Source organism: Bos grunniens, chromosome 5, assembly GCF_055505025.1.
Source record: "Bos grunniens cultivar Pamir isolate PY7600 chromosome 5, Bosgru_T2T1.0, whole genome shotgun sequence".
In the NCBI taxonomy this organism is placed as follows: Eukaryota; Metazoa; Chordata; class Mammalia; order Artiodactyla; family Bovidae; genus Bos; species Bos grunniens.
The window spans coordinates 102,303,197-102,446,653 of record NC_141169.1 but is presented as its reverse complement, the minus strand read 5'-3'; the positions used below and the strand labels follow the sequence as shown (position 1 = coordinate 102,446,653).

The 143,457-nt window shown below is 41.9% G+C and overlaps 5 protein-coding genes, 2 long non-coding RNA genes and 2 pseudogenes across 15 annotated transcripts in view; 2 read left to right on the top strand and 7 right to left on the bottom strand.

Moving 5' to 3' along the window:
- NANOG (Nanog homeobox) overlaps positions 1-867 on the bottom strand; it is a 6,249-nt gene extending 5,382 nt beyond the window's left edge. Inside the window, exon 1 of the mRNA XM_086402076.1 lies at positions 1-867. This exon is cut by the window's left edge and continues 480 nt beyond it. The gene's annotated coding sequence lies outside the window, so the exon portion shown is untranslated.
- An 18,240-nt stretch (positions 868-19,107) lies between these two features.
- Positions 19,108-24,197, bottom strand: NANOGNB (NANOG neighbor homeobox). 2 transcript variants are annotated; one of them, XM_086404253.1, is made up of 6 exons: positions 24,004-24,197; positions 23,083-23,214; positions 22,019-22,069; positions 20,262-20,554; positions 20,073-20,148; positions 19,108-19,642 (listed from the first exon to the last, which is right to left on the bottom strand). In XM_086404253.1, the coding sequence occupies exons 1-6, from the start codon at positions 24,026-24,028 to the stop codon at positions 19,632-19,634; spliced, it is 588 nt and encodes a 195-aa protein (XP_086260379.1). In that variant the 5' UTR covers positions 24,029-24,197; the 3' UTR covers positions 19,108-19,631. The 2 variants fall into 2 exon arrangements, with proteins under 2 accessions (XP_086260379.1, XP_086260380.1); XM_086404254.1 differs by lacking the exon at positions 22,019-22,069.
- A 6,093-nt stretch (positions 24,198-30,290) lies between these two features.
- Positions 30,291-37,245, bottom strand: LOC147372797 (negative elongation factor C/D pseudogene; annotated as a pseudogene). 2 transcript variants are annotated; one of them, XR_015164308.1, is made up of 3 exons: positions 37,040-37,245; positions 33,383-33,468; positions 30,291-32,359 (listed from the first exon to the last, which is right to left on the bottom strand). The product of XR_015164308.1 is annotated as a negative elongation factor C/D pseudogene, transcript variant X1 (transcript). The 2 variants fall into 2 exon arrangements; XR_015164309.1 differs by lacking the exon at positions 33,383-33,468.
- A 34,226-nt stretch (positions 37,246-71,471) lies between these two features.
- On the bottom strand, positions 71,472-79,093 carry DPPA3 (developmental pluripotency associated 3). 4 transcript variants are annotated; one of them, XM_086404251.1, is made up of 5 exons: positions 78,910-79,093; positions 78,040-78,157; positions 74,018-74,250; positions 73,603-73,644; positions 71,472-72,066 (listed from the first exon to the last, which is right to left on the bottom strand). In XM_086404251.1, exons 2-5 carry the CDS (start codon positions 78,119-78,121, stop codon positions 71,932-71,934), a joined length of 492 nt encoding a protein of 163 aa, XP_086260377.1. In that variant the 5' UTR covers positions 78,122-78,157; positions 78,910-79,093; the 3' UTR covers positions 71,472-71,931. The 4 variants fall into 4 exon arrangements, with proteins under 4 accessions (XP_086260377.1, XP_086260376.1, XP_086260378.1 ...); XM_086404250.1 differs by having other exon boundaries at positions 78,040-78,227; positions 78,910-79,092; XM_086404252.1 differs by lacking the exon at positions 78,910-79,093 and having other exon boundaries at positions 74,105-74,250; positions 78,040-78,585.
- A 27,739-nt stretch (positions 79,094-106,832) lies between these two features.
- LOC147372795 (large ribosomal subunit protein uL15 pseudogene) lies at positions 106,833-107,368 on the bottom strand (annotated as a pseudogene).
- A 2,944-nt stretch (positions 107,369-110,312) lies between these two features.
- GDF3 (growth differentiation factor 3) lies at positions 110,313-117,369 on the top strand. Of its 2 annotated transcripts, none has more exons than XM_086404246.1 (2): positions 110,313-111,039; positions 116,464-117,369. In XM_086404246.1, the coding sequence occupies exons 1-2, from the start codon at positions 110,772-110,774 to the stop codon at positions 117,288-117,290; spliced, it is 1,095 nt and encodes a 364-aa protein (XP_086260372.1). In that variant the 5' UTR covers positions 110,313-110,771; the 3' UTR covers positions 117,291-117,369. The 2 variants fall into 2 exon arrangements, with proteins under 2 accessions (XP_086260372.1, XP_086260373.1); XM_086404247.1 differs by lacking the exon at positions 110,313-111,039 and adding an exon at positions 111,146-111,401.
- On the bottom strand, positions 111,014-112,053 carry LOC147372794 (uncharacterized). Its single transcript, XR_015164915.1, has 2 exons — positions 111,886-112,053; positions 111,014-111,072 (listed from the first exon to the last, which is right to left on the bottom strand). It is a non-coding gene; the product is annotated as an uncharacterized LOC147372794 (long non-coding RNA).
- Positions 113,665-129,482, bottom strand: LOC147372792 (uncharacterized). 2 transcript variants are annotated; one of them, XR_015164913.1, is made up of 4 exons: positions 129,333-129,482; positions 129,112-129,142; positions 124,527-124,693; positions 113,665-113,989 (listed from the first exon to the last, which is right to left on the bottom strand). It is a non-coding gene; the product is annotated as an uncharacterized LOC147372792 (long non-coding RNA). The 2 variants fall into 2 exon arrangements; XR_015164914.1 differs by lacking the exon at positions 113,665-113,989 and adding an exon at positions 123,502-123,858.
- Positions 129,483-136,236: 6,754 nt separating this feature from the next.
- Positions 136,237-142,094, top strand: APOBEC1 (apolipoprotein B mRNA editing enzyme catalytic subunit 1). The gene is made up of 5 exons (XM_086404245.1): positions 136,237-136,364; positions 137,916-137,943; positions 139,711-140,108; positions 140,862-140,980; positions 141,626-142,094. The coding sequence occupies exons 1-5, from the start codon at positions 136,349-136,351 to the stop codon at positions 141,773-141,775; spliced, it is 711 nt and encodes a 236-aa protein (XP_086260371.1). The 5' UTR covers positions 136,237-136,348; the 3' UTR covers positions 141,776-142,094.
- The last annotated feature ends 1,363 nt before the right edge of the window (positions 142,095-143,457 follow it).

The window sequence follows — 143,457 nt, the reverse complement described above, 5'->3', positions numbered from 1 at the left end:
TAACCCAGACCCGGTGGGGAACTGGGGAACTAGGACCTCGGAAACGGGAAACACAATGAACCCGGCAATGAGATACTCCTAGCTTCACCTTCTTTCCACCTTTTAAAAGTCAAAGATGCATCTCCTGTGGCCACCTATGGTGATTGAAACTCTCACTGGGACAATTAATTCCCTTGACTTGAGCCCCCCTTAGGGTCTCGAAATCAGGCTAGTTTATGGCAAAAACTGCAACTAACTCCATTTTCCTCTTTGGTTCACTCTAAGGTCACAGTAAAACACATATGGAATGTTAAGGCATCAGCTGATGTTAAAAAATTGTACTTGTTTTCAACCCCCACCTAACTTCCGTCTTGGTTTTTGGCTTTCAGAAAAACCACCAAGTCTTTTCAGCAGGCAAAAGCCAGAGGAAAGGACCTGCAGACCTAGGATCCTGGGAGCCTGGTTCGTCATCATACATAAACCATTACTGTGGAGGTTTTTAAAACCACATAAACACATAAGTGCTTGGCTTAGCCACTTTACTAAGTCTCAGTTTCCTCATCTACAAATAAGGGCAAAAGTACCTTATCTGTACCTTCTCTGTGTTATTGTAAGAAACAAGGAAAGTAAAATGCTCATAACATTTGACATGTTTGTGATCTATACCCATGGCTGTTAATAGAAATTCTTTCAGGACCCTATGCCTATGACCTCTAAGTCTGACAATACTTGATGAGATTTTTGTTCTAATCCAGTGAACATGAAATCTAACATTGTATGATAGAATGAAAGCACCACTTTCTTTACCTGGTACATTACTAGATATAAAATAATAAAATTTATTGACCTGTGAAAAGAAAAGTGAAAGTGTTCCTCGCTCAGTCCTGTCCCACTCTGTGCGACCCCAGGAACTGTAGCCTGTCAGGCTCCTCTGTCCATGGGATTTCCCAGGCAAGAATACTGGAGTGGATCGCCATTCCCTTCTCCAGGGGATCTTTCCAACCCAGGTATGGAACCTGGGTCTCCTGTGTCTCCTGCATTGGAAACAAGAAGAAAAAGAACATTCTCTAGGCAATTGATATTCTTGGAATAGACTTGCCAGAGCAAATGTGATAGATTTATTTGAGAACCAACATTTGCCCTCCTGACTATTTCTCCTTCCTAAGCAGTCATCTTTATCTTGCCTTTTTTTACTTCTTCTGGCTCTTTCTTTGAATAGCTTTTCGTTCTCCAGCATGGAAATCCTGTCTGGTCCTTAAACCCCACACCATCCTCTTTCTTCTTCTTCTTTTGGTTTATTTCCCAAAGGAACAGTTTTTAGAGTTGAATTCCGCACTAACATATTTATGGACAAAAGATAAACATCTGCACCTTCAATTTTCCTCCACATTCCCAAATTCAACATTCAAGAATCTTAAGATTTCTTCGTTTCCCATCTCCCAATTCTAAAAGTAAACCCTTGGCAAATTCCAATTATATGTTTTTCTAAAATACAATTCTTGACGGATCCTCCCATCCACTTTGCCCTCAGGTCTCCACCTGGCTTAGCTCCCACGCCAGCTGAGTTTGACTCACAATACAAAGATGCTGACTTGCAAGAGTAGGATCATTGCCGGGTCCAAACAAGGGATGAAATTCTGTGTGATATTTGTCTTCTTGGACCACCATTCTGGAGGGGAAAAGAGTCTAGAAGAGAGTCCTCAAGGAGTGGGTGGGTGGAATACATTGTGTTTCAGGTATAGAGCCTCTGTCTCATTAGAAATAGAAGATGATTCCTTAAAAAAAAAAAAGGAATGTCAGGGACTTCCCCAGCAGTCTAGTGTTTAAGACTGTGTGCTTCCACTGCAGGGGGCATGGGTTCCATCCCCGGTCAGGGAAAAGAGATCCCAAATGCCCAGCAGCATGGCCAAAGCGGGGAGGGGGAGAATGTGAGGTGATGGATGTTAACCAAACTTATTGTGGTGATCATTTTGCAACACATCAGTCAGTCAGTTCAGTCACTCAGTCGTGTCCGACTCTGTGCAACCCCATGAGCTGCAGCACGCCAGGCCTCCCTGTCCAGCACCAACTCCCAGAGCCCACTCAAACTCATGTGCATTGAGTCAGTGATGTATTTGCAACACATATGTATATCAAATTATTACATTGTACACCTTGAACTAATACGATATTGTATTAATATATCAATTACATTTCAACAAAAAGGGGAAAATAAGTTTAAATGGGGGGAAAACTAGACTCCCAGGCTCTCATTTAGGACTGTTTGGTAGTTGGGGGCAGTCAAGGCCACCAGGTACGTTGGTTTGCCTGCAGCTCTCTAAACTGCTGGTACGGGAAGTTTTGTTCTTTGCTGGTGGGGGTCTTTGCATGAAAGCCTGAGATGAATTCACCCCATCCCCCTACCTGTGTCCCATTGTGTCTAAAGGAAGAGCCTCCGGAGAGAAAGACCAAAGGGCAGGGGGCTGGTAGCTGGAAGGTAGGCTTACTACATTCCTTGACCTGGAAAGCAATTTGAATGAGGCTGAGAATGCCTTGGAAGCTGTCAGAGACCATGGGTTTGCTGGGGTGGGCTGTGTGGGTGGAGGAGGGGTATGTGATAATGTGCTGGAGTCCAGAGCCCCAAATGCAAAAATGAGTCAGTGAAATCATGATTTTAAATTTGATGAAAAATAAATAAATAAATTTGATGGTTCTAAGAGCAACATCTGGGAAAGAGAAGGAAAAAAAAAGCTAAATACTAAAAAGGAAAACTATTTTACGGCTGTGATTTATTCCTTATTTATAGACAAGAAGTGCACTTTGTGGGACTTCCCTGATGGTCCAGTGGCTAAGACTTCACACTCTGAATGCAGGAGGTCTGAGTTCGATCAGAGAGCTAATACCAAATGCTGCAAATTAAGACCTGGCACAGCCCATAAAATAAATCTTTAAAAAAAGAAAGAATGAATGAAATGTACTTTGGGCTACACAGTCTTTTAGGAGAGCTGGCCCTGTTAACTTTTCATTGGGTTTTGTTGATTTGTCAAGGATAAGGGAATGGCAACCCACTCCGATATTCTTGCCTGGGAAATCCCATGAACAGAGGAGCCTGGTGGGCTACTGTCCATGGGGTCGCAAAAGAGTCGAATACGACTGAGTGACTAAAGCTAACAGTCATCACAGTATTTTTTTTTTTTAATATATTTGTTTTAGTTATTTGGCTGTGTCGGGTTTTAGTTGCGGCATGTGGGATCTAGTTCCCTGACCAGAGATTGAACTCCCAGCCCCCTGCACTGGGAGTGTGGAGTCTTAGCCACTGGATCACCAAGGAAGTTCCATCACAAGTGTTAATACAAACTTTACCTCCCCTCAAATCTCAGGCATGGCATATACAGCAAATGTGGAATTATTAAATGTGCTGTTGATTTATTAGTCGTGGAACTATTGACTTTATTACTGATATATCATTGCTTTTAGGCTTCACCCCTTTGTCTACTTGAGTTTGCTTGAGTATGCCCAAACTGGTAGGCATTCACTTATTATTATTTTTTTAATTCTCATGTAAGTTTTTGCTACTATTTCTTTCCTCTTCACATTGTTTCACTCTGCCTAATAAACCCATTCCATTAGTAACAGTTTCTTGTCAGTGTACATACCTCTGTGTATACATTTAGTGATTTAACAGTTGATTGGCCAGGAAATATTTATTTGTTGCTGTTTCAGCTCATAGTAAAAGAGATACCTACCATGAGCCTGAGAGGAAACGAATAAGTAAATATCATCTCTACTTTTAAGGAGCTAACAATTTCATAAAGTAGATTAAATGTATGATAAATATTGAAAACAAACCAACCAAACAGCACCAGGATGTATACAAGAGATACTGGGGGTGAGTAAACAAGGAAGGTAGAGTCGAGGAAGGGAGTCAGAGAAGACTTCTTGGAGGAGACTTAAGAACTCAACTTCTTGAGTTGAGGTGGGAAAATGTTGAGAGATTAAGGAAGGGAATTCCAGGAAATAAACAACTTGGGCAAGGCATTAGGGAAAATGATGGATTCCAGTACAGTCACTTAACATGGCTCAGAGGCAGGGTGCAGTGGAAGGGGTTGTGAGAGAAAATGACTGGAACTCATCTATAGTGAGCTCTATTTTTTTGTCCTCTGAGGCATTTTATTTGCACACATATGTATTGTTGTTGTTCAGTCACTAAGTTGTGTCTAACTCTTTGTGACCCCATGGACTGCAGCACACCAGGCCTCCCTGTCCCTCACCATCTCCTGGAGTTTGCCCAAGTTCATGTCCATTGAATCAGTGATGCTATCCAACTATCTCATCCTCCGCCACCCTCCGCCACCCTCTTCTCCTTTTGCCTTCCATCTTTCTCAGCATCAGGGTCTTTTCCAATGAGTCAGCTGTATTGTATTAAATGTGTATTATATCCCTGGACAAAGAGTCCAAGAATTTTCCCTCCTATGTGTTTTCATCTTATTTCTTTATGGTCCATGATGCCTGCTGAGGTTGTCAGTACAATGAAACCAAACCAACAGGACAAGAGCAGTTTATTCTGCTGTTTTTCCAGATCTTTCACATCCAATCGGGCTGATCACGCCACACTTATTTAGCCTGCCTGTGAGGTTCACAACAGTTTTCCCAGCCTTGTGGTCATCAATGATTTCAAATTCTCCAGTGTAAGCATGCTTCACCATCACAGTTAGAAACATGACAAAGACTTTGGAGCACAGCCTGGTGTTTGCCTCTCTTTTAAGCATTGTTGATACTCTTGAGAGCATCAGCCAGGACATGTGTGGCCATGGTTAAGGCGACATGGGAAGATGGCAGAAAGAGTAAAAGTGAGCTCTTGCTATGTATAAAGCACTCTTGTGTCTGTCTTGGGGGCACCTTAATTAGCATCTAGCTCAGCATCTGATGTGCAGTATATGCTTGAGCTTTGTGCTTTTAATAAATAAATACAGATGGGGATGTTTAATAGGTCTTTGGAAATTAGAGTTGAAAAACCAAGAGGTAAAAAGTGATCACAGGAATAGTAAAAAAAAAAAACAAAAAAAAACTGAGTTTTGAATTAAATCCCCTCCTCTTACTAGTTTGCACTTTCCTGGTGTTCCTCTTACTAACCTGGTGATTCTGTCTCCTTTCTGGTTCTTCCTCACTCCTATATCTAAAAATTAGAGTGTACCCAAGTTTAGTTCTCTGGCTTCCCTGGTGGCTCAGACAGTAAAGAAACCTCCTGCAATGTCGGAGACTGGGTTCGATCCTTGGGTTGGGAAGATCCCCTGGAGGAGGGCATGGCAACTCACTCCAGTTATTCTTGCCTGCAGAATCCGCATAGACAGAGGAACTTGGTGGGCTACAGTCCATGGGGTTGCAAAGAGTTGGACACAACTGAAAGACTAAGCAAAGCACATAGCAAGTTTAGTTCTCAAACCTCTACCTATAGTCACTGCCTTAGTTATCTCAGCCTATCTTATAACTTTATTTTTTTTTGGTCACATGGCTTGTGGGATCTTAGTTCACTCAGTAGGGACTGAACACTCACCCTCGGCAGTGAAAGTGTGCAGTCTTAACCACTGGACTGCCAGATAATTCTATCTTATGACTTCAAATACCATCTATATGCTTTTGTTTTTCACATGTATGTCTTTATCCCAGATCTGTTTCTGAGACTTAAGTCTCTTATCTATCCAATTCCCTACTTAACCTCTCCACTTGAATTTCTAGTAGGCATCACAATATTAATATTTCCCAAACCGACCTCTCAATGTTCTTTCCTACACAGGCTCCTCCTACAGTCTTCTCCATCTTGGTATATGAGAATTCCATCCTTCTGGTTGCTCAGGGAAAAATTCTAAAGCCATCTTTGTTGATGAATGCCATCAAAATTTAGCAGAATCCAATTTGTTGTTGTTTAGTCATTAAGTCATGTCTGACCCTTTGGACTGTAGCCTGCCAGCTCGTCTGTCTGTGGGATTTCTCAGGCAAAAATACTGCCGTGGGTAGCCATTTCCTTCTCCAGAGATCTTTGTGAACCAGCCCAGAATCCAATTTTTTTTTTTTTTAATTTTTTTTCTCTCCATGTTTCCTTTTTCCACTGTTTTTGATCATCATATAGACTAGGGCATAGAAAATCAATGGATAGCAAGAAATGGTTATTTTTTAAAATAAAGAACATGTATTTATTTTGTTACTGTTCATGTCACAAGAGAGCTGGGGGCTTGAAATTACCTGTGTCCTGTGTCCTCTGGGAAAAGAGAAAGCTCAGGGTTTCCTTTGGTGGCTCAGTGGTAAAGAATCTGCCTGCCAATGCAGGAGACATAGGTTTGTTCCCTGATCCAGGAAGATCCAAGTGCCAAGGAGCAACTAATCCGGTGCACCACAACTGCTGAGCCTGTGCTCTAGAGCCCCGGGAACCACATCTATGGAAGCCCATGCACACTAGAGCCTGTGCTCCACAGCAAGAGAAGCCACCACAAGGAGAAGCTTGAGCACCACAGCTAGAGGGTAGCCCCCCTTGCCACAATTAGAGAAAGCCTGTACAGCTACCGAGACCCAGCACAGACAGAAATAAATCCTTTTTTTAAAAAAAAAAGAGAGACAGGGGGCTGCACTTAACCCTTTCTAAGTATCTCCAAGGCTACGGCCCTCACCAAACCACCATCTAGATTGCTTGGATTATTCCAGTAGCCTCTCAACTTTGAAAAAAAAATTTTAAAGACATATCACGTGAAGCTATTCCTTTGCTCACAGCCCTCCTTTAGTTTTCGCACATTCAGAGTAACAAGTCAGTACACTGAATTACAGAAGCCCTCTTCTGGCCGTGTACTTGACTTCTGTCTTGGGTCCTTGTGTTTTCTCCATGAAGCTGGCCTCCCTGCTGATCCTGGAATGAGCTAGGAAAGCTCTAGATCAGGGCTTTTGTGTCCTTACTTTTCTCTCTGATCAGTTCCCTGCCCTTCCCTGCCCCCACAGAATTACAACCAACTTGATCTCTCCCTTCCTTTAAATCTTTAATTTTCCTTTTCAGTAATGCCTCCTCTTCCCAGTCCTTCTCTACTTTTCTTCTTAGCACTTATCATCATGTTGCATAATATATATTTTTTCTATCTATTCTATCCATCTATCACTGTCTTCTGTTCCCCACTACCACTAAAAGATAAATTCTGTTAAGGCATTATTTTAATTTTTGTCTGTTTCATTTAGTGTAGTATTTCCAGCCCTAGAAGAGTGTGGTCCATAAGCCAGCATCATCAGTATTTCTTGGGAGTTGTTAGGGACATAAGTGGATGGGCTTTACCACAGAATTGCTGAATAGGAGTCTCTGGTGGTGGTGACTGGAATCTGTAAATCTATGTTTAAAAGTTCTTCAGGTGAATCTTTGACAAGTGATTGTTTGAGAATTTCTGTTATAGAACAGTCATGGGCAATAGGAAGGATGCTCTCAATCATTGTTGATGAAGGAATGGGTTTCAAAAGATCTAGAACTTTGTAAGTAAATAGAAGGTAGAAGCCATTTCCTACATTTAAATATTAAATTGCACTTCAATGTGAAATACAAAATAGTGCTTAAAAAACAACAACAACAATGCTCTTGGCCTCAGGTTCCCTAAAATGAATTCAGTGAGCCTGGGACTCTTCGGAAAGAGCTGACTTTAATTTGCAACAAATTAGCTCTTTCTAGGTCCTCTGCTGCTGCTGCTAAGATGCTTCAGTCGAGTCTGACTCTGTGCGACCCCATAGATGGCACCGCCGTCCCTGGAATTCTCCAGGCAAGAGTACTGGAGTGGGTTGCCATTGTCTTCTCTGCTAGGTCCTCTGAGAGATAGTTAACTCTTAAATTGCTTGTGTTGTAAGAAAATGAACCACACAACCACCCAAACTGCCATTTCAGAGGCTACTAATGGAATTTCACAGTACGTTCTCCACTGACTTTTGCCTGTTATAACTATAAGAGCATTAACACACTTTTATCCACCTGCAAAGAAGCTTCTTACTTACTTAATACAATATGATAAGCCCTCAAAATGTACCTGGCATCCAACTTTAGTAAGTTACTCATGGCCAATTTTGTTTCATCAGTGACCTTACCGTGAGTACGAGCTTGGACATCCAATAAAAGATTCACGTAACAGGAAAATAGGTGACACGTCACTGACACCTTTTTCCAACATCTGAACCTTAATATAATTAATACTAACTCTTGTGATCATTTTATCTCCTGATACTTCACCAGTCTGTCCCTTGGATGTTCAGTGTTCTTGTTGTTTGGTGGCTAGGTCTTGTCCGACCCTTTGGGATCCCATGGACTGTAGCCCACCAGGGTCCCGTCCATGGGATTTTCCAGGCAAGAATTCTGGACTGGGTTGCTGTTTCCTTCTGGAGGGGATCTTCCTGACCCAGGGATAGAAGCCCCATCTTCTGCTTGACAGGTGGATTCTTTATCACTGAGCCACCTGGGAAGCCTATATGTTCATACCACCCCCTTTACCCTCATTCAGCATCATCTCTTGCCCAGACCTCCACAGACTTCCACTTAACCTTACATAGGCGGAACCCACTGTGTGCCAGAGTGATTGACCTTCAAATCAACCATATTATCCTTTGGCTGAAGTCTTCTCTAAAGAAAACCACAGCCTGCTCTCTGCCTGCCTCTTCAGCTTTGGCAGGTTGCTTTACCCAACTGTCCCTTCGGTCCTGATGCTTTTCTCCTCTCTCTTTGCTTGGGTGCATTTTTAGGTTTTCAAGATGCAAATCAGATGTCCTTTCTCTCAGTGACTTAGGTGTCCCTCTTCTGTACCTAACTCCTCCTATGGCAGTTGTCACTTTGCATTTATTTTTTAATTTAAAAACATTTTGGTGGTGTTGGGGGAGGTAGTCTGTGTTGCAAGGCATGTGGGGGTCTTAGTTCCCTGATCAAGGATTGAACCTGCAATCCCTGCATTGGAGGCTTGGAGTCTTAACCACTGGACCACTAGGGGAGTCCCAACATTTTGCATTTTAATTATAGCTTTGTTTTTTGTATTTGGATTCTGTCTGGAATAATAACTCATTGAGAGTCTGGTTTGTTACTATAGCCTAGTGCAATGCTAGTCAAAGAATGGTCCTGCTTTCAGATCACATCAGCATTACCTGGGAGCTTGTAAGAAAAGCAAATTCTTGGACTGGGTGTTACCCCAGATTTACTGGATCAGAATCTGGGAGTGGAGCCCAGGAATCTGTCTTTTCAGAATCTCTGATTTTTGTGTGCTCTAAAGTTTGAGGAGCATGATTTAGAACACAGTGCTTGGCAGTAGGGGAAAATCTCAATTAATATTTAAAGAATCTGTCTGTGATGCGGGAGACCTGGGTTTGATCCCTGGGTTGGGAAGATCCCCAGGAGGAGGGCATGGCAACCCACTCCAGTATTCTTGCCTGGAGAATCCCGCGGCCAGAGTCCATGGGGTCACAGAGTCGGGTCGGACACAACTGAGCAGCTAACACATATTCATTAAGTTAATAAATCAGTTCCAGTGGCTATAACACTGATATTCAGAAAGTTGGAGAATTAAGAGAACTCTTAAAAAACAAAGCAAAACAAATCAAATTTCTTCCTTGGGGTTCTGATTTGGATTTGTCCAATCTTGCTCTCTCCAATTACTCTGTCTCCCAAATTGTAAAGTTTCCTAGTGTCAAGTTCTAAAGGTCAAACCATCAAGTTGAATTGTGAGAATCCTGACCCTATGCATCACTATTGACAGCCTGACTCCCTTTCCGCCCTACCCTCAGGGGATCCTTCACCTACAGTAGAAAAGGATTTTTTTCTTATTTTCCATCTAGGTTAGGTCTAGCCCCCAGGGAAAGGAGGAACCTACAGGAATGTCTACCAAAGTTTAGCAAATGTATACAGTTGCTCTGGAACTCGGCCCAGATTTATTGGCCCAGAAGAGAGTAAGCTTCCCAGTTTCTCTGTAGGTTTGAGAGAAAGAGGAAGAAGTTAGAAAAGCAGGTCTTTGTGGAAGGAGTAAGGTGATGGTGATGATAGTGGTGGTGGTGATGGTGATGGTGGAGGGGGTGTGGAATAAAAGAGACAACCACCTTAGTTGTTGCTCTAGTTGACTGGTATTGGGATGAAAGAAAGCTGTTAACCCTAATAACACTGCACCTAAATATTGTACTTAGAATATTTCAGGACACCAGGGTATTCCAATATTATATAGAGATGAGAGGAAGAGGGAACAAGAGATTCCTGCCTCCCAGGAGTAAATAAATTCAATACCAGAAAGAGAGAAGTCAATGCTAAGGCAAACAGCAGGATGTGGAGAAAGAATTCAAATTTAACAAAACTGTTTTTTTTTAGTGATGTATAGTTAATTTATAACGTGTTAGTTTCAGGTGTACAGCAAGGTGATTCAGATTTACATATACATCTGTCCTTTTTCACATTGTTTTCTATTATGAATTTTTATAAGATATTGAATATAGCTCCTTGTGGTATACAGTAGGTCCTTGTTGTTTATCTATTTTATATATAGTAGGATTCCCTGGTAGCTCAACTGATAAAGAATCTGCCTGCAATACAGGAGACCCCAGTTCGATTCCTGGGTCGGGAAGATCCACTGGAGAAGGGATAGGCTACCCACACCAGTATTCTTGGGCTTCCCTGGTGACTCAGTTGGTAGAGAATCTGCCTGCAATGTGGGAGGCCTGGGTTTGATCCCTGGGTTGGGAGGATCTCCTGGAGGAGGGCATGGCAACCCATTCCAGTATTCTTGCCTGGAGAATCCCATGGACAGAGGAGCCTGGTGGGCTACAGTCCCTGGGGTCGCAAAGACATGACTGAGCGACTAAACACAGAACAACACAGTGTGTATAGATTAATCCCAAACACTATCCCTGTTTAGTAACCATGTTTGCTTTTTATGTCTGTGAGTCTATTACATAACCAGTAGTTTCACATTTCTATGCCTCAATTTCATGAGTGTACATGAAAAAAAAGACATAATATATAGTAACCGATCAGAAAGGTATGCTGGGTCCCAGAGTGGGCTGCACTTAACTGTGCCTCAATGGCATATTGGTTATTTTGAATTAAAGTTGCTTAAGACAGGATCTTTGTATTGCACTCAATATGCCAGCAAACTTGGAAAACTCAGCAGTGGCCACAGGACTGGAAAGGTCAGTTTTTATTCCAATCCTAAAGAAAGGCAATGCCAAAGAATGTTCAAACTACTGCACAATTGCACTTATCTCACACGCTTGCAAAGTAATACTCAAAATTCTCCAATCCAGGTTTCAACAGTAGGTGAATTGAGAACTTCCAGATGTTCAAGCTGGATTTAGAAAAGGCAGAGGAACCAGAGATCAAATTGCCAACATCCTCTGGATCATAGAAAAAGCAAGAGAATTCCAGAAAAACATCTTCTTCTGCTTCATTGACTATGCTAAAGCCTTTGACGGTGTGGATCACAACACACTGTAGAAAATTCTTTGCGCGTGCTGTGGTTCACGGGGTTGCAAAGAGTCAGACATGACTGAGTGACTGAACTGAACTGAACTTACCTGCCTCCTGAGAAATTTGTGTGTAGGTCAAGAAGCAACAGTTAGAACTGGACATGGATCAATGGACTGGTTCCAAATTGGGAAAGGAGTACATCAAGGCTGTATATTGTCACCTTGCTTATTTAACTTATATTCAGAGTATATCATGTGAAATGCCAGATTGAATGAAGCACAAGCTGGAATCAAGACTGCCAGGAGAAATATCAATAACCTCATATATGCAGATGATACCACCCTTGTGGCAGAAAGCAAAGAGGAACTACAGAGCCTCTTGATGAAAGTGAAAGAGGAGAGTGAAAAAGCTGTCTTAAAACTCAACATTCAAAAAACAAAGATCATGGTATCTGGTCCCATCACTTCATGGCAAATAGATGGGGAAACAATGGCAACAGTGACAGACTTTATTTTCTTGGGCTCCAAAATCACTGCAGATAGCCGGCAAAGGTCCACCTAGTCAAAGCTATGGTTATTCCAGTAGTCATGTATGTATATGAAAGTTGCACTATAAAGAAAGCTGAGAGGCAGAGAACTGTGGTATTGGAGAAGACTCTTGAGGGTCCCTTGGACTGCAAGGAGATCCAACCAGTCCATCCTAAAGGAGACCTCAATATTCATTGGAAGGACTGATGCTGAAGCTGATACTCTAATACTTTGGCCACCTGATGTGAAGAACTGATTCATTGAAAAAGACCCTGGTGCTGGGAAAGATTGAAGCCAGGAGGAGAAGGGAACGACAGAGGATGAAATGGTTGGATAGCATCATCCACTCGAGGGACATGAGTTTGAGCAAGCTCTGGGAGTTGGTGATAGACATCTAATGTGCTGCAGTTCATGGGGTCGCAAAGAGTCCACACAACTAAGCAACTGAACTGAAGACAGAATCAATGCAAGAGGGGTACTCTGACTCTCCTCGCTTGTCTCCCTGAAAGCAGGAAATAGATCTCTTCTGTGAAACATGGACTCCCCCGTGTGGAGGGAGAAGTCCACCCTTATCCCCAGTGATAGAATTTTGGCCAAGAAGTCTGTGTAAGCAAAACTTGTTACTTATTTAATCTATTACTCTAGGCTCTAACTCCGTTTAGATTTTTCACTAATTGAGCTCTGAAGTCTGAGTTTCTTGGTCCTGTCAATTCTTTGCAAATCTATTGTTTCTTGGTTTAAAAGTATAAACGCTGCTTGCTTTGACCACCTCTTGGGTCTATTTCTATGAGATGGTCACTATTAGAATTTTTTTTTCTTTTTTTTAAAGGAAAAGCATTATTAGTTCAGACACAAGAACTCAAGAGCATGAGAGGGGGAAAGTCCTTTCCCCCACCTCCACAGGTATATCTTGTAAGTGCTCAGTCAGTGTTAGCTATTATTATTTTCTCTCTGTATGCTTTATTTTGGGGCTTCCCTACTGGCTCAGTGATAAAGAATCCGCCTGCCTTGCCAGGAGATACAGGAGATGTGGGTCCAATCCCTGGGTCAGAAAGAGCCCCTGGAGAAAAGCATGGTTACTCATTCCGAGGTTCTCACCTGGAGAATCCCATGGTCTGAGGAGCCTGGTGGGCTGCAGTCCATGGGGTCACAAAGAGTCAAATATGACTGAAGCAACTGAGCACAGCCTAGCACATGCTCTGTTTTGGAAAGGCCATGACTTCATTCACTAAGCGAATACTATGAAGCATCTCTGAAGTGTCAGGTGCTGGAATAAAGAAGTGGGTTGTGCATGCTTCCCAGTGGGCTTTCCAGGTGGCGCAGTGGTAAAGAACCCACCTGCCAATGCAGGAGTCTGGAGTTTGATCCCTGGATCAGGAAGATCCCCTGGAGAAAGGGAATGGCCACCTATTCCAGTACTCTTGCCTGGAGAATTCCATGGACAGAGGAGCCTGGTGGGCTATAGTCCATGGGGTCGCAAATAGTCAGACACAACTGAGCAACTAACACTTTCACTTTCAATATCAATGAACCATTCTGTGAACAAAAATAACTATTAATTCTTTCAGTGTTCTAACTAGATTACATGTACTCTAGCATCCACAGATTTTTATCTTGTATAGCACATTTGGAATTGTTATTTCCATCTTTAAGAGACATGTCAAGAATGGAGGTAGTTGAATTTGAGGAGAACATAATTCATTCCATAAGAGTTATGTGTGTGTGTGTGTAGCAAATCCTTTTGTTTGCATCGTTCTCTGATCCCTGTATCAGCTTACATAAGATGTATAGATAATAATTAACTTACATCAGTGTATTTAAGATACAGTGTATCAAGGAGATCTCTGATAGCTCAGTTGGTAAAGAATCTGCCTGCAATGCAGGAGACCCTGGTTTGATTCCTGGGTTGGGAAGATCCCCTGGAGAAGGGATAGGCTACCCACTTCAATATTCTTGGGTTTCCCTGGTGGCTCAGCTGATAAAGAATCCACCTGCAATGCGGGAGAACTGGGTTTGATCTCTGGGTTGGGGAGATCCCCTGGAGAAGGGAAAGGCTACCCACTCCAGTATTCTGATCTAGAGAATTCCGTGGACTATACAGTCCATGGCCTCACAAAGAGTCAGACATGACTGAGTGACTTTCATACCAAGAAGAGTGAATATCACCCAGATTTTGTATTATCTTGCTGGGAAAGCACATTTCTGGTTGTACACACGATAGTTTTATTATGTTAGGTAGAAATATGACTTTGCTATTTTCTTTATTTGTAGGTTAAATATGGTTTAAGGAGATGTATATGGGTGCCATGTTCACAAGGGATGAGCTATGATGCTTAATTTTATGTGTCAACCTGGCTAGTCAGCAGTACCCAGGTATTCAATTATAAACATTAGTCTGAGTGTTTTTGTGAAAGTATTTTTGTAGATGTAGTTAACATCTACCATCAGCTGACTTTAAGTAAAAGAACATTATTCTTACTAATCTACGTGGGCCTCATCTAATCAGTTGAAAGTCCTTGAACAAGACAGAGGTTTCCCCAAAGAAGAAATTTCACTTCTGGACTGCAGCTTTAGCTCCTGTCTGAGAATTTCTAGCCAGCTGGCCTGCCCTCTGGATTTTGGGTTTACTAGATCCTCAGAGCCACATAGGCGATTCCTTGAAATAAATATTTATATAGAGGTGTATAACCTACTGGTTCTGTTTCTATGTTAGAATCCTGGTTGATTTAGCTGTTTTGTATATTACCTATGAATAAAGTCAAAGTTAATACCTAGGTGTTGAAAGTGGCAGTTGACATATTTGGTTTGTTGAATTTGGTATTCATTATTACAAAGTTCTTTTCATCTGGCCTATATGGGCTTCCCTTGTGGCTCAGTTGGTAAATAATGCACCTGCAATTCGGGAGACCTGGGTTTGATCCCTGGGTTGGGAAGATCCCCTTGAGAAGGGAAAGGCTACCCACTCCAGGATTCTGCCCTGGAGAATTCCATGGACTGTATAGACCATGGGGTTGCAAAGAGTCAGACACCACTGAGCAACTTTCATTTTCAAGGTAGGTGCCCATCCAGGCGTCCTCAGGAGCTAACGTCATCTAGGCGAAGACGCAGCCTTCATACCGGGGCCGGCAGCTCGGGACGGGCTCTGAATTGTAGGCTCCCCTGGCCCGGCAGAGCCGTGCGCCGCTGGTACCTCACCAGCAAGCGTCGGCAGGAAGCAGGGCCTCCAGCGTCTAGGGTCCGACTTCCTGTTGTCCGATCTCAGGGTGAGGAGGGCTCACTTCTGTTTTCTTTTTTCGTCCAGAATACTTCCCAGTATACCACGTTACATTTAGTCATAATGCCCAAGGCTGCTCTTGACTGTCACAGTTGGTCTATTTAATTGTAAGGATGCCCATTTCACCCATGTCCTCATCTGTTCTAGATTGCTTTCCTTTTTCCTACCCCTTTTGCCCACTTGTTTTTTTTTTTCTCTACTTGTATTTTATGCCTACTCCCTGAACACGTAATTTGTTTCATACCCCCCTGCTTTTAAAGGCATTATCTTCCTTTAAGATTTTTAAAAATCTTAAGAATGGCAGGGTGTTCTCCAAAACGTCAAAGGTTATGCCTAAAAAAGATGACGATTCTGTGGTCACAGTAGATAGCTAGCATTTTTAGGATTTTGCTAAATTCAGATTCATTTCATTCTTTCATCCTCACTTCTGCGAATTATAGACAGTGTGGTATGGTTTGGGGGAACTTAGACAGGCAAGTTTTAGCTTTGAGGTTAACCAGACCAGGGTTTGAATTCCAGAGCTATTTGGATCGTGGCCAAGTTCATTTAACCTGATTTTCTAGTTCTTTTATCTGTAAAGCAGCTGTAGGGAATGCAGAACTTCACCTCTACTCTTATGTGGTCCCTGACTGGGCTCAAGAATTAAGTTGACACAAAACAGATTAAAAAGAGAACAGTATTTCACTTCACTTGATGATTTTACATATGGGATTCTTCACAGGAAAATGAAGACTCGAAAAGCAGTATATAATTTTTTATGGCTTAATTTTCTGTGCTGACCACTTATCTTCTAACATAGGTTGCTAATATGACACCTGATTATGACCAAAATATAGGGATAAATGATCATTGCCCATGATAACTTGAAAATTAAGAAACTGGACAAATGATTTACATATTCCCCATAGACACCTCAATCATGAAAATGCCATGATAGCAAGATTTTTGTCCACTTCGCTCATCTGGCACCTAGTATCGTGTCAATTATATAGAAAGAGTTTCCGTAAATATTGATGCTTTTGAACTGTGGTGTTGGAGAAGACTCTTGAGAGTCCCTTGGACTGCAAGGAGATCCAACCAGTCCATTCTGAAGGAGATCAGCCCTGGGATTTCTTTGGAAGGAATGATGCTAAAGCTGAAACTTTACTTTGGCCACCTCATACGAAGAGTTGACTCATTGGAAAACACTCTGATGATGGGAGGGATTGAGGGCAAGAGGAGAAGGGGACGACAGAGGATAAGATGGCTGGATGGTATCACTGACTCGATGGTCGTGAGTCTGAGTGAACTCCAGGAGTTGGTGATGGACAGGGAGGCCTGGCATGCTGCGATTCATGGGGTCGCAAAGAGTCAGATACGACTGAGCGACTGATCTGATCTGATCTGATCTGAAGTGAATGTATATAAGTGTACGTGTGTGTGTGTGGGGGGTGGGGGGGTGGGGGTCAGATAATGGAGAATTAAAGATCAGAGGGGGAAGTAATGAGTTATTTAATAAATGCTGCTAGAAAAGATTGATAAAATTTATATAAAAGTCGAGAATGGCTATTCAAAGATTTCCTGAAGTAGAGAGAAAAGCCATAAATCTACAGAAAATGCATGTAACAGAAAATGACAAATTTTTGGTATCTATAACACAGAATTTCCAGAAATCATAATCGATAAAGCTCTGTCCACCTTGAAAGGCTTTCTTCTTAGGGCTCCCGGGACCCAATCCTTTTCTGAGATTCCTTCTGTGTCGATGATGCACATTCCACTTTTCTTTGATTTTACTACTCTTTTCTCCCTCTCCCTGACTGAGGACCTACTGTGTATCTCAAAGCTACAACTTCTAGTCTAAATTCAATCTGTCAGAAAATCTGCTTTCCTTTCGTCAAAATATACCCCCAAATCTTCAACTTCTGACCACCATCACCTCTAAATTAGAAACATTTCCTGGTGTCTGGTTCTCATCTTCCCATCCCATGGACTATTTCCAACCGATCAGAGTAGTTCTTTTAAAATGTAAATTACACAATATCATGCCATGACTGAAACCTTGACAGTGGCTTTCAATATCTTACAGAGGAAAAGCCAGAGATTTTGCAAACTTCTAAAGGATTTGGCCCCTTGCTCCATTTCTTATGTCTTAACACTTCCCCTCTCATTTACCTCCATCCCTTCTGCTTGGCTTGCTTTTCAGTAAATGAACCTAGCATGGTTGCAATTTCAGCCTTTGCACTTGCTGTTTGCTGTGCCTAGAAATTTATATGTCCGTATAAAAGCAAGAGTCTTTTTTCTTTTTTTTTCCTTCTTTTTCTTTTTAAAATTTGATCATGCCCCATGGCTTGCAGGATCTCAGTTCCCTGATGGGGGATTGAACACGGGCCCGGCAGTGCAAGTGCTGAGTTCTAACTCCTAGACTGCCAGGGAATTCCCAAGACTTATTTTCCAAAAGTATTTTTTAAATTGAAATATAGCTGATTTACATTGTTGTGTTTCTGTTGTACAGCAAGTTCAGTTCAGTCACTCAGTCGTGTCCGATTCTTTGCAACCCCATGAACCGCCACATGCCAGGCCTTCCTGTCCATCACCAACTCCTGGAGTCCACCTAAACCCATGTCCATTGAGTCGGTGATGCCATCAAACCATCTCATCCTCTGTCGTCCCCTTCTCCTCCTGCCCTCAATCTTTCCCAGCATCAGGGTCTTTTCAAATGAGTCAGCTCTTCGCATCAGGTGGCCAAAGTACTGGAGTTTCAGCTTCAACATCAGTCCTACCAATGAACACTCAGGACTGATCTCCTTTAAGATGGACTGGTTGGATATCCTTGCAGTCCAAGGGACTCTCAAGAGTCTTCTCCAACACCACAGTTCAAAAGCATTAACTCTTTGGCACTCAGCTTTCTTTATAGTCCAACTCTCACATCCATACATGACCACTGGAAAAACCATAGCCTTGACTAGATGGACCTTTGTTGGCAAAGTAATGTCTTTGCTTTTTAACATGCTGTCTAGGTTGGTCATAACTTTCCTTCCAAGGAGTAAGCGTCTTTTAATTTCATGGCTGCAGTCACCATCTGCAGTGATTTTGGAGCCCCCCAAAATAAAGTCTGACACTGTTTCCACTGTTTCCCCATCTATTTGCCATGAAGTGATGGGACCGGATGCCATGATCTTAGTTTTCTGAGTGTTGAGCCTCAAGCCAACTTTTTCACTCTCCTCTTTCATCAAGAGGCTCTTTAGTTCTTCTTCACTTTCTGCCATAAGGGTGGTGTCATCTGCATATCTGAGGTTATTGATATTTCTCCTGGCAATCTTGATTCCAGCTTGTGCTTCCTCCAGCCCAGCAGCAAAGTGATTCAGTTATACATATGTGTATGTATATATATGTATAGCTGAATCATATAGCTATATAGCTGAATATGTTTATATATATATATATATATACTTTTTCATACTCTTTTCTACTATGGTTTATTATAGGTGACTGAATATAGCCTATAATACTGAATATAATATAGTTCCCTGTGCTATACAGTAGGACCTTCTCATTTATTCATTTCATTTCTAGTAGTTTGCATCTGCTAATTCCAAGCTCCTTTTATCCCTCTCCCACCCTCTTTACCATTTGGTAACTATAAGTTTGTTTTCTATCAGATAATTTTTCTCACCTTCCTCCAGTTTTTCTCTAAATATATTTGTTGACAAAGCAGTGTCCAGAAGTTAGATTTAAATCTGTACCTGAGAAAACTATTAGAATTTGTGATTTAGAGCTTGAGGGTTAATGGAAGGTTCTGGGAAATTTTGTTCGAACTTGTGATCAAGTAAAATTTAAAACACAGAGCAAAAAAAAAAAAAACACCACAGAGCATTTCTACCAGAAAGATGAAATTACAAATTCAGGCTTAGACATTTAGGAACTGGTACTTGTTGATGAAATCACATTTTTTAATTTTTAATTCAAAAGTTTAATTGTTTTCGATTGGACTGGGTCTTCAGTGCTGCCGGCAGGCTTTCCCTGGGTTTGGAGAGCAGGGCTGCTCTCTAGTTGTGCCTGGGCTTCTTATCGCAGTGGCTTCTCTTGTTGCAGGGCACAGCTCCAGGCCCACAGACTTCCGTGGTGGCAGCACGCATGCTCAGTGGTTGTGGTGTACTGGCTCTAAGATGGGCAGACTTTAGTCCTTGTGGTGCCTGGGCTCAGTTGTTGTGGTGTACTGGCTCTAAGGTGGGCAGGCTTCAGTCCTTGTGGTGCCCGGGCTCAGTAGTTGCAACTGTCAGGCTCTAGAGCCCTGGCTCAGTAGTTGTGGCTCACCAGCTTAGTTGCTCCTTGGCATGTGGAATCCTCCCAGACCAGCGATGGACCCCTTTCCCCTGCATTGAGCAGGTGGGTTCTTATCCACTGCACCATCAAGAAAGTCCTCACATTCTTTCCTAACAATTCAATTTCCTCATTTTGGGTCTAGAATGACAATCAATGAGGTAATATTAAAGATTTATACATAAATATCCATAAATAATATATACAACTTCCATAAACAACCAGTGCCATTAAAAGTGTTGATGTTGTTTTTATCTTTATCTTCCTTCCCATCATATGAGCTTTTTCCAAACAACAGAGAGGAAAGACAAGCACCAAATATATTTAACATCTAAGAAACAAAGAAAAGACAAAATTATTTAGTCAATAAAAATCTAATGGCTGCCATTCTGTGTCTGGTAATATGATTATATGATAAATGGTGGTATGACCACAGGTGTATTTATGTCTGTTGAGGGGACTGAAAAATAGGACAGAAAGTTGATGGGATATTCAACTGTGGGAACACAATGTGTCTCCAGAGGTCAATGTATTTTTTCCATTTTATGTTCTACATGTCAAACATCCTTACCTCTTCTGTTTTTATATGCTCTCCAGTATATTTCTTTTTTGTATATCTTCCTCTTTTTACAAAACCATCGGTTTATCTGCAAAAAAAAAAAAAGTTGAGAGGTGATTCATCGAGAAATAAGGATAATGGTTTATATGGGTAAGAGTTGTACACCAGGGACTTTGTCAGTAAACAAACATGTGGTCATACCTGAGTCGCTGTCATGCTAAATTCAAGTGCAAGTGATGAAATATCCTGAAATGTGGGATTTTTTTTAAATTTAAACATTGCCCAGAGAGTGTCCATGAGGGGTCTGCTGACAAATTTTTTCTTCTGGTATCGTTTCTTATTTTTCTTTTCTTTCTCGTCCTCCTCCTTTTCCAAGTTCTCTTCTATGACTTCTTCCTTTTCTCCTCCTCCTCTCTTTCTCTTCTTTGTCTTCCTTTCAACTTCAAGATGATTTTGATCACAGGGCATCACTGGTTGTTTCTGTGCACCAGAATCTGTGGAATAAAATCAAGTTGCAGCTAAACTGAACATTCAGATCATGGTATCCTTCAGTGTGAGAATATATTTGATTTTAATAACATAGCAGTGTCAGACATTGTTGGGAAGCAGAGGAAAGGAAAAGTCAAATTGTCTAAACCAGTGAAGATTTTCATGAAAAGAATGGTCTGAAAAAATTTTTCTTTTGAACGTTAAGTAGTGATAAATAAATACTTCCTAAGGAAAGGCTATTTATTGAAGTTGAAACATCTGTGTGTGATATTAAGTACTCAAAAATAAGTGAACTTGAAATGAAATTAGCTATGATTGACCTTCCTTAAAGGACTATGCATGCTAAATCACTTCAATCGTGTCTGACTCTTTTCAATCCTATGGACCATAGATCCCCAGGCTCCTCTATCCATAGGATTCTCCAGGCAAGAACACTGGGATAAAAAAAGGAAAAAAAAAAAAAGAATACTGGAGTGGGTTGCCATGCTCTTCAGGGGATCTTTCTGACGCAGGGATCAAACCTGCCTCTTTTAGTTCTCCTGCATCAGCAGGCAGGTTAAGGACTATACAGGCTTTCTATTTCTATTTCAGCAAATTTTGCTAATTTTTAGAAATTTGTCCTTATATTTCACTTTTCCCAGGATCCTCCTGGCATATGTTCATGTCCTGGCATAATTACTAATATCACCACTTTTACCTTAAAGTACTCTGGCTTAAAGTATATATTATGTGATCCCATCACTTACACTATTTAAGAAACCAAATCAGTAATTTAAAAGTAACCAAGACACATCAGAAGAGTTTAATTAGGAACATAATGAATAGCGATAGTTACTGAAACAGAAAAGAATGATTGTACAAATGGACAAGTTCACCACTGAAAAGGAAAGGGGGGCTAAAGTTAGACCCTAGTAGATAATCAAAAATTGATATATGATAATGGAGAATTTCTGATCAGTGGGGGGAAGTAATGAGCTATTTAATCAGTGCTGCTAGATAAAACTGATCAAATTTATATAAAAATTGACAACTGCTATTCACCAAAGATTTCATGAATAAAGTGGAGAGAAAAGCCATAAATTGGCAGAAAATATATGTAACAGAAAACTGACAAATTTTTGGTATCTAGAGCAAAGAGCTTCCATAAATCTATAAGGAAAAAAAATCCAAGAGAGAAAACAAAAGCTGTGTGTGTGTGAGGGCTGGGAGTCAGAAGTAGATCTGAATGGCTAATATTTTGAAAAGAATAATCAAGATGAAGATAAGAATGAGCTGCCTTTTTATAGTTACTTGATAGACAGAAATGAAGAAATCAAATAATACCAAATATGAGACAGCTGTAGGTTGACAAGAACTTGCAGGTATTTTTGTTAGAAGTGTGAGTTGATTGAATTCCTTTGGAAAACAATTTTGCACTGTCTTGTAAAATTATAGATTCTCTTATCCTTGATATAACCCTAGAGACTTACTTGCATATGTTGAAGAGGAGACACAAATAAAAATCTGGTACCGTTCATGATCTGAAACATCAGAAGGGGAAATAATTCAATGTCTATTGTCAGAATGACAGTATTTTGGCCACCTGATGGGAAGAGCTGACTCATTGCAAAAGACCCTGATGCTGGGAAAGATTGAGGGCAGGAGAGGATAAGATGGTTGGGTGGCATCACCAACTTGATGGACATGAGTTTGAGCAAACTCTGAGAGATAGTGAAGGGCAGGGAAGCCTGGTGTGTTGCATTCCATGGGGGTCTCAAAGAGTCAGACACAACTTAATAACTGAACAGCATTATCAGAATGAAGTTAATGATTAAAGCTAATTTGAGAATTTGGTGAACTTTAGAATTATAATTCTGAGTAAAAAGAACAAGTCTCATATCCTCCAATTAAAAATAAACCAAAAAAGAACAATTCTCCAAAGTAAATAGTATTCAAAAACCAAATAATATTATTGAAGGGTACATACGTATGTGATAAAAAATATAAAACTAAGCAAATGATAAAAGAGTTTCAGAAGATGGGTGGAAGAACACAGTAGGATAGAAGAGGCTTACAGAAAAGCTGATGAAATGCATTAATAATATACCTAGATCAGTAATGTTTTATGACATCTGTAATATATGTTGTACTTAGGACTGTCCAGTTATTCTGTGACCTAGATGTATCCATGTGGCCTGAAAATTAAGAGTCCATTAGGAATGAGCTTCTGTGATTTGGTTATTGGTGCCACAACAATTAGACTTCCCTGGTGACACAGTGGTAAAAACCCTGTCTGCCAATGCAGAAGACATAAAGAGACTCCGGTTCAATCCCTGGGTCAGGAAGATCCCCTAGAGGAGGAAATGGCAACCCACTTCAGTATTCTTACCTGGACAATCTCATGGACAAAGGAACGTGGTGGGCTGCAGTCCATGGGGTCAGACGTGACTGAAGCGATTTAGCACGTAGGCACGCCACAACAACTAAGAATGGAGTGAAAGATAAGAGGCAGTGCGTTTGCTTATTATTTGATTTCCATTGAATTCATACTTACTCCAGCTTTCTGATTTTGTGAAGTTGTCACCCATTTTCAGCCGTTGTTGACATAGGTCCGTGATTGTCTTCCTTTGGGTCTTCTGTACTAGATGTTGTCCTTGACTTTCAGAAATCAAATACTCAGATTGACCTAAGAAAAATCCAGAGAAAGAGTTTGTTATAGAAACACATTCAAAAGCTCTTATGGGGGCTTCCCTGGTGGCTCAGTTGTAAAGAATCTGCCTGCCAGTGCAGGGGACATAGGTTCAATCCCTGATCCAGGAAGATCCCACAGGCCTTGGAGCAACAAAGCCCATGTGCCACAACTATTGAGCCTCTGCTCTAGAGCCCAGGAGCTGCAGCTACTGAGCCCACGTGCCACAACTAATGAAGCCCATGTGTCCTAGAGCCTGTGCTCCGAAGCAAGAAAAGTCACCACAGTGAGAACCCACTTGCTGCAATGAAGTGTAGCCCCTGCTTGCCACTACAGAAAAAGCCAGCACAGCAACCAAGACCCAGCACAGCCAAAAATAAATAAAAATATTATTATTTTTTAAAAGCTCTTATGGGACTTCCCTGATGGTCCAGTGGTTAAGAATCTGCCTGCCAATGGAAGGGGCATGGGTTTGATTCCTGCTCTGAGAAGATTACATACGCTGTTGGGGCAACTAAGCCCAGGCACATTAACTACTGTACCCGTGCCCTAGAGCCCCAAAATCTCTATTGCAACTGTGTGTTTATTTTCTTGTACAAGAAAACTGCTTTTAAAGAGTCCTATTTGTGTTTGCATGTCGGTGATATATTTCCTGCTCATTGTCTCTTCAATTGACTCCAGTCAGTCTTTTACATCCAACTCCAAAGACATCTCTCTTGTTGAAGTCACCAATCAATGATCTTAGCATTGCAAAAATCCAGTGATCGATTCCCAGCCCTCTCTTACTTGGAGTATTTGGAGCTCTGTCCATCTTGAAAGGCTTTTCTCTGAGGGCTCTCAGGACCGAATCCTCTCCAGAGATTCTGTTTATGTCAGTGATGCTCAAGTTTCTTTACTTCTTCCTTTTTCTCTCCTTGTCTTCCAGACTGTGGACCTACTGCAACTCTCAAGTCTATGTCTCTAGAGCTCTGAGTTCCTATATATACTGTCCAAGCACGGAAATCTAATCATAATGACATCGTTACCACCCAGACGGTGATTAGGTTAGAATTTGAATCTCCAGGCTTGTATATCCAAAGTTCCAGCTCTGTATCTCTGCTTGGATGTCTCAGTACTCATAAGTCAAACTTAAAACTCCCAACCTCAACCTCGAAGTCCCGAATTGACCCCTAACCGTCTCTCAGGCCTCCCTGTTTAAGTGAAGGCAGTTCCATTGATCCAGTTGATTGAGCCAAGAAACTCAGCTTCTACAATTGCTGTCTTTTCTCTTGGGCCAAAATCAATCTTAAAAAAAAAAAAAAAAAATTTTTGGCTTGGTCCCTTGCTAGGTTTCTGACTTCTGTTAACCCTTTCTTGTATTTCCCTGGTGGCCTAGTGGTTAAGAATCTGCCTGCTAATGAAGACATGGGTTCACTCCCTGGTCCAGAGGATTTCTCTTGCCTTGGGGGAACTGCCCCCTGTGTGCCACAATTACTGAAACTCAAGTGTTCTAGAGCCTGGCCTCCACAAGAGAAGACCTTGCAATGAAAAACCCACTCATTGCAACTGGAGAGTAGCCCCTGATCAACAAAACTAGAGAAAGCTAGCGTGCAAGAAAGAAAGAACTGCAAGTTCTTGGGAAAAAAAAAAAAAAAAAACTCACTTTGCTCCATCCCTCAGATTGCCCTGCTTTTCAGTTAACAAGCCGGTGTGGGGCCCAACTGAAGCCTCTGCACTTGCTGTTCACTCTGCCTACAAAGTTTTATCTCCAGAGAAATGCAAGACTTGTTCTCTTACTCTCTTCTGATTTCTTTTCAAGTACTTTTATTGACAAGGCAGTGCCCAGAAATGATACCGTAGTAGGCAGTGCATGGAGATGACAGTTAAGGATTTGGGATTAGAATATGAGGGTTAATAGACTCTTTCAGGAAGTTTGAACTTGGGCTGTGATCAAGAAAAATTTAGAGAACTGATGAGAACTCTTCAAAGCTGAAGACCAGCCAGGAACCTGAAGATGTTCCAATTCAGGCTAAGGATTTTGGGAAAAGAAAGAAAGTGAAAGCGGCGTGTGACTCTTTGTGACTCCATGGACTATACAGTCCATGGAATTCTCCTGGCCAAAACACTGGAGTGGGTAGCCTTTCCCTTCTCCAGGGGATCTTCCCAATGCATGGATCGAACTCAGGTCTCCTGAAATTGCAGGCAGATTCTTTACCAGCTGAACCATAAGGGAAGCCCGAGAATACTGGAGTGGATAGCCTATCCCTTCTCCAGGGGATCTTCCTGATCCTGGAATCCAATCGGGGTCTCCTGCATTGCAGGCAGATTCTTTACCAACCGAGCTAAATATTTAAGGCTATTGGGCATCCCTGATGGTTTGTAAATGATGAGGTAATCTGTGGTGAAGATGGATTGGATGAAGCAGATTAAGGAACCAATAATTTGCTTGTTGCAGAGGTTACAGAGATGACAGTGCCTAGAACTAAGGTAGCTGTCTTTCCTGTCTTGGATATCAGTGGACCACAAGGATGAGCCCCAGTGGTAAAGTGGATTAAGTGTATAAACAACAACAAAAAACCCGTAAAAAAATGCATTTCCATCAGGCATACGAAACATATTCAATTTAATCAAGATGCAGAGAAACAAAACCTTAAATAAGGAGATATACATATATAAAAACATTTCTATTATGATACAATATTTACAAAAATTTATAATCCATAAGTATGTCTACAAACAGACCCAAATGTATAATCTAAGCTTAATGTATGATAATGGAGAATTACAGACCAGTGTGGCAAGTAATGAGTTACATAATAAATGCTGCTGGAAAAGATTCATCAATTTTATATAAAAATTGAAAACTGGTATTCATCAAGGATCCCAGGAATGAAGTGGAAAGAAAAGTCATGAATTTGCAGAAAATATATTGACAAATTTGTAGGATCTGAAACAAGATTCCCAGAAACCAATAAGGAAAACAATTCTTATTAAGAGATGTGTAAAAGATGTGTATGTGAGGCCAAGGAGTCAGAAGAATACCTGAATGGCTAATATTTTGAAAAGTATCCCAACCTTAGTAAAAATCAAGATGAAGACAAGAATGAGCTGCCATGTTATACCCACTTGAAGAAGTCAAACAGCGCTGCACGTTAGAGAGCTGTAGGTTGACAAGAACTCTCGTGTGTTTTTGGTGGGAGTGTAAATTGATTCAACTTGTTTGGCAAACAATTTTTTTTTTTTAAATAATTGTCTCCTGTGCTTCACATTAATTAAAGGAGAGAGTTATTTTTCTTAAAAAAATTTTTTTTTTTTACTTGGTTGTAGCAGGCCTTTGGGCTTCCCAGGTGGCACTAGTGGTAAAGACTCCCCTCTCCACCCCCTGAACAATGCAGGAGATGTAGGAGACACAGGTTCGACCCCTGGGTTGGGAAGATCCCCTGGAGGAGGAAACGGCCATCCACTCCAATCTTCTTGCCTGCAGAATCCCATGGGCAGATAAGCCTGGCTGGCTACAGTCCATAAGGTTACACAGAGTTGGACATGACTGAAGTGACTTAGCACCCACGCATGCAGTGGGTCTTTAGTTGTGGCCTGGGTGATCTGGTTCCCTGACCAGGGATCAAACCCAGGCCCCCTGCACTAGGAGTGCAGGTATTAATTATTGGGCCATCAGGAAAATCCTTTGTCAAACAAGTTTTCACTGTCTTGTAAACTTATGCACTCTCTTATCCTTCATATATACATGGAGACCTTCTTCCATATGTGTATCAGGAGACGTGAGGAAGAATGTGGTAGCATTCATGGTCTGAAACATCAGAAGGGGAAATAATATAGTCAGAAGGAAGCGAATGAATTAAAGTTAATTTGGGTCCTTGGTTGCGGCTTCCCTAGTAGCTCAGCTGGTAAAGCTGAGCTGCAGTGCAGGAGATCCCAGTTCAATCCCTGGATCAGGAAGATCCCCTGGAGAAGGGAACAGCTACCCACTCCAGTATTCTTGCCTGGAGAAGCCCCATGGACAGAGGAGCCTGGCATGGGGTCACAAAGAGTTGGATATGACTGAGTAACTCTCACTTTCAAGTACTCGGTTGATTTTAGAAGCATCATTTTGGGTAAAAAGAGCAAGTCTCGAAATACATAATCTTCAAAAATCAAATAATATTATTGAAGGGTGCATAAATATGTGATTTAAAAAGCTATAAAACTGAGGGAAGGATAAAAGAAATTCAGGAAGATGGTTGGAAAAACAGACTAAGATAAAGGAGACATACAGATGAGCTGATGAAATGTGTAGCTAACAGTATGTGTTGGTAATGTTATACGACTTCTGTTTTAGACTCACCTCTTTTTTTTTTTTTTTACTGACGTGTAATTCTCTATAAGCTGCACATTTTTTGTGGGCTCCAGAGCACAGGCTCGGTAGTTGTAGTACACGGGCTTAGTGGCTCCGCAGCATGTGGTATCCTCCTGGGAATCAAACATGTTCCCTGCATTGGCAGATTCTTATCCTTATTCACTGTGCCACCGGGGAAGTCCCCCCATTTTACTTTGATTGGATTTAATATATTCATAAAAATTACTTGAAAACACAAATCTTTTGAGATGGCATGTTTTTAAAATTGTGTGCTAAGTCGCTGCAGTAGTGTCTGACTCTTTGTGACCCCATGGACGGTAGCTTACCAGGCTCCTCTGTCCATGGGACTCTCCAGGCAAGAATACTGGAATGGGTTGTCATGCCTTCCTCCAGGGGATCTTCCTGACCCAGGGATAGAACCCACATCTCTTATGTCTCCTGCATTACCACTAGTGCCATCTTAAGTAATTTATTTTCCTGTCTGCACCAAGTGACTTGCCGAATCTTAGTTCTCTGACCAGAGATTGGACCTGAGGACTTGCCAGTAAGAGAAGGGAGTCCTAACCACTGGATTCCCAAGGAATTCCTGAGGCCACACCTCTTATACCTTGTTTGTGAGAGTCCAAACTACTTATAGGTGTAGAAACACATTCAAATTATCTTATAAGTAAATGATTGAATTTTCCATTTCCTAGAATGTCTTTAAGTTGAAAAAAAAGACATTAAAGTTATTGAATTTGTAACTTGAACTTCGTTGTTCTGATTTTGAATCGCATCATGAATCGCAGCACGCCAGGCCTCCCTGTCCATCACCAACTCCCGGAGTTCACCCAGACTCACGTCCATCAAGTCAGTGATGCCATCCAGCCATCTCATCCTCTGTCGTCCCCTTCTCCTCCTGCCCCCAATCCCTCCCAGCATCAGTCTTTTTCAATGAGTCAACTCTTCGCATGAGTTGGCCAAAGTACTGGAGTTTCAGCTTTAGCATCATTCCTTCCAAAGAACACCCAGGGCTGATCTCCTTCAGAATGGACTGGTTGGGTCTCCTTGCAGTCCAAGGGACTCTCAAGAGTGTTCTCCAACACCACAGCTCAAAAGCATCAATTCTTTGGCACTCAGCCTTCTTCACAGTCCAACTCTCACATCCATACGTGACCACAGGAAAAACCATAGCCTTGACTAGACGAACCTTTGTTGGCAAAGTAATGTCTCTGCTTTTGAATATGCTATCTAGGTTGGTCATAACTTTCCTTCCAAGGAGTAAGCGTCTTTTAATTTCATGGCTGCAGTCACTATCTGTAGTGATTTTGGAGCCCAGAAAAATAAAGTCTGACACTGTTTCCACTGTTTCCCCATCTATTTCCCATGAAGTGATGGGACCAGATGCCATGATCTTCGTTTTCTGAATGTTGAGCTTTAAGCCAACTTGTTCACTCTCCACTTTCACTTTCATCAAGAGGCTTTTTAGTTGCTCTTCACTTTCTGCCATAAGGGTGGTGTCATCTGCATATCTGAGGTTATTGATATTTCTCCTGGCAATCTTGATTCCAGCTTGTGTTCCTTCCAGTCCAGCATTTCTCATGATGTACTCTGCATGTAAGTTAAATAAACAGGTTGACAATATACAGCCTTGACGAACTCCTTTTCCTCTTTGGAACCAGTCTGTTGTTCCATGTCCAGTTCTAACTGTTGCTTCCTGACCTGCATACAAATTTCTCAAGAGGCAGATCAGGTTGTCTGGTATTCCCATCTCTTTCAGAATTTTCCACAGTTTGTGATCCACATAGTCAAAGGCTTTGGCATAGTCAAGAAAGCAGAAATAGATGCTTTTCTGGAACTCTCTTGCTTTTTCCATGATCCAGCGGATGTTCGCAATTTGATCTCTGGTTGCTCTGCCTTTTCCAGCTTGAACATCAGGAAGTTCACGGTTCACATATTGCTGAAGCCTGGCTTGGAGAATTTTGAGCATTACTTTACTAGTGTGTGAGATGAGTGTAATTGTGCGGTAGTTTGAGCATTCTTTGGCATTGCCTTTCTTTGGGATTGGAATGAAAACTGACCTTTTCCAGTCCTGTGGCCACTGCTGAGTTTTCCAAATTTGCTGGCATATTGAGGGCAGCACTTTCACAGCATCATCTTTCAGGATTTGGAATAGCTCAACTGGAATTCCATCACCTCCACTAGCTTTGTTCGTAGTGATGCTTTCTAAGGCCCACTTGACTTCACATTAAGAATAAATTAAGTATTACTTATGATATACATGTTGCCAAGTAATAATGCTTATGACAAAAATCAACAGGTAAAGAATGTAAAGTACAAAGAATTTGTATCACTAAAATTTCGATGATCACTATCCCAGCACAGGACTGGTCAAAATGACTCTAATTTCCATGTATTCGAAAGCATTGTTTTCCCACATTATCTTTCCAGTTATCAAATAGAGTCATATAATTGTCTTCTGATAATTCACAATAGAGATGGTAAATGCTTCCTTGAAAATCTTTGTTTACCTGCCCGGAGACTTGAGTGTTTGGGTGCATTTGTGGGTTCAATGACACATGCTCAGTTTTACATGTAGAGCTTCTGATGCTGGTGGTGGACTTACATTTAATCCTTCCTCTTGAATCTGGGGTGACAGTATTTCTTGAAAACTTGGAAAGTTGTTTGACTTTTTATTTGTTATTTATTTTTTGGACCCAAGTGCTTTATTTACACAGCAGAAAGCCAACACCAGAATGTACACTTTTCAACTGTAGAAAGACTTTTATTTGTTCTTGGAAAATTAAAGCAATTACAATAATATGAAGTCAACAATCAGGTCTTGTGAAAAAAGCTAAGTTAACTTTGTTAAGATTGCTAACATTTCTTTTCTTTTTTTTTTTTTTTACAGAAATTCTCCACCTCCTCCCATCAGAACCCATTTCCAAGGTGTTGACTGGGGGTCTCTTCACCAGTAGCTTCTGCAAAAGGATTCTCCACAGTAGGTCTGCTGGAATGTTCTGCTGTGGGTTTGGTGTTGCTCTGACTCAGTCCAGCAGCATGAAGTTAGACTGGCAGTGAGCTATGAACTCTGTCACAGGGTCATGTTCACCCGCCCTTTTCAGGGTGCTGGCAATGCTGTCGTTTTCCAGGATGGGCAGGAAAAGCCGCACAAAGTCAGAGGTGTAGGGAGGGATGATCATATCCAGCACCTCGGACACAAAGTAGCGGATGAGAGACAGGTCGGTGTCCAGCTTCTCCAGACACCTGCGGATGTAGGCGACCACAGGGAGCACATGGCCGCAACTCAGCAGGTGCACCATCCTGTTCAGGAGGATCTTCTTCACCTTAAGCTGCTTCATGGCATCTAGCTCGGGGTATTCAGTCTCCAAGAGCTTGATCAGTAGCTGCAAGACATGGGGGTGCAGGAGGGGATGGTAGGTGCTGACCTCGTCTAGCAGGGCCAGGGGCACTGGAGTGGGGTGGGTGTGCTGCTCGAAGAACTTGGGCTTTGACACGGTCCCGTCCACCCACGTCAGCACACCCACTGCCACCACTGGAAATCTGATGCACCTATAGAGGGTGCCCAGCTCGGCCAGGAGCTCGCTTGCCCCTGTGTTCTCAGCACAGCACAAATTGTGAACAGTTTCAATAGCCTTCGCTGTTGCCTTCAGCTCATCTTGATTGATGCTCAGGCGTTTGTTCTTCTTCCAGATCTCCACCACGCTGGCCGCGTAGGCTAAGAGATGGATATACTTGTGCTTGTGGTCTGGGTTGATCCTGGCCCCAGGTTTAAAGAGCGATTGCATGAACAGGTCCAGGAAGGCTGGCACCCGGATGAGCTCGACAGGAGGCGGGTCCCTGCTGGTAACAAACAGGTTGTAGAGGACGGTGATGTCGGCTGGATTCAGGGCCTGCTTGGACAGCATGGCCCCCAGGGCCTGGCACAGCCGGGGGTAGGAGGCAGCTCTGCCCAGGGCAAGCGGGATGCGACTGGCATCGTGGCCACTCTCCTGGGCGAAGCGCTGGACCTCCTGTGCGACCCTGCGCACTGCCCCGCCCCGCTGGCCTTCCTGGGCCAGCACGGCCATCAGGACCTGAGCCAGCAGGTATGTATGCTCGCCGTGGCACACCATCTTAGCAAACTGAGGCAGGTTTTCTGCAAGGTTGGCTTCTCCTCCATCCAAAATGGTAGCTAGAGAGCTCCCGAGAACTCTAGAGAACACTTCCAGCTGCTGGCAGGCTGCCACCACGCCAGTGATCTCGCCTTGGTATCCTGCATCGGAAATGAGCTTGACCGTGAATTTCAGCATCAGACAGTCTGGGTGCGCTTCCATCAGCTGGTAAACAAGATCCCTCCAGGTGGGATGTGCAATCATTTGTTCCAGCCAGGCGGGGGTTGCCCTTTCGTTTGTAAAGATAGAATCTGCTTTGCGGGGGTCGAAGTGTTGCATCACTAAGTTCTTCAAGTGGTTTTCCACTGTTTCCTGAATCTGCACTGGTTCCACCCCAGTCTGAATGAGCCACTGGGCCAGCAGGTTGATGGTCTGGGCCACAGCTGTGTAGTTGTCTGATAAGAGGCGGATCACCTCCTCTGGAGACCCTCCTGCCTGGAAATATCTCATCAAAGTGTTGAAGACAGAGGGCTCCATGATATAATCTGGGGTAGAAAATTTCTGCAGGCATTCTTGCTGGACCTGGGCATCTTCTTCTCCCAGCACACCATCTTCTGGCTGCTCGTCACCCCACTCGGCAGGTCTCCCGAAGTCATCCTGGTCCATGTCCATGGTGGCGCCAGGCATGGCCCCCACTGGACTCTTCCGAAGCTGCCTGTTTAGGAAGGGATAACAGGATTATGGTCACCTCTCTCTTCTTTTCAAGGCTGTGGTATGTAAAACTGATGTTTCTTTTTCAAAAATATGTATTAGTTTTATTTATTTGGCTGTACCAGGTCTTAGCTGGGGCATGCAGGACCTAGTTCCCTCACCAGGTAATGAACCCTGGCCCCCTGAGTTAGGAGCACAGAGTCTTAGCCACTGGACCATCACGGAGTTACCAAATGGATGTTTCTTGATAGGAATATGAATTTACTGATTAGATCATAGGAGGGCAAGTTTCTTCTGTCTACTCTTGGAATTGCAGTCTGATGTTCCAGAGGTCATTTCATTGGCCAGTTGAGATGCTTCTCTATAATGATCACGTGTTAAATTTATACTCCGATAAAATTACTATTTTCAAAAATTTGTAAAAATTTTACTTTTTCCAGACCACTAATATATTCTCTCAAAGATTAATCATCTGTGTCTTTTAGCTCTGACACTCTAGAGACCCAAATCAGTAATCCTTAATCAACTTTTGAGTCAAAACTAGTTACTATGCTCAAATAGTTCTTATTTTTTATACTATTGCTATGCCTTTTCTTTTAATGAAACTTCCATTTAATTTGGACTTTTAAAATCAATTTTATTATTTTTGTTTTCTTCATATCACATATTTATTCACTTCACTATAATTTGAGCACTTTTCTGTGTACCAGGCAATTGTCTGTATGTACAGTGTTTGTGTGTAAGTTTGCATAAGGTTTTAAGTGGAAAAGTAACAGAAGATGGTTTTCTTTGAAAGAGATTATGCCTGTCAAGGGAGAATGGCTAGACGGGAGCCACCGTGGACAAGGGGGCACTAGGTGGACAGGTGTTAGGCTGGTAGTGGATGTGGGCTTTAGGGAGTGGGAAGTGAGGCGGAACAGAGGACTGAGTGAGTGTTTCATTCACTTTCTTCAACAGATTTTCAAAGATGGAGGTTTAAATGAGGGGAGACAGAAGAAAACCAAAACTAAAAGGCTTGGTAACTTACAGGGATATGGCCTTTGGGGAACAGGGGGACCACAGAGAGCACACAAGCTCCTCAGTCACGGGTTGATCCACAGTCTATCCCAGTTCCTGAAAAATAAGAAAAAGAGCAGTTCAAACTCACACTGCTGGTAAGATTTGTGGTTAGAATCCACATCCAGCTCTGCCAAACTAAAAACCCTCATTATTATACTGTGGAATAAAATGTGGCAGTGAAAAAAAAACCCTGAAACTCCAGTAATTTGGCCACCTAATGCGAAGAGTTGACTCATTGGAAAAGACCCTAATGCTGGGAAGGATTGGGGGCAGGAGGAGAAGGGGACGACAGAGGATGAGAGGGCTGGATGGCATCACCAACTCAGTGGACATGGGTTTGGGTAGACTCCGGGAGTTGGTGATGGACAGGGAGGCCTGGCGTGCTGCAGTTCATGGAGTCACAAAGCGTTGGACATGACTGAGTGACTGAACTAAACTGAACTGAAAAGAAATATGTGTGAAGTAGGACAATACACACAAACATGAAATGACATCCCAGCTATATTTGAGATAAATCAGATTAACACAGTAGAATAAGTTTCTTAAATTGAAAAACAAATCTGATGAATATTCACATAATCAGAGGGCTTCCCTGGGAAATTCTACTAACATTCAAATAACAGTTAAACCTTTCACAAACTCTCCCCAAGTACAGAAGAGCAAGAAAGACTTCCAGCTCACTCTAAGAGGCCAGTATTCATTACCCTGTGTTATCATTCAGGGTCCTATTAGAGAAACCAAACCCGTAGGAGATGTGTATTAAGAGATTTCTCACAAGGAATTGGCTTACATGACTGAGGGAACTGTCTAGGCAAGGCTGAGATCCTTGGGGCAGCCGTCAGAAAAGGCAGACTGGCATTCTTTGGTATCAAGGATGCTGCTCTCCCCAGACAGAATGTGTTCTCTTTAGGGAAACCTCAACTCGACTCTTAAAGCCTTCATTAATTAGATCAGGCTAATATGCCAAAGCCTTTGACTGTGTGGATCACAATAAACTGTGGAAAATTCTGAAAGAGATGGAATACCAGACCACCTGACCTGCCTCTTGAGAAATCTGTATGCAGGTCAGGAAGCAACAGTTGGAACTGGACATGGAACAACAGACTGGTTCCAAAGAGGAAAAGGAGTTCATCAAGGCTGTATATTATCACCCTGCTTGTTTAACTTATATGCAGAGTACATCATGAGAAACACTGGACTAGAAGAAACACAAGCTGGAATCAAGATTGCTGGGAGAAATATCAATAACCTCAGATATGCAGATGACACCACCCTTATGGCAGAAAGTGAAGAGGAACTCAAAAGCCTCTTGATGAAAGTGAAAGTGGAGAGTGAACAAGTTGGCTTAAAGCTCAACATTCAGAAAACAAAGATCATGGCATCTGGTCCCATCACTTCATGGGAAATAGATGGGGAAACAGTGGAAACAGTGTCAGACTTTATTTTTCTGGGCTCCAAAATCACTACAGATGGTGACTGCAGCCATGAAATTAAAAGACGCTTACTCCTTGGAAGGAAAGTTATGACCAACCTAGATAGCATATTCAAAAGCAGAGACATTACTTTGCCAACAAAGGTTTGTCTAGTCAAGGCTATGGTTTTTCCAGTGGTCATGTATGGACGTGAGAGTTGGACTGTGAAGAAGGCTGAGCACTGAAGAATTGATGCTTTTGAACTGTGGTGTTGGAGAAGACTCTTGAGAGTCCCTTGGACTGCAAGGAGATCCATCCAGTCCATTCTGAAGGAGATCAGCCCCGGGTGTTCTTTGGAGGGAATGATGCTGAAGCTGAAACTTCAATACTTTGGCTACCTCATGCGAAGAGTTGACTCATTGGAAAAGACTCTGATGCTGGGAGGGATTGGGGGCAGGAGGAAAAGGGGACGACAGAGGATGAGATGGCTGGATGGCATCACTGACTCGATGGACGTGAGTCTGAGTGAACTCCGGGAGTTGGTGATGGACAGGGAGGCCTGGCGTGCTGCGATTCATGGGGTCATGAAGAGTCGGACACGACTGAGCGACTGAACTGAACTGAACAGAATTGGTTTCTCTAGAATCATCTTGCTTCTTTAAAGTCAATTGATACGGATTTTAATTACATCAAAAAATACCTATAGCCTCCAAGATTCCATAAAACCACACCTTGATGCCTGAGCCACACAGAGGAATCCCAAGAAAGTTACTGACTAATATCCTTTGTGAATAAATCTTCAACAAAATCTCCACAATATGAATCAGGCAAGGTAAGGATTATACACCATGACTCAGCAGAATTTATATCAGAATTGTGAGGTTGATTAGATTTATGAAAAACAATCAATGTAATGTGTCAATAGAATAAGGGACAAAAACCATATCATCATCTCAACAGAGGCTGAAAAAACTGTTTCTAAAAGTTAAACATAGAGTTGCCATATGAGGAGTCGTGTCCGACTCTTGTGACCCCATGGACTAAAGCCCACCAGTCTCCTCTGTCCATGAATTTCTCCAGGCAAAAGTACTGCCATTTCCTTCTCCAGGAGATCTTCCCAACCCAGGGATTTAACCCCAGTCTCCTATATTGCAGGCAGATTCTTTACCAACTGAGCCACCTGAGAAGCCCTATGGCTCAGCCAGTCCTTTCAGATAGCATATGCAAGAGAAATGACAACCCAGCTCCACACAAAATACTTTTCAGATGAGCATAGCAATGTTACTCATAATGGCCACAAGGTAGAAACACCCAAATGTCTGTCAACTGATGAATGGATGAACAAAGCATGGTACACAGTGGAATATTATCTAGTCATGAAGAGGAATAAAACACTAATTCATGTTCAGCATGGATGAATCTTGAAAAGTTGCAAAGTGAAAGAATCCAGGTACAAGAGGTCATATACTATATAATTCCACTAAATGAAACAGTCAGTACAGGCAAATTTGTAGAGATAGAAAATCAATTAGAGGTTGTCAGGAAATAGTGTGGGGCAGGATGGAAAGTGTTTGCTAATAGACTTCTTTTAGAGTGGTGAAAATGCTCTGGAATTAGTGGGGTGCCTGTACAACATTGTGAATTTGCTAAACTACTGAATTTTATACTTTAAAAGAGTGAGTTCTATGGTTTGGACATTGTGTCCAGTTTTTTAAAGTGCTCACACAGTCCAGGAGTATAGACCAGACTTCAACTAAATTGCTTAGGCATGTGAAACAATTATTTACATTTAAATAAGCTAACAATTATATTTTAAAAATTGCAACTTCAAATTTGTAGGATTCAAATAATTAGTTATAGCTGTCATTTAATGTAACTAATATGATTGGTTATATTAGTCTCCTCTGTCATTTCCATCCACCATATAGACAAACTAATTATTACCAGGTTTGGGAGGAAAAAACAAAACTCTGTTGAAATCACAAGGCTCTTTTGCTATCACCCCATTTTTAACATTTCTTTTACAGGAAAACTCTTCTAAAAAGTTCTTTGTCTTTGCTGTGTGGTGATCTTTTTTTCCTGCACATTCTCTCTTTAATTTACTCCAATCAAGCCTCACCTCCAACCTACCTAGACACCCAACCTGTGAAAGTCACAAATCCATGATCTTAACATTGCAAAAATCTAATGATCAATTCCTAGTCCTCTCTTACTTGGAATATCCGGAGCTCTGTCCACCTTGAAAGGCTTTCTTCTCAGGGCTCCCAGGACCCAGTCCTCTCTTGAGATTCCTTCTTTGTCAGTGGCAGCTCCTTCCAAGTGTTCTTGGCTTCTTCTCCTTCTCTCTTCCTCTCTCTGACTGTGAACCTACTGCGTCTTGCAAGGTGACATCTCCAGAGCTCTGCAATCCTATATATACTTTCCAGGCATGAAAATCTAATCATAGTGATTTTTTTACCACCCACACAGTGATTAGATCTGGATTTGAATCTTCAGTCTTGTATATCCAAAGTCCCAGCTCAGTATCCCTGCTTGAGTGTCTCATAGGTCATAAGTCAAACTTAAAACTCTCCACCTCAATCCTGACGTCCAGCCCTGACCCCTCTCAGGCCTCACGGCTTAAGTAAAGCTGATTCCATTAGTCCAGTTGATTGAGTCAAGAGCCTTAGTATCTCTGACTCCTCTCCTTTCTCTTGGTCCAAGCTCAACTTGTGAGAAGAAAATCTAACTTGGCCCCTTGCTGTTTCTGACTTCTATTAACACTTTCCTTCCTGCATATGACTCAACAATCCTGCTCCTAAGTATATATCTGAATAAAAACATAATTCGAAAGGATATGTGCTCCTGCATGATCATTGCTGCACTATTCACAATAACCAGGACATGGAAGCAACCTATTCATAAATGTCCATTGACAGAGGAATGAATAAAGAAGATGTAGGTCATATATATGATGGAATATTACTCAGCCATAAAAACGAACAAAACAATGCCATTTGCAATGATATGGATGGACCTAGAAATTGTCATGAGTGAAGTAGGTCAGACAGAGAAAGACAAATATATGATATTGCTAATATATGAAATCTAAAAAAAACGTGCAGATGAACCTATTTACAAAACAGAAATTGAGTCACAGACGTAGAAAAGAAATTTATGGTTACCAAAGGTGGGGGGAGGGATAAATTAGGAGATTGGGTGTGATATATATACACTAATATATACAAAATAGGTAACTAATAAGAACCTGATGTATAGCACAGGGACTTCTATTCAATACTCTGTAATGATTTATATGGAAATGGAATCTAAAGAGGAGTGGGTATATTTATAACTGTCTCACTTTGGTGGATAGCAGAAATTAACACAACATTCTAAATCAGCTATACTCCAATAAAAAATTTAAAAAAAAAACAAAACCCAAAACCACTTTCCTTCACTCACTCTGCTCCATCCTCTCTGGATGCTTTGTGGTTCATCTAACAAGCCAGGCACAGTCCCAGTTTAGGCCTTCGCACGTGCTGTGTGCTCTGCCTAGAAAGTTATTTCTCCAGATTAAAAGCAAGACTTGTTCTCTCATCTTCTTCTGGCTTCTTTTCAAGTACTTTTAGTCACAAGGCATGTGACCAGAAATGAGACTGGAGTCAGTGGTTGGAGAAGACGATCAGGGGTTTGGATTAGAGTGTGAGGGTTAATGGAATCTCCCAGGTTTGTCTTAAAAAAAGCAAATGTTTGTTTGCCTGTGTCAGATCTTAGTTGCAGCACACAGGATTCTTGCTGTGTTGTGAAGAATATTTCGTTGCAGCACCTGGACTCTCTAGTTGTGTGTGGGCTTCTATAGTGTCAGAGTGTGGGCTCCCTGTAGTAGACACAGGCTTACTTGCCCTGAGGTATGTGGGATCTTCCCGAACCCGTGTCTCCTGCATTGGTAGGCAGATTCCCAACCACTGGAATTATTTCACACAATGCTTTATTTTCTACCCTCACATATCTGTAAACTGCCATTGAGAAGACTTCCTGGTCTCTCACTGTTAAATAATTTATCCATTCAAAATTATTTATGGAGCAAAAAAGAATATTTTCCTCTTACTAAATATTTTTCAAAGTATTGGGCTCCCCTGGTGGCTCAGACGGTAAAGAATCTGCCTGCAGTGCAGGAGACGTGGGTTCAATCCCTGGGTCAGGAAGATCCCCTGGAAAAGGGAACAGCAACCCACTCCAGTATTCTTGCCTGAAAATCCCATGGACAGAGGAGCCTGGCAGGCTACAGTCCATGGGGTCACATAGAGTTGGATAAGTTTTAGTGATTATATAATAACCTATTCTGTGGTCAAGGAAAACAACAGAATGGAAAAGACTAGAGATCTCTTCAAGAAAATTAGAGATACCAAGGGAACATTTAATGCAAAGATGGGCTCAATAAAGAACAGAAATGGTAGGGACCTAACAGAAGCAGAAGATATTCAGAAGAGATGGCAAGAATACACAGAAGAACTGTACAAAAAAGATCTTCATGATCCAGATAATCATGATGGTGTGATCACTCACCTAGAGCCAGACATCCTGGAATGAGAAGTCAAGTGGGCCTTAGGAAGCATCACTACAAACAAAGCTAGTGGAGGTGATAGAATTCCATTTGAGCTATTTCAAATCCTGAAAGATGATGCTGTGAAAGTGCTGCCCTCAATATGCCAGCAAATTTGGAAAACTCAGCAGTGGCCACAGGACTGGAAAAGGTCAGTTTTCATTCCAATCCCAAAGAAAGGCAATGCCAAAGAATGCTCAAACTACCGCACAATTGCACTCATCTCACATGCTAGTAAACTAATGCTCAAAATTCTCCAAGCCAGGCTTCAGCAATATGTGAACCATGAACTTCCTGATGTTCAAGCTGGTTTTAGAAAAGGCAGAGGAACCAGAGATCAAATTGCCAACATCCACTGGATCATCGAAAAAGCAAGAGAGTTCCAGAAAAACATCTATTTTTGCTTTATTGACTATGCCAAAGCCTTTGACTGTGTGGATCACAATAAACTGTGGAAAATTCTGAAAGAGTTGGGAATACCAGACCACCTGATCTGCCTCTTGATAAACCTATATGCAGGTCAGGAAGCAACAGTTAGAACTGGACATGGAACAACAGACTGGTTCCAAATAGGAAAAGGAGTTTGTCAAGGTTGTATATTGTCACCCGGCTTATTTAACGTATATGCAGAGTACATCATGAGAAATGCTGGGCTGGAAGAAGCAGAAGCTGGAATCAAGATTGCCAGGAGAAATACCAATAACCTCAGATATGCAGATGACACCACCCTTATGGCAGAAAGTGAAGAGGAACTAAAAAGCCTCTTGATGAAAGAGGAGAGTGAACAAGTTGGCTTAAAGCTCAACATTCAGAAAACTAAGATCATGGCATCCGGTCCCATCACTTCATGGGAAATAGATGGGGAAACAGTGGAAACAGTGTCAGACTTTATTTTTGAAGGCTCCAAAATCACTGCAGATGGTGATTGCAGTCATGAAATTAAAAGACACTTACTCCTTGGAAGGAAAGTTATGACCAACCTAGATAGCATATTCAAAAGCAGAGACATTACTTTGCCAACAGAGGTCCGTCTAGTCAAGGCTATGGTTTTTCCTGTGGTCATGTATGGATGTGAGAGTAGGACTGTGAAGAAAGCTGAATGCTGAAGAATTGATGCTTTTGAACTGTGGTGTTGGAGAAGACTCTTGAGAGTCCCTTGGACTGCAAGGAGATCCAACCAGTCCATTCTGAAGGAGATCAGCCCTGGGATTTCTTTGGAAGGAATGATGCTAAAGCTGAAACTCCAGTACTTTGGCCACCTCATGCGAAGAGTTGACTCATTGGAAAAGACTCTGATACTGGGAAAGATTGAAGGGAGGAGGAGAAGGGGATGACAGAGGATGAGATAGTTGGATGGCATCACTGACTTGATGGACATGAGTTTGAGCAAGCTCTGGGAGTTGGTGATGGACAGAGAAGCCCGGCGTGCTGCAGTCCATGGGGTCTTCAAAGAGTTAGACATGACTGAGTGACTGAACTGAACTGAACATGCTTCAAGAAGGTGGCATTCACTGGCTTATGCTCAGGATGAGAACTTTTTTTTGGCCATGTTTCTGTCGTCCAGTGTCCCATTCCTGGCAGTTTCAATAGTATGAGTTATGGTGAATGGTTGTGCAAGCAGTGAGAATCCTGCAGTTCATTTATAGGAAAGCCTTAACCAGTCCTGGCAGGTTAGAAGTGAGGACACAGTTCTGTGGTGCTGGGTAGGAAGGAGGACTTGTGCTGTAAGAGTAGGTTAAAAGCCACGCGTGAGAGCTTGACAGTGTGGGATGATGTTATCCCTGGTTAGTTGTACTGTGAGCGAGTGCTTAGTCACTCAGTCATATCAGACTCTTGCAGACCCATAGATTGTAGCCTGCCAGGCTCCTCTGTCCATGGGATTTCTCAGGCAAGAATACTGGCGTGGGTTGCCATTTCCTCCTCCAGGGGATCTTCCCCACCCAGGGATCAAACCCCGAGTGCCTGGCATCTCCTGTGTTAGCAGGCAGCTCCTTTACAACTAGCGCCCCCAGCACTCGTACTGTAATTTGATGAAAGTCATTGGGCAGGAGCAAGCAATTTCATGGGTCTATCACTTTTTAATCTTAATCTAGGTTTCATATTGGTTGTGGCTCTCAAAATGATTAGTGCCAACAGTTAAGGCTTAGGGTCCTAGTGACCTGTGTTTATTAGAGATTTTAGCTCTTTTGCTCTTTGATGTCCCTTTGTTCTTCTTGAATATGTCAGTACATTAAGTATAAAAATGATACTGTGGGACTTCCCTGGTGGTCCATTTGTTAAGACTCCGTGCTCCCACTGCAAACGGCACAGGTTTGATCCCTGATTGGGGAAGTAAGTTCCCACATGTTTCGAGGTGTTCCCAAAAATTAATAAATATGATAGTGCAAAAATTATTGTACACTAAAACTTACAGAGTTGTGTTACTCTGAGCTATTTTCTTCTGCCTCTGACTGTTTCTGGTATGAAAACAGACGGCCTCCAGTGAGAAATTATTAAGCTATTTCTTTTTAACTATAACTAAACCATATGCAAAAATAGACTTTTATATATCCATGAAAGAAATACTTATTTACAAGATGATATGAATGGATCCACATGAATTTTTTAATTGTATGAAATTCATTGAAAAGTGAGAAAGGACCTACAGGGTTGGCCTCACTGTCTTCACTAGCTACCAGATTTTCTACATGGTGACTTTAAGAAATAAGGCATCCTAATTTGCATAAAATTTGGGACAAGCTTGATTGATCAACCCTCCTTTACTCATATAAGCAGACATGTATAAAATGGGGGAGTGATAATCTGAGACCCCATCAAATAATACTCTATTCATGCAAATGTTGTCATTGCACAAGTCAATTTGGGTTTTTGTTGTTGTTGTTGTTCTTAGTTCAAGTTTGACTTAATACATTTTCTACATCCCAAGGAAAGATATTGGGGAATATGTGGGAGGGGCAGAGTTTAGCCCTGTCGCTGTGGGGCTGCTCTGCTGGCCTGCCCACTCCCTCTCGCATGGAAAGTGATAGTGTTAGTCTCAGTCCTGTCTGACTCTTTGCGACCCCGTGGACTGTAGACCAATTTCATGGACTTTGAATACCAGACTTCTCTGTCCATGGAATTTTCCAGGCAAAAATATTGGAGTGTGTTGCCTTTCCCTTGCTCTAGGGGATCTTTCCGGACCCAGGGATAAAACCTGGGCCTCCCGCATTGCAGGCAAATTCTTTACCATCTGAGCCACCAGGGAAGCACATCCCTCTTCCATGCTAGGGCTCAACTCTAATGTCCTGCTTCATCCCTGCAGTGGTCTTTTCTCAGATGTGACTGTTTCTGAGCTGTGCACCACCAGGACAAGAACACCCCCATCTGTCTGAGCTTGTGTGCCTGACTGTCAGCGCCCAGGCTGGGCTGATCTTGTCACCTGCCTCTCACTGTGACCAAGCACCAGACACTTAGTTGATTTTGACAGTATTTTTCCCCATTTGATTAACACTCTCCTTTATCTTTTACTAAAAAGAGAGACTTAAATTGAACAAAGTAGGGAAAACCACTAGACCATTCAGGTATGACCTAAATCAAATCCCTTATGATTATACAGTGGAAGTGAGAAATAGATTTAAGGGACTAGATCTGATAGAGTGCCTGATGAACTATGGACTGAAGTTCGTGACATTGTACAGGAGACAGGGATCAAGACCATCCCCGGGGAAAAGAAATGCAAAAAAGTAAAATGGCTGTCTGGGGAGGCCTTACAAATAGCTGTGAAAAGAAGAGGAGTGAAAAGCAAAGGAGAAAAGGAAAGATATAAGCATCTGAATGTAGAGTTCCAAAGAATAGCAAGAAGAGATAAGAAAGCCTTCCTCAGTGATCAATGCAAAGAAATAGAGGAAAACAACAGAATGGGAAAGACTAAGGGATCTCTTCAAGAAAATTAGAGATACCAAGGGAATATTTCATGCAAAGATGAGCTCAATAAAGGACAGAAATGGTATAGACCTAAAAGAAGCAGAAGATATTAAGAAGAGGTGGCAAGAATACACAGAAGAACTGTACAAAAAAGATCTTCATGACCCAGATAATCACGATGGTGTGATCACTCACCTAGAGCCGGACATCCTGGAATGAGAAGTCAAGTGGGGCTTAGAAAGCATCACTACGAACAAAGCTAGTGGAGGTGATGGAATTCCAGTGGAGCTATTCCAAATCCTGAAAGATGATGCTGTAAAAGTGCTGCACTCAATGTGCCAGCAAATTTGGAAAACTCAGCAGTGGCCACAGGACTGGAAAAGGTCAGTTTTCATTCCAGTCCCAAAGAAAGGCAATGCCAAAGAATGCTCAAACTACCCCACAATTGCACTCATCTCACACGATGGCATCCCACTCCAGTACTCTTGCCTGGAAAATCCCATGGGCGGAGGAGCCTGGCAGGCTGCAGTCCATGGGGTTGCTAAGAGTCGAACAAGACTGAGCAACTTCACTTTCATGCATTGGAGAAGGAAATGGCAACCCACTCCACTGATCTTGCCTGGAGAATCCCAAGGACGGGGGAGCCTGGTGGGCTGCCGTCTATGGGGTTGCACAGAGATGGACATGACTGAAGTGACTTAGCAGTAGCAACAGCAGCACACGCTCGTGATGCTCAAAATCCTCCAAGCCAGGCTTCAGGAATATGTGAACTGTGAAATTCTAGTTGTTCAAGCTGGTTTTAGAAAAGGCAGAGGAACCAGAGACCAAACTGCCAACATCCGCTGGATCATGGGAAAAGCAAGAGAGTTCCAGAAAAACATCTATTTCTGCTTTCTTGACTATGCCAAAGCCATTGACTGTGTGGATCACAATAAACTGTGGAAAATTCTGAAAGAGATGGGAATACCAGACCACCTGACCTGCCTCTTGAGAAATTTGTATGCAGGTCAGGAAGCAACAGTTAGAACTGGACATGGAACAACAGACTGGTTCCAAATAGGAAAAGGAGTACGTCAAGGCTATATATTGTCACCCTGCTTATTTAACTTCTATGCAGAGTACATCATGAGAAATGCTGGGCTGGAAGAAGCAGAAGCTGGAATCAAGATTGCCAGGAGAAATATCAATAACCTCAGATATGCAGATGACACCACCCTTATGGCAGAAAGTGAAGAGGAACTAAAAACCTCCTGATAAAGGTGAAAGAGGAGAGTGAAAAAATTGGTTTAAAACTCAACATTCATAAAACGAAGATCATGGCATTTGGTCCCATCACTTCATGGGAAATAGATGGGGAAACAGTGGAAACAGTGTCAGACTTTATTTTTGGGGGCTCCAAAATCACTGCAGATGGTGACTGCAGCCATGAAATTAAAAGACGCTGACTCCTTGGAAGGAAAGTTATGACCAACCTAGATAGCGTATTGCAAAGCAGAGACATTACTTTGCCAACAAAGCTCCGTCTAGTCAAGGCTATCGGAGAAGGCAATGGCACCCCACTCCAGTACTCTTGCCTGGACAATCCCATGAATGGAGAAGCCTGGTAGGCTGCAGTCCATGGGGTTGCTAAGAGTTGGACACAACTGAGTGACTTCACTTTCACTTTTCACTTTCATGCATTGGAGAAGGCAATGGCAACCCACTCCAGTGTTCTTGCCTGGAGAATCCCGGGGACGGGGGAGCCTGTTGGACTGCTGTCTACGGGGTCGCACAGAGTCGGACACGACTGAAGTGACTTAGCAACAGCAGCAGTCAAGGCTATGGTTTTTCCAGTGGTCATGTATGGATGTGAGAGTTGAACTGTGAAGAAAGCTGAGCGCCGAAGAATTGATGCTTTTAAACTGTGGTGTTGGAGAAGACTCTTGAGAGTCCCTTGGACTGCAAGGAGATCCAACCAGTCCATTCTGAAGGAGATCAGTTCTGGGTGTTCTTTAGAAGGAATGATGCTAAAGCTGAAACTCCAATACTTTGGCCACCTCATGCGAAGAATTGACTCATTGGAAAAGACTCTGATGCTGGGAGGGATTGGGGGCAGGAGGAGAAGGGGACAACAGAGGATGAGATGGCTGGATGGCATCACTGACTCGATGGATGTGAGTTTGAGTGAACTCCAGGAGTTGGTGATGGACAGGGAGGCCTGGCATGCTGCAATTCATAGGGTCACAAAGAGTCGGACATGACTGAGCGACTGAACTGAACTGAACTGAAAAAGAGAGAGAGAGACTGGGGAGCTATTCCCCTGTCTTTCCCAGCTTTTAACCCACAGTCATGGTGACAAGCCCTGATCCCAAATTGCCCTAAAACCCCTACATGCACCCTCAGTTCCCCTTCCCTCATTGGGGTCTGAAACCTTGGCAAAATCTAAACCTAAGACCATATTGTGGTCACAGTATATGAAGGCAGATCTTGCTTTGTTGTTGTTCAGCCGCTCAGTGGTGTCTGACTCTTGGTGACCACATGGACTGCAGCACACCGTGCTTCCCTGTCCTTCACCATCTCCCAGAGTTTGCTCAATCTCATGTCCATTGAATCGGTGATACCATCCAACCATCTCATCCTCTGTCATCTCCTTCTCCTCCTTCCCTCAGTTTTCCCCAGCATCAGGGTTTTTTCCATTGAGTCAGCTCTTTGCATCAGGTGGCCAAAGTATGGGAGCTTCAGCATCAGCATCAGTCCTTCCAATGAATATTCAGCATTGATTTCCTTTAGGATTGGTTGGTTTTATCTCCCTGAAGTCCAAGAGACTCTCCAGAGTCCTCCAACACCACAGTTCAAAAGCATCAATTCTTCGGCACTCAGTCTTTTTTATGGACCAACTCTCACATCCATACATGACTGTAGCTTTGACTATGCCAATGGACCTTTGTTGGCAGAGTAATGCCCCTGCTTTTTGGTGCTCTTGTCTAGGTTTGTTTTTGCTGTTCTTCCAAGGAGCAAGCATCTTTTAATTTCATGGCTGCAGTCACCATCCGCAGTGATTTTGGAACCCAAGAAAATAAAAGTCTCTCACTGTTTCCATTGTTTCCCCATCTATTTGCCAGGTCTCTGAAACCTTGGTTTCCTGCATTGCAGGCAGATTCTTTACCATCTGAGCCACCAGGGAAGCCCTTGCTTTATGTCATGTCTAAAAAGTGTATTATTTTGATGGCACTTATTAAACAGTGTTGGAATCGAAGAGGAAAGGAGAAGGAGGGATAAATTTAGAATTTGGGATTAGCAGATACACACTACTATATATAAAATAAACAACAATGTCCTACTGTATCAATATCTTGTAATAACCCATAATGGGAAAGAATCTGAAAAATAATCACTTTGATGTACATCTGAAACACTGTAACTCAACTATACTTCAATAAAAAGAGTTGTATTATTTCAATATCATTTTTATTTATTACCTTAGATATATTTAGTATTTAGAATATACTTTTTGGTGTAAAGATCCTAAAACTTTTATGACTTTTCATACACATAAGCATACAAAGACATCTGATGAAAAAATTGTGTATATATTTTGCTTAGACACAAACATAATAGGTTTATCTTGTTTTAAAATTTTTAATTATTCATTTATTTGACTGCTCCGGATCTTCATTTCAGCACATGGGTTTTAGCTGTGGCTTGTGCAATCTAGTTCCCCGACCAGAGATAGACAAGCCCAGGCCCCCTGCATTGGGATCTCAGAGTCTTAGCCACTGGACCACCAGCGAAGTCTTGATTTTGCTTATTTTATCTGACTAGGTAAAACACATAAAAACGGACCTTTTCATACCTCATATTCTTTCTAATGCAAAATTTATCAGACATGTTGTATTGAAGGACCTGTCAAAGTTTATTTACTCCTCCATGAAAACCCCATCAAGGAATTAACAGAGTGCCCACTCACCAGGACTTGGGAAATAAAGTTTATACACTTTAAGTGAAGAATTTACAGCTTCCCCAATAAGTACAGGTTATTATTGACTGCTGCTGCTTTATTCATATAGTCATAAAAGCATCATGTTTTTATTAACCAACATGAATTATATTTGAAGTACAATGCTTTGCAGTGATCTTCCCAGAAATACCATTAACAGAAATAATGGGTGTATCTGAGAAGTTGACTGTAAGCAGATAAATCTGTGGCTCTTGGTCAGTTCCAGGAGCCCCCGACCTGGGTGCTTGTTTTAGCAGAGAGCCTCCAACTGGAGGGTTCTAAACACAGGAGAGGGATCTTTTTTTTTCAACTCAGACAATTATCTGTGAATCTCAGCATTCTGTACAAGATAAAGAGCCACCATTTGCTCATTTCTCAGTTGGAGGACCAAAAAATTTTTTTCTCCATTCTAGTTGTCATAAAAAATCTCTGATTTATATATATATGTGTGTGTGTGTGTGTATAGCATCGGGCTTCTCTGGTGACTCAGTGGTAAAGAATCTGCTTGCCAGTGCAGGAGACGCAGTTTCCATTCCTGGGTCAGGAAGATCCCTTGAAGAAGGAAATGGCAACCCACACCAGTATTCTTGCCTGGAAATCCTGTGGACAGAGGAGGAGCCCCGAGGGCTGCAGTCCATGAGATTGTAAAGAGTCGGACATGATTTAGCAACTAAACATCAATAATTTTATATTTATATATATATACACACATACATATAAATGAATCATGTTACTGTCCAGTAGAAATTAGCACAACATTGTAAATAAACTGTACTTCAGTAAAATAAAAATTTAAAAAACTTTCTGATTTTTGTAATTCCCTGGAGGTCCAGCGGTTAGGACTCCTCACTTTCACTGCCAAGAGTGCAGATTCAGTCTTGGTTAGAGAACTACAATCTCACTAGCTGCACAGCACAGCCAAAAATTAAAAAGAAAAGATACAAAGAAATAAAATATTTCTAATTTTAATAATTTTCATATTGTCATTTTTAAGCTTCTCAGAACTGCTTCTTCTCCTGTGCTCAGCTTTGAGAATGCTGACCTTCCTGAAAAAAATTTGTTGGTAAAAACAATCTTGGAAATATATAAAAGAAGATACTCTTTCTCTCCTGAAACTACAAAAGTCAGCTGATACAGTTCTGAATCATAAAACTCTCCTTGCATGACACGTCCACACTCCTTTGGAAGGCCAGGACCTCCTATTTTGCACTTATCTCACCCTAACTACTCAAGTCATTACTCTGGGAATTCTCATGGCTCTCGGTTGCATCAACACTGTTTCCCTCAAAACTTGATCTTTCCCGTCAGCAAGCAAACATGAGCCATCTGGGGATATCTGACGGTAGCCATTAAAATTCCTTAAGCTATTCACTTTTTTCCCAGTTGGCTCTAAAAAATGAGAGAATTGAAATTCTTGACGTAATTGTGCTCAAATGACAGTCTCAGTATTGGGCCTCACCCAATGCCTCGTGAATCAGCATTTGCCTCTAAACAAGATCCCTGGGTGGGAGGGATTAAACTTAAAAACTTTTGCACAGCAAAGGAAACTATAAGCAAAGTGAAAAGACAACCCTCAGAATGGAAGAAAATAATAGCAAATGAAACAACTGACAAAGGATTAATTTCCAAAATATACAAGCAGCTCATACAACTCGATATCAGAAAAACAATCAACCCAATCAAAAAGTGGGAAAAAGACCTAAACAGACATTTCTTCAAAGAAGACATACAGGTGGCTAATGAACACATGAAAAGATGCTCAACATTGCTCATTATTAGAGAAATGCACATCAAAACTACAATGAGATATCACCTCACACCCGTCAGAATGGCCATCATCAAAAAGTCTACAAACAATAAATGCTGGAGAGGGTGTGGAGAAAAGGGAACGCTCTTGCACTCTTCATGGAAGACAGTATGGAGATTCCTTAAAAAACTAGGAATAAGACCACAATATGACTTAGGCATACACCCTAAGGAAACCAAAATTGAAAAAGACACATGTATCCGATTGTTCATTGCAGCACTATTTACAATAGCTAGAATATGGAAGCAACCTAGATGTCCATCTACAGATGAATGGATAAAGAAGCTGTGGTACATATACAGAATTGAATATTACTCAGTCATAAAAAGGAACACATTTGAGTCTGTTCTAATGAGTTGGATGAACCTAGAACCTATTATACAGACTGAAGTAAGTCAGAAAGAGAAAGATAAATATCATATTATAATGCCTATATACAGAATCTAGAAACAATGGTACTCAAGAATTTATTTACAGGGCAGCAATGGAGAAACAGACATAGAGAATAGACTTATGGACATGAGGAGAGGGGAGCAGAGAGTGAGATGTATGGAAAGAGTAACATGGACACTTACATAACCATATGTAAAATAGCCAGCAGGAGTTTGCCGTGTGGCTCAGGAAACTCTAACAGGGGCTCTGTATCAATCTAGAGGGATGGGATGGGGAGGGAGACGGGAGGGAGGTTCAGATGGAGGGGATATATGTATACCTATGGCTGAATCATGCTGAGGTTTGACAGAAAACAACAAAATTCTATAAAGCAATTATCCCTCAATTAAAAAGAAAATTAAATGAAAAAAAATGTTGCAGGCAGATGCTACATTTCCAGATTTTGAGACTAATGAATTAATCTTAAAGCAATGTTTTTCAAACTGCAGGTTGCAGTCCATTAATTAAGTAAATAAATCATTTCAGAGGGTAAAAAAAAAAAATCCCTGGATGATTCATAAAATTTTGAAAAACTCTTGATTGTGTCCGTGGACTCACTTGAGTAGCTTTAAGAAACCCTGATGTCCGGAGACCAATTAAATCAGAACTTGGGGGAGTAGATCCCAGGAATCTGTGTTTTTTTAAGCTCTTGGTGACACTGGGGTTTCCCTCCCGAGTGGCTCAGATGGTAAAGAATCTTCCTCCAATGCAGGAGATCCAGGTTCAAACCCGAGGTTGGGAAGATCTCCTGGAGAAGGAAATGAGTACCCACTCCGGTATTCTTGCCTGGAGAATTCCATGGACAGAGGAGCCTGCGTTCATGGGGTTACAAAGAGACAACTGAGCAACTAACACTACTGACACCAATGTGTAGCCAGGTGTGAGAACCCCTGAACTAGAAATATTTTCTTTTCCTGTGTCACTGACGGTACAATCTCTCTATGGAAAGAGGATTGAAGTCACGTTGAGCCCAGGAAGAAATAGAGACCCTTCCTGGTTTCTTATGTGGTATGAGCATTGGATTGGCTAGACAAGGTCTGTCCTGAATTCCAGGACTTTTTTTTTTTTTTAATTGAAATATAGTTGATTTACAATGTTGTCCCTATCTCTGCTGTATAGCGAAGTGACTCAGTTATACACATACACACATTCTTTTTTTAAAATATTCTTTTCCATTATGGTTTATCCCAGGAGATTGGATATAGTTCGCTGTGCATTACAGTAGAACTTTGTTGTTTATTCAGTCTACACGTAACAGTTTACACCAATGCCAAACTCCCAGTCCACCCTTCTCCCTCCTCTATTGCCCCGTGGTAACCACAAGTCTGTGAACCGCGAACTTCCAGATGTTCAAGCTGGTTTTCAAAAAGGCAGAGGAACCAGAGATCAAATTGCCAACATCCACTGGATCACTGAAAAAGCAAGAAAGTTCCAGAAAACATCTATTTCTGCTTTACTGACTACGCCAAAGCCTTTGACTGTGTGGATCACAATAAACTGTGGAAAATTCTGAAAGAGATGGGAATACCAGACCACCTGACCTGCCTCTTGAGAAATCTGTATGCAGGTCAGGAAGCAACAGTTAGAACTGGACATGGAACAACAGACTGGTTCCAAATAGGAAAAGGAGTACGTCAAGGCTGTATATTGTCACCCTTATTTAACGTATATGCAGAGTACATCATGAGAAATGCTGGGCTGGAAGAAGCAGAAGCTGGAATCAAGATTGCTGGGAGAAATATCAATAACCTCAGATATGCAGATGACACCACCCTTATGGCAGAAAGTGAAGAGGAACTCAAAAGCCTCTTGATGAAAGTGAAAGTGGAGAGTGAAAAAGTTGGCTTAAAGCTCAACATTCAGAAAACGAAGATCATGGCATCTGGTCCCATCACTTCATGGGAAATAGATGGGGAAACAGTGGAAGCAGTGTCAGACTTTATTTTCTGGGCTCCAAAATCACTACAGATGGTGATTACAGCCATGAAATTAAAATACATTTACTCCTTGGAAGGAAAGTTATGACCAACCTAGATAGCATATTCAAAAGCAGAGACATTACTTTGCCAACAAAGGTCCATCTAGTCAAGGCTATGGTTTTTCCTGTGGTCATGTATGGATGTGAGAGTTGGACTATAAAGAAAGCTGAGTGCCAAAGAATTGATGCTTTTTAAACTGTGGTGTTGGAGAAGACTCTTGAGAGTCCCTTGGACTGCAAGGAGATCCAACCAGTCCGTCCTAAGGGAAATCAGTCATGGGTGTTCACTGAAAGGACTGATTTTGAAGCTGAAACTCCAATACTTTGGCCACCTCATTTGAAGAGTTGACTCATTGGAAAAGACTCTGATGATGGGAGGGATTGGGGGCAGGAGGAGAAGGGGATGACAGAGGATGAGATGGCTGGATGGCATCACCGACTCAATGGACATGAGTTTGAGTGAACTCCGGGAGTTGATGATGGACATGGAGGCCTGGCGTGCTGCGGTTCATGGGGTCACAAAGAGTCAGACACAACTGAGCGACTGAACTGAACTGAACTGAAGTTACACCCATGTTGCTGCAAATGGCATTATTTAATTCTTTTCATGGCCAAGTAATATTTCTTTGTATATACGTATCACAACTTCTTTATTCATTCTTCTGTCTATGAGTGAATATTTATGTTCTTTCCATGTTTTGGCTGTTGTGAATAGTGCTGCTATGAATATTTGTGTTTAGTCTCTAAGTTGTGTCCAACTCTTTGTGACCCCATGGACTGGGTCCCTCCATGGGATTTCCCAGGCAAGAAAACTGGAGTGGGTTGCCATTTCCTTCTCCAGAGGATCTTCCCAACTCAGGGATCGAACCTGCCACTCTTAGTTCTCCTGCACTGGGAAGCTCTGTGAAAGAGTTTATTCCTCTGTAACTAGTCAACCCTAAGTACCACCAGCAAAGCTTTCAGCTCCAGTCTCTATAATAGTTATTCATTTCACCATCAGGCTCATCATCAGGGAAAATCAGTAAGGGTATTTCCAACATATTCAAAAACTTTCACACTTTTCTGAGTAAAATATTGTCTCCCAGTTAGTGATCTTGGACTTCCCTTGTGGCTCAGATGGTAAAGAATCTGCCTGCAATGCAGGAGGCCCAGGTTTGATCCCCTGGTCAGGAAGGTCCCTTGGAGAAGGGAAGGGCTACCCACTCCAGGATTCTTGCCTGGAAAATTCCACAGACAGAGGAGCCTGGTGGGCTACAGTCCATGGGGTTGCAGAGAGTCAGACATGACTGAGCAACTAACACTTCAGTGATTTTAATGGACCAACCATATACACTTTTGGGAAATATCCACAAGCTATCAAAACAATATTAGTCTCAACACATTACTAAACACTTTTGCATGATAATGGAATATTTTTGAGGGCAAAGATCTCAGGATACATATTATCCCACATAGAAACAGTTAATGCTGGGTGATAAACACTTTAAAATTTTTATAATTGATTAATTAATTAAAATTATTTATTTTGGCTGCACTGGCCTCTCTAGTTGCAGCACGGGCTTAGTCACAGAATGTGGGATCTTAGTTCCCTGACCAGGGATCGAACCCAGGGCCTCTTGCATTAGGAGCATGGAGTTTCCAACCAGTGCCCCCTGCAGTGGAAATGTAGAGACCTAACCACTGAACTTCCAGGGAAGTCCAAAATAAGACAACTTTAAAGCAATAATTTAAACAAAATTACTTAGTTTGTGAGTAATAATATTAAAAATTGTGCTCAGTTCAGTTCAGTTCAGTCGCTCAGTCGTGTCCGACTCTTCGCAACCCCATGAATCGCAGCACGCCAGACCTCCCTGTCCATCACCAACTCCCGGAGTTCTTCATTAATTCTAAGATACCCCTTTTTTCACATTTTAATAACTCAGAAATTGGATATGTTTTATAGTCTAAACATCATAGTTTATTTTCCTTTTTATTTTCTTAGGAGTCCATTAGACTGATAAAATTATATAGTATTAGCTAACATTATTTATTATGGACCCTGGCATTATTCTTAACACTTCTTTGTGTAGTCTTCTTCAATTTTTACACTAAATTAAGAAGGGACAAGGGACTTCTCTGGTGATCCAGGGGTTAAGACTTCATCTTCCAATGCAGGGGTTATGGGTTCAATCCCCAGTTGGGGAGCTAACATCCCACATACCTCATAGTCAAAAGAAAAACAAAACACAGAACAGAAACAATATTGAAACAAATTCAATACAGACTTTAAAAATGGTCTATGTCAAAGTAAATCTTAAATTAAAAAAAAGGATCAGGTTGGTGTCTTATAATCAGAATAACAGTAAAATAGATATCTGAAGAAAGGTTCTCTGAACATATTATCTGTCCCTTTCATGTAGTCAAACTAGTCCAAAAGAAGTCAATTACTGGTCTTTCCAGGTGGTGCTAGTGGTAAAGAACCCGCTTGCTGATGCAGGAGATATAATGAGATGCAGTTCGATCTCTGGGAGAGGGAGATCCCCTGGAGGGAGGCATGGCAACCCACTCCAGTATTCCTGCCTGGAGAATCCCATGGACAGAGGAGCCTGGCGGGCTACAGTCCTCAGGATTGAAAAGAGTCAGACACTACTGAAGCAATTTAGCAGGCATGCACATTAAAAAAAGAAAGAAAGAAAAAAAAAATGCACTAGAGGAGAAAAAGTGAAGATAAATAAAACTTTCATAAATAAAAAAAAGAAATCAATTACTTTTTCTTTGTTAACCCCATATGTTCAAACAAGACTGGTAGTCTGCTCCCCGTGATGTGCAGAGCTATTAGGAACATACTGAGTTCAAATACTTGGAAAAGAATCCCCATGGACAGAGGTGCCTGGCAAGCTACAGTCCATGGGGTCGCAGAGTCGGGCATGACTGAGTGACTAAGCACACACAAAGAAAAATATTCTTTCTGCAGAGTTCTTCTCTTGATTCAACTAGTTGTAAAAATCCTTTGATTATGTTCCTTCATTCTTCTTTTCCCATTTTAGAGACCTACAAAGAAATGTAAAGCAAAAATGCTAAAATTTATTTCTTCAATATGATATGAACTTTATTCCTTTCTTCTTGTGGAAACCATGTTCCTTGTGTTTGTTCATCATTTAAAAGGAGGAAAAAATTTACTAAAATTTCTACTGTAATAAATAATAGCCTGTATTTATGATATGGGCTGTGTGTATGATATGATTTACACACACATAAATACCCACTGAATTGAGAAAGAAATAGTAGAGCTTTTCCTTGTCAAGTTTCATTTCTTGAGAGAGATAGCTTATTTTTCCACATCTAAAAAATACACCTGAAGGGATATATACACCTAGGATCATCTCTAGGTTTGCTGGTCAGATAGAGAGCTCAGAATTCACTGTCTGTCCGTCTTGTTTCCTTCCACATAACAGCATCTTTTGCTGAGATTTCTGTGAGAATATTCTGTCTTCTTTCTTACGGAATCATCTCTTTCTTCTCGGATCAGCCATTCAGGTTGAAAGGATGCAGTTTTATTAAGGTTGATTAAGTCACTAAGCACGCCAGTCACTGAAGCTAGTTTAGGAAATTTCAAGTAGAAATAAAACAGCAGAGACCGCTCAAAGAAGAAAGAAAGCAAAGGGGAAAAAATAGTAACACTTAAGAGTGAGCTGTCCCTGTGCTAAATGCATTCCTCGGTCAATCAACAGTGGTCTCTATGGGAAATTCCACTGGAGTGGGAGATAATAGAGTAATTAAAATACTTGGCCCTTAGTCGTGGGGAGGCAGGATTAAATTTTCCAAGGATACATAGCACTGGTTGGGACATTAGTCCTCTCTTGTTATCAGATTACTGAGTCCTGTTTAGTTATTACCAGTCAAGGCTAGCCACCGTGCATGCAATGGAAACAGTAGATTTGACCTCTGTCTGACAACCCAGGATTCAGGATATGCCTGTGTCTCCTAGAATATAATTCTTAAAGATGTCTGAAGACAAGTTGATCTGCTTTCCTCTTCCAATATGCCTGTTTCCATGAACTTCCCAGAAAACCTCTTGACCAGTATACTTCTTCCCACCAGAACCATGAATACATCTGTGATCTTGTTAAACATACTAAGAAATATATGTATATTTATCTTTGTCCCATTTCTCACTCAGAGATCCTAAAACCCTTGAAACGTTCTAATAGCAACAAATATGTCATTTGTTATATTAAGGAGGTGACTTTTGGACTCCACCTAAGGTTGGGAGCTGGGGAATTTCTCTGGATAGAACTCTACACTTCCACTGCAAGGGGCATGGGTTCAGTCTCTGGGGAGTTAAGATCTTGCATGCCATCATGCCAAATAAAATTCAAAAACCAAAAAATAAAATGGAGACTTATGATGGGATTGTTCTGAGTCTTGACTGTGATTGAATCTGAATCTACACACGTGTTAAAATTGCATATAGCTAAATACACAGACAGACATAAACACAAGTGAGTACATGTAACACTGATGAAATCCCAACAAAGTCTGGATTATATCAATATACAAAAATACAGGTGAAAACATTTATCTTAAATATTGAGGTTTTAAAGTTCTTCTTCCATTTGCCCTTATCTTTTCTCTTTTTAAAAAATATTATTATTAATTTGGCTGCGCCAGGCCTTAGCTGCAGCAAGCGGGATCCATTTCCCTGACCAGGCCCCCAGCTTTGGGAGAGCAGAGTCCTAGCCTCTGGACCACCAGGGAAGTCTTGCCCTTACCTTACTCACCCCATCCTAGTCCCTGTTTTTCCTCTACCAACCAGATAACCAGTAGCAGCACCCCTCCCCTCAGTAACTACCAAAATTGTCTCCACACCTTACTGAATGTCCCTTGGGGGGATGTGGCCCCTAGTTGAGAACCACTGCTCTAGCTCTAATGGTATCGAATGTTACTTTCCTAGTTCACACCATAGCTGAATCTCTGAAATTCTCATTCCCTCAACAGTCTCCTCTATTCCCTTTCATCCATTTCAATCCTATCAACCAGGATTTTAGTACCATAAATTGCTTCTCTGTTTGGTCCCAGGAGTAGAAAAAGTGAATGTATTTTTCAGCTGGTGGAGGATGACTAAGGGACAAACCCTTTTAATTTCTGAGAAGGAAGGGATTTCCGGGGTGGTCCATTGGTTAAGAATCTGCGTTGCGATGCAGGGGACATGGGTTCCATCCCGGGTCAAGGCACAAAGATCCCACATGACTTGGAGCAACCACGCCCGCTCATCACAACTACTGAGCCTGAGTGCCGCAATTAAGACCCAGCCATTATTCATCCTTCACCAGACCCTCACCCAAAAAAAATCTTGAGAAGGGAGATTCTTGGCAGAGCCTCCCAACTGGAGGAACAGATGAGAGAAGACCTCAGGTGTGTCGGCAGGCCCCGGCTCTAGATAAGATGGTGCCTGCACACCCATCCCTTAACTTCCAAACATGTACTTTAGAAGTTGGCGCAGAGAATAAGTCTATACAGCGTAATTTTTAACGGTCTTATCTGGTTTTGTAACTGAAAGTGGGCTGGCTACTCACTGTTCAAAAACCAATAAAGAGCTCAGGTTGGTGGAAAGGCAAGTTTGCTTTACCTTGGATGCCAGCAATTCCCCACTGAGAATCAGTGGGCTAGAACTTTTATAGGCTGAGGGAGGGGGCTACAAGCAGAAACAGCACTGTTAGCTCTGACAGTCATCTTGAAATTGGTCACTGGGGGTCTAACCAGCATCATCTGGATTGTTACAGGTATAGTTAATCTTCAGTTCCATGGTCAGTGTATTCCCATTTCCTTGAGGCCAGTTCTCAGAATTGTGGCAGCTTATGTCATACTATGATCTGGTCATCATGTAATTAACTTCTCCACTTGGAGTTTCAGAATCTGTAACACAGCTCACAGGATACAGCTTAGAATATTATTTATAGCCCTCAAGGCAGAACTAAAGGTTCTTGACTATGATTAATAACTAAACTTATTATTAGCTCTTCTTTGACTGCTTTCCTTCGTTTCTGCATTTTCTCACTACTCTGATTAACCTTACTCTTTGGCTAAAGTTTTTCCGCAGACAAAGGGCAGGCAGAGGATGTGGGGTGGGGGGTCCTGCTCTATTTCGGTTTCAGTTTCTCCTCTTTCTAGCTATGTCACTGAGGTCAAACCTTTAGTTTTTCTAAGATCGTTTCCACATCTGTATAAGGGGCATCATAATATTTACTGCACAAAGTGTTACATATGAGAAGGCCATGAATTATTTTTTTAACTCATTCTAGACTCACTACTAGAATCTATTCTTTATCAAATGACTCATATTTTAAACAAAAACAAACACAAACAGGCAAAAAAGCAACGGATGTTTTGTTTCCAGACAGTCAGGACCAGAGAATTAAGATTACCTCCCATGGCCATCACTCTGTACTTAGCTTTTGTCGGAAGTATGTATGTTGGCAGTCCCTATAATCAGATCACATACCACAATTCTGTTAACAATGAGTGAAGTGACAAGACGGAGGGTCAAAAGGAAAACAATATAAAATGAAACCTGAATGATTCTTTTAGACGCGTGCTCACTCAGTCGTGTCTGATTATCTGCAACCTCATGGACTGTAGCCCACCAGGCTCCTCCGTCCATGGGATTTTCCAGGCAAGAATGCTGGAATGGGTTGCCATTTTATTCTCCAGGGGATCTTCCCAACCCAGGGATCTTCTGGACAGAGGGGTCGAACCTGCGTCTCTTATGTCGCCTGCATTTGTACCACTACACCAAACAGGAAGCCCCATCTATATCTTGCAGTCTTACCCAATCAAACACAGGAATTTGGTCAGAGGATGGTTTTTCTTTCTCTTAAGGCAGATATTTTCATTCTCTTCTGCACAGTTTAGCACTCATCCCAAAGATGGTTTGGTGGAAAACATTTTGCCTTAATTAAAAATCATATTTTCTCTTGGTCATTTGAGTGTCTCTGCTGCCTCCTTTCCTGCCTGTGGACAGGCTTCCTGGTAAACACCTTTGTGTTTCTCTTAGAGAGAAGTCAAAGATGACTTCTAGTCACAGATATCTCAGGCATGAAGAAGTCTTCACTTTTAAGTTCTCTCTGGGTGCAAATCCTGAAACCTAAATAAAAGCCCTGCTTCTCTGCAGTAGGCACAACTTAACTGGGTTTCAATTCCTGCTAGATTAGACGCAGTGGAGTCAGGATTGCCAGTTTCAATCACAAAGGTCTTTTTTATTTATTTTGGCCATGCCCTAAGGCATTTGGGGATCTTGGTTCCCTGACCAAGGATCGAACCTGTGGCACCTGCATTGAACATGGGGAATCCTAACCACTGGACCACCAGAAGTCCCTACTTTCCTCTTTTAAATTCACCATAGAAGGATCTCTAAGACTCATTTAGCTTTTTACCCTCTCAGTTCAATCAACATAATTCAGTTCAGTTCAATTCAGTTGCTCAGTCGTGTCCGACTCTTTACGATTCTGTGGACTGCAGCATGCCAGGCTTCCCTATCCATCACCATCTCCTGGAACCTACTCAAACTCATGTCCATTGAGTCGGTGATGCCATCCAACCATTTCATCCTCTGTCGTCTCCTTCTCCTCCCGCCTTCAATTTTTCCCAGCATCAAGGTCTTTTCGAATGAGTCAGTTCTTCGCATCAGGTGGCCAAAGTATTGGAGTTTCAGGAATATTCATATTCCTATGAATATTCAGGACTGATTTCCTTTAGGATTGACTGGTTGGATCTTCTTGCTGTCCAAGGGACTCTAAAGAGTCTTCTCCAACATCACAGTTCGAAAGCATCAACTCTTCCGCGCTCAGCTTTGTTTACAGTCTCAATTTTTACGCTCTAGCCACTTGTATATGTCCCGATGGCGCCATCTGCTGCCAGAAAGAGGAATAGCACTACACCTTTCACATTTTAGAATGGCAATGCAAAGTCGATGGTGATTAAAAACTAGCTGCCTTCTGCTGCTGCTGTTTAATAAAAGTCTTCCTGGATTGAGGCATTCGTGAGTGGCATTGGTGGCTCAGTGTTTGTTTGTTTATATTTTAAGTCTTCAGTTGCTGTTATAAATAGTGCATGCGTGGTCAGTCGTGTCCGACTCTGCGACCCCACAGACTGTGGGGTCCTCTGTCCATGCTATTTTCCCAGACAAGAACACTGGAGTGGGTTGCCATTTTCTTCTCCAATATTAATAGTGCTCCAACCTATTTTCTTTTTCCCTCATGACAAGGTTTTACTTAGAATCAATTAAAAACATGTATGTAGGGACTTCCCTCCTGGTCTAGTAGTTGGGACTCTTCGATTTCACTGCTGAGGGTGAGGGTTCAGTCCCTGGTCAGGGAACTAAGATCCCTGCAAGCCTAACAGCCAAAACACACACACACACACACACACACACAAAACAGAATAAGCAAACATAGAAACACATATGTAGGCTAATGGGCCACGGTGGCAGCAGTGGGCAGTGGTGTTCACATGGTTGACCGTTCCTCAGTGTGTCTGCCACCAGTGTCCATGTCCCCAGCTCACCCGCCTCCAGGAGACTCTCCAAGACCAGCAGCTCTGGAGACTGAGAAATTTAAGATTGAGATGCCAGGAGAGTCAGTGTCTGACAAGAGTTCTAGTTAGTAGTCAGCTGTCTTCTCACTGTGTGGTCACATAGAGGGGCAAGGGAGCTCCCTGCAGTCTCTTTTATAACAGCACTAATCCCATTCAGGAGGCTCCATCCTCACAACCTATTCACCCCCCAGAGGCCCCACTTCCAAATACTATCACTCGGGGGATTAGATTTCAACATATGAATTTGGGGGACACACACAGTCTGCAGCAAGGAGGGATTGTGTTTTGTTCATTTGTGTGGCCCCATCACAACACACTCTGACGTGATAGACGTCAGATATCACGTCTATCTGACACGTGAGAAACGTTCAGTTCATATTCATTGAATTTGAGGAATGAATGCATCCATGAATGAATTTGTTAATAAAGGAATAAATGGCTCTGAAAAATACATATATAATTTTTCAAAAGTGTATTTTGCTTCAGACACCATTGGTATGTTGTGATTTCCTGGAATTCTTTCATTTTTATATGAGTTTTCAATTCTTTTCTTTTTTCTTTTCAATTTTTTCTCAGCCTTTATAGAGATTGAATTGAGGTATAACATTGTGTAAGTTTAAAGTGTGATGATTCAATACATGTATATATTGCAAAATGTTTTCCATAATAAGATTAGTTATATCCTTCACCTCCATAATTAACTTTTTTTTTTTTTGGAGAGCCCGTTTATTTCCTTAAAACTTTCTGGTACAGCTTATGGGATCTTATTTCCCCAAGCCCTTGGCAGCCAGAAGACAGAGTCCTAACCACTAGCCCACCAAGGAATTCCCCTGTTGCTATTATTACAGTAAGAGCAGTAAACTCTCCCTGTGGAGCAGCCTTCAAGTATATAATAGAGTGTTGTTAACTATAGTCACCGTGCTCTTCATCAGATTCTCGAAACTTATTCATCTTATAACTTGAAGTTTGTATCCTTGACCAACGTCCCATATTTCCTACCTCCCCCCACCTAGCCCCTGGCAACATCGTTCCACTCTATTAGTTTAATGTTTTAAGATTTCACATATAAGTGAGATTATACAGTATTTGTCTTTCTCTGACATTTCATTTTGCATAATATTCTCAAAGTTCATCCATATTGTTGCAAATGGCAGGATTTCTTTCTTCTTTCTGGCTGAGCAATATTCCATTGTGTATATCATTTTTTCCCTTTTTCTTTTGGCTGCACTGAGTCTTTTTTGTGGCACTCGTGTTTCTCTAGTTGTGGCGCGAGGGATCAAACCCGTGTCCCCTGCGTTGGAAGGCAAGTTCTTAACCACTGGACCACGAGGGAAGTCCCAAGTGTCACACCTTCTTTATCCATTCAACCATCAGTGGATGTTTAGGTTGTTTCCATGTCTTAGCTATTGCGAATAGTGCTGCAAGCAACATGGAGACACGGGTTTTTATTTCTTTTGAATATACCTAGAAGTGCAATTACTAGATCACATGCTAGCTCTATTTTTAATTTTTTGAGGAACTCCCGACCTGTTTTCCATACTGGCTGTACCAATTTTCATTCTCGCCAGCACTGTACCAGGGTCCCTTTTCTCTACATCCTCACCAGTGTTTGTTATCTCTTTTCTTTTTGATAATAGTCATCCTATTGTGTGAGGTTCTCTTATATGTTTTAAGCTTACAAAATGAATGTAATTGTCATGTGTTTTTATTCATAAAAGCTGAATTTGTGCCTTATCTTTCAAAAAGAATAAATATTTAAAGATTTTCTGGAGTTTCATCAATTTTTTAAGTTCTTTTAAAGAACCAATTTTTCCAAGAAAATGCATTGGTCATAACAAACACCCTCTTCCAACAACACAAGAGAAGACTCTATACATGGACATCACCAGATGGTCAACACTGAAATCAGATTGATTATATTCTTTGCAGCCAAAGATGGAGAAGCTCTATACAGTCAGCAAAAACAAGACCAGGAGCTGACTGTGGCTCAGACCATGAACTCCTTATTGCCAAATTCAGACTTAAATTGAAGAAAGTAGGGAAAACCACTAGACCATTCAGGTATGACCTAAATCAAATCCCTTATGATTATACAGTGGAAGTGAGACATAGATTTAAGGGCCTAGATCTGATAGACAGAGTGCCTGATGAACTATGGACTGAGGTTCGTGACACTGTACAGGAGACAGGGATCAAGACCATCCCCATGGAAAAGAAATGCAAAAAAGCAAAATGGCTGTCTGGGGAGGCCTTACAAATAGCTGTGAAAAGAAGAGAAGCAAAAAGCAAAGGAGAAAAGGAAAGATATAAACATCTGAATGCAGAGTTCCAAAGAATAGCAAGAAGAGATAAGAAAGCCTTCTTCAGCCATCAATGCAAAGAAATAGAGGAAAACAACAGAATGGGAAAGACTAGGGATCTCCTCAAGAAAATCAGAGATACCAAAGGAACATTTCTTGCAAAGATGAGCTCGATAAAGGACAGAAATGGTATGGACCTAACAGAAGCAAAAGATATTAAGAAGAGATGGCAAGAATACACAGAAGAACTATACAAAAAAGATCTTCATGACCCAGATAATCACGATGGTGTGATCACTGACCTAGAGCCAGACATCCTGGAATGTAAAGTCAAGTGGGCCTTAGAAAGCATCACTACGAACAAAGCTAGTGGAGGTGATGGAATTCCAGTTGAGCTATTCCAAATCCTGAAAGATGATGCTGTGAAAGTGCTGCCCTCAATATGCCAGCAAATTTGGAAAACTCAGCAGTGGCCACAGGACTGGAAAAGGTCAGTTTTCATTCCAATCCCAAAGAAAGGCAATGCCAAAGAATGCTCAAACTACCACACAATTGCACTCATCTCACACGCTAGTAAAGTAATGCTCAAAATTCTCCAAGCCAGGCTTCAGCAATATGTGAACCGTGAACTTCCTGATGTTCAAGCTGGTTTTAGAAAAGGCAGAGGAACCAGAGATCAAATTGCCAACATCCACTGGATCATGGAAAAAGCAAGAGAGTTCCAGAAAAACATCTATTTCTGCTTTCTTGACTATGCCAAAGCCTTTGACTGTGTGGATCACAATAAACTGTGGAAAATTCTGAAAGAGATGGGAATACCAGACCACCTGATCTGCCTCTTGAGAAATCTGTATGCAGGTCAGGAAGCAACAGTTAGAACTGGACATGGAACAACAGACTGGTTCCAAAGAGGAAAAGGAGTTCGTCAAGGCTGTATATTGTCACCCTGTTTATTTAACTTATATGCAGAGTACATCATGAGAAACGCTGGACTGGAAGAAACACAAGCCGGAATCAAGATTGCCGGGAGAAATATCAATAACCTCAGATATGCAGATGACACCACCCTTATGGCAGTAAGTGAAGAGCAACTAAAAAGCCTCTTGATGAAAGTGAAAGTGGAGAGTGAAAAAGTTGGCTTAAAGCTCAACATTCAGAAAACGAAGATCATGGCATCTGGTCCCATCACTTCTTGGGAAATAGATGGGGAAACAGTGTCAGATTTTATTTTTCTGGGCTCCAAAATCACTACAGATGGTGACTGCAGCCATGAAATTAAAAGACACTGACTCCTTGGAAGGAAAGTTATGACCAACCTAGATAGCATATTCAAAAGCAGAGACATTACTTTGCCAACAAAGGTTCGTCTAGTCAAGGCTATGGTTTTTCCTGTGGTCATGTATGGATGTGAGAGTTGGACTGTGAAGAAAGCTGAGTGCCGAAGAATTGATGCTTTTGAACTGTGGTGTTGGAGAAGACTCTTGAGAGTCCCTTGGACTGCAAGGAGATCCAACCAGTCCATTCTGAAGGAGATCAGCCCTGGGATTTCTTGGGAAGGAATGATGCTAAAGCTGAAACTCCAGTACTTTGGCCACCTCATGGGAAGAGTTGACTCATTGGAAAAGACTCTGATGCTGGGAGGGATTGGGGGCAGGAGGAAAAGGGGACAACAGAGGATGAGATGGCTGGATGGCATCACTGACTCGATGGACGTGAGTCTGGGTGAACTCCGGAGTTGGTGATGGACAGGGAGGCCTGCCGTGCTGCAATTCATGGGCTTGCAAAGAGTCAGACACGACTGAGCAACTGATCTGATCTGACCTGAAAGAACCAATTTTTAACTTCATTGATTTTCTTTATTGTCTTGCCATTTCCTGAATTTCCTTAAAATTTTCTTTATAAAATTATGTGTTTGTGATTTAAAAAATAACATAAAATTTGCCATTTTAACTATAACTAACTTTGAAGTTTGACTAACTTTAAGTGTTTAGTTCAGCAGCGCTAAGTATATTCATATTATTGTGACTCCAATCTATTTCTAACCCTAGTATCAAAGTACTCTCTTTGGGTCAGTGCAGTCTCTGCAGTGTTCATCACTAAATCATCAGAATCATCACAAAAGTGAAAGTTCAAAGTTTATTCCCAGGAGGACTGACCAACTATTACACTCATGGGAATCAGTGAGTCCAGGGACACCAATAAATCACTGTTTCACTCCTCCTGTCCCAATCACATGGAATGTGCCGGGTTTGTTTCCATCATTTCTATTTTTATTTTTATTGTGGAAGGAACATTGCGTGGTTTTAACTGTACTCTCACTCAGAAGCAAAAATGCCGATCTCCTCTTGGGTGTAGATTTCTTAAGAGTGGTGACATTTACATTTACCAGCTTGTAATTGATGTCTCGAGCATAAAGTTCACATTCCCTTGTAAGTAAATGTATTTCATTACCTTGTAGAAAGTTGGGGAAATATTTTTTTAAATGAAGAAAATATAAATAAATAAATAAATAAAATTCCAACCATGTGAAATGAGTTACGTGAAGGTCTTTTTTCCCTCCAGCCTTTTATTTTATTTCTGTATTTAGGCTGGGATGGGTCTTCCTTGCTGTGCTCAGGCTTCCCCAGCTGTGGGCTCAGTAGTTACAGTGTGTGGGATCTTAGTTCCCTGACAAGGGATTGAACCCAGACCTCCTGCATTGGGAAAGCAGAGCCTTAACCACTGGACCACAGGGGAAGTCCCCATCCCTCTAACATTTTAAAATATTCTCTCAAAAAAAAAAATTCTCTCTCGCCCTGGAGACCATGGGTGATGGGGGATCAGGGTTGTTTCAGGAAAGGGAAAGAAAAAGGCTTCGACATCCAAGGCAGGACTGGGTGGGCAAATTACCCACTCTTTGCTGAGGGGAGGAGGTAATATCACAAAATACAGGACTCTTTTAGAGATCGTGGATTCGGAAATCAGGCCATGTTAAATCCTTTCACGAGGATCCTTTGGAAGGCAGTGAGGCAGAGGGATCGCCTCTCCCTCCCAGCCTCCATACTTTTACCAGAATGTTCTGAAGCATTTATTTGGAAGGGGAAAAAAAAGACTGTTCAAAGCAGGCCCGAACCTCCTGGGTTCCGCTGCTGGAATAAAGTAGGACGGGGAATCTCTATTTTGTTGGTTTTGGGAAGTGCTGTGTGCTACGCTTAGTCGTTCAGTCATGTCTGACTCTTTGCGACCCCATGGACTATAGCCCTGCAGGCTCCTCTGTCCATGGGGATTCTCAAGGCAAGAATACTGGAGTGGATTGCCATGCTCTCCTCCAGGGTATCTTTCCCACCCAGGGGTGGAACCCAGCTCTCCCCCATTGCAGGTGCATTCTTTACTGTCTGAGTCACCAGGGAAACCCTTTGGGAAGTGAGGCCGATGTTGGGGGCCGGCATGAGGCACTCCGTCCATGGCAAATGTCATGAGGAAGGAGGCTCGACATACGCAAAGGCAGGATCAAGCCTCAGGAGTCCCCCTGGAAATCCTCGAGCATCTACCCCCATAACCAGAGCCTGCCTACTTTACTACTTTGTGCTCTCACCTACACCTCTGACTTTACGGGGGGCTGTCCCCCACCACCTCTTTCGGAGAAGGAGTTAACTTAGAGCTCCAGTTAATAAAAACTCCTGGGCATGACAAGAGTGTTTTAACCTATAAACTCCTCTGAAGGTTCTCTAGCCTGCCTGACAGGCTTGTCCGGCCACATGTGATTGCTCACAGCCTCCCAACCGTGAGAGGCACGAGATGCTTTAAACCTTCTAAAAACAGGTTCCTTAGAAAAGTTAGAAAACCATTAGTATAAGTATAGTGGGCTGATTAGAAATTGTATTGGTAAAGGGTTTTTCATTTGTTGAGCCAATGTTTGTTGCTAAGACTCCACATCCCCTGCCCTTACACACATTAATGAATATATAGAAGAAATAAGTATTAACCTTTGATATTAATCACGTTAGACCTTAGGCTAAGTAAATTCTTTCCTTAACTAAAACCCACTACACCCTCACCCTGTAGGAATGTAACTTTATTTGGGTGGCGTCTGTTTTAAGAATAATCACCCTTGGAGAAAAAAGTGTTCTGGTTGACTGACCACTGTCACAAGGAGAGGGTCATAAATTGTCAGCAGGCCCCTTGGCCAGAAGATGATGTAACACCCTTAAGACCTCTGTATACATTTGTATGCAGCACCTGACTTTAATAAAAGTCAGGACTGCTGTCCCCACATGACTTTTGTATAACATCTCAGTGTATAAAAATAGACTCTGGAAAATAAAGAATTGGGATCAGTTCCTCGAAAGACTGGTCTCCCCATGTCACTCTCTCTCTCACTCTGGCTGAGTCTCCATCTGGCGCGCGGAACCCGCCATGCTTACTAATTTTGCCTGGGCTTCTAAGATCTGACCGGGGAGGCCTCAGTGTCTCCTCTCCTTCGGGAGAATGGAAGGATGCCTGCGGCCTACGTAAGTGGTGCAAGCTTCTTGTCTTGAAGTTTTATTGGTCTCCCGCGTAAACCAAGCTACTCAACCTCTTTTCTCCACTGAATTTTCCTACTGAGCTATCCTCATTCTATTACTCTTTACATCTCTAATTAATGTCTAATTGAAGCTATTGTATCCTGATCCTCGCCGAAGCTGTCTCCCCTTCGAACACCCTGGATCAGCTGGGGCTGGACCCCGGCAGGCCATGATTAAATGGTGTCCTTCTTAATGTATGTCTCTGGAGGCATTTCTCTTGCACCATTCAGTTCAGTTCAGTTCAGTCGTTCAGTCGTGTCCGATTCTTTGCAACCCCAAGAACTGCAGCACACCAGGCCTCCCTGTCCATCACCAACTCCCAGAGTTCACTCAAGCTCACGTCCATTGAGTTGGTGATCCCATCCAGCCATCTCATCCTCTGTTGTCCCCTTTTCCTCCTGCCTCCAATCCCTCCCAGCATCAGTCTTTTCCAATGAGTCAACTCTTCACATGAGGTGGCCAAAGTACTGGAGTTTCAGCTTCAGCATCAGTCCTTCCAAAGAACACCCAGAACTGGTCCCCTTTAGAATGGACTGGTTGGATCTCCTTGTAGTCCAAGGGACTCTCAAGAGTCTTCTCCATCACCACAGTTCAAAAGCATCAATGCTTTGGCACTCAGCTGGACTGGCACAAGCAAAAAATTTTCCTATTAAAAAAGTAACAGACATTCGTATGGTTGATTCATGTTGATGTTTGGCAGAAACCAACCCAATTCTGTAAAGCAACTATGTTTCAATTAAAAAAATAAATTCAAAATTAAAAAAATAAAAACAAAAAAGGAACAGACATTGCCTCTCAATATATGTAAATGATGCTTGTAGGACTACATGCCTTTTAGAGGCATCATGGGAACCTCAGAGAAACTGCAGAGACCCTGCCAGGCATATCCAAAGTAGCTCCCAAGCTTCAGAGTGCATCACAGTCACCTGGAGGGCTTATTAAAATACTGACTGCTGGTGTCAGCTATAAATTGGCACTTGCCATTGGCATTTGCCATCCACTGCTATGAGGATTCGGAGAAGGCAATGGCACCCTACTCCAGTACTCTTGCCTGGAAAATCCTATTGACGGAGGAGCCTGGTAAGCGGCAGTCCATGGGGTCATGAAGAGTCGGATACGCCTGAGCGACTTCTCTTTCACGCATTGGAGAAGGAAATAGCAACCCACTCCAGTGTTCTTGCCTGGAGGATCCCAGGGACAGGGGAGCCTGTTGGGCTTCTGTCTCTGGGGTCGCACAGAGTCAGACACGACTGAAGTGACTTAGCAGCAGCTATGAGGATTAAATCAAGGGATGCTAAAGCTGCTGATCGTTACCACCCTCTGAAAGGAGTTCAGGGTGGAGAGCAGAAATGAGGCCCTCTGTCCTCGAGGGTGGGCAGGAATTGGCGTGAACAGGTCTTCAGACAGATATTTTCAGGACCTGATTTTATGAGCCCAATAGATAGAAGAGCGATCTTCTATTGCCTCATATCTAGAAAAGCACTAAAATCCTTCATAGCAATGACTAATCCTGTGACTAGCAGGAAACTTCTGCAAAAAAATATGTGCCTGATTGCATGAACTCCCCCTTCACCAAAATCATGTATATATTGACCTTCCCCCTGTCTCAGCAGTTCCTCAGAGCTATCTGAGGTATTGTCTCCCATACTGTAGTCCTCATATTGCCCCAAATAAAACTTAACTTGCAGTTCTCACATTGTGCTTCTTTTAAAAGTCGACACTGGGCTCCACTGACCTAGTGGTTGGGGATGGAGCACAGAGTTTATCTGTCTGAGAAGTTTCCAAGTGAGGGATACTGCCTGTCCAGTAACTTCTGCTGACCCACAGAGTTGCACCACCCACTTCTAACTGTAAAGGATGCCTCCCAGAGTCAAGTAAGATTATGCAGTTGTATTCAGGGTTTCATATGTATTTTGCACTCAGCCTAGTAACCCAGTGTCTTCCCATTACTAAAGCATAACGTTTTCTCAGGAAACTAAATGAAGCTTTTTAGTAAATGAAATGGGGTTTTTTTTTTGTTGTTGTTTTTTAAATCTCTCCTTTCCTCATTCAGACCTTAGACTGAAGCTACTACAAATTTTCTTTTTCCATTGGAAATAGCTCATTGTCATCAGTGGGGTCATCTCTCTATAAAATGATCTCAGGGAGTATTGTAGTAATTCCTCAAACAGAAGTTACCAGTATCTGTAACACCATGCACTTCCACCAGCCTGTATGAAAATACATCATCAGTATTCTGCTTGTAACTAAGGGATGGGGGCAGCTTGGAGGTGGAGAGAAGGGAGGATTGGAACCAAACGACTGTCACCAGAATTTGAGGAGCTGACCATGGTACTTCAGAGAACATCACTAATGTGCCAGACCTTTAAAATCTTTAATTAGATTTGTCTAATTGCAACAAAGTGCTGTGTCTTTTTTGAAACTTTCAAACATAGAAAAACCTCTGTGTGCACTAGGGGTTATAATTCTATGGCTTTCAAACCACAGACAAGCTCTCCAAGGCTCCTTTTCAGGAGCTGAAGGTCAGCTCGCCCAAATAGAATCTTCTAAATAAAGCATGACTCACCAAACAATCAGCCCATCCATTTATACAGCTCCTATTGGGCATAGAAAGTGGTCTGGGAGAGCAAGTGTATGACCAGGGGGCATGTTGTTAGGCTCTTCTGTTACACTGTCTTCTCTAATAAAAGAAAGATAAAGGAAGAAAAAGATACCCAAAAATGCCTGTGTCTGCTCACCAACCTGACACTATTATTAAGTAGGTAGGTTCTTTGAACCACTGCCTTTCTGAGAAAATTTGGAAAATTGGGAGATAGCCTTTGCGGAAGATTTTCCTTAGATGCTGAAGAGGTTCAGAGACAGCTCTTCTTTGTATTATTTATCAGTGTTGAAAAAGAATTTGCATTCCATTCCTCCCATCCCATATGCCTAGCTAACCTCACACTCTGAACATTGGATTTTGAGCAAAAAAAGGTTTCTTACAGGACCAGGCAAGGATATGGGTGGCTTATGGTCTCCAAATCCCTGAGCAGAAGAAACAGATTTTTTTTTTTTAAAGACTAATAATTTTATTTTTCTCTGTGCTGGATCTTCATTGCTGCAAGGGCTTTTCTCTAGTTACAGAAAGCACAGTCTGTCCATCATTACAGTGCTCAGGCTTCTCATCGTGGTGGCTTCTCTTGTTGCGGAGCACAGGCTCCAGAGCTTTTGGGCCTCAGTAGTTGTAGCCTTCCCTGGCGGCTCAGAAGATAATCTGTCTACAATGTAGAAGACCTGGGTTCGATCCCTGGGTCAGGAAGATCCCCTGGAGAAGGGAATGGTAACCCACTCCAGTATTCTTACCTGGAGAATTCCATGGACAGAAGAGCCTAAAGGGCAACAGCCCATTGAGTCCCAAAGAATCAGACACAACTGAGCAAACACTTGCTCTTTTCAGTAATTGGCAGTTAAGAGTCCAGGCTCAGTATTTGTGGCCCACAGGCTTAGTTGCTCTGAGTCATCTGGGATCTTCCTGGACCAAGAATCAAACCTGAGTCTCCTGCATTGGCAAGCAGATTCTTTACCACTGAGCCACCAGGGGAGCCCTGAGCAGTTTTAGAAGCCAGGTGAGGACCTGGGTTCAACCCTCAGTCAGGGAACTAAGATTCCATAAGCAAGGAGGTGCGGTTGGGGGGGAAAAATGCCAGGTGAAGGAGAGGGGTCCCAGCAGTGTTACAGGGATTAACATAATCAGGCTCCAGGGTCTCTGGGGCTCTGTGCTTGTGGTCATCCAGCAGTAACATCTTTCATTTGGTGTGAGGTTCTTTTATATCTGCAAGATAACTCCGGAAATCTGTTGCCTAGGTACTTCAGAGAGGGACTAAATTAGAGGATTGTGGTGACGGGGAAGACTCTGGAGAGGCCCTTGGACTGCAAAGACATCCAACCAGTCAATCCTAAAGGAAACATCCCCGAGTATTCACTGAAAAGACTGCTGCTGAAGCTGAAGCTCCAATACTTTGGCCACCTGATGGGAGCTACTCTCTAGTTTCGGAGTGCATGCTTCTCCTGGTGGTGGCCTCTCTCGTTTCAGAACATGGGCTCTAGGGTGCGGGCTCTAGTAGTTGTGGGTCCTGGGCTCTAGAGCACAGGGTCCAGAGTATGGCACACAGGTTTTAGTTGCTCCAAGGTATGTGGGATCTTGCCGGACCAGGAATCAAACCTGTGTATGTTTTTCATCTGCATTGGCAGGTGGAGTCTTTACTACTGAGCCACCAGGGAAGCACCCCCAATTCTTTAATATCTTTTTACAACATCAACTGGTTAACTTCTTCCAAGAGGATACTATGTACAAACATCAGTGCATCTGTTTGGTAACCTTACCTCAAATGTGTAAACTTTATTCCCAACAGGACAGTATCACAAAATATTAGAATGCCAAAAAAAGAAAAAAAAAATTAGAACACCAGATATATTTACATCCTGAGAACGTGATGGGGGTAAGTATTATTCATTTAATACATAGCTGGCAAAAACAAGTCTAAGATAAGAACAAGGATTTATCTTAAAGTTACTCAAATAAGTCTCAAGTTTTATTAAGATCTTCTATAAACACATCTATTTGCTACTGAAAACTGAAACAGCACATCAAAAAATTTTATTACTATTTAACACACTAATAATGCTCTGGTCAAACCAGCCAATGTTATCTTTACATTCCTTCCCAAGTTAATTTGTTTCAAATTCTTGATATTGAGTTTCAACTTCAGGGTTAAGAAACAGGCAATACCTGAGACTTAATTAGTACTTCATGGTGTCAGATCAAAGTGGAATTAGTGTGTATTCAAGTCATTTCAATTCCAAGCTACATATAGATTCCTCATAAGTTAAAACTGTATTAAGGTAGAAAGAGATGCAAGTGAAAAAGACAAACTTACAATAAATATTATCAAAATATTGGTACAATCTTTCCCAGGCTGCTTCATAATGATCCTAAAATTACCAGCAAGAGAACAGTACAAGAATAAGGTTTATGACTCATTCGATTCCATGGCATAATTACTGTATGTTGTGTTGTAATAATTCTCATAATTATCATCAGAAGGATTTCTCTTAAACTGGCAATAACTACAGGTACACTGGAATCTTCGCACTCTTGATCGAATCTGGAAAAAAGAATGAGATGGATTAACTGGTTAATAATTTGAAATAATAAATTACTTCTACACCCAAGTGATATTAACAAACCACAAATGTAATGTTGGCTGTTAGAACAACCTTTGGAATATGGAACACTAAAAAAAGGTCAAAACCAAAAAACTTTGGGGGGAAAAAACAAATTGAAATGTATGGCTGCCAAAGAATGCTAGATTGTCATTTTGTAATGGCTGCTGATTGTCAATAAATACATTCCTGTACAACTCAGGAAACAGAGCCAATATTTTATAAAGATAAATGTAATAGAACTTTTAATTGTGAACCACTCTGTCTTACACCTGTTAACTTTTTAATATTGTGCATCAACCATACTTCAATTTTAAAAAGGAAATATATATATATAGGAATACATATGCTTCAGTTCTCTGAAGTATTATGAACTCTATCAGTCATGTCTAACTCTTTGTGACCCATAGACTGTAGCCTATCAAGGTCCTCTGTTCATGGGCTTCTCTAGGCAAGAATACTGGAGAAGGTTGCCAATCCCTTCTCCAGGGGATCTTCCTAACCCAGGAATCAAAGTCAGGTCAAATTCAGGGATCGAATTCAGTTCTCTGAATGTCTTAAATGTGAGATACTCAATCATTAGCTAGACACTCTGTGCACAGGTATTCACCCTCTTACTACCTGGTACAGAACATCATGTTTGTGACAGCAGGTGAAAAAGCACAAGCACAACACCGAGAGGGAAACTGAATGGAAACCACAGACTTTAGGTGATGATGATAATGTGTCAGTGTCAGTTCACCACTGCAGCACCCCAGGTGGCTCAGTGGTAAAGAATCTGCCTGCAATGTGGGAGACCTGGGTTTGATCCCTGGGTTGGGAAGATCGTTTGGAGAAGGGAATAGCAACCCACTCCAGTATTTTTGCCTGGGAAATTCAATGGACAGAGGAGCCCGGCAAGCTACCGTCCATGGGGTTGCAAAAGAGTTGGACACAACTGAGTAACTAAACAACAATAATGTAGGTTCACAACTGCGACACCCAACTAGTAGATGCTGACAGCAGAGGAGGCTGAGAATGTGTGGGATCAGTTAAGTAAATTTCAATTGTGCTAGAGACCTAAAACTGGTCTAAATATACATAAAGAGTGTAGCTATAGATGTAGACATATACGGCTTCCCAGGTGGTGCTAGTGGTAAAGAACCCACCTGCCAGTGCGGGAGAAATAAAAGATGCAGGTTAGGGTTGGATCCCTGGGTCAGGAAGATCCCCTGGAGGAGAGGATGGCAACTCACTCTGGTATTCTTGCCTGGAGAATCCCACGGACAGAGGAGCCTGGTGGGCTACAGTCCATAGGGTCTCAAAGAGTTGGACATGACTGAAGTAACTTAGCATACATGCATATATTTTTAAAAACACAAATACGAATGGATTGATCCAGAGTTTCTGAAGATTGAGATAATCCAAGCCAATTTGCCACTGTTCCTCCCCTGCAAACCAGATGCCCACCCACCTGTATAGTAAGACTTTCTACTTACCTCAGTGTCCTCCTGCTGCTGTAGTTGTCTTTGAGAGTCAGACTTTGTGGGAAGAAAAAAAGACATATATTACAAGCTATCAAGCAAAATTCAGATTACTAGTGCCACACATCTAACCTAAGAGGAGTCAGAGACTCTTAAAACCCTAAGTGTCTTTCACACCTGCACTCATGAGTACAGTGTGACTGCTGCTGTTCATCAGTATTTATTTATTTTTTTGTGGCTGAATCCCAGGGCTTTGAGGCCCCTCCCAGGGATAGAACCTGTGCCTCCTGCAGTAGAGTTCGAACCCCTGGGAGTCCTAACCGCTGGACCACCAGGTAATTCCACCACCACCACCACCCTCCCGCCAGTATTTACATCTTGATATCTGTGAGTGCCCAGAGTGGCTCAGTGCTGCCTACCCAGAACTCACACGAGGAATTCCTTTGGCATAGCGAAGTCTGAGAGATTCAATCAGCTTTTGCATCCTGTACCTCCGCTCACTCAACACCGTTCTTACCCCTCTCCGCCTATGGGGTGTTTTCTCACTAGGTAACTGCCCAGTCAGTTGAGATGGGTATTCTGGTAGATATGGCAACTTGATACTAGGGTTGAGAGTCAAGTTACTGAGGTTTGTTGCTAACATTTCAGAGAGTTGAGTGGCAACTGAAAGAAAAAGAAAACAAAGATTGATTAGGGCAAGCTGCAATATCCAGAAGCCACTTAGCTCTCGCCCAAACTAGGTCTGCTCTTAAGCAGCTCACAACAGTGGACAGTGGGAAGTTGCTCAGAGTGAAGACAGACCCTAGATACCACGGGCAGTTAACTAGCATGTGTGTGCCCTTAAGCCTGGTGGAATCCATCATAATGGGAAACACTTTCTTCTCAAAACTTGTTTTGATGCTATTACAAGTAGTTCTGAGTGTTAAGTGTTTTCCCATGGGGTCATATGTATATACGCAATTTATGTATGTGTTTAGGTGTATCTGACTCTTTGCGGCTCCATGGACTGTAGGCCCCATGGGCTCCTCTGCCGTGGAATTTTCCAGGCAAGAATACTGGAGCTGGTTGCCATTTCCTACTTGAGAGTATCTTCCTGACCCAGGGATCGAACCTGCATCTCTTGCATCTCCTGCATTGGAGGTACCTAAGATGATTCCAAGTGGAAAAACATGGAGCTAAATCAGATATTGACAGTTTTCCCATTTTCATTTGTGTGGATGATTTTTAATATGACTGTAGGGACATAAAGCATTAATGCAAGTCAAAATGTTTCACTGTGACAAGTTTCAACAATTCACCTTTATAGCTGCTGCTGCTGCTAAGTCGCTTAAGTCGTATCCGATTCTGTGCGACCCCACACCTATGCAATAGACGAAGAATCCCCAAATGTGATAATCTCTCTCCATCCTTAAGAACTAGTAAGTCACACGGGCTATTACCCATTCCAGTTAAACCAGGCTTTATGCTGTTAAACACTCACTCTTGAGACTTCTCTCAAGAAGTCTCAAGGTGGTACAGTGGTTACCAAAAATCTGGCTACCAATCTTGGGGACACAGGTTCGATCCCTAGCCCAGGAAGATCCCACATGCCACAGAGCACCTAAACCTGTGTACCACAACCACCGAAGCCAGTGTAACTAGAGGCCTGTGCTCTAGAGAAGCCACTGTAATGAGAAGTCCACGCACCACAAGTAGACAATAGCCCCCACTTCCCACAACTAGAGAAAGCCTGAGTGCAGCAATCAAAAATACATGTGAAATAATTCAAAACTATATTAAAGAGTCAGGATCCACTCAAATTACACGGACTTGTGCAAATGGAGATTAAGATTCCCAGTTGTGAAATTGTCAGGTACTAAGGCAAATTCAGAAGAGGTGGCCAGAATACACAGGAGAACTGTACAAAAAAAGAGCTTCATGACCCAGATAATCATGATGGTGTGATCACTCACCTAGAGCCAGACACCCTGGAATATGAAGTCAAGCGGGCCTTAGAAAGCATCACCAGGAACAAAGCTAATGGAGGTGATGGAATTCCAGTTGAGCTATTTCAAATCCTGAAAGATGATGCTGTGAAAGTGCTGCACTCAATATGCCAGCAAATTTGGAAAACTCAGCAGTGGCCATAGGACTGGAAAAGGTCAGTTTTCATTCCCATCTCAAAGAAGGGCAATGCCAAGAATGCTCAAACTACTGCACAATTGCACTCATCTCACATGCTAGTAAAGTAATGCTCAAAATTCTCCAAGCCAGGCTTCAGCAGTATGTGAACCGTGAACTTCCAGATGTTCAAGCTGGTTTTAGAAAAGGCAGAGGAACCAGAGATCAAATTGCCAACATCCGCTGGATCATGGAAAAAGCAGAGTTCCAGAAAAGCATCTATTTCTGCTTTATTGAGTATGCCAAAACCTTTGACTGTGTGGATCACAATAAACTGTGGAAAATTCTGAAAGAGATGGGAATACCAGACCACCTGATCTGCCTCTTGAGAAACCTATATGCAGGTCAGGAAGTAACAGTTAGAACTGGAAATGGAACAACAGACTGGTTCCAAAGAGGAAAAGGAGTACATCAAGGCTGTATATTGTCACCCTGCTTATTTAACTTTTATACAGAGTACATCATGAGAAACGCAGGGCTGGAAGAAGCAGAAGCTGGAATCAAGATTGCCAGGAGAAATATCAGTAACCTCAGATATGCAGATGACACCACCCTTCTGGCAGAAAGTGAAGAAGAACCAAAGAGCCTCTTAATGAAAGTGAAAGAAGAGAGTGAAAAAGTTGGCTTAAAGCTCAACATTCAGAAAACGAAGATCATGGCATCCGGTCCCATCACTTCTTGGGAAATAGATGGGGAAACAGTGGAAACTGTGTCAGACTTTATTTTTCTGGGCTCCAATATCACTGCAGATGGTGACTGAAGCCATGAAATTAAAAGACACTTACTCCTTGGAAGGAAAGTTATGACCAACCTAGACAGAATATTAAAAAGCAGAGACATTACTTTGCCAACAAAGGTCCATCTAGTCAAGGCTATGGTTTTTCCAGTGGTCATGTATGGATGTGATAGTTGGACTGTGAAGAAAGCTGAGCGCCAAAGAATTGATGCTTTTGAACTGTGGTGTTGGAGAAGATTCTTGAGAGTCCTTTGGACTACAAGGAGATCCAACCAGTCCATCCTAAAGGAGATCAGTCCTGGGTGTTCACTGGAAGGACTGATGTTAAAGCTGAAACTCCAATACTTTGGCCACCGCACGCAAAGAGTTGACTCATTGGAAAAGATGCTGATGCTGGGAGGGAGGAGGAGAAGGGGATGACAGAGGATGAGATGGTTGGATGGCATCACCAACTCGATGGACATGAGTTTGAGTGAACTCCGGGAGTTGGTGATGGACAGGGAGGCCTGGCATGCTGCGATTCATGTGGTCGTAGAGTCAGACATGACTGAGCGACTGAACTGAACTGAACTGAAGGCAAATTCAAGAAAAGAGAAAGGCTGGCTATATTATATAGATATTATCTTCATTAATTTTTTTCCCCTTTGTATATACTGATTTCAAGATGCAGGGGAGGCAGAGGGTAGAATAGATGCCAGCAGGATCCACCCAGCTTCCTGGGCTGCCCAGAGGGTGTTGGTTGGCTCCACATCATCTGTGCACCACCACCCTACAGCATCCATCCCCATCCGAAGTCAGGATAAAGTGAAAGAAAGTGAAGTCGCTCAGTCGTGTACAATTCTTTGGGACCCTATGGACTGTAGCCTACCAGGCTCCTCTGTCCATGGGATTTTCCAGGCAAGAATACTGGAGTGGGTTGCTATTTCCTTCTCCAGAGGATCTCCAAAACCTAGGGATCGAACCTGGGCCTCCCATATTGCAGGTAGAGGCTTTACCCTCTGAGCCACCAGGGAAGTTAGGGTAAGAAGCGTTCAAATCCAGTGAGTAGGTCTGGGAGGCCAAGGCTGGGATCCTGTGAGGCTCCAAGGAGAGATTTTTAAAACTCGTGATTGGAATATAATGCTGGTGAAAATACTAATCGCTGGGACATCTCTGGTGGTCCAGGTTCCATCTCTGATCAGGGAACTAGAGCCTACTTGCCACAGTTAAAGACTTGGCACAGCTAAACAAAATTAAAAAAAATTTTTTTTAAAGTACAAATTTCATAAGATGCTATTTGCCCTGGTCTAGGAGAACTCTGATTGCATGTTCAGATGTCCTTAGAAGACTGACAGATTCCTGAGCATAGAAAGCAAACAATACAGTTCCCACTTTTCTCCTGTTAATCTGGCTTTTTTTTTTTTTTTTAAACAGGAGGGCCCTACACTCCCTGGCCACCCTCTCCTCCAAGAAGATTTACTTAACTGCATTTCTCTGTAAAAGACTGAAGTAAGTAAAACAGAAGGAAAGGTAGGCTCTTAACCTTCCCTACCCAGCCCCCTCTCTCCCCAGCTCACCCTGCATTGCCTGGGAAGCATCATCGATGGATGTTTTCAGAGACTCTAGGGTCCAGGTTGGGTTATCTTCTGATGAATCCATCGGAAGTCTAGTCACAGCTTGAAGCTTCTCCTAGATCTTTGGGTGCCAGGGGAAGGTGATGCTGTAGGCTTAAACTGCTCCAAAAAAGCCTGGAAGAACTATAGAGCTAAGAAAGAGGGGGAAAAAACCCAGGCTGACACGCCATGGTGAGAGAGTAAAAGTCTCCTGTTTCCTCTTAAAAACAACAGATAAGCCAATCAGCCAGCCTATTTTAATGTAAATGCTAATGAGTAAAAGGATAAGGTGAATGGGCGTAGTCCTATTAGGGGACTAACAGGAGAGAGTAATAATGCCCTCTGTCAAGTAGGGTAGAGATTTTATAAGGCGCCTCTGTGGTTGTGTCTTCCTGAGGTTGCCTGAAAAATCCATTTCTTTCAAACTCTGCTTGTAGATATGGCTGCTGGTTTGTGAACTGGGCTTAAAGTGCTAGAGTTCAAGGAGGAGACGGCAGTTTCCCTCTGACTATAAATTAACTCCCAATTAACAGCAGGTTTTCTTTGCCTGACTCATCTGAAACCTTTGGATGCTAGTAAGGGAAAAGAGGAAAAAAGGGTCTGTTATACGCAGTGTAATAGATTGATATTTTATGAATGTGTATTTTGGATCTGTAATTTTAATTTCTTTTTTAGACTATCAATTCCATTGCCTCTTTTTGATTTCTGGAGCAGCTGAAATTAAGTTTATAAATTGGTACCCTCCACCCCCCAAAATAAATTTGTATTGAATTCTGGCAAAGAGCCCTAACATTAACTGCTGACTACGGGGTAGAAGATCCCCGGCTGCCCTACCTTTTGGTTATTCATTATTCATCTCCTCTTCAGTATCCAACCTCCTCATCCCTCCGTAGCAGGAAACTATGAAGAAATACCAAAAGCAGTCTTGTTTGTTTTTAGCAAAAAGCATAAGTTGACATTTGGGTCAATGACTGCTTTTGTAGGGGATGAAGAGTAGCCATAGATGGGTGTCAGGTCACAATGCTTTGTTTAAATAGTTCTCAAAGGTGTGCCCTGTAGACAGGCAACATCAGAGGCACCTGGTGACTTGTTAGTTATGATTAGAAATGGTTGAGCTCCAACCCAGACCTACTGAATCAAAGACGGGCCAAGTGTGCGTGCGTGCTAAGTTGCCTCAGTCCTGTCCAACTCTGTGCGACCCCATGGACTATAGCCCCACCAGGCTCCTCTGTCCATGGGATGCTCCAGGCAAGGATACTGGAGTGGGTTGCCATTCTCTTCTCCAGGTCTTCCCAATCCAGGGATCGAGCCAGGGTCTCTTATGTTTCCTGCATTGGCAGGCACGTTCTTCACCACTAGCACCACTTGGGAAGCCCTTGGGGCCCAGCAGTTCTTGTTTTAACAAGCATGCCCCTCCCCACATGATTCCATCTGTGCTCAAATGGTAGTGGGTTCTTGGTGCTCCCAAGGGCAAGTTCTACTCCTGTGATTCTGCTCTCAGCTGTATCCCCTTTGGGACAGGTGACCCCTCCTACAGCAGTCTCAGAGAGCCCTTGAAGAAGTGAGGGCAAAAATCAGATTGCAGGAGTCTTTAATCTTTAAGATTAAGACGTGAGTTGATGAAAAAGGCCTACATAAATCCTCACTCAAGAAATCCAAGTTTAAGAGAAGGGTGTTTTTGTTGTTCAGTCACTAAGTTGTATCCGATTCTTTGCGACCCTCATGGACTGTAGCACCCCAGGCTTCCCTGTCTTTCACTATCTCCCAGACTTTGCTCAAACTCATGTTCAGCTCATCCTTTGCCACCCCCTTCTCCTCCTGCCCTCAACCTTTCCCAGAAAGTTGAGACATTGCTATACTTAGAAATGGATAACCAACAAGGACCTACTATATAGCACAGGGGACTCTGCCCTGTGTTATGTAGTAGCCTGGATGGGAGGGGAGAATGGACACATGTACATGTATGGCTGAGTTGCTCTGCTGTGCCCCCTGGAACTGTCACAACATTGTTAATTGACTATACTCCAACATGAAATAAAAAGTTAAAAACAAAAAAAACAGTTGCGAGAACCAGGGCTGGAGAGAAGCATGGGACATAGATAATGGTGGAGTTTTGCTTTTTCAAACTTGATAGAAATTGAGTCCCAAGCAACAGAAGATAAAAATAATGAGAGATAGGAGAGTTCAGAAAATGCACACCCTAAATATGTATACAAAGACTGGATAAAAATTTCTAAAAATTGTAATACCCTTTTAGCTGCCTTTTATTAGTTAACATCTTTATAGTATGATGAGATAAAAAACCAAATGACATGAAGCAACTAGAAAAAAGACTATAAAAGAACTCATAATGAAAACTACCACTGATTTCTCCAGAGATAAAAAAAATCATATAATATTTTTTTTCCCTAGGAGGACATAATATTTTTGAAACAAACAAGATGCTCCTTTAATAAAGGAGAATTCAAGAGAGCAAAATAAAATAAAATAACCATCTGGAATTTAGACGTTTGATAGCTGAAACATGAAGAGAAGGGTTTGAAGAGAATTCAAAGCTATCCCCTTATAGTAAGTAAAGCAAAACCATAAGCAGATGTAAAATGCTGATAGAAGAGAAAATGTTAAAAAGTGAGACTTTAAGATCAGGAAATATGATGGCTTCAGATCCTTCAACAACACCAGATGCTAGGAGATAATGGAACCATATCTTTCAAATTCTGAAGGAAAATTATTTCCAACCTAGAATCCTGTTTTCAGCCAAGTTATTGGCTGAAATAAAAAATACATGTACACACTTGAGCAAATGTGGAACATTTTGGGCTTCCCAGTGGCTCAGCATTAAAGAATCCGCCTGCAATGCAGGAGCTGCAGAAGACACAGGTTTGATCCCTGATTTGGGAAGATCCCCTAGAGGAGGTCATGGCAACTCACTCCAGTGCTCTTGCCTGGAGAATCCCATGGACTGAGGTGCCTGGCGGGCTACAGTTCATGGGGTCACAAAGAGTCTGACACGACTTAGTGACTGAGCACACGAACTAGTAGTTAAGATTCTGCACATCCACTGCAGAGGCACTGGTTTGGTTCCTGGTCTAAGAACTAAGATCAGGCTTGGTGCGGCAAAAAAGAAAAGTCAGGGATGGGAGAAAGAAACAAAATACCAGTATATTTATTTATTTTACCATATCTTTTATTTTATTTATTCACTTGACAGCACCGAATGAATTAGGTCTTAGTTGCAGTTTGTGAATGCTTAGTGCTTAGTTGCTGTGTCTGGGATCTAGTTCCCTGACCAGGGATGGAACCCAGCACCCTGCTTTGGGAGTCTTGGCCACTGGACCACCAGGGAAGATGGAAACTGATGATATCGAAATCTTGGCTCCACTTTCTCTCTTATGTATTGAGCCCACCTTTTTCCTCCAGTTGAAGGATTCTTTTTTTTTTTTCCATTCATCTGTGTAGCCTGGTTTCAGGAGAGGTAGAGAGCCGCAGGCAAAAGAACCATTTTGCCCTCAGGGAACAGACAACAAATGGTGGATCCAAAATACAGGGTGGGGTAGAGAAAAGTATTCCAAAGGGAGGTGTGGCTTAGTAAGGGAGAGAGGAGGGTCACAGTTGGGGAAAACACTCCCAAACAGACGTCCTGCCTGCGAAGTCGCTTCAGTCGTGGCAGACCCATTGATTGTAGTCTTCTAAGCTCCTCTGTCCATGGAATTCCCCAGGCAAGAATGCTGGAGTGGGTTGCCATGCTCTCCTCCAGGGGATCTTCCCAACCCAGGGAATGAACATGTGTCTCCTGCATCTCTTGCATTGGCAAGAGATCTTTACTGTCCAGGATCTTTACCCCTCCTCAGTCATGTCTGACTCCCCATGAATTGCACCAGGCCAGGCTTTCCTGTCCTTCACCATCTCCCAGAGCTTGCTCAAACTCATGTCCATTGAGTTGGTGATGACATCCAACCATCTCTTCCTCTTTCCTCCCCTTCTCCTCCTGCCTTTAATCTTTCCCAGCATCAGGGTCTTTTCTAAGAAGTCGTCTTTTCGCATCAGGTAGCCAAAGTATTAGAGCTTCAGCTTCATCGTCAATCCTTCCAATGACTGACTGGTTTGATCTTGCTGCCCAGAGAACTCTCAAGAGTCTTCTCCAGCATTACAGTTCAAAAACGTCAATTCTTCACTGCTCAGCCTTCTTTATGGTCCAACTCTCACATCCATACATGACTACTGGAAAAACTATAGCTTTGACTAGATGGACCTTTGTTGGCAAAGTAATGTCTCTGCTTTTTAATACGCTGTCTAGGTTTGTCATAGCTTTCCTTCCAAGGAGCAAGCATCTTTTACTTTCATGGCTGCAGTCACCATCTGCAGTGATTTTGGAGCCCAAGAAAATAGTCTCTCACTGTTTTCACTACCGCCATCCAGTTCATAAATTACTGCACTCTCTCTGGTGGTACCTGGCCCCACCCCGTGTTTCCCCCCCACCCCTGTCCATGGTCAGTGTTCCTTGCCCCCATTGGCCCACCTGGTCCCTAAGCTCCCTGTGGGTTCTTTCTCCCTCTCCACCAGTGCTTCATGTATCGAAGCCTGTCCTCACCAGTCTTAGGAGGCATCCACCCTGGATCCAGGCTGCTGTGGCCCTGGGGTGGGGTGGGGCTCCAAGGTGGGCACCAGGTACCTACGGGACCTTGGAGGACGCCATTGACAGCAGAACCACGGTGCTGTGGCCCAGGAATGCCACTCACTTTGCCCCTGCTTGACCCCTATGCCCACATGTGCCTGCCTTTCCCTTGTTGTTGTTTAGTCGCTCAGTCGTGACCGACTCTGTGACACCATGGACTGCTGTACACAAGGTTTCCCTGTCCTTCACCATCTCCCGGAGTTTGCTCAAACTCTTGCCCATTGAGTCAGTGATGCCATCCAATCTCTGTAGTCCTCTTCTACTCATGCCTTCAACCTTTCTTGGCCTCAGGGTCTTTTCCAGTGAGTCCACTCTTCTCATCAGGTGGCCAAAGTATTGGAACTTTAGCTTCAGCATCAATCCTTCCAATGAATATTCAGGGTTGATTTTCTTTAGGATTGACTGGTTTGATCTCCTTGCAGGCCAACGGATTCCCAAGAGTCTTCTCCAGCACCACAGTTGAAAAGCATCAATTCTTTGGTGTTCAGCCATTTTTATTGTCCAGCTCTCACATCCATACATGACTACTGGGAAAAACCATCAGTCCAGTTCAATTCAGTCGCTCAGTTGTGTCTTTGCGACCCCATGAATTGCAGCACGCCAGGCCTCCCTGTCCATCACCAACTCCCGGAGTTCACTCAGACTCACGTCCATCGAGTCAGTGATGCCATCCAGCCATCTCATCCTCTGTCATCCCCTTCTCCTCCTGCCCCCAATCCCTCCCAGCATCAGAGTCTTTTCCAATAAGTCAACTCTTCCCATGAGGTGGCCAAAGTACTGGAGTTTCAGCTGTAGCATCATTCCTTCCAAAGAAATCCCAGGACCAATCTCCTTTAGAATGGACTGGTTGGATCTCCTTGCATTCCAAGGGACTCTCAAGAGTTTTCTCCAACACTACAGTTCAAAAGCATCATTCTTCACTGCTCAGCTTTCTTCACAGTCCAACTCTCACATCCATACATGACTACTGGAAAAACCATAGGCTTGACAAGAAGGACCTTTGTTGGCAAAGTAATGTCTCTGCTTTTGAATATGCTATCTAGGTTGGTCATAACTTTCCTTCCAAGGAGTAAGCATCTTTTAATTTCATGGCCGCAATCATCATCTGCAGTGACTTTGGAGCCCCCCAAAATAAAGTCAGCCACTGTTACCACTGTTTCCCCATCTATTTGCCATGAAGTGGTGGGACCAGATGCCATGATCTTAGTATTCTGAATGTTGAGCTTTAAGCCAACTTTTTCACTCTTCTCTTTCACTTTCATCAAGAGGCTTTTTAGTTCCTCTTCACTTTCTGCTATAAGGGTGGTGTCACCTGCATATCTGAGGTTATTGATATTTCTCCCGGCAATCTTGATTCTCCGGGCAATCTTGATTCTTGTGCTTCTTCCAGCCCAGCGTTTCTCATGATGTACTCTGCATATAAGTTAAATAAGCAGGGTGACAATATACAGCCTCGACGTACTCCTTTTCCTATTTGGAACCAGTCTGTTGTTCCATGTCCAGTTCTAACTGTTGCTTCCTGACCTGCATACAGGTTTCTCAAGAGGCAGGTCAGGTGGTCTGGTATTCCCACCTCTTGAAGAATTTTCCACAGTTTATTGTGATCCACACAGTCAAAGGCTTTGGCATAGTCAAGAAAGCAGAAATAGATGTTTCTCTGGAACTCTCTTGCTATCAGTTCAGTTCAATTCAGTTCAGTCACTCAGTCATGTCCCATTCTTTGTGACCCCATGAATCGCAGCAAGCCAGGCCTTCTGGTCCATCACCAACTCCCAGAGTTCACTCAGACTCACGTCCATCGAGTCAGTGATGCCATCCAGCCATCTCATCCTCTGTCGTCCCCTTCTCCTCCTGCCCCCAGTCCCTCCCAGCATCATGAACCTTTGTAGGCAAAGTAATGGATCTTCTTTTTAATATGTCTGTCTAGGTTTGTTATAGCATTTCCCTGGATGCACCTTATTTCTTGAAATTTCAGAATGAGGAACCAGTACTCCCAAGGGGTATAAATTAGGGGTTTCGGACTAAGATACACACTATTATGTATAAAGTAGATAAGTAGCAAGGCTATACTGTACACCACAGGCAACTTGGTATCTTGAACTCTACTTCAGTTCAGTTCAGTTCAGTTCAGTCACTCAGTTGTGTCCAACTCTTTGCAACCGAATGAATTGCAGCACACCAGGCCTCCCTGTCCATCACCAATTCCTGGAGTTCACTCAAACTCATGTCCATCGAGATGGCGATGCCATCCAGCCATCTCATCCTCTGTCGTCCCCTTCTCCTCCCTACCCTCAATCTTTCCCAGCATCAGGGTTTTTCAAATGAGTCAGCTCTTTGCATCAGGTGGCCAAAGTACTGGAGTTTCAACTTCAGCATCAGTCCTTCCAATGAACACCCAGGACTGATCTCCTTTAGGATGGACTGGTTGGATCTCCTTGCAGTCCAAGGGACTCTCAAGAGTCTTCTCCAACACCACAGTTCAAAAGCATCAATTCTTTGGTGCTCAGCTTTCTTTATAGTCCAACTCTCATATCCATACATGACTATTGAAGAAACCATAGCCTTGACTAGAAGGACCTTTGTTGACAAAGTAATGTCTCTGCTTTTGAATATGCTATCTAGGTTGGTCATAACTTTCCTTCCAAAGAGTAAGTGTCTTTTAATTTCAGGGCTGCAATCACCATCTGCAGTGATTTTGGAGCCCAAAAAATAAAGTCAGCCACTATTACCACTGTTTCCCCATCTATTTGCCATGAAGTGATGGGACCGGATGCCATGATCTTAGTTTTCTGAATGTTGAGCTTTAAGCCAACTTTTTCACTCTCCTCTTTCACTTTCATCAAGAGGCTCTTTAGTTCTTTTCCCTTTCTGCCATAAGGGTGGTGTCATCTGCATATCTGAGGTTATTGATATTTCTCCCAGCAATCTTGATTCCAGCTTGTGCTTCATCCAGCCCAGTGTTTCTCATGAGGTACTCTTAGTGGAAAACATTTAATGACTTTACAATATGACAGCCTGCTGGTGTTCTCATGTAAAGAGAATTAAGAGTAATCAGCTTCCCAAATTTACATTTGAATAAAGATATTTGGAAATGAGAAATCAATTAGGCCTGTCAGAAGAGATTAGTAAATACTGTCTCATTACCAGGTTTGCTTGAGGATGAGGTGTCCAGAAGGACTTGTTTTCTTTCTTCATAAGATTCCATGGAACTTTCAGTAGGTAATGCTGGTGGGACACCTTGTAAGTTTCCACTGGGCGTTTCAGTTCTGGAAATCCAGTCCAGAGAGCAAAGGAATGCCTTTGTCTTTGTTTCACTGACGGCTTGGGTTTCTCCTTAGCAGAAAGAGAAACCAGAGACAGGATTGTGATCTTTCCTTTGTCTACCCATGAAGAACCTTCTGTTTAGCCCTTTGTTTACTTATGAAAGAAGGTGTCTTTTTTTAATTATTAATATTCATTTACTAGGTCTTATTTGAGGCATGTGGGATGGAACTCAGGCCTCCTGCATTGGTAACTTGAAGGCTTAGCCAATAGATCACCAGAGAAGTCCCAATAAAAAGGGTATCTGATTTGAGAGAGGGGCAGGGGACTTACAGTTGACTCTTATAGTTCTTATTTACTTTGTCTTCCTCCACTAGCCTCTTATGTTCCTTGGAAATGCTGATGGAGGGCCTCAGGCCTGGTACCCACCTCCCAGCCCCTCCACCAGAAGAACGGCATAGGAAGATTAAACATCGGTGCCTTTTAACTCCCCCATAGTGTGGCATCCGGGATGCCAGCTGTCTTCTTGCCTACAGCTGTCTTTCTTTCCTCCATCTTTATCCTCATTTTATAAGCCAGCTATATAATTTGAATGCCTTTTTGAGTTCAATTAGCTTTTATTCCACTTTATTTATAAACCCGAGAAAGAAGCACTAGGTCTCTTGGAATGCAAGTGTTATAGAATTCTAGTGTCAATAAATTGAATACTTTTTTTTCCTTTTGGCCATGTGGTATGGCATGGGGGATCTTAATTCCCCAACCAGGGATTGAACCTGGGTCCTCTGCCTTGGAGGGAAGATTCTTTTTTTTTTTTTTTTTCAATTTTTTTTTTCAATTTTATTTTATTTTTAAACTTTACATAATTGTATTAGTTTTGCCAAATATCAAAATGAATCCGCCACAGGTATAATCATTGGACCACCAGGGAAATTCTCTAATGTCAATACATTGAAATAGAACATTAGGAATTTGAAATAGAGATTGTTTGGAAAAGGTAGGTGAAAATAGAACTTGGAGGTGTTACACTGCATAATACTTGGGGATATTAACCAAGGGGGACTCTAAGTCAGCTCAGAAAACCTGGCCAGAGTTTTGAGCAGTGCCATGTGCCCCTGTTTGAGTTGTTCAAATGACATTCTGCCTCAGTCTCTGTTGCTTAAAAAGGAAATCCAGAGACCAAGCTTTGTTTTTCCTCTGATCTTCCACCTCTAAGGACTGAAAGAACATAAAATAACCCAGTCTCAAAATTAATATATTATATATACGAATAGCAGCTATTTGAAGAAAATGTTAGTCACTCAGTCATGTCACTCACTCTTTTCAACCCCATGGACTGTAACCCACGAGGCTCCTTTGTCCTTGGAATTCTCCAGGCAAGAATACTGGAACAGGTTGCCATTTCCTTCTCCAGGGGATCTTCCTGACTCAGGGATGGAACTTGAGTCTCCTGAACTAAAAGCAGATTCCTTACCATCTGAGCCACCAGGGAAGCCCAACAGCTATTTGGTCCTGTGTAAAGTGTCTATTGAGAACTGTGGGCCACGTCAAGTAGACCTTGATAATCGATCCTGTCAAAAACATCCATGCTGCTAGCATATGCCTGGGTTCAAATAGCCTATAACTTTTATTTATACTTTTTGCTTTTCTGGATTAATATCATGTTTTACTAGTCCAGTAATTGTGTGTGTGTGTGTGTGTGTGTGTGTGTGTGAAAATCGCTCAGTTGTGTCCAACTCATTGTGACCCCATGGACTGTATAGTCCATGGAATTCTCTAGGCCAGAATACTGGAGTGGGTAGCCTTTCCCTTTTCCAGGGGATCTTCCCAACCCAGGGATGGAACCCAGGTTTCCCACATTACAGGCTGATTCTTTACCAACTGAGCTATCAGGGAAGCCCAATTGTTTGTAACTTATTGCAATAATAGTAACCCTTCTTGCCTTGGTAACCTAGCTGGTAGTGGCATAGGGGGATAGGTAGTTGGGTAGGTGTTCAAATCTTGCAGAAGAGTGGGATTTTTAAAAAATTTGTATTTATTTATTTGTCTTTGTTGCTTTACACAAGTTCCTCATTGCGTTGGCTACTCTCATTGCAGAGCATGGTCCCTAAGCTCGTGGACTTCAGTGGTTACTGCACACAGGCTCAGGAGTTGCAGCTCGAGGGCTCTAGAGCACAGGCTCAGTGGTTGTGGCACACAGGCTTAGTTGCTTCATGGCATGTGGAGTCTTCCTGGACTAGGGATCAAACCCGTGCCCCCTGCATTGGCAGGAGGATTCTTATCCACTGCATTACCAGGGAAGTCTGAGAAGAGTGGCATTTATATTAACAATGAGTACCAAGGAAGAGTCCTAAATTAGAGAAATGCACAGAGGATGAAAACTCAAGGATGGGATCTCAAGATGTGTGGTGCATGGCTGGGCATTTGGCTAGATGTGGCTCATTCAATAAGGGCAGAGTTTGAAAGTTTGAAAGGAGAGTTTGGGATTCCCTGGTGGCTCAGACAGTAAAGCATCTGCCCACAATGTGGGAAACCCGGGTTCTATCCCTAGGTTGGGAAGATCCCTTGCAGAAAGAAATGGCAACGTACTCCAGTACTCTTGCCTAGAAAATTCCATGGATGGAGGAGTCTAGTGGGCTACAGTCCATGGGGTCGCAAAGAGTCGGACTTGACTGAGCGACTTCACTTTCTTTCTATCTTTGAAAGAAGGAGCTTGGTGCTGCTGCTGTGTAAAACAGTGGCAAAGGCATTAATGTAGACATTTTACAGCACAGCTCGTAAGTTTGGGAGGAATAAGAATGGATATGGCTCTTCTACCACAAAGATTTAAGGTGTAATAGCTGCCATGAGGGGAATGCTGGACATCTAATTAACTCTCCTGCAATTATCTCATTGCTCAGGGTTGATGGGCAATGTTTCCCTGAGTGGAGGTCCTGTGGAGGTAGGAAGGCAGCAACAAGTGTCTGCCACTGTGTAGAGGTTTTAGTGTGTGTGGTTCCCACACTTACCTGCCAGTAGGTGTGGACAACAGTAGGGATGGGAGAGGGAGTTTATGTACCTTATGGATGCGTGCCTGTGTGTGTGCTCAGTTGCTTTAGTTGTGTCTGACTCTTTTTGACCCTGAAGACTGTAGCCCTCCAGGCTCCTCTGTTTCTGGGGATTCTCCAGGCAAGAATACTGGAGTGGGTTGCCATGCCCTCCTCCAGGGGATCTTCCCAACACAGGGATCAAACCCACGTCTCAACATCTCCTCCATTGGCAGGTGCATTTTTTTACCACTAACATCACCTGGGAAGTCCAGAGCAAAGTTGGTGTATCATAATATCTACTTAATCATTCACTTATGTTGATGTTGTTTAGTCGATAAAGTTGTATCCGACTCTTTTGTGCCTCCAAGGACTGTAGCCTGCCAGGCTCCTCTGCCCATGGGATTTCCCAGGTAAAAATATTGGAGTGGGTAGCCATTTCCTTCTCCAGGGGATCTTCCCAACCCAGCAACAGAGCTGAATAGAATCTCTGGCATTGGCATGTGGGTTCTTTACTACTGAACCACCTGGGAAGCTCATTTATTTCATATGTGTGTGTGTTTGTGTGTGTGCTCAGTCATGTCCAACTCTTTTCAATCACATGCCAGGCTTCTCTGTCTGTGAAATTTTCCAGGCAAGAATATTGGAGTTGGTTGCCATTTCCCACTCACCCAAGTCTTGGGTCTCCTGCATTGGCAGGTGGATTCTTTGCCACTGCAGCACCTGGGAAGCCCTTCATGTATTTTAAAGAGTAAAGAGTCCATCTGTAATACAGGAGACCCGGGTTTGATCCCTGGAAGAAGAAGATCCCTTGGAGAAGGGAATTACAACTCAGTCCAGTATTCTTGCCTGGAAAATTCCAAGGACAGAAGAGCCTGGAGGGCTAATGTCCATGGAGTTGCATAGAGTCGGACACGACTGGGCAACTAACACTTTCACTTCACTTTTCACCTGGGAAGCCCTTCATATATTTCATGCTCATATATAAAAAGTCAAAATATTAAAAAGAATGAGTACACTAGTGCTCAAGTTTGTTTTGATTTTTGTTCCTTTTCCCTCTCCCTTAAAACTTGTAAATACTGCCTCTAGTTTTGAAACAGCAAGATAAACTTGGAGTTCCTGAATCCCAAAAATGGTCAAAGAAGCTAATCCTAAGAGTAAAGGTCATGACCAACATCTTTTCTGTTGTCTTCTGATCCTCTAGGCAAGAATGCAAGAACTTTTAAGGATTTGTTATCTTCATTATCTAAAAATGCAAGACAGGAGAAACATTGTTATCCCAGGCAGTAAAAATGACCCCACCAGTCCTTATCAACTGCAAATTTATAGCCTTGGAAGAATAGAGAACTATTTCTTGTTTTCTTTGCTTGAGGCTCAGACATTAAAGGCAGTCTTAGATCAGATAGACAATTTAGACATTTAAGCATTAATATTTTATTTTCTTTGCCTTTGGATAAACCAGAAAGATCCACAAATGTGTTATCCAGAAGATAAATTATTCACAAATATTTATTTAAAGTTTAAATTGCCAATCGAGCATGTGTTTCTTAATCATAATTTACAAAATATTGAATATAAAATTTTATAAGCTGTATTTTCTTTCACCTAATTTTAATTGGCAAAGTTATTCAGCTGTTTAAGACTTTTTTTTCAATCTGCCCGCCAATGCAAGAGACACAGGTTTAGTCCTGGTAGCGCTCATGCTCCACAACAAGAGAAACTCAGGCACCACAACTAAAGAGGAGCCCCCACTCACTATGAACACATGTGTTAGTCACTCAGCTGTGTCCGACTCTTTGCGACCCCATGGACTGTAGCCCACCAGACTCCTCTGTCCATGAAATTCTCCAAGCAGGAATACTGCAGTGGGTTTCCATTTCCGTCTCCAGGGGATCTTCCCAACCCAGGGTCTCCAAAGTTGCAGGCAGATTCTTTACCATCTAAGCCACCAGGGAGGTCCCCCACTCGCTGCAACATGAGAAAGCCCATGGGCAGCAATGAAAAGACCCAGTGAAGCAAAAAAATGAAAAATTAAATAAATTTTTTAAAAAGTACTTGGATAAATGCCCAAAGATTTACCTGTTTCTTTATTCAACAATTGCATGCATGCTAAGTTGCTTCCCTGGTGGCTCAGACGGTAAAGCGTCTGCCTGTAACGTGGGAGACCGAGGTTCGATCCCTGGGTTGGGAAGATCCCCTGGAGAAGGAAATGGCAATCCACTCCAGTATTCCTGCCTGGAGAATTTCGTGGATTGAGGAACCTGGTAGGCTACAGTCCACGGGGTTGCAAAGAGTCGGACACAACTGAGTGACTTCACTTCACTTCACTTCACTTAAGTTGCTTCAGTCGTGTTGGTCTCTGTGCGACCCTAATGGACTGTAGTCCACCAGGCTCCTCTGTCCATGAGATTCTCCAGGCAAGAATACTGGAGTGGGTTGCCATTTCCTTCTCCAGGGATTCTTCCCAACCCAGGAACTGAACCTCTGTCTCTTACATCTCTTGCATTGGTAGGCGGGTTCTTTACCATTAGTGCCACCTGGCAAGCCCAGTATCTATTATTTGTGTATTGACTGTCTTACCCCAGTAGAATGTAAGTTTGAGGTCAAGGATTTTTATATGTTCACTTATATATCTCAAATGCTTGGGTCTCTGGTGGCTTAAATGGTATAGAATCTGCCTCCAGTATAGGAGACCTGGGTTCAACCCCTGGGTCGGGAAGATCCCCTGAAGGGAATGGTAACCCACTCCAGTATTCATGCCTGGAGAATCCCATGGACTGGAAGAACCTAGAGAGCTACAGCCCATGGGCTCACAAAGAGTCAGTCACAATTAAGCAACTAACACTTTCATCTCAAATGCTCAAGACAGTACCTGCACAAATATTTGTTCAATAGATGAATGAAGTTATTAGTATGTTAGAAGTACGAATGAAGTTATTAGTATGCTATGGACAACATAGAGTAGAGTAAAAGAGAGTGCAAGCTGGGGAACAAGTTAGAAATTACAAGAAAATGATGGGGACTTCCCTGGTGGTCCAGTGGTTAGGAATCCTCCTTCCAGTGGAGGGGAATGTGCAACCAAACAACAATAGGCAACAAGAGGGATTACAGTCAAAGGGGCTTTTAATTCTTCCTCAATTTAAATCTTAGCGAGGTGTCTCTTTGGTGCTACTGGTTAGCACTTTTGACTGTTAACAGAAAGGTTGGTGGTTCGAGCCCACCCAGTGATGCATTCTTTCCCACTTTAGGATGTAGAGGATTTTAGGTTCTCTCTGGACTTCCCTCGTGGTCCAGCTGTTAAGATACCACACTTCCCCTGCAGGTGGCGTGGGTTCCATCCCTGATCAGTGAACTAGGTTCCCATATGCCTCGAGCCCCCAAAATGAGAAAAAAATTAACAGATGAATAATCCAAGTGAAAAATGGACAAAAATATTTCCAAAGGAAGTTCAAATAGCCAGGAAGCATATGAAAAATTGTGAATTATGTTAAAAGTTGAGTATATTAAACAGAAACAATTAGGCATTTCTCCCTAATGGGTTAGGAACAACAAAACCAATACTGGAGAGGCATCATCATTGTATGTGGTGGGGGAAAATGGTACTTAGTGTCATATTAGAGTGCTCGGTAATGAGTGCTGTATTATTTGAGAATGTTGACGTGTGTCATATTACAAAATAAAAACAAACAGAACAGCTTATGCACAGTGTACGGAAGGAAAAAAAGTTTTTCTTGAACCTCTTATTGTCTCTGGCTGGGTCTTAAACTGACAAAGACAGATTAACAGGAGAAAAGCACTCAAATTTATACAAAAATGTTTCATGTGAGGGACTGCCCTGGCTAGTGGTTAAAACACCGAGCTTCCATTGCAGGGGGTGTGAATTCAATCCCTAGTCAGGGAACTAAGATCTCAAGCCACGCAGCACGGTCAAAGGGAAAAAAAAAAAACAACTAAATGTCAGCTGATAATTGCTACCTTATTTAGTAGCTGCTGGTCCTGCAAAAATAAAATACTTCAAACTGAAAGGAATCACAATGAATGGAGAGAGTAATATACTAAGAGCAGAGCTGTCTCTCAGTAGTTCTATCAGAAACAATTTGAATGGTGTGGATACAGACTACGCTACAGCAGGGTCTTGCTGCTGATAACAAATAGTGGTGGCTGATAAAACTCAAAAGGTTGTTTTTAATAATTGACACACATAGACACACAAAGCCCCTTGAAAATGGGAATAAACTTTGGGAAATTCTGATAGAGTTTCACAACTCTTTAACTTAGGGTTACATGATGCTAACATGATATCTTCCAGTGGTATTATTACTCAACTCTTTTCCAGATAGGTAAATAGATAAAATAATATTAGATGATTTGATGGGTAGTATCTTAGTTAAAATTAATGAAAAACAACTGAGATTTAAAAAAAATTTTTTGTTTACATCCAGGATCAAAATCACTTAATTACTTACGCTTGCACTATGGTCTGACGTGTTATTTGTGGAAAGCAACTCTGTCTGGTGTAACCAAGAACCCCTTTTGCTCTCTGAAGATGGATTTGAGAATGTGACTTTGAAGGCTAAAACTAGTAACCTGAATGTGGAACACTGAATAACTACCCCCCATAGGCATCCATATCCTAACTGCCAAAACCTGTGAATATGTTATCTTATATGCCAAAGGAAACTTATCAACGTGGTTAAGTCAAGGATCTTGAGATGGGAAGATAATCCTGTATTGAAGTGCTGTAATCACAAAAGTCCTTACAGGTGGTAAAGGAGATCAGCGTGAGAGCTATCTGAGGGTGTTACTCTGCTGGCTTTGAAAATGGGGAAAGAGATCACTTGCCAAGGAATGCAGACATGCTCTAGAAGCTAAAGAAGGCAAATAAACAGATTCTTCTCTTGAGCTTCCAGAAAGAACACATCTCCAAGCTATCCTTTTTTTTTTTTTTTTGGCCACTTGGCTTGTGACCTGACCAGGGATCGAACCCAAGCGCTCTGCGTTGAAACTGTGGAGTCTTAATCACTGGACCTCCAGGGAAGTCCCCACATAGCTTCAAGTTATACCTTGATTTGAACCCATTAAGACCAATTTTGGACTTCTAACCTCTGGAACTGTAAGATAATAATTTCTGTTGTTTTAACCTATTAAATTTGCCATAAATTTTATAGCAGCAATAAGAAACTAATATGCTGAGTCAAATAAATAATTTAGAATATTGCTTTTCAACCCGTCTATGGTGAAGGTTCAGCTTGTTTTATTTATTTATTTGTTTTTAGTTTATTTGGCTCTGACAAGTCTTAGTTGCAGTGTCAGAGCTTATGTGGCATCTTCCTGGACCAGGGATTGAACCCAGATCCCCTGCATTGCAAGGCAGATTCTTTACCAATGAGCTGCCAAGGAAGCCCCAGCTTGTTGTTTAAATCTTGAATCATGGATCAAAATACTTATAAGATATAATTGAAAATTTACTAGAAATTAATAATTTAAAACACAAAATTAAACACCATTTAAAAAATAATAGATTAATCTGACATAACATTAATTTGTCAAATTGCTCTAAACATTCTTTAACACTTGCTCTCATTTTCTGCGCTGTTGTCCACAAGTTACAATTTGCAGATGAGCATAGGACGGAGGCCCACACTGTGAGTAGCTTTGTTTCGGGAGACTGGAATACGGAGTGGTGTCACTTTGAGGTGACAATGCCTAGAGATCTCAGCAGAGCGTCTAAACCTCAATTTGTGATCATCACATAGGAAGTACAAAATCCTGCACTGGGGATTTCTGATAACCTGATGCTGACCATTACTGAAAACACTCTTTTTTCTTTTTTAAATAAAAAAATGTATTTGCTATAGTCCAAAAGAGTGTCAACAACAGAAATGTACATTTCAAAGAAAATGTGCAAACGACTTAAAAAAAAAATCAACCTTAGTAATTCAAGTAGTCCAGGAAATCCCCTGGCAGTCCAGCGGTTAGGACTCCGAACATCCACCATGCTGGAGGCAAGGGTTCAATCCCCAGTCAGGGAACTAAGATCCTACATGCCATGTGGTGTGGCCAATTAAAGAAGTCTAAATGAAGATAGAAAGTATTTATCAGTTACATCTCATCTTAAAAAGCTAAAGAAGGAAAGAAAATATCCAAAACCAGCCAGAGTTATTAAAACTAAACTCTCATTCACTACTGCTGGGAGTACAAATTGATATTTTTTTTTAAAACAATTCATCCCAAAGGATTAAGACCCTTAAGTTTTTATGTACATTGAATTGATAATTAGATATAATTTAGTAAGAACATAATATGAAATGCCGATAGAACTTGATTTGGCATGTCATGAAATGTGGCTAAAGACATGATTATTTAGTGTCAAAAGATAAATTTCTAAATGATTAAAAATGATAGATTAATATAAAGTGATATTATTACATAGTCATTCAGATCAGATCAGATCAGTCGCTCAGTCATGTCCGACTCTTTGCGACCCCATGAATCGCAGCATGCCAGGCCTCCCTGTCCATCACCAACTCCCAGAGTTCACCCAGACTCACGTCCATCGAGTCAGTGATGCCATCCAGCCATCTCATCCTCTGTTGTCCCCTTCTCCTCCTGCCCCCAGTCCCTCCCAGCATCAGAGTCTTTTCCAATGAGTCAACTCTTCACATCAGGTGGCCAAAGTACTGGAGTTTCAGCTTTAGCATCATTCCTTCCAAAGAAATCCCAGGGCTGATCTCCTTCAGAATGGACTGGTTGGATCTCCTTGCAGTCCAAGGGACTCTCAAGAGTCTTCTCCAACACCACAGTTCAAAAGCATCAATTCTTCAGCGCTCAGCCTTCTTCACAGTCCAACTCTCACATCCATACATGACCACAGGAAAAACCATAGCCTTGACTAGACGGACCTTTGTTGGCGAAGTAATGTCTCTGCTTTTAAATATGCTATCTAGGTTGGTCATAACTTTCCTTCCAAGGAGTAAGCGTCTTTTAATTTCATGGCTGCAATCACCATCTGCAGTGATATTGGAGCCCAGAAAAATAAAGTCTGACACTGTTTCCACTGTTTCCCCATCTATTTCCCATGAAGTGACGGGACCGGATGCCATGATCTTCGTTTTCTGAATGTTGAGCTTTAAGCCAACTTTTTCACTCTCCACTTTCACCTTCATCAAGAGGCTTTTTAGTTCCTCTTCCCTGTCTGCCATAAGGGTGGTGTTATCTGCATATCTGAGGTGATTGATATTTCTCCTGGCAATCTTGATTCCGGCTTGTGTTTCTTCTAGTCCAGCGTTTCTCATGATGTACTCTGCATATAAGTTAAATAAACAGGGTGACAATATACAGCCTTGACGAACTCCTTTTCCTCTTTGGAACCAGTCTGTTGTTCCATGTCCAGTTCTAACTGTTGCTTCCTGACCTGCATACAAATTTCTCAAGAGGCAGATCAGATGGTCTGGTATTCCCATCTCTTTCAGAATTTTCCACAGTTTATTGTGATCCACACAGTCAAAGGCTTTGGCATAGTCAATAAAGCAGAAATAGATGCCTTTCTGGAACTTTCTTGCTTTTTCGAGGATCCAGCGGATGTTGGCAATTTGATCTCTGGTTCCTCTGCCTTTTCTAAAATCAGCTTGAACATCAGGAAGTTCATGGTTCACATATTGCTGAAGCCTGGCTTGGAGAATTTTGAGCATTACTTTACTAGCATGTGAGATGAGTGCAATTGTGCAGTAGTTTGAGCATTCTTTGGCATTGCCTTTCTTTGGGATTGGAATGAAAACTGACCTTTTCCAGTCCTGTGGCCACTGCTGAGTTTTCCACATTTGCTGGCATATTGAGGGCAGCACTTTCACAGCACCATCTTTCAGGATTTGGAATAGCTCCACTGGAATTTTATCACCTCCACTAGCTTTGTTCATAGTGATGCTTTCTAAGGCCCACTTGACTTCACATTCCAGGATGTCTGGCTCTAGGTGAGTGATCACACCATCGTGATTATCTGGGTTGTGAAGATCTTTTTTGTACAGGTTGATTCTAAGGGATTTTTTTCATTATTGTTTTATTTTTGTTTTAATAATAAGATAAAACGCTCAAGCTGTTAAATGGCAAGAATGAGGTTTTAACAGCATGTGAATTCAGTTCAGTCGCTCAGTTGTATCCGACTCTTTGCAACCCCATGGACTGCATAAGATATGGTATAAATATTAACCCTATGGACCTTCTGTTTTTTTCCCCCCTGCTGCTGCTGCTGCTGCTAAATCACTTCAGTCGTGTCCGACTCTGTGCGACCCCATAGATGGCAGCCCACCAGGCTCCTCTGTCCCTGGGATTCTCCAGGCAGGAACACTGGAGTGGGTTGCCATTTCCTTCTCCAATTTTTTCCCCCTAACATCCTGTAACTACTTCTACTCATACTCTTGTTGTTAATGTTGTCACTAAGTTGTGTTGAACTCTTTGCAACCCCATGGACTGCAGCACACCAGACTTCCCTGTCCATCACCAACTCCCTGAGCTTGCTCAAACTCATGTCCATTGAGTTGGTGATGCCATCTAACCATCTCATCCTCTGACTGTAGTTCTCACTAATCACTCACCCACCAAACGTAATTATAAATAAATAATATATTTAATAGAAAAATACATCTAAGGAAATGAAAAACTCCTTTTTTTCCCCTATCCTTTCGTGTGTGTGTGTGTGGCATGTGAGATCTTAGTTTCCTAACATAGGATGGAACCTGTGCCCCCTGCAGTGGAAACATGGAGTCCTAACCACAGGACCACCTGGGAATTCCCACAGATTTGTTTCTTGATGTCTACCTCAATTTTAAAAATTGTCTTTCTGAACATTTGTTTTTAATGTGTGTGCTTTGCAGGTGTCCTCAGCAAATTAGTCGTCTACTTATTTGGATAATTCCTCATTGCTTGTGTCATTCCTGTCTTTTCTAAGAGCTAGTAAGAGCAGTGTGCATGATCACCAGAGTGTGGGCTATAATTAGTGTAGAAAATCTCAATGAATTTTCCTTAATTCCTAAATATTCTTCTCAACTTTTCTAAGTCCACACTAATTCTATGGCTTGCTGTCATGTTTAGAGATGATGGAGGATGTGTCTAGAAATCTGTTGAGTTAGAAAAGGTTTAAAAAACAAAACAAAAAAAAATCCCAGGTCTTTTATTACAGGGAAAGGGACTCATATATGTACAAATAGCAGTAGGAAGGTATGAATGAGATCAGATTGTCAGATTTGAGAAGCATCATTATATATTTGAACTTTTCCTTAATTCTTTTTTTTTGTTTGTTTGTTTTGAATTAACTTTTATTGGAATATAGTTGCTTTACAATATTGTGTTAGTCTCCACTGTACAGCAAAGTGAATCAAATGTACACATACATATAACCCCTCCTTTTTGGATTTCCTTTCCATTTAGGTCACCACAGAACACTGAGTAGGGTTCCATGAGCTATACAGTTAAGTTCTCATTGGTTATCTATTTCATACATGTGTATATATGTTAATCCCAATCTCCCAATTTCTCCCATCTTCTCTTCCACCCTTGGTGTCAATAGGTTTGTTCTCTGTGTCTGTTTTTATTTCCATTTTAGAGATAAAATCGTCTATACTCTCCTTAGTTCTTAAAATAAGTTTCCCCAATTCTTTACCTATGGTACTTTGTTTTGCCACTTCTGTGTCCCTAGCACTTATAATGATTTTTAGATACCCAATTATTTGTTCTGTGATTGGCAGCAGCATCCAAATCACTTTGTACTTCAGAGGTCAAGACTACACTGTTTCATTTAACTAATGTTTTTCTAATGGTAAAGTTTTTTTTTAATTTATTATAAAAATGAAAAAAATTGAAATTTACAAAAAATTACCAAGAAATAGCAATTGTTAATGTATTAAGATAAATCTTTCTGGATTTTTCTGTACTTATTTTTCCAAAATTGGATTATTTTTCTATATATTTCAAAAAAAATTTTTTTTTTTTGCTTAAATTACTAAGGATAAGCTTTTCCTGGGTAAGTTTTCATGCCACATGTATTCGTTTATAATATTATTTATGGCTGAGTAATAATAAAACTTATGGATGTTCCGTAATGCACTTAATGTTGTACAGTTAGGTTGTTGCTGCTGCTAAGTCACTTCAGTCGTGTCCGACTCTCTGTGACCCCATAGATGGCAGCCCACCAGGCTCCCCCATCCCTGGGATTCTCCAGGCAAGAACACTGGAGTGGGTTGCCATTTCCTTCTCCAATGCATGAAAGTGAAAAGTGAAAGTGAAGTCGCTCAGTCGTGTCTGACTTTTAGCGACCCCGTGGATTGCAGCCTACACGGCTCCTCCATCCATGGGATTTTCCAGGCAAGAGTACTGGAGTGGGGTGCCATCACCTTCTCCGAGTTAGGTTGTTAAGTTTTCTCTATAAAAATATACTAAAATGAATATATCGGTAATTCTTTGTCTACTTCCATTACTTAATTCACTCAACGAATATTTATCATGTACTCACGATTTGTTCCTGACCTTTTGTAGGTTATATTCTAGTGGTTCCAAGTAATATTCTAAAAGTGGAATTGCTGATTAAACCATTTTTTAAAAATTTTTGGTAAAATGTACACAATACTAGATTTATTGGTTAATCATTCTTAAGTGTATGGTTCGGTGGCATTAAGTACATTCACGTTGTGCTACCGTAACTACCATTGATTTTCATGTCTTTTTCACCTTGCAAAACAAAAACTCTGTATTTTTTAAAGACTAACTCCCCATTTCCCATTCTCTCCTCTCCTAGCCCCTGGCAACCACTATTCTACTTTTGTCACCATTAATTTGACAACTCTAGTTATTTCATATAAGAAGGACACAATAGAGATTTGCCTGGTGGTCCAGTGTTAAGACTCTCTGCTTCTAATGCAGGGCACATAGGCTCAGTCCGTATAGCCTGGAAACTAAGATCCCGCATGCCACAGGGTGGGGTCAAAAAAGAAAAAGGACACAATAATTTTAAAACATTTAATATATGTTGCAAACTTTTGTTCTAGGTATGTTATATTAATGTATATACCGGAGATGAGTGTAATAATGTTTGTTTCCTTGCTTCCTTATCATTTTTTCACCTTGCTAATTGGATAGACAGACATTGTATTGCTTTAATTTGCTTCTGTTGTTTAGAAATCCTTTTTTAATTGAAGTATAGTTTAGTCTTTCCGGTGTACTGCAAAGGAATTCAGTGGGTGTGTATGTGTATTCTTTTTAATATTCATTTCCATTTTAAGTTATTACTAGATATTGAATATAGTTTCCTGTGCTATCCAGCAGGACCTTTTTGTTTTCTGTTTTGTGTGTAGTAGTTCATATCTGCTAATTATAAACTCCTAATTTATCCCTTCCCCCACGTTGGTAACCATAAGTTTATTTTCTGTGTCTGAGTCTGTTTCTGTGTTACTTTTATCTGTTTTTTCAGCCTCACTGAGGGGATCTTTGTTCCCTGATCAGGGATTGAACCCCTGCCCCTGCACTGGAAGCCTGGAGTCATAACCACTGGACTGTCTGGGAACTCCCTATTTCTTTTTGGTAAATAAGTCTATTTGTATCACATTTACATTCCACATATAAGTGATATCATCTGATATATATCTTTCTTTGTCTGGCTTACTTCCCTTAGTATGATAAATCTCTAGGTCCATCCATATTGCTTAATTTGCTTCTTTTTACTATTGTTGGTGAATATTTTTCATGCTTATGATCACAATAATTCTGTGGAACTGATATATTTCCCATTTCATTGATTAGAAAACCAAAGCCAGGGAAACAATTTTTTTAGAACTTCACAGTGAGTAAGAGATAGAGCTGGGATTTTAACTCCATGACTTCAAAACTAGTTCTAGGGCTTCTTCTGGTGCTGCTGCTGCTAAATCCACCAGTGGTAAAGAATCCACCTGCCAATGTAGGGGACATGGGTTCAATCCCTGATCCAGGAATATCCTACATGGCATGGAACAACTAAGCTGCTACTGTTGCTGCTAAGTCGCTTCAGTTGTGTCTGACTCTGTGAGACCCCAGAGACGGCAGCCCACCAGGCTCCCCTGTCCCTGGGATTCTCCAGGCAAGAACACTGGAGTGGGTTGCCATTTCCTTCTCCAATCCATGAAAGTGAAAAGTGAAAGGGAAGTCGCTCAGTCGTGTCTGACTCCTAGCAACCCCATGGACTGCAGCCTACCAGGCTCCTCCATCCATGGGACTTGGCCAGGCAAGAGTACTGGAGTGCGGTGCCATTGCCTTCTCCAAACTAAGCTGGTGCACCACAACTTTTGAGCCCATGCTCTAGGGCCCATGCTCTGCAACAAAAGAAGCCACTGCAATGAGAAGCTCTCACACCAAAACTAGAGAGTAGACCCCACTGGCTACAACTAGAGAAAAGCCCACACAGCAACGAAGACCCAGTGCAGCCAAAAATAAATTAAACATATATATATATTAAATAATAATAATATTAAATATATATATTAAATAATAATAATATTAAATAAATATATATATATATATATATATAATAACTAGTTCTACAATATTTAGCCGTACTGTCTAACTTTTGATTTTCTCATTTGGGCTGAAAGTCTAGAATTATATTTTTTGTGTGTGTGTCTTTTATTTTTTAACTTTTAAAATTTTTATTTTTAATACGATTTTGAAAGGTTACTTTCCATTTACAGTTATTACAGAATATTGGTAATATTCCTCATGTTGTACAATGCATCCTTGAACTTATACCCGGCAGTTCGTACCTCCCACTCCCACACCCCTATAGTGCCCCTCCCTACTCCCCTAGAGTTACAGTGTTTTTGTTTGTAGAGCCCTTAAAGAAGATCAAATTTATTGCTGTGATTTTATGGGGGAAAAAAGTGAGGCCCAATTGGTTAATGCTTTATGACATCTCAGATCATTCATATCTTATTTTTAAAATGTCCATGTTTTTAAGGGAGAAGTCAATTCTGATTCCATGTTGAAAACTGTTTCTTTGACTTTAACCCTTGTTTTTGCCGTTTTTGTTATTATAAGTATACATAATGGGCTGTCTCAGAGAATTCTGCACCTTTGCCTGACTGTTAAGCTAAAGTGCCTCTGTTCATAACCTGTCCACGTGTAAATGGCAGGAAGAAAAAAGTTAACACTTCCCCCTGCCTGAGGCTTGCCACTGTAGGAGACATTTGCAAGATATTAAATGGTCTTTTTACTTTGCTTCCTCACCTTTCCACATCTCTGATCCATAAAATAACCGGGCATCCAGACCCCAAGAGAATGGGTATTTTGAGATGTTTGTCTGCTTGGTCAGCTGACTTTCTGAATAAAGTCATATTCCTTGTCTCTTGATTTACTGATCTCTTCAGCGGTAAGCAGAGCGAAGACTGGACTTGGTAACACGTGCTTTGTTATGCATCATAAAGTGAAAGTGAAGTCGCTCAGTCATGTCCGACTCTTTGCGACCCCATGGACTGTAGCCTACCAGGCTCCTCCGTCCATGGGATTTTCCAGGCAAGAGTACTGGAGTGGGTTGCCATTTCCTTCTGCAGAGGATCTTCCCAACCCAGGGGTCGAACCCGCGTCTCCTGCTTTGCAGGCAGACGCTTTTACCTTTTGAGACACCAGAGAAGTCATGTATCATAAAAGACTGAGTGAATTGTCTAAGCTTACAAGGTCATTGGAGGAGCCTTACTAACTCAGATCCCCCATTTCTGATCCTGTTGCTTTTTCTGCTATATGAGGTGCCTACACACTCAATTATTGCTTTCTTTCCCTTGATCAAATGCAACTTTAATAAATAATAACGACAGAAATATTTAATGTCTATGTGCTGGAGAAGACTCTTGAGAGTCCCTTGGACTGCAAGGAGATCAAACCAGTCAATCCTAAAGGAAATCCACCCTGAGTATTCACCCCACGTCCGAGGTCAGGGGCAGCGGCCGAGAGCGCCAGACTGCAACGGCGCAGGAACGGCCGAGAGGAGCTACCCTGCGTCCGAGGTCGGGGAGGGGGGGGTGGCCGAGAGGAGATTCCCAATGTCCGAGGTCAGGGGCGGCGACGAGAGGAGTTACCCCACATCTGAGGTCAGGGGCGGCGGCCGGGAGGAGCAACCCCACGTCCAAGGAGCCGTGGCTGGACGGGCGCAGGAGGGCCTAGAGGAGCTATCCCACGCTGAAGGTCAGGAAGGGCGGTGGTGAGGAGATACCCCTCGTCCAAGGTAAGGAGCAATGGCTGCGCTTTGTTGGAGCAGCCGTGAAGAGATACCCTACACCCAAGGTAAGAGAAACCCAAGTAAGACAGTAGGTGTTGCAAGAGGGCATCAGAGGGAAGACATACTGAAACCATACTCACAGAAAACTAGTCAATTTAATCACACTACGACCACAGCCTTGTCTAACTCATTGAAACTAAGCCATGCCCGTGGGGCAACCCAAGATGGGCGGGTCATGGTGGAGAGATCTAACAGAATGTGGTCCACTGGAGAAGGGAATGGCAAACCACTTCAGTATTTGTGCCTTGAGAACCCCATGAACAGTATGAAAAGGCAAAATGATAGGATACTGAAAGAGGAACTCCCCAGGTCAGTAGGTGCCCAATAGGCTACTGGAGATCAGTGGAGAAATAACTCCAGAAAGAATGAAGGGTTGGAGCCAAAGCAAAAAGAATACCCAGCTGTGGGTGTGACTGGTGATAGAAGCAAGGTCCGATGCTGTAAAGAGCAATATTGCATAGGAACCTGGAATGTCAGGTCCATTAATCAAGCCAAATTGCAAGTGGTCAAACAAGAGATGTCAAGAGTGAATGTCAACATTCTAGCAAGCAGTGAACTAAAATGGACTGGAATGGGTGAATTTAACTCAGATGACCATTATATCTACTACTGCGGGCAGGAATCCCTCAGAAGAAATGTAGTAGCCATCATGGTCAACAAAAGAGTCCGAAATGCAGTACTTGGATGCAATCTCAAAAACGACAGAATGATCTGTTTGTTTCCAAGATAACCATTCAATATCACAGTAATCCAAGTCTATGCCCCAGCCAGTAATGCTGAAGAAGCTGAAGTTGAACAGTTCTATGAAGACCTACAAGATCTTTTAGAACTAACACCCAAAAGAGATGTCCTTTTCATTATAGGGGACTGGAATGCAAAAGTAGGAAGTCAAGAAACACCTGGAGTAACAGGCAAATTTGGCCTTGGAATACGGAATGAAGCAGGGCAAAGACTAATAGAGTTTTGCCAAGAAGATGCACTGGTCATAACAAACACCCTCTTCCAACAACACAAGAGAAGACTCAACACATGGACATCATCAGACAGTCAACACCGAAATCAGATTGATTATATTCTTTGCAGCCAAAGATGGAGAAGCTCTATACAGTCAGCAAAAACAAGACCAGGAGCTGACTGTGGCTCAGACCATGAACTCCTGATTGCCAAATTCAGACTTAAATTGAAGAAAGTAGGGAAAACCACTAGACCATTCAGGTATGACCTAAATCAAATTCCTTATGATTATACAGTGGAAGTGAGAAATAGATTTAAGGGCCTAGATCTGATAGATAGAGTGCCTGATGAACTATGGACTGAGGTTCGTGACATTGTACAGGAGACAGGGATCAAGACAATCCCCATGGAAAAGAAATGCAAAAAAGCAAAATGGCTGTCTGGGGAGGCCTTACAAATAGCTGTGAAAAGAAGAGAAGCGAAAAGCAAAGGAGAAAAGGAAAGATATAAACATCTGAATGCAGAGTTCCAAAGAATAGCAAGAAGAGATAAGAAAGCCTTCTTCAGCCATCAATGCAAAGAAATAGAGGAAAACAACAGAATGGGAAAGACTAGGGATCTCCTCAAGAAAATCAGAGATACCAAGGGAATATTTCATGCAAAGAGGGACTCGATAAAGGATAGAAATGGTATGGACCTAACAGAAGCAGAAGATACTAAGAAGAGATGGCAAGAATACACAGAAAAACTGTGCAAAAAAGATCTTCATGATCCAGATAATCACGATGGTGTGATCACTGACCTAGAGCCAGACATCCTGGAATGTGAAGTCAAGTGGGCCTTAGACAGCATCACTATGAACAAAGCTAGTGGAGGTGATAGAATTCCAGTTGAGCTATTCCAAATCCTGAAAGATGATGCTGTGAAAGTGCTGCCCTCAATATGCCAGCACATTTGGAAAACTCAGCAGTGGCCACAGGACTGGAAAAGGTCAGTTTTCATTCCAATCCCAAAGAAAGGCAATGCCAAAGAATGCTCAAACTACCACACAATTACACTCATCTCACACGCTAGTAAAGTAATGCTCAAAATTCTCCAAGCCAGGCTTCAGCAATATGTGAACCGTGAACTTCCTGATGTTCAAGCCGGTTTTAGAAAAGGCAGAGGAACCAGAGATCAAATTGCCAACATCCGCTGGATCATCGAAAAAGCAAGAGAGTTCCAGAAAGGCATCTATTTCTGCTTTATTGACTATGCCAAAGCCTTTGACTGTGTGGATCACAATAAACTGTGGAAAATTCTGAAAGAGATGGGAATACCAGACCACCTGATCTGCCTCTTGAGAAATTTGTATGCAGGTCAGGAAGCAACAGTTAGAACGGGACATGGAACAACAGACTGGTTCCAAAGAGGAAAAGGAGTACATCAAGGCTGTATATTGTCACTCTGTTTATTTAACTTATATGCAGAGTACATCATGAGAAACGCTGGACTGGAAGAAACACAAGCCGGAATCAAGATTGCCGGGAGAAATATCAATAACCTCAGATATGCAGATGACACCACCCTTATGGCAGAAAGTGAAGAGCAACTAAAAAGCCTCTTGATGAAGGTGAAAGTGGAGAGTGAAAAAGTTGGCTTAAAGCTCAACATTCAGAAAATGAAGATCATGGCATCCGGTCCCATTACTTCATGGGAAAGAGATGGGGAAACAGTGGAAATAGTGTCAGACTTTGTTTTTCTGGGCTCCAAAATCTCTGCAGATGGTGACTGCAGCCATGAAATTAAAAGACACTTACTCCTTGGAAGAGAAGTTATGACCAACCTAGATAACATATTCAAAAGCAGAGACATTACTTTGCCAACAAATGTTCGTCTAGTCAAGGCTATGGTTTTTCCTGTGGTCATGTATGGATGTGAGAGTTGGACTGTGAAGAAGGCTGAGTGCCGAAGAATTGATGCTTTTGAACTGTGGTGTTGGAGAAGACTCTTGAGAGTCCCTTGGACTGCAAGGAGATCCAACCAGGCCATTTTGAAGATCAGCCCTGGGATTTCTTTGGAAGGAATGATGCTAAAGCTGAAACTCCAGTACTTTGGCCACCTGATGTGAAGAGTTGACTCATTGGAAAAGAGTCTGATGCTGGGAGGGATTGGGGGCAAGAGGAGAAGGGGACCACAGAGGATGAGATGGCTGGATGGCATCACTGACTCAATGGATGTGAGTCAGTGAACTCCGGGAGTTGGTGATGGACAGGGAGGCCTGGAGTGCTGCAATTCATGGGGTCGCAAAGAGTTGGACACGACTGAGCGACTGATCTGATCTGATCTGACTGATGTTGAAGCTGAGGTTTGGCCACTTGATGCAAAGAGCTGACTTATTGGAAAAGACCCTGATGCTGGAAAAGATTGATGCAGGAGGAGTAATGGGCAACAGAGGATGAGATGGTTGGATGGCATCACCACTCAATGGACATGAGTTTGAGCAAACTCCAGAAGATGGTGAAGGACAAACTAGCCTGGGGTGTTGCAGTCCAGAGGGTTGCACCGAGTCAGACAGGACTAGGTAACTAAACAACAACAACAAATCAATGTCAACTTGCTTTTTCTTTTTTGAAAAGCACTCGTTATCATTTAATCAATTTCCCAGCATGTGGCTTCCAGCCACCAGGACACAAGCCCCACCTACACCCTTAATCTTCTCCTCAGCTCTTCTGCTGAAGAATTTGACCTTTACAATGACAGGCTGCTTTGGGAGTTTTCCCTTCCCCAGAACTTTGTAGTAACCCAACAATGCCACGTTAATGATAGAAGGAGTTCAAGTCTTGTTCTTGGCAGCATTCACCCATGTCTGCTCACTGACCTAGGTCCACAGTTTATCAAGATTGGCAGTTGGGCAGAAACTCTGGTTCCTCTTAAGTGGTAATCTCTCAGATCAACTTTCCCAAAGTAACCTGGGTGATATTTGTTGACGCTGATGCCGTGGTGATGCATGGCACCAGCATTACCTTGCCCTCCCGGGTGTTTCCAGTGTTTGCCAGTGTGGCCGTGGCTGTGGCTCATGGGGCCCTAAGTCTTCCTTAGTCAGGGTGGCATGTTGGCAACCTCGACGAAAGAGCGTGTCACCTTGCTTTTATGGAGTACTTACCATTTGTCAGACATCCTGAGCTTGGCATATGCATTATCTCTTCAGATCCCATCAGCAACTCAGCAACGAATGCTTTATTCTCACTTCACAGTTGAATGATTTGCCCTTGATCACACAACTGGTAAGTGGTGGAACCGAATTTTAAATGAGTTGGTCTGATTCTTTCTTTCCTTTTTTTTTTTGGCTATGCTGGGTCTTCATTATGGCAATCAGGCGTCTCTAGTTGTGGCACATGGGCTTAGTTGGCCGTGGCATGTGGGATCTTAGTTCCCCAACCAGGGATTGAATCCATGTGCCCTGCATTGCAAAGTGGGTTCTTTACCACTGGATCACTAGGGAAGTCCCCAGTTAGTCTGATTTCTAACTTTAAATCAGGAAAGTTAAATGGAGAGAATCAAAGTGCAGCCTCCATTTATTGCTGAAAACAGGTGGGGTTTGTAGACTAAATGCACTTCCCTGGTGGCTCAGATGGTAAAGCGTTTTTCTACAATGTGGGAGACCCGGGTTCAATCCCTGAGTGGGGAAGATCCTCTGGAGAAGGAAATGGCAACCCACTCCAGTACTCTTGCCTGGAAAATCCCATGGACAGAGGAGCCTGGTAGGATACAGTCCATGGGGTTGCAAAGAGTCGGACACAACTGAGTGACTTCACACATTCACATACAGGGTGCAAGTAGGAGTAGGAGAAATGGGAATGGAGAAGATGTGGCTATCCAAAAGAGCAAGACCTTTGGAAATAGCACCAATTCATTCATTCATTTTTTTGTTTTTAAATTGCACAGATACCTATTGAATGTCTGCTACGTGGCAGACACTTTCCTTGGCAGTGGAGAAACCTTGAGGGAAAGACACACCACTAATCCTTGCCCTCTGTAGGTTATATTCTGTTAGCTTAGAATAATATTCTAGAAATGGAATTGCTGATCAATAAGGACATATAGTCCTTCTTGGACATATTGTTGACCAAAAGGACATATGACAATAAGGACATATAGTATAGCACAGGGAACTAAACTCAATATTTTATAATAACCTATAAGGGAAAATAACTTGAAAAAGAAATTAGTTTGATATTATATAATTCAAACTGAATCACTTTGATGTACACCTGATATACAACATTGTACATCAGCCACGCAGGTATGCTCAGTCATGTCCAACTCTTTGTAACCCCATGGACTGTAGCCCTACAGGCTCATCTGTCCATGGAATTTTCCAGGCAAAAATACTGGAGTGGGTTGCCATTTCCTCCTCCAGACATCAACTATTTATCAATTTTAAAAAATAAAAATAATTTTCCAAAAGATTGAAATGGAATTACTAATCAAAGGATATGACTATTTTTTATTTTTAAAAAATAAAAGTGGTAAAATGCATATAACAAAATTTTATCATTTTAATCATTCATAAGTATGCAGTTCAATGGCATGAAGTACACTCATTAAGTATATTCACATTGTCATCGATTTCTGGAACTGTTTCCATCTTGCAGAAGAGAAACTTTATCCCCATTAAACTCCCTATTCCCTATTCTTAGCATTTAGAATGAAAGATACTTAAATAAAAGGATATGATTCACAACCCTCAAGGAATGTGTTATCTGGGAGGGATGTAGGCAAAACACAGTGAAATGCATGGTGATAAGTATTCTCATGGATGCCCACTCAAGACTCATGGGAGAAAGAGGAAGTATCCAGACCTGTTTTGGTGAGTCAAGGAAGTCTTCGAAGTGGAAGTGACCTTTGACCTTGGTCTGTGCAAAGGCTCTAAGATGAAATAAGCTCATAGGAGAAATAAAAATACATCAGTATCATTAAAGCATTAACACTGAAGATGCTGAGTATTAGGAAATGAAACTGGCTAAGGAGATGGGTACCAAACCAAGAAAGTCCTTAAATGTCAAACTAAGGAGTTTAGATTTTATCCTATAAATGGTGAGAAATTATTATATATTAGAAACATTTTGTTTTTCCTTTGGGAAAGCAAGCTCTTAAAACAGAATCTTGGAGGGCACAAACAAAACCTTGTGTGCACTAGGACCCAGAAGAAAGGGGCAGTGATCCCCAAGAGAATGAGCCAGACTTGCCTCTGAGTGTCCAGGAGCCTCTGGTGGGGGCATGGGTGGACAGTGGTCTGCTGTGGGGTCAGGGGCACTGAATACAATGGTCCCGGCCTAAGTCCTTTTGAAGGAGGTTCTTCAAATAGGTGGTATTTAAAAATATGTGGGAGAGAAACTGACCAAATTCAGAGAGCCTCATGTTAAAGGGTTTGAGTTTATGAATGGTTACAATTTAGGGCAATGATTTGTGACCCCAAATCATTCATGACTCTAGAAAACTACCCCCTTTCCTACCACTCTCAAACAATTTAAAAGGTTCAAATGATAAATTTACATTAAACAGTTGCTTATTGCTTACAGAAATGAAAGGCAATGAAAAAATATATATATATTCTTCTATCTACTGCAATAATAAAATTTATCAAGATAAAAAATAGGTGGTATAAAATAATGTAAAATGATAATGTCTCTGTTTTCAAAAAGCTTGAAAGTTATTTTCTCTACAGACAAGCTGATTCTTCTGTAGCATCTGAAAAGACTTACAGTTGTTAGGCCAAAACAAAAAACCCAAACAGAAATTGATTTATGCTGCCTTGTTTAAGCTACTCAATAACCTCCATGCCTTTCCACATGTAATTCTTTCAGCCCCGAATGTCTACTAAGCTTTGCAGTTGTTTTTTTTTTCCGATGTGAATACTTAGTGTGCGCTTCCCTGGTGAAGCGCAGGGAAGAATCCGCCTGCCAATGCAGGACACGTGGGTTCGATCCCTGGGTCAGGAAGATCCCGTGGAGAAGGAAATGGCAACCCACTTCAGTATTCTTGTCTGGAGAATCCCATGGACAGAGGAGCCTGGAGGGCTGCAGTCCTTGGGGTCACAGAGTCGGACGAAGAGCGACTGAGTGCATGCATATTTGTCTAATTAGACTATGAATGACAAGACCTTGAGCTACTAATACATTTCCAGCACTCATCTCAGCGCCTTGCACATAATAGACGCTTAGTAAATGTTTGTTAAATTAGTAAATCTCCTTTCTACTCTGTCTACTGCTGACAAATTTCAGATGGTTGTAGAGTTAGCTCCATGCATGGGTAATCTCTTGTGAATTTTTTTTCTGGAACAGTAGAACTAGGAAAGAGGGAAAAAAAAAAATTCTGTTCTTTTGTATCCAATTGCCTTTGAGAGCTGGGAAGAGAGCAGTTCACACCTGATTATCATACGTCAGATAAATCAGCAGCACCTGAATTGCTGGGCAGCTCAGCGCTTAGAGCTCTCTGCGGCTTCACCTCAGCCATGCTTCCTTCCCTAGCAGCCTTGGCTCTCTGCCTCCTGTTCACTCTGGCCTTTGGCCAGACACTCCAATTCCATGAACATGTCTTTCTCCGATTTCTGGGCTTAGACAAAGTGCCTTCACCCAAGAAATTCCAACCTGTGCCTTCCATCTTGAAGAGAATTTTCCAGGCTCAAGAGGAAGCAGCCAGCACCGGCATCTCCAAAGACTTGTGCTACGTGAAGGAGCTGGGTGTCCGTGGGAATATCCTCCGGCTTCTCCCAGATCAAGGTGAGGACTTTGGAGTGTTTCCTAGAGGAGAATCTGGGGTGAAGAAAGGAATAAAGGGGGAGTAACAATGACTCAGATGGTGAAGAATCCACCTGCAAGGCAGGAGACCTGGGTTCCATCCCTGGGTTGGGAAGATCCCCTGGAGGAGGGCATGGCAACTCTCTTCAGTATTCTTGCCTGGTGAATTCCCCACGGACCGATGAACCTGGAGGGCTACAGTCCATGGGGTCGTAAAGGGTTGGACACGACTGAACGACTAAGCACAGCACAACAATGACCCAGGGGTTTGTGGAAGGCCATGTGCTGGCATTTTACCTGTTCTACCTAATTTAATCCCAGCCACCGTCCTGAGAGGAAAGCAGGTATTCTTAACAAGTTTTTAACAATGAGGAAATTGAGGCTCAGACAGGAGATAACTTGTAACCTATTCAAGATCATACAGCTAGTGTGTGAACAAAGCCAGGAGTCGAAATGTTTTATTTTGTTTTGTTTTCTGAATCAACAGCTTTGCGCTACAGTTTAGATAGTGGGGAGGAGGTGGGAGGGAGGGTGGAATTAGGGCTCGGTCTCCCCCTCTTGAGCCCACACTTTACGCATCCCGGTGCCTTTGAGCTCAGTGTGTCTGTAAATTTTGCTTCCCCCTCCTCACCTCCCCGATCCTTTGGATGGGTAGAAAAGGCTATTCTGGATTTGTAACTACAGAGGGATAATATATGCCGCTGTCATACCTTTTGGTACAAGGATCTGAGTAAGTGCCATTCAGTAATTTGTGAAACAGCCCACCCACCAAAAATTACCCAGATCAAGTGTTAAAAGTTGATTCTCCAGTCTAGTTCCTGCTCCCACCTGATTCTTATTCAAAGTCGGAGATGAGTGTTGTAATCTGCATTTCTATATAGACTCCCAGGTGGTTGAGATGCAGAATTGAGAGCTCCAGTTGGTTAGTTTTACAGCAACTGGAAATAAGATTTCTGTTCTAGAGGCATTTATTGGATATTTAACTAAATGCCAGGAAATCTGTAACACATGAAGATACAGAGACCAAAGTCTGCCCTTTAAGAGTTTATAGGAAGAGAAAAAAAAAGTTTATAGAAAAGACATCAACAGATGACTTCCATATGTCCTGCTAAGTGTCTCATTAGAGGCTCATGGCCTTGGGGGTGGAGTTTCAGGGATGAATTCTGGAGAGTTTTAAGAGGTGAGGGGAACTAGCTTAAAGGATTTTCCAAGGAGAGAGTAGGAAATAGCTGAGGCTTCTGCCTTCCCTTCCCCGTGGGAAAAAAATAATTTTTGTGATGATCAAAATTTTATCTAATGATATAGGAAAAGGACAAAATCTTGTAATCACTCCTCCCTAACCCTCCCCCCTCGGAGAAGGCAACAGCACCCCACTCCAGTACTCTTGCCTGGAGGGTTCCATGGATGGAGGAGCCTGGTGGGCTGCAGTCCATGGGGTCGCTAGAAGTCGGACACGACTGAGCGACTTCACTTTCACTTTGCACTTTCATGCATTAGAGAAGGAAATGGCAACCCACTCCGCTGTTCTTGCCTGGAGAATCCCAGAGACGGAGGAGTTGCTGGGCTGCTGTCTATGGGGTCACACAGAGTCGGATACGACTGAAGCGACTTAGCAGCAGCAGCAGCAGCAGCAGCAGCAACCCTTCCCCTGGAGAAAACCATTAATAGTTGTATATTTTTCCAGACTTTTCTTCTTTACATTTATAATATAAACTTGTAATATTTTTATAAATGGAATCATGCTATACATTCTTCCAATATTATGAACATTTTGTACAAGTAAGAGCAAATAGTGAACTTATCCCTATTTTAATGGTTACATGATACTACATTGTATAGACATAATGCTACAATTTATGTAACTGGTGCCCTGTTGATGAATATAAACATACGTAGTGTAGCTTTGTATCTATTGTGTACATGTGTGCACTTTTAGTTTTATTTCCATAGGATCATTTCTTAGAGGATTGTTGTATCAAAGAGTAGGCACATGTATACTTTTTTTTTACATTTCTACTTTTAATATACAGCAAATAGCCTCTAAAATTTATACTCCACAATGAGTGTATGAGAATTCTCACTTACTCTGACAGTAATCTCTTTAAAAATAGAAACTTATTGAGGTATAATGTACATTCAGAAGTGTGAGTGAATTGTAGGAAACAGCTCAGTGAATTTTTGCAGAATAACTAGCGCCCAGATCAAGAAATAGTACATGAACAGCACCCCAGAGGCTCCTTCATGCCCCCTTCTGGTTAATCACTGCTTCTCTACAGGGGTAATTTCTCTTCTGACATCTAACATCAATCACATACTAGTTTTGTCCTTTATTAACTTCCTGTCAGTGAAATTGTGAAATGTGTCCTTTCTCACGTCTGGCTTCTTTCACTCTACATTTGTGAGATTTATCCACAGTGTATGTATTTGTAGTTCTTTCTCATTGCTGTATAGGACTTTATTCTGTTGGTGTGTGGCAGTGTTCTTCTTGCTACACCGGGGGGTCATTAGGTAACAACACTCTTTCAGCATTTAACTTTTGTTAATCTGGTAGCAAAACAAGATCTTGCTCTTTTAATTTCTGTTTCTTTAATAAGGCGAAATGGTGCATTTTCAAATGAATAATGAATCATTTATTTGCTTATTTATTTAAAAGTTAGAATATAGTCTCTTTTTCTTCCAGCTTTATTGAGATATAACTGACATGCAGTGCTGTGTAAGTCTAAGGTATACAGCACAATGGTTTAATATATATATGTGTGTGTATGTATATACACACACACATATACATACACATCACAAATGATGATCGCAGTCAGTCCTATAAAGGAATTCCCTGACAGTATCCAGCGTTTAATGAACTTGGCATTTTCACAGTTGTGGCCTGGGTTTTGATATCTGGCCAGGGAACAAAGATCCTGCAAGCTGCAGAGTGCTGTCAGAAAATAAATAAGTTTAGTGAACATCTATCATCTCATTAGATACAAAGTTAATGACATAGAAAACAATTTTTTCCCTTGTGATTAAAAACTCTTAGGATTTACTTACTCTCTTAACTTTCATATATAACATACAGCAATATTGATTATATTTATCTGTTTATCTCAATGTGAATCATTCAATTTTATTTTCCAAATAATTGCCTATGTACATATTATGACCTTTTTCCTGTTTAGGATTCTTTTCCTTAATGATTTGTGAGGCCTCTTAATCATTCATAAAAGCTGTTTATAATTGCAAGTATTCTTGGTTGTCCTTTCTGCTTTTAATTTTGTTAGTGAAAAAATTTCATTAATGGTGTCTCTTTGAATACAGTTTTTTATATTCATGTTTTCAAATCTGTTCCTCTTTTCCTCTCTAGCTTTTAGTTATTTTTTTTTTTAATCATACCTAAGGCATCACCGACTCGATGGACATGAGTTTGGGTAAACTCCGGGAGTTGGTGATGGACAGGGAGGCCTGGTGTGCTGCGATTCATGGGGTCGCAAAGAGTCAGACACGACTGATCGACTGAACTAACTAACTAAGGAATGTGATTTAGTGATATGAGTAAAAAGTGAGACTAGTATATTAGGATTCGAACTACGAACAGGAGAGATCAACTGTGTAGAGAGGATGAGAAGGATAAGCTCTGTGAAAACTTCCTGAATTTGCTAGTTAGTCAACGTTCAAGACAGATGTTTATTTCAGTGGAGTAGTAGCAGTAAGAGAGCTGGAAAATAGGGACTTCCCTGGTGGTCCAGTGGTTAGGCCTCCAAGCTTCCACTGTAGGGGTCATGGGTTCAATCCCTGGTCAGGGAGATCCCACATGCCAAGTGGTGTGGTCAAAAAAGAAAGAAAGCAACAGAAGACTATATGGTAAAAGGAAGAGATAGAAAATATAGGCTTTTTTTTTTTTTTTTAAAGAAGATAGTTAACAAAACAAAACAGAGAGGGGACATTTTTGGTGATCCAGTGGCTATGACTCCACGTTCCCAGTGCAGGGGGCCCAGACTCGATCCCTGGTCAGGGAAATGGATCCTACATGCCACAAAAGTGGTATGTATTCAGGTATTCAAAAGTCCAAGACTAGAGGTTATTGGCACTGAAAGTGTCAGGACATTGTACTTCCACTAATGGGATCCAGGTTTGATCCCTGGTCAAGGAACTAGGATCCCGCAAGATGAGCTGTGCAGGCCAAAAAAAAAAAAAGAATTATCTAAGGATAAAACATAAGGGAACACCAGATAGCCAGTATTGGTGGGATGACAGGTGTTTGTTTTGAAGTCCTTCTTGACAGCATAGGACGTTCTTTGTGCCATGGGTTCCTTTGGCAGTTCTGTTGAAGCCAGTGAACCTTTTATCAGAATAATTGATTCTATACTGCTGTTGCTAAGTCGCTTCAGTCGTGTCCGGGCCGACTCTGTGCGACCCCATAGACAGCAGCCCACCAGGCTCCACCATCCCTGGGATTCTCCAGGCAAGAACACTGGAGTGGGTTGCCATTTCTTTCTCCAATGCATGAAAGTGCAACGTGAAAGTGAAGTCACTCAGTCGTGTCTGACTCTTAGCAACCCCATGGACTGCAACCTACCAGGCTCCTCCATCCATGGGATTTTCCAGGCAAGAGTACTGGAGTGGGTTGCCATTGCATTCTCTGAATTGTTTCTATGCCTAAAGTTAAATATTTAGAATTTTAAAAGAAGTCAATTAAATATGGAAATACATTTATAGAAATATTATAAAAATAAATGTGTGTATATTAATATAAATGATGCTTTTGTGCAACAAGTAACAAGGTCTAGAGAAGGGACTATACCATCAATTCAGAGTAGTTCAGGCATAAATGTTACTTTGAAATGTTTGCAACAACTTAATATATGAACATACCTATGATTTTTATTGGTAACAGTGTCATAGGCTCTTAGAATATTATTAAGATTTGTTGCCTATGTTCATAATTGAAAGAAATGATAAATTTCACTTAGAGTTTACTGAAGATAAAGATGTGATTCTTTTTCCCATCTAAGATGATAGACCTTCTAAGTCCTATTCAGGATCCCTTGGGGACCTGCAGTTATGAAGACAAGAATGTCTGGTCATAGATAAGGAGTAAAAGAAACAAATCCTCCCAAATGGAGGGTTTGAGTATAACTGAGATTTCTCATCCTCTTTTTATTTGCTGTTTTATTTTATTTTTCTGGCCACACCCCATGGCTTCTGGGATCTTAGTTCCCCAACCAGGGATTGAACCCATACCTCCTGCAGTGGAAGTGTGGAGTCCTTACCACTGGAATGCCAGGGAAGTCCTCCCTGCCCTTATTTTGTGTGTGTGGATATACATATACTATTTGACATTGATATGATCACACAGGTTGGGGTGAAGTGAAAAATCTCATGGTGACTCTCACATCTTTCGTTCCCATCTAGGTTCCTTCCTTTACTCCGAGAGCCTTTCGCACGCCTCCTGCCTACAGAAGCTCCTGTCCTTTAACCTGTCTGCCATCGGGGATGAGGAGCAGTTGACAATGGCCCAGCTGGGCCTGGACTTGGGGCCCAACACTTACTATAACCTGGGACCAGAGCTGGAACTGTCTCTGTCCCTGGTTCAAACGGAGCCCCATGTCATAGACCAGGCCACCCCGAAGATGGGTAAAATGTTTACACTGCAGTCAGTACCGTGGCCTCAAGGTGTCCTTCACTTCAACCTGCTGGATGTGGCTAAGAGGAATAATGACCCCCACAAGAATTTAGGTCTGTTTCTAGAGATAGTGGTCAAAGGAGGCAGAGCCTCGGGGGAGAATTTTCAGCTCGAGGGCACCTGCGCCAGACTGAGACGTTCTCTTCACACTTCACTGCTGGTGGTCACCCTCCACCCTGAGCAGTGCCGATCTCCCTCCCGCAAGAGGAGGGCAGCCGTCTCTACCTCGAAGGCTTCTTGCAAGAGCCTCTGCCATCGCCACCAGCTGTTCATCAACTTCCGGGATCTGGGTTGGCACAAGTGGATCATCGCCCCCAAGGGTTTCATGGCCAATTACTGCCACGGAGAGTGTCCTTTCTCACTGACCATCTCCCTCAACAGCTCCAACTATGCTTTCATGCAAGCGCTGATGCACGCTGTCGACCCGGAGGTTCCCCAGGCTGTCTGCATCCCCACCAAGCTGTCCCCCATCTCCATGCTCTACCAGGACAATGATGACAACGTCATTCTACGGCATTATGAAGACATGATAGTTGATGAGTGTGGGTGTGGGTAGACTGGCAGCAGTAGACTAGAAGGGGTGCTCTCGGGGTAAATGCTCTAATAATAAAACTACCTGGTTTATGACCTTTGGATCTGAATTGTCAGTATGTTTATGTTTACAGTTTATCATCATTATCCACGATTAATGATGTCCCCTGGTTACACACACACACACACACACACACACACACACACACACACACGGTCTTAATGAACTTAATTTCTGCATCATGCACCTGAGGGTATATTAGAGTCTAGATAGAAGGTATATTGATAGCCTATTATGGGCAGGTACTGTTCTATGCATTAACTTATAAATATATGTCACTGCTCTTTGAGGTAAGCATTATTGTTTATGTTTCATAGATAAAGCAGCTGAGATTTAGAGCAGCTAAACATCCAGTTTTTCTAGAGGCATCAACTTTGGGAGTTCCCCAGAAGTCCAGTGGTTAGGACTCCAGGTTTTCACTGCTACTGTCTGGGTTCAAGTCCCTGTTCAGGGAACTAAGATCCTATGAGCCTTCAGACTTGAATGAGGGAGCCTGATTAGCATAAGCAAAAGTCATAAAAGTTCACCTGTGAACCATTTATCATTATGTGAGTTTATAGTAAGATGCCAAGGGAAGAGGACCAGCCAACATACTGGGCTTCATTAAAAGTGCACCAGTAATTATATGAATGTATATTAGGAAATCAAAGGAAGGAATTAGTTAAAATTTAAATGCCAAGATTCAAGAAGCTTCAGATCTAGGTACTAGAGGAATTCTAGTTATTTCAGACTGGGCCACTCCTGTCAATATTCTTCAATCAGGAATCTGACTTATGGTTGGATCTGGCTTATTTGTAGTAAGCCATGCCAGGTCTAGTTTCTTCAGTCTGTAAGTTGCTCATATTAATTGGGATGATTCCAAACCATGTTGGCCAAACATGAAAAATCAGCCTGTTGGGTAAATTATTTCTGAAGCAAATTATCAGTAGTTTTACTTTATTATTTATTGAGCATCTATTATATGCCAATTATTGTACAAAGTCTTGGGAAATAAAAGATTTCTTGGGAAATTTCTCTGTAGTGTGTAAAATCTAGCATGTTGTGCTGTGCTTAGCGCTCAGCCATGTCTGATTCTTTGCAACCGCATGGACTGTAGCTCGCCAGGCTCCTCTGTCCACGGGAATTCTCCAGGCAAGAATACTGGAGTATGTTGCCATTTCTTCCTCCAGGGGATCTTCCCAACCCAGGGATTGAACCCAGGTCTCCTGCATTGCAGGTGGATTTTTTATAAGCTGAGCTACCAGGGAAGCCCTAAAATCTAGCATATTTGGCTTAACTTATTTTAATATCTACAAGTGAAAAAGCATATACCCCAATATGTGAATATTTAATTATTCAAATTGTAATAATGAACTATGTTCCTACATTGTTTAAGTGAAATATTAGCATATATGCCAATATATAAATAGCTCATTGTTCAAATTATATTTATTAACTACTGTATTACTATATGTACTTTAAAAGTTTTTTTTTTCAATAATTTTTTTGGCTGAGTGTGTAGCTTATGGTTTTTTTTTCTTTGTTTTGTTTTTTTAAATTCTTAGCTGTTGTGGCTCTTCATTGCTGTGCTTGGGCTTTCTCTAGTTGCAGCCAGAAGGGGCTACTCTTTGTGGTACCCGGGCTTCTCATCGCAGTGACTTCTCTTGTTGTGGAGCACAGGTTTTAGGCTCGCAGGCTTCAGTAGTTGTGGCTGGGGGGCTACAACGAGCCCTGACTTAGTAGTTGTGGCTCATGGGCTTAGTTGCTTCGCAGTGTGTGGGATCTTCCTGGATCAGGGATCAAACCCTTGTCCCCTGCATTGCAAGGCAGATACTTAACCACTGGACCAACAGGGAAGCCCCAGCATGTAGGATCTTAATTCTCCAACCAGGGATCAAACCTTGGCTCCTGAATTGGAAGCACAAAGTCTTAACCACTGCACCACGAGGAAGTCCCTGTCTGAAAGTTTTAAAGAGAAATTTTAACATTTTCTTTGCTCATCTCAGTGTTTCAGGAATAGAAATTCTAATATTTTCTTCCTCCTCACCCAGATATTTCAAGGTGTATTTCCCCTAGGCTACACACACCTACTTTCTAGACTTTTTTTTTTTTTGAGTACGTTGACCATGATAATTCTGTTATCCTGACCCCAGCCTTATGATGATCAACCTTTCATGGCCTTTCTTACCTCAAATATTGAGTTGCTTGGGTCAATTACTGAAATTGCAAGAATGTATCACTGAGACTTCCCTGGGGTGAGCCCGTGGTTAAGAATCCACCTTGCAAAGCAGGAGACAAGGGTTCAACCTCTGGGTGGGGAACTAAGATTCCCACATGCCGCAGAGCAACTAAGCTCACCTGCCACAACTGAGAGCGTCCCACGTGCTGTAGCTAAGACCCAATGCAGCCAAATAAATAAATACATTTAAAAAGAAGTGTGTTACCAAGTCGACTGGCCACAATTCTTGAGACTGCATTGCTAAATTTACTTTTGTATTGAGCTGAATTGTTACTAACAGATTTCCTGAGTCAAAGAAATAGATTGTGTGTGGGGGGATTGTCTGTTTTTAATAAGGCAATGGCACCCCATTCCAGTACTCTTGCCTGGAAAATCCCATGGATGGAGGAGCCTGGTAGGTATAGTCCATGGGGTCGCTAAGAGTCGGACACGACGGAGCGACTTCCCTTTCACGTTGCACTTTCATGCATTGGAGAAAGAAATGGCAACCCATTCCAGTGTTCTTGCCTGGAGAATCCCAGGGACGGGGGAGCCTGGTGGGCTTCCGTCTATGGGGTCGCATAGAGTCAGACACGACTGAAGCGACTTAGCAGCAGCAGCGGCATGTTATTTTTAAAATTATTTATTTTTAATTGCAGGATAATTGCTTTACAATATTGCTTTGGTTTCTGCACTCCATCAACGTGAATTAGCTGTGTGTGTGTGTGTGTGTGTGTGTGTGTGTGTGTGTGCGCGCGCGCGCGTCTGACTCTGTGTGACCCCGTGGACTGTAGCCCTCCAGGCTCCTCTGTCCATGGGATTCTCCAGGCAAGAATACTGGAAGGGGTTGCCATTTCCTCCTCCAGGGGATCTTCCCAATCCAGGGATCGAACCTGTGTCTCTTATGTCTCCTGCATTGGCAGGCAGGTTCTTTACCACTATCACCACCTGGGAAGCCCATACATAAGTCCCTTCCCTCTTGAACCTCCTTCCCCTTCCACCCTTTCCCATCGGTCTGGTTTGTTACAGAGTCTCAGTTTGAGTTGCCTTCATGTTATTTTTTTAAGTTACTGAAAAGATAGTGGTTATTTCCTTCTGCTAGTAGTTCTGCAGTTAGCAAGTTTAGTCACTCCTGACTTAAGTTATCTCCTGAGGCCATTACCACTCCTGAAGCTACACACACACACACACACAAACCATGCATTACTGCCTTCTGACTTGATTCTCTTCTTGTCCTGCTTCTCTGTTGGAATCTTAAATGTCCACTTAGATCAGTCTATAAATAGCATGTGCCAGGAAAGTCAAGTTGTATGCTGTGACTGGGGCAGAATGGCACAAAACAAATTCCAAAATATGTTATATACAATGTGTATAGCACAGCTATTTCAGAACATTTCAAGACTTAAGATCTTCTTTAATGGCAGGTCCATCCAAGTACCACAGGCCAGTTTGATTTGATAATTTCACCATCAATTTAATTCATTTAAATTCAATTTGACATTTATTGAATACCTTGAAAGGTAGAAAGAAGGGCACAAATTCTGCCTTAGGGTAGTTTATTATCAAGTGATGTTCCAGCTAGATTTATAAAAACTAGTTCAAATAACTTCCATCAGGCTCTGATCTGTTTTAACACACTTTGACTTGTTTTTCAGATGTCTTGTCCTGTTTCTGATAAGTTGTATCATGGCACCTGATACTTTTCTCTTTTGAACACTCTTCTGTGGTGCTGGAGAAGACTCTTAGGGATCCCTTGGACAGCAAGGAGATCAAACCAGTCAATCCTAAAGGAAATCAACCCTGAATATTAATTGAAAGGACTGATGCTGAAGCTCCAACACTTTGGCCACCTGATCCAAAGAGCTGACTCTCTGGAAAAGACTCTGATGCTGGGAAAGACTGAGGACAGAAGGCGAAGGGCCCTGGTGACAGAGGATGAGATGGTTGGATGGCATCACCAACACAATGGACACGAGTCTGAACAAGCTCTGGGAGATAGTGAAGGACAGGGGAGCCTGGCATGCTGCATTCCATAGCGTTGCAGAGATTTGGACATGACTTAGTAACTGAACAACAACTTTACACTCCATTCTTTGTAAGCATTCTTCATCCCAGAGAGAAAGCCATAGTTCTATAACCTCGAGAACCATAGAAGCTGTCAGGAGACTACCTGATGCCAGCCTTGAGTGTCTTCAGATGTCTATAGATGAAAAAAAATGCAGGCTGTGCACATACTCTGATCTGTATCAACCACCCTGCTCCTTGTATGATAACTATAAGACCCCTTGCTACCCTCTCCAAGACAGACACACAGAGAGCATTAGCCCGCCATGGCTCACCTTGCCTGGCAAAGCAATAAAGCTATTCTTTTCTGCTTCACCCAAAACTCTGTCTCCTAGATTCAGTTTGGTCCCAGTGGATAGAGGCTGGATTTTGACAATAAACATTAGATTAGATTAGGCCTAAATTTTCTTTTAACATAAGAAAATATGGCATAAATAGAATATCAAGAGTTGTTTGTGGGTTGTTTCCTTGTTGGGGGCCAGCGTGAGGCATTCCACCCGTGACAAAGGTCATGAGGAAGGAGGCTCGACATACGCAAAGGCGGGATCGAGCCTCAGGAGTCCCCCTGGAAATCCTCGAGCATCTACCCCCATAACCAGAGCCTGCCTACTTTACTACTTTGTGCTCTCACCTACACCTCTGACTTTACGGGGGGCTGTCCCCCACTACCTCTTTCAGAGAAGGAGTTAACTTAGAGCTCCAGTTAATGATAATTCCTGGGCGTGATAGGAGTGTTTCAACCTACAAACTCCTCTGAAGGTTCTCTAGCCTGCCTGACAGGCTTGTCCGGCCACATGTGATTGCTCACAGCCTCCCAAACACGAGAGGCACGAGATGCTTTAAACCTTCTAAAAACAGGTTCTTTAGAAAAGTTAGAAAACCATTAGTATAAGTATAGTGGGCTGATTAGAACTTGTATTGATGAAGGGTTTTTCATTTGTTGAGCCAATGTTTGCTGCTAAGTCTCCACATCCCCTGCCCTTACACACATTAATGAATATATAGAATAAATAAGTATTAACCTTTGATATTAATCACGTTAGACCTTAGGCTAAGTAAATTCTTTTCTTAATTAAAACCCACTACACCCTCACCCTATAGGAATGTAACTTTATCTGGTACCTTCGGAAGGTGGAGTCATTTTTAAGAATAATCACCCCTGGAGAAATAAGTGTCCTGGTTGACTGACCGTTGTCACAAGGAGAGGGTCATAAATTGTCAGCAGGCCCCTTGGCCAGAAGATGATGTAACACCCCTAAGACCTCTGTATACATTTGTATGCAGCACCACCTGACTTTAGTAAAAGTCAGGACTGCTGTCCCCAGATGACTTTTGCATAACATCTCAGTGTATAAAAGTAGACCATGGAAAATAAAGAATTGGGATCAGTTCCTCAAAAGACTGGTCTCTCCATGTCTCTCTCTCTCTCTCAAACTCTGGCTGAGTCTCCATCTGGAGTGCAGAACCCGCCATGCTTACTAATTATGCCTGGGCTTCTAAGATCCGACCGGGGAGGCCTCAGTGTCTCCTCTCCTTCAGGAGAATGGAAGGACGCCTGCGGCCTACATAAGTGGTGCAAACTTGTCTTGAAGTTTTGTTGGTCTCCCGCATAAACCAAGCTACTCAGCCTCTTTTCTCCTCTGAATTTTCCTACTGAGCTATCCTCATTCTATTATTCTTTACATCTCTAATTAATATCTAATTGAAGCTATTGTATCCTGATCCTCGCCGACCTGTCCCCGCTTCGAATACCCTGGATCAGCCGGGGCTGGACCTCAGCAGTTTCCTTACCACTTCCTTTTTTACTAAAGACAATAATAAACACTTCAGCTAGTATCTCCATGGAGAAGGCAATGGCACCCCACTCCAGTACTCTTGCCTGGAAAATCCCATGGATGGAGGAGCCTGGTGGGCTGCAGTCCATGGGGTTGCTAAGAGTCAGACACGACTGAGTGACTTCACTTTTCACTTTCATGCATTGGAGAAGGAAATGGCAACCCACCTCAGTGTTCTTGCCTGGAGAATCCCAGGGATGGGGGAGCCTGGTGGGCTGCCGTCTATGGGGTCGCACAGAGTCGGACACGACTGAAGCAACTTAGCAGCAGCAGTATCACCAAGGTTTCTCTCTCTTTTTTTGGTCACCCTTTGCAGCATGTGGAATGTGGGGTCTTAGTTCGCTGGCCAGGGATTGAACCTATATGCCCTCTGCATTGGAAGTGTGGAGTCTTAACCACTGGACTGCCAGGAAATTCCCCTCACCAATACTTCTTACTGTAAAAAAAAAAAAATTTTTTTTTTTTTCTTTTTCAAGGTTACCACGATTACAGGAAGCCCCATTGGTAGCAATATTTAAGGAGACAAAAGTAGCAAAACATACTTGAACAGGATATTGTAATTATTTTACAGTCACATTTTCTTATAGTAAGTATTTGAGAAAAAGATTAAATTTATCTCTAGTATTCATTTGATTCAATCAGAAATTGGTGGAAAAAATGGAGACATCAAGGTCAGTGACACAGAAAAAGCCTGGACAGTGAAACACACAACAGTCATGCAAAATAGCTTTATCATAACTGTCATGGACTTGGAGAGTGTTACAGAGGAAAATACAAACACAGATTCACAGCTGTAATTCCTCATGTATTATTATGATTGAATACTAGTTTACAGCTTATAAAATCATCAGTAAACTCATTAGGTGAATTCTTTATATTCTTTATATAATTAAAATAAAAAATATTTTAATTATAACCATCCTGGTAATTAAGAAGTTGTATTTCATTGTGGTTTTGTAGTTTCCTGGTGATTAATCATGTTGAGCATCTTTTCATGTGCTTTTTGACTATCTATATATCAAAGTATTACAATATCCACTCTCTTAGAACTTGGGTTCCTTACAGCAAAACACTCAGACAAATAAAAATCTATGGGCAACTTACCAAAGTTCCATTTGGTTATTAATAATTACCGTGGTCTGTTATCATATCCTGTGACAATGTCTCTCAGGGGAGGTTACTCAGGCTAGCAGGCTTTCGGTGGAGATCTTGTGAGGATCCCCAAAGCAGTAGTGATCTCAGTAGATGGACAGCTTCACCCTTTCAGATATCTGGCATAATTGAGATAGGAGACATTATTATCTCCTGCACTGAGCCTTTTTCCCTAGGTGTTTTTTGTTATTGTTGTTTTTTAAAGTCTTTATTGAATCTGTTACATTTTTGCTTCTGCTTACCTTTGGTTTTTTTGGCCATGAGGCATGTAGGATCTTAGCTCCCTGACCAGGGATAGCACCTGCATTGGAAGAACCCTGCATTGGAAGAAGTCTTGACCACCAGGGAAGTCCCCCAAGGTGTTTATTAATATTGGATTTTCTTTATATTCATTCCTTTACCCTCAATGACCATTCCTCCTCTTCAGATACTAAATTTTATGTATTTGTTTGCCTCAATTAAAAACTAAAAAGAAAATACATATAACCAGTTGACCGTAGATGAGTAGCTTTATTTCCATGTAGAGGCCTTGCATGTGCTTCAAAGGATAAAAAGAGAAGGGAATTCCCTGGTGGTCCAGAGGTGAGGACTGGTCACTTTCACTGCCCTGGCCCTGGGTTCAACCCCTGGTTGGGAAACTAAGATCCTGAAAGTTATGCATTGCAGCAATTAAAATATATATATATATATATATGATTTATTTTATATATATATAAATAGAGAAAAAATCAAAATTAAGAGAAAGGCAGTAAAACCATAGATATGAATAAAACAATACTATGTAGCAATTGAACATTAACAGAATAAAATGAGAAATTATTTAATCATCCCAATACATGCAAAAACAATAATATGACAAATGTTATGTTAAATGTTATTTAATCATCCCAATACATGCAACAACAATAATATGACAAATAATATGACAACTGTTGGTGATTAAACTCTAAAAAAGTAGAGAAAATATTCTTTAGCTTGATGAAGGGCACCTGTGAGAAACCTATAACTAACATCACACTTAAAAATGAATAACAGAGGCAAGTCCCCGGAGATCCAATGATTAGGACTGGGCGCTTTCACTGCTGTGGTCTGAGTTCAATCCCTGGCAGGGAACTAAGATCCCACAAGCCACATGGCGTGGCCAAAAAAAACAGAACAGCTGAATGCTTCCTCCTGTTAAGAAATTATAAACCCCAAATATAGTCACTTATGTTAAGCCCACATTATTAAACCAAGACTTGATAGCTACCTAAACTAAATGCAGTTTCGACCTTGCCTAGGAATGTAATCTTACCAGGTCAGTCTGGAATTTCCCTGTCAGCACCAGAGAAGTAATGTGCCTAATAGACCTTTTATTCCCCCAAAGGAAGTAACCTTGCCAGAAAGAACCAGTTCATTTATGATTTCCTTGTCCCACATCCTCCCTGCTATTAAAAATCTTTCCTCTTCTGGAGTGCTTTGGAGCTCCTTTCTCTTGACTGGCTAGGCAGGATGTTGCCCAATTCATGAATCTTTTAATAAGACCAATTAGGGACTTCCCTGGTGGTCTACTGGTTAAGAATCCACCTTCCAATGCAGAAGAAGTGGTTTCAGAAATAAGAGCCCACATGCCTTGAGGAAACTAAGCCCATGTGCTGTAATTAGAGAAGCCCTTTAAGAAAGAGAGAGAGAAGCTCTTGTGCAACAAAGATATAGCTCGGCAAAAAAAAAAAAAAAAGAGAGAGAGAAGTTTAAAAAAAGCCAATTAGATTTTCAAATTTTCTCAAATTTTGTTTCTAAATACCCCTATGATTGGGAATAAGTAAGGACATTCCCTATTACCTTCTCCACTGAAGATTTTATTGGTATCCTTAACCATTCCAATAAGACAAAAAGAAGAAATAAAAAGGCACACTTGTTGGAAAAGAAGTTAGACTGTCTATATTTGCAGACAGCATAATCTTTGGAAAAGCCTAAAGAATCTACCAAAAAAAAAAAGAAAAAATTAGGAATAAGTGAAGTTAGCAAATTCACAGGTTGGTTATTTAGGGGAGCAAAATATACCCCTCTCAAATGTCTCTTTGGCATGTGGATTATTTCAAGTTGAAAACAATCAAAGTCTCAAACAAATAAAAACTCAACCAGAAACTTTGACTTTCCCCCTTAGCTGTCTAAAGAATTGAGATAAAGGGCCTTTTCCAGAATAGAGCTGTCACCAGAAATATCTGCCAAGAATATGGGTTGAGTGTGGTGGAGCGAGACTGAGCAGGACCTAGAGATGAGAATCCACTCTGGATCCCATTGTCTCTGTACAGCTCGGCAAACATCTCTTTACCATGTGGTTTTTCATTTCTCTGTGAATTATCTCCCTCCCGTTTGAGGTCGCTGGAGAAGGAAATGGCAACCCACTCCAGTATTCTTCCCTGGAGAATCCCATGGACAGAGGAGCCTAGAGAATTACAGTCTATAGGGTCGAAAAGAGTTGGACACGACTGAAGTGACTTAGAATGGATCTACACCTTTGAGGTCCCAAACCACTATCCCAGAATCTTCTTTTGTCTTTAGCTGATGTGAGGGCTTTGGCCATTGTGACAGGTGATTCTATTTTCCTGGGTCTCTCCCATGTATGCATACATGCTCAGTCATAAAGGACTCGTTGTGACCCCCATGGGCTCTTGCCCACCAGCCTGGTGGGCAAGAGCCCATGGGATTTTCCAGGCAGAATGCTGGAGTGGGTTGCCATTTCCTATTCCTGTGTCCCCCATGTATAGATGTCAAACTTTTGTTTGATTTTCTCCTGTTATATGTCTCATGTCAGTTTAATTCTTAGACCAGTCAGAAGAACCTAAACAAAGGTTACATTTCTTACAAAAAGTTACAAGGTGAATATACAAAAATCAATTCTATACTATCAATGAAGAGTTAGAAAATGAAATAAAAAAAAAAAGCCAATACCACTTATAATCAAATTAAAACCATGAAACACTATGGGATAATTTTAATAAACTATACAAGACACATACTGAATATCACAAAACATTGCTAAGTGAAACTAATACCTAAGTAACTGAAAGAACATAGCATATTTAAAGGTTAGATCCTGGGTTGGGAAGATCACCTGGAGGAAGGCATGGCAACCTACTCCAGTATTCTTGTCTGGAGAATTGTGGGCTAGAGTGGGATCCCAGTTTCCCAACCAGGGATGGAACCTACACCCTTTGCACTGAAAGTGTGGATTCTTAACCACTGGATTGCTGGGGAAATCCCCCTGCCAAATTCTTCCATTGAAGTTCTAACCCCTAATGTGGCTATATTTGAAAATGGGAGCATCTGAGAAACTACAGGTTAAATGAGCTTGTAAGGGTGGAACCCTAATCTAAGAGGATTAGTGTGCTTGTAAGAAGAGAGCTCCCCACCCTTCAGGCTGCACACACAACTAAAATTGAAAGTGTTGGTTGCTCAGTCATGTTCGACTCTTTGCTACCCCATGGACCCCATGGACTGTAGCCCGTCAGGCTCCTCTGTCCATGGGATACTCCAGGCAAAAATAGTGGAATGGGTTGCCATTTCCTTCTCCAGGGGATCTTCTTGACTCAAGAATTGAACCCATCTCCTACATGGCAGGCAGGTTCTTTACCATCTGAGCTACCAGGGAAACCTGCAAGCTCAGGTGAGAACACAGCAAAAAGGCTGTGTCTACGAGGCTGTAAGTTCTCACCAGAACCAGATTGGTTGGAACTTTGATCTTGCACTTCTAACCTTCAGAAGTCTGAGAAAATAAAATTTTTATAGTTTAACCCATCCATTTTGTGGTAGCTCTAGCTGAGTAATATGTAATATCCATATGGACAAAAGTCAACTCTGTCTCTTAACATCACACCACAAACAAAAAAATGGATTGTAGACCTAATATAAAAGCTAAAACCAAAACTACGAATACTAGAAAATAGAGGAGAATAGAATATCTTTGTGTCGTTTGAGTAGGTAATGACTTTGTAGACAAGATCCAAAAGGCACTAACCATTAAAAAAAAATTGATAAATTGAACTTCCCCCAAATTAAGAACATTTATTCTTCAAAAGACACCATTAAGGAAATGAAAATTCAAGTCAGAGACTAAGGAAAATATACATACAGATATATATAGATAGATACATATAAATATATACAGTATATATACAGGTATATACTAAAGAAAATATATATACAGAAAGCATATATACATATATACAGTATATATACAGGTCCTTTTTTTATTTTTATCTCCTTACTAATTTGTAAGAATTCTATACATATTTTAGATACAATTCCTTTATCATATGTGTATGGCAGAAAAAAAGATCTATAAATAATTAACAGGCACATGAAAAGATGCTCAACATCATTAAGAACCAGGGAGATGTAAATTAAAATCTACATACCCACAGAAATTACTGCAACTAGAAAGGCTGACCAAGTGTTGGGGAGGACATCAAATGACTCAGATATTCATTTCCTCCTGGTAGGAGTGTAAAGTATTATAACAGCCCAATAATATTCTTAAAAGTTAAATGCTTACCTATTTGATCCAACGATTTCACTCCCAGTTTCTTTACCCAAGAGAAGAAAATAAAAAACGTTACACAAAGAATTGTACACAGTGTTCACATCATCTTTCTTCACCATAGCCTAAAACTGCAAAATTAGCCTAAGTCCACTGAAGGATAAATGAATAAATAAATTGTAACATAACCCTATAATGGAATTCCAGAAATAGAAAGAAATGAACCACTGATACACCTAATCATGTAGATCAATTTCACGAAGTAGTTGAGCAAAAAATGTGTTGATGAAAAATTAATCAGTTCATCCAAGAAAGAATTGAAAAATTTTATTGCAGACAAATTTGAGGATTATAACCCAGGAAGCTCTTAGAACCATTCTGCTTATAAGAAGTTGAGACATAGTTCCTGTAAGTTTTTTGAGACAGAGGGCTGTACCTTAAATGACAGTTTACATAACCCAGATTTAAACCCCATTGTGGTGGGTCCTGTGACAAGATCAAGAAGGAATGTTATCTTTTAAGGAGTTGTCTTATTGATGCTAGGATTTGCAGTTCATGGTTGAGCAGGTATTCCTGCCAATGGGGGAGATTTGGTTCATGCATAATGTAGACACACAATTCACAGTGTGGAGAGGGGTGAGGTCAAAGGGTAGAGATTTTTAAAAAATTTATTTTCATTTTCAGTTGCCCTGGATCTTTGTTGCTGCACGTGGGCTACTCTCTAGTTGCAGTGAGTGGAATCTACTCTTCACTGCATTGCTCAGGTTTCTTACTGTGGTGGCTTCTTTTGTTGCAGAGCTGGGGCTCTAAGTACTTGGGCTTAGCCATTGCAGGGCTTCTGGAATCTTCCTGGACAAGGTATTGAACCTGTGTCCCCTGCATTGGCAGGTGGATTCTCATCCACTATACCACCAGAAAAGTCCCAGAGAAGAATTTTTATGTTTAAATTTTTCTTGTCTTGCCATAAATGTGAATTTTATTTTACAAAAGCAATCATCAAAGTTTGACACATTATATGATTCCTTTTGAATGAAATTATAGAAGAATCCAAACCAATCTTTAGTGATAGAAACATTAGTGGTTGCCTAGGACTGGGAGTGTGGAAAATTCTGAAAGAGATGGGAATACCAGACCACCTGACCTGCCTCTTGAGAAACCTATATGCAGGTCAGGAAGCAACAGTTAGAACTGGACATGGAACAACAGACTGCTTCCAAATAGGAAAAGGAGTTCGTCAAGGCTGTATATTGTCACCCTGCTTATTTAACTTCTATGCAGAGTACATCATGAGAAACGCTGAGCTGGAAGAAGCACAAGCTGGAATCAAGATTGCTGGGAGAAATATCAATAACCTCAGATATGCAGATGACACCACCCTTATGGCAGAAAGTGAAGAGGAACTCAAAAGCCTCTTGATGAAAGTGAAAGAGGAGCATGAAAAAGTTGGCTTAAAACTCAACATTCAGAAAACTAAGATCATGGCATCTGGTCCCATCACTTCATGGGAAATAGATGGGGAAACAGTGGAAACAGCATCAGACTTTATTTTGGGGGGGCTCCAAAAATCACTGCAGATGGTGACTGCAGCCGTGAAATTAAAAGACACTTACTCCTTGGAAGGAAAGTTATGACCAACCTAGATAGCATATTAAAAAGCAGAGGTATTACTTTGCCAACAAAGGTCTGTCTAGTCAAGGCTATGGTTTTTCTAGCGGTCATGTATGGATGTGAGAGTTGGACTGTGAAGAAAGCTGAGTGCCAAAGAATTGATGCTTTTGAACTGTGGTGTTGGAGAAGACTCTTGAGAGTCCCTTGGACTGCAAGGAGATCCAACCAGTCCATCCTAAAGGAGACCAGTCCTGGGTGTTCATTGGTGGGACTGATGCTGAGGCTGAAACTCCAATACTTTGGTCACCTCATGTGAAGAGTTGACTCATTGGAAAAGACCCTGATACTCAGAGGGATTGGGGGCAGGAGGAGAAGGGGACGACAGAGGATGAGATGGCTGGATGGCATCACTGACTTGATGGACGTGAGTTTGAGTAAAGTCCAGGAGTTGGTGATAGACAAGGAGGCCTGGTGTTCTGTGATTCATGGGCTCACAAAGGGTCGGACATGACTGAGTGACTCAACTGAACTGAGGACTGGGAGTAGAAGGACTGACTGCAAACAAACATGAAAATTTGGGGCAGTGGTGACAAGCTTAAATATCTTGATTATGGAGTGATTACAAACATATATGTTTATGTGTTTTTTTTAAATGTATAACAGGAACAGGACACTGACCTAAATTGAATATTTATATATTTTTAATTGGAGTATAATTGCTTTACAACGTTGTGTTAGTTTCTGCTGGACAATGAATTGAATCAGCTATCAGTTCAGTTCAGTTCAGTCACTCAGTCATGTCCAACTCTTTGCGACCTTATGGACTGCAGCACGCCAGGCCTCCCTGTCCATCACCAACTCCTGGAGTTTACTCAAACTCATTTCCATTGAATTGGTGATACCATCCAACCATCTCATCCTCTGTCACCCCCTTCTCCTCTTGCCTTCAATCTTTCCCAGCGTCAGGGTCTTTTCAAATGAGTCAACTCTTCCTATCAGGTGACCAAAGTATTGGAGTTTCAGCTTCAACATCAGTCCTTCCAATGAACATTTAGGACTGATTTCCTTTAGGATGGACTGGTTGGATCTCCTTGCAGTCCAAGGGGCTCTCAAGAGTCTTCTCCAACACCACAGTTCAAAAGTGTCAATTCTTCGACACTCAGCTTTCTTTATAGTCCAACTCTCACATCCATACATGACCACTGGAAAAACCATAGCCTTGACTAGACAGACCGTTGTTGGCAAAGTAATGTCTCTGCTTTTTAATATGCTGTCTAGGATGGTCATAATTTTTCTTTCAAGGAGCAAGTGTCTTTTAATTTCATGGCTTCAGTCACCACCCGCAATGATTTTGGAGCCCCAAAAAACGTCTGTTACTGTTTCCACTGTTTCTCCATCTATTTGCCATGAAATGATGGGACCAGATGCCATGATCTTAGTTTTCTGAATGTTGAGTTTTAAGCCAACTTTTTCACGCTCCTCTTTCACTTTCAAGAGGCTCTTTAGTTCTTCTTCACTTTCTGCCATAAGGGTAGTCTCATTTGTATGTCTGAGGTTATTGATATTTCTCCCAGCAATCTTGATTCCAGCTTGTGCTTCCTCCAGCCCAGCATTTCTCATGATGTACTCTGTATATAAGTTAAATAAGCAGGGTGACAATATACAGCCTTGATGTACTCCTTTCCCTATTTGGAACCAGTCTGTTGTTCCATGTCCAGTTCTAACTGTTACTTCCTGACCTGCATACAGGTTTCTCAAGAGGCCAGTCAGGTGGTCTGGTATTCCCATCTCTTTCAGAATTTTCCACAGTTTATTGTGACCCACACAGTCAAAGGCTCTGGCATAGTCAATAAAGCAGAAATAGAGGTTTTTCTGGAACTCTCTTGCTTTTTCAGTGATCCAGCGGATGTTGGCAATTTGATCTCTAGTTCCTCTGCCTTTTCTAAAACCAGCTTGAACATCTGGAAGTTCACGGTTCACATGTTGTTAAAGCCTGGCTTAGAGAATTTTGAGCATTACTTTACTAGCGTGTGCTGCTGCTGCTGCTAAGTCACTTCAGTCATGTCCGACTCTGTGGAACCCCATAGACGGCAGCCCACCAGACTTCCCCGTCCCTGGGATTCTCTGGGCAAGAACACTGGAGTGGGTTGTCATTTCCTTCTCCAATGTATGAAAGTGAAAAGTGAAAGTGAAGTCACTCAGTCATGTCTGACTCTAGCGACCCCATGGACTGCAGCCTACCAGGCTCTTCCATCCATGGGATTCTCCAGGCAAAAGTACTGGAGTGGGGTGCCATTGCCTTCTCCGTTACTAGTGTGTGAGATGAGTGCAATTGTGTGGTCATTTGAGCATTCTTTGGCATTGCCTTTCTTTGGGACCGGAATGAAAACTGACCATTTCTAGTCCTGTGGCCACTGCTGAGTTTTCCAAATTTGCTGGCATATTGAGGGCAGCACTTTCACAGTATCATCTTTTAGGATTTGAAATAGCTCAACTGGAATTTCATCACCCCCACTAGCTTTGTTCATAGTGATGGTTCCTAAGACCCACTTGACTTCACATTCCTGGATGTCTGGCTCTAGGTGAGTGATCACACCATCGTGATTATCTGGGTTGTGAAGATCTTTTTTGTACAGTTCTTCTGTGTATTCTTGCCACCTCTTCTTAATATCTTCTGCTTCTGTTAGGTCCATACCATTTCTGTCCTTTATTGAGCCCATCTTTGCATGAAATGTTCCCTTGGCATCTAATTTTCTTGAAGAGATCTCTAGTCTTTCCCCTTCTATTGTCTTCCTCTGTTTCTTTGCTCTGATCACTGAGGAAGGCTTTCTTATCTCTCCTTGCTATTCTTTGGAACTCTGCATTCAGATGGGTATATCTTCCCTTTTCTCCTTTGCTTTTCACTTCTCTTCTTTTCACAGCTATTTTTAAGGCCTCCTCAGACAGCCGTTTTGCTTTTTTGCATTTCTTTTTCTTGGGGATGGTCTTGATCCCTGACCAGCTATATATCCCTCTCTCTTGGGCCTCCTGCAGTCCTCACCCCATCCCACCCCTCTAGGTCATCACAGAGCACCAATCGGAGCTCCCTGTGCTATAACAGCAGGTTCCCACTGGCTACCTCTGTTACACATGCTGGTATATTTATTTCAAGCCTGCTCCCAATTCATCCCATTGTCCCCTTCCTCCCTGTGTCCATGTGTCCATTCTCTGCATCTGCATCCCTAATCCTGCCCTGCAAATATGTTCATCTGCACCATTTTTCTAGATTCCACATATATGTGTTAATATGTAATACCTGTTTTTCTCTGGTAGCTCTGGTGGTAAAGAATGCTCCTGCAACATGGGAGACCTGGATTCAATCCCGGGGTTGGGAAGATCCCCTCGAGACGGGAATAGCAACCCACTCTGGTATTCTTGCTTAGGAAATCTCACAGACAGAGAGCCTAGTGGGCTAGAGTTCATAGGTTCCCAAAGAGTTGGACACAACTGAAGGACTAACACACCTGTTTTTCTGACTTACTTCACTCTGTATGATAGACTCTAGGTCCATCCACAGCTCTGCAAATGACCCAATTTCATTCCTTACATTTTTTTTGTTTTTAGAAATTATTTATTTATTTATATTTTTGGCTGTGTTGGATCTCCATTGCTGTGTGGGCTTTTCTCTAGTTGTTGTGGCCAGGGGCTTCTCATTTCGGTGGCTTCTTTTGTTGTGTAGCACAGGCTCTATGGCTTGTTAGCTCAGTAGTTGTGGTTCCCTGGCTCTAGAGCACAGGCTTCAATAGTTGTAGCTTAGGGGCACGTGGGATCTTCCAGGATCAGGGATAGAACGCATGTCTCCTGCATTGGCAGACAGATTCATTACCACCGAACCACCTGGGAAGACCTTTGCCTACCTTTTATAAAAGTCTTTGGACTTCCCTAGGGGTCCACTGCTTAAGATTCTGTATTTCCACTGTTCAATCTCTGGTCAGGGAAGTTCTGCGTGCCAAGAAGTGCAGCCAGAAGAATAAATAAATAAAAGTCTTTAAGATTGAGACCAGTTGGATAATTCAGGTTGATCTTACTGCAAGATTCATACCTTAGTCAGTCTGCAAAGTTTACTGTGCTACTGTAAGGCAACATATGTATACGTTCCAGGGATCAGTTCAGTGCAGTCGCTCAGTTGTGTCCGACTATTTGTGACCCCATGGACTTGGCTCCTGAAGGACCTTTAATTATGATGTGGCATTTCTGCCCCTTCTTCAAAACTATCGCCTGCCACTCCAAACATCTGCTTCATCTTGTCCAGCTCCAGCTTGATTTTGTGATTAAGAAAATCTTATGTTTAGAGCTTAGGTGTAGGGTTCATAGAATTTGAGACTTAAAGTACAGGGGCTGTAGTTCTGAGACCCTGTGTTGTGCTTAGTTGTTTAGTCGTGTCTGACTCTGCCACCCCATGAGCCTTCCAGGCCCCTCTGTCCATGGGGATTCTCCAGGAGAGGGTTGTCATGCCTTCCTCCAGGGGATCTTCCCAATCCAGGGATAGAACCCAGGTCTCCCACATTTTAGACTGATTTTTTACTTTCTATGCCACCAGGGAAGCTCTAGAGAGAGCCTTAGGTCTTGAGGGGACCTCAATTCTGGGAGTGTGTTTGCTCAAACCCAGAGGAGCTGAACTCAGAGTTCAGGCAACAGGAGGCAAAGGCAATAGGGAGTATAGTATTCATTTCTTCAAGGCAGATAAGGAAGCGGAAGTGGATGGGGCCATACACTTAATCTTAGCTTCATGAAGCAAGAGAAATCACCTGAAACTTGTTTAGTTATAATTCCCTGACTCAGAGACCAAAGTTCTTTTGATTTTGCATCTGTAATGCCCCTCCCCTTTCCAAGAGATTCTGGGGTGAAGAGCAAAATAAGAGGAAGTTAGAAATTAATGAGTAATGGCAGAAGGGCAAGGCCTCACTGTTTCACCACATACCAATGAAAACCTTCAGGTCACAGAACCAGGCCAATTGGCTCTTCCTTTTCTTCTTCCTCTCTTCTCTCCAGTAAACAGCAATGTGTCAGTCTTGTTTTAACTTTAAAGGGAGACATCCCTACATTCATCCGCAGTGAATTAGGCTACAAGATTAATTATCTGCATCCTAAGCTTTCTTATCGACCCCCACCAACTGCCCTCTTCATCTGCTACCTATCTGCACAGTCTGTTGTTGTTGTTGTTGTTGTTCAATCACTAAGTCATGGCCAACTCTTTGTGACCCCATGGACTGCAGCACGCCAGGCTTTCCTGTCCTTCACCATCTCCCAGAGTTTGTCCATTTAGTTGGTGATGCTATCTAACCATCTCATCCTCTGCCACCCCCTATTCCATTTGCCTTCAACCTTTCCCAGCATCAGAGTCTTTTCCAATGAGTCGGCTCTTTGCATCAAGTGGCCAAGCTTCAGCTTCAGCAACAGTCAGAGTTGGTTTCTTTTAGGATTGACTAGTTTGATCTCTGTACGGTCTAGATACCTAGTATCTGCCTGAGACTCAGGAATGAGTCATCCTCTGATCAAACAGGTGGCAGTGGTCACACCTGCAGAAACTATGTTCGGGCAGGTTGCTGGCAGCAGCAATTAGCACAATATAACTCCAGAGGAAAAAGTCCAGAGACAGAGCACCATGGCTTCTGACGGAGGTAAATGGTCAGGGGCCCGAAATCTTCATATTCTTGAAAAACTCCAAAACTCTGTGTGTGCTTGCCTATATGTGTGTGCGTATGTGTCTGGTTCATGCTTGTATTCATGAACATTTTCCAACTTTCCTATTTATTAATATCTTCCTATTATTCTTAAACAGGAGTTCTTATCGGTGGTGGTGTGATTATTAATACCACCTGTTCATACTGTAAATGATTTTGATCAGATGCTTGTTTCATCATAATAAAAAAACTTAAGTTAAAAAATATGACTCCTAGATGAAAATTTAAGATAGCAGCTGAAGTTCTAGCACCAGGGCATATTAATGGATTATTTAAGGTTCCATTACTTAGTGTTAGAAAAATTCGTGGGGAAGGAGGAACACCAGGTGGTGGAAGGAAATGATTTTCAGATGAGGTGGGTTTTGAACTTGGTCTTGAAAGGGCAGAATTTTGGTTGGCAAAGAGAAGGAGATTCCTGTTTGACTGACACCAGGAGTTTAAGAGAATTTTCCAAAGATTGTGTGTGGAATATAATGAATGAATTGATTAGGCTACAGAAGAGTTTTTGGAAGCAATCAGCAATGTGATTAGAAAGCAAATTTGCTTTTTTTTAAATTGGACTATAGTTGCTTTACAATGTTGTGTTAGGTTCAAGTGTACAGCAAAGTGAAACAGTTATATATATACATGCACTCCTTTTAGATTTATTCCCATATAGGTCATTACAGAGCACTGAGGAGAGTTCCCTGCGCTATATAGTGTAGGTCCTTATTATCTATTTTATATATAGTAATGTGTGTATGTCAATTCCAATCTCCCAAATTTATCCCTCTGCCTACCCTCAAAAACAAATTTGAAGACATATTGTTGACAGCCTTGAATGCCCAGCTAAGGAAATTGAGGTTGATTTTTTTTTTATTTTAGATTTTTTTCTTTTCCATTATGGTTTTTAATAGTTTACTGTGTATTTTTTTTAATAAGACAAAATATTTGGAGAATTTGTGAATAGCATGCGTGCGTGTTCAATTGTGTGTGACTTTTTGCAGCCCCGTGGACTGTAGCCCACCAGGCTTTTCTTTCCATGGGATTTCTCAGGCAAGAATACTGGAGTGGGTTGCCATTTCCCCCTCCAGGGGATCTTCCAGACCCAGGGATCAAACCCGAGTCTCCTGCAGTTCCCACATCGGCAGGCAGATTCTTTACCACTGAGCAACCTGGGAAGCCCTGTGAATAACATAGAGATGACTAAAACAGTGCTGTAGACACATTTACTTGGCACCTGATACCTTTTTGTGTGTGTTGGCTTTTGACTTTGGCCACACCGTGCGGTATGCCACGTCTTAGGTTCGAAAGCAGAGATTGCACCCCTGCCCCTGCAGTGCAAGCAGGGAGTTTTAACCACTGGTCCACCAGGGAAATTCCAAGAGAGAATCTTCCAACTGCATTTTCTGATATGATTGGTGGATTTAGAAGAACAGGGCCTTTTTTCTTAGTGGTTCGATTTGTACATATGGGTGTTACTTGACATGATCATCTCTTGGTCAACAGGTCCTCCAGCGGGAGATCCCACATTGAGGTAAGAATTCTACTATCATAGTGCACATTTAATTCAACCCAGAATAGATGAGCATTTAGGAGGGGGAGGACTATAATTTCCTTATTGTTCCTTTGCTCTTTTCTGATGGTCCCATTCTTTGTTTTTGCAACTCCATTCCTTATGCTTACTATTGCTTCCTGTGTCTTCCCTCCTATGCCTTTTGGTTTCAGTTGAAAACAAGTATCTTCCAGCTCTCCTTTGTTCTTCTCTTACTATTGTTTTTCTCCCTTTAAATCACAAGTTGTCATAGAAATTAGTGAAAACTTCAGCAAACTGGTTTGTCACTTTGATCTTCCTATTTTAAACCCTATGCCCCTTTTCTAGACCTTTTTTTTTTTTTTTTTAAATTTTACCGTTCCACATAGTTTGGGAGATCTTAGTTTCCCAATCAGGGATTGAACCCAGGCCCCCAGCAATGGAAGAATGGAGTCCTAAGCACTGGGCCGCCAGGCAATTTCCTAGACCTATTTAAACACTGCATTTATTTTTAATTGATTGATGATTGCTTTACAATATTGGTTTCATTTCTGCCATACATCAACATGAATTAGCCATAGATGTACGTGTGTCCTTTCCCTCTTGAACCTCCCTCCCACCTCCCACCCCATCCCACTTCTCTAGGTTGTTAAAGTGCCCTGGTTTGCATTCCCTGAGTCGCTTCCATGCTACTCTCACCATTCATCTCACCCTCTCCTTCCTCCCCGCTGCCCTCATCCATGTCTAGAACAGAGAGATTTGTCAGGGAACATATTATCTCTTGATGGGTGGAAGGATTACTCTATAAAATAAATTAAGTGATCCTTTAGGAATGAGTGGAGAATATGAGAATGTAATACACTTATGACTCAACCATACTGCAGAGTCCTTGGAAAAATTCTGAATTTTCCCTGAGTCATAACTTTGACCCACAGAGAGTGTTATGTCTAAAGATGTCCTCGAGAGAAATTTTAATTTCTTTCTTATGAGGAATTAGTATACACAGAATTGAATGTGGAAGAATCCCGAGGCTAAATTACTTTCTTCTCAGAGTTGGTAATAGACTCCTGTTGGCAATTTGAGGATTCCACACCTGAAAAAGAAAAAAGAAAACCAAAAACTATTCCATTGAGGAATAATGAAGATTGAGTGGGACAGGTCACCTCTAAGTGTGAGACAGAAAGTTCAGAGGGACTTCCCTGGCAGTCCAGTGGTTAGGAGTCAGTGCTTTCACCGCAGAGGGCCCAGGTTCGATCCCTAGTGGTGGAAACTAAGATTCTGTAAGCTGTGAGGCCAAAATAAATAAGATTAGAATATAGTAAGAAAACTTTAAAAGAGACACAGAGACATATTTACACCTGAATTCAAGACTACCAAGCAGTGGTAATAGACAGTGGTAACCCAAGAACGTGAGTTGGGAAAAACCTCTTCCCTGTTTGTGAGAGAAACTCTGATAATGCAAACAGACCTCCCCAGATAACTTTGAGATACAGAATAGAAAAAAAATTCCTGAGATATCATGTTTTAGGTTTGCCTGATAGAAAAGGAGAAGAAATTATTTCTGTTGTTGTTCAGTCGCTAAGTCATGTCGGACTCTTTGCGACCCCACGGATGACAGCACACCAGGCTTCCCTGTCCTTCACTGTCTCCCAGAGTTTGCTCAAATTTGTGTCCATTGAGTTGGTGATGCTATCTAACCATCTCATCTTCTGCCACCCTCCTCTCCTTTTGTCTTCTCTCAAATGATGACATGACAACATTATATTTCAGGAGAAGAATTGAACCCTGGGAATTTGAATTCTCCTTTGACCCCAGAAAATTCTGTAAAGAGGCCTGTCTGCTCTATGAAATCCAATGGGGCAACAACCGGGACGTCTGGCGACACTCGGGCAAAAACACCACCAAGCATGTTGAACGCAATTTTATAGAAAAAATTGCTTCAGAAAGATATTTTTGCCCATCCATCCGCTGCTTCATCTTCTGGTACTTGTCCTGGAGTCCCTGCTGGGAATGCTCCAAGGCCATTAGAGAATTTTTGAATCAGCATCCTAACGTGACCCTAGTTATTTACATAGCACGGCTTTTCCAGCACATGGATCCGCAAAACCGGCAAGGACTCAAAGACCTGGTTCAGAGCGGTGTGACTATCCAGGTCATGAGAGCCCCAGGTGAAAACAACACACCAAGAATCTTAGGTGTTTATGAGAGGCTGTGGTGGTGGTGGTATGTTTCTAGGCCAGGAGACTGGATTATCCCGGACTGGAAGTCTCAGAAGTGAAAGCCCAAAGTAAAATAAAAACCCACTTCTGAAATTCATAGCAAAGAAAGCATCAAAGAGATGGCTCTTTTCCTCGCTCCTTATTTATTTTATTAATTAATTAATTAATTTTTGGCTGTGCTGGGTCTTTGTCACTGCATGAGCTCTTCTCCACTCGCGGTGCTGTGGCTTCTCATTGTGGTGGCTTCTCTTGTTGCTGAGCAAGGTCTCTAGGGTGCTCAGCCTTCAGTAGTTGTGCCTCCTGAGCTCTAGAGCACAGGTTCAACAGTTGTGGCTTTCGGATCAGGGACTGAACCATATCTTCTGCATTGGCAAGTGGATTCTTTACCACTGAGCCACAAGCAAAGCCCCCTCTCTACCATCTTACAATGAATTGCTGAGTTCCTTTTGGGAAACTTCCCTGGTCGCTCAGAAGGTAAAGAATCTGTCTGCAAAGCAGGAGACCCAGGTTCTATCCCTGAGTCAGGAAGATCCCCTGGAGAAGGGAATGGCCACCCACTCCAGTTCTTTTTAGGGATGCTGGAAGAATCTAGCCCTTCTCCAGCAGGAAATAGGCCAGAGGGATTTATATATGGTATATCTTTAAGTTGGATTCAACTTTCTGTTGTATGTGTTGAATGAACCAAGATTTGTGTTTCCTTAGAGTATGAGTACTGCTGGAGGAATTTTGTCAACTACCCCCGTGGGAAAGAAGCTCACTGGCCAAGATATCCCCCTCTGTGGATGAACTTGTATGCACTGGAACTCTACTGTATCATTTTAGTAAGTTACTGCAATGGACAGATTCTGATGCAAAAAGAAGCATCTTTCTTCAAAGTTCTCTCCTGATTATTTTAATATGTGCTCTTCTCACCATCACTTTGCCATTTATATTGAGATTTAGTTATTGACTTATCTTTTTAAAATGTGAGAGCAAGATAACCTCTTTGTGGCAAATAAGAGGGGAAAGGGAATGGATAAACTGATCTAAGATATAGGTGATGGTCAACTCTTTTGTGATCCATGTACTGTAGCCTGCCATGCTCCCCTGTCCATGGGATTTCCCAGGCAAGAATACTGGAGTGGGTTGCCATATCCATCTCCAGGGGATCTTCCCAACCCAGGGATCAAACCTGCATTCCCTGTTTGGCGAGCAGAATTTTTACCACTGAGCCACCAGGAAAGCTCAAGATATAGGTGGCGCCATAATTAGATTTAATCATCATCATCACTGTTGTTGTTACAATGCATACTGGTTACACTGAATTGCAGATATCCTTTTTCCTTTTTGATGTGTGTCATCTTACTGAAGGAATGTAGGTGACCCATTTGTATCTCTTGCAAGTAGTTCAGTGGTCTTCCAAATGATGTTTTAAAATGTTCCTGGCATTAAGAAAACTATTATTCTAACCTATTTTTTTATTTCAGGGTCTCCCTCCCTGCTTACATATTTCAAGAAGATATCAGAATCAGCTCATAGTGTTCAGACTTACTCTTCAAAATTGTCATTACCAAATGATTCCACCCTATATCCTTTTAGCGACGGGGATGGTACAAATTCCTATGACTTGGAGATGAATAGAATGAATTATTGTGTACATACTGTTTCATGAATAGGCCCTGATGACCCTCTAAAGAGTAAGCACCATTAGAATTGAGATATTTTTAGATATTTTTGTATATTTCTATACTCTAACGGCAAATCATCTGGAAAGGAATTAAAGGAAACAATTCCACTTACAATAACATGAAAAACAATAAAATACTTAGGAACTAATTTAACCAAGGATATGAAATAATTTAACCAAGGATGTGAAAGATCTGTACATGGAAATCTATAAGGCATTGATGAAACAGATTGAAGAAGACACAAATAAACGGAAAGATCCCATGGTCATGGATTGGAAGAGTTAATATTGTTAAAAAAATCCCTACTACACAAAGCCATCTATAAATTCAATGCAACCCCTATCAAGATTCCAAAGGCATTTTTACAAAATTTTTTAAAAATCCTAAATTTTGTATGGAACAACAAAAGATCTTAAGGGCCAAAGCAATCCTTATACACCTGAAGGAAATGAAATCACTTCCATGTTCCTTGTGGTATTGTTTACAATAGCCAAGACACAAAAATAGTCTAAGTATATGCCAGTAGATGAGTGGATAAAGAAGATGTATACTGTGGTATGTATATACACAATAGAATGTTACATAGCCATGAAAAAGAAGAAATCCTGCCCTTTGCAACAACATAGATGAAACTTGAAGGCATTTTGCTATTTACAATAAGTCAGACAAAGACAGCTACTATATGATCTCACTAACATGTGGACTCTAGAAAAACTGAACTCATAGAAAGAGAGCAGGTTAGTGGTTACCAGGGACAGAAGTGAAAGTTGTCAGAGAGTACACATTTTCAGAGTGTTTTTTTTTTGCTGAGCCTAGTGGCTTGTTGGATCTAAGTTCCCTGACACGGGATGGAACCCAGGCCTTTGGCAGTGAAAGCACAGAGTTCTTAACCGCCAGGGAATTCCTGGGCAAAGCTGCAGTTTTGAGACTAATAAATTCTGGGAAGGTAAGGTATAGCATGATAATTATAGTTTGTACTGTGTAGTGTACCTGAGATTTTCTAAGAGTAGATCTTAAAAGTTCTTATTGCACACAAAGAAGTGTAACTATGTGAGGTGATAGATGTGTTCAGTTCAGTTCAGGCGCTCAGTTGTGTCCGACTCTTCATGACCCCATGAACCGCAGCACGCCAGGTCTCCCTGTCCATCACCAACTCTCGGAGTCCACCCAAACCCATTTCCATTGCATTGGTGATGCCATCCAACCATCTCATCCTCTGTCGTCCCCTTCTCCTCCTGCCCTCAATCTTTCCCAGCATCAGGGTCTTTTCAAATGAGTCAGCTCTCTGCATCAGGTGGCCACTTAGTTAATTTGGTAATCATTTTGCAACATATATCAAGTCATTACGTTGTACACTTAAATTTATGCAGTGTTATGTATCAATTATGTTCAATAATACTGGGAGAAAGATTTTTAAAAACAATATAGAAATTCTCTTTAGAAAAAAATATTTTATTTTTGCTTATTTATTTATTTGGCTGTGCCGAGTCTTCTTTGCAGCGTGTGAGATGTTTGGCTGTGGCATGTGAACTTTGAGTCGTGGCATATGGAATCTAGTTCCCTGACCAGGGACTGAACTTGCGCCCCCTCCTTTGGAAGCATAGAGTCTGCACCACTAGACCATCAGGGAA

Excerpts from the sequence above, each read along its gene's own strand:
- NANOGNB (XM_086404253.1), bottom strand. The coding sequence starts at position 24,028 with ATGGACAGAGCTCCAAATACTCCAA. Across the intron at positions 22,070-23,082 it reads CACAAAATCAGAAAGCTGGA|ATCATGAACGGTACCAGATT; the intron begins GTAAGTATGAAT and ends CTGATGTTTCAG. Across the intron at positions 20,149-20,261 it reads TTAGCATGACAGCGACTCAG|ATAAACCGATGGTTTTGTAA; the intron begins GTATGACCACAT and ends TTTTTTTTGCAG.
- DPPA3 (XM_086404251.1), bottom strand. The coding sequence starts at position 78,121 with ATGGATTCATCAGAAGATAACCCAACCTGGACCCTAGAGTCTCTGAAA. Across the intron at positions 74,251-78,039 it reads TGCTTCCCAGGCAATGCAGG|TTGCCACTCAACTCTCTGAA; the intron begins GTGAGCTGGGGA and ends TTTTTCTTTCAG. Across the intron at positions 72,067-73,602 it reads AGCAGCAGGAGGACACTGAG|ATTCGATCAAGAGTGCGAAG; the intron begins GTAAGTAGAAAG and ends TCTTTTTTCCAG.
- GDF3 (XM_086404246.1), top strand. The coding sequence starts at position 110,772 with ATGCTTCCTTCCCTAGCAGCCTTGGCTCTCTGCCTCCTGTTCACTCTG. Across the intron at positions 111,040-116,463 it reads CCGGCTTCTCCCAGATCAAG|GTTCCTTCCTTTACTCCGAG; the intron begins GTGAGGACTTTG and ends GTTCCCATCTAG.
- APOBEC1 (XM_086404245.1), top strand. Across the intron at positions 140,109-140,861 it reads CCAGGTCATGAGAGCCCCAG|AGTATGAGTACTGCTGGAGG; the intron begins GTGAAAACAACA and ends GTGTTTCCTTAG. Across the intron at positions 140,981-141,625 it reads AACTCTACTGTATCATTTTA|GGTCTCCCTCCCTGCTTACA; the intron begins GTAAGTTACTGC and ends TTTTTATTTCAG.